Raw genomic sequence first — 123112 nt, 5'->3', positions numbered from 1 at the left:
AAAGTCTCTTTATGTCAACTTCAGGGAGGGTGAAAGCATGTGGCAAGGGTGTATCTGAATGAAAGATAATCGAAGCTACGGAAAGTGTGGCTGAGAAAGAAAGAGAGTCACGCTGCTGGAGGAGTGAGAGTGACAGACCGAAGGGGGATTTGCAGTCTTCTTCAAAGATAAGCACACTGTTTTCTTTCACACACACTCATGGTGACACCATGTGCAAGTGTGCACGTACATTAAGACACACAGACACATGCACACACAACCAACACTTTCTGTTGGAGCAAGCTCTTGGCATCTGACAAAAGTTCACCCTCTCACGTTTCCATAGCAACGAGGACATCGTTGTTGCTGCACATACGGCCCAACAGCCAGCCTGACGAGAGAAAAAGAGTGAGAGAGCAAAAGATAATTAAGGTTTAAATGAATATCCTAATTTGATTGGAAAAAAGAAATGATTGGAATGTCATGAAAGAAAAAGTGTGTGTGTGTGTGTGTTTTTTTTAAACTGACATTTAACCAACATGTCATTTGGTAACAACAGAGATAGACAATAGAGATAGTGAAGTTAGCTGGGGTAAACCATCCAAAGCAAAGGTGCACAAGAGAAGTGAAGAAGAGAGTTTAGGACAAAGTGGAGCAGGTGGAGACGAGTGTCACAGGTGATTTATGACAGAAGAATAGAAGTGAGGGTTAAATGGAAGGTTTGCAAGAAGGTGGGGGTTTGGAGACAGTGGCAATGACACAAAGACAGAAGGTGAAGCTGCAGGTGGCAGATTTGAAGATTTTTGTATGGAGTGACCAAGAGGGACAGGATTAGAATGAGTAGAAGCATAGTGGACATATTGGAGAAAACATGTTGAAGATGAAAAAGAAGAAACCCACAGAGAAAATTCATGAATGTAGTGAAGGAGGACATGAAACAGAGTGGGATGTGACAGAAGTGGATGCTGTGGATAGAACACAATGGAAGCAGATGATGCACTGTGGTGACCTCAATGACTGTATAAAAGATGGACGACACAACACCGCCTTCTCCCATTGTGCAAAAATGAAGCCAAAATACCCCGCTTGTGGAGGCTGCCATCTTGGAAATTTGGAGCCAGAGTCTGCGCAGTAGTGACTTGAGGTGGAGCAACTGTGTAACACTCAGCCCACACAACCGCCTGGACGGACCGCAAACACGCCCCCCTACACTTTTTACGTAGCCCGGCTCGAGTTTTTTGCTGGTTTACCGCGACTGATGACTCGTTAAATTAAGGTAAATACAACCATGTCACTATAAAAAAAAAGACACACAGCTTATCGTCTTATAGTTCTAAAACATCTAAAATCCCTCTGTTGTTAATTCGTTTGCTAGATTAGCCGCTAGCATACGCACTGTGTTGGAGGCTTGTTGCTAGCTAGTTAGCGATGCTACACACCTGTTACTCTAATAGTCTGTGTTATTGAATGATTCAGCACTCCTTATGTTTGTTTTTTTTTTATCCATTTTTAGACAGCGATGAGATCATCTGCACACTCCACAGAGGCCCAGAGTTACTGTTAATATCAAAAATATAATGCTGTCCTTTGAGATTTTAACATAAGACTGTGAGTGTAATGGATCTAAAACTGTTTAAATATTCAGAGCCCTCTACAGCCTGGTAAAAACATCAGCAGAACGTTTCAGTAGTGTAGTCTAATTTGTTTTTTTCATTTAATAATAGAGTCCATATTATATCAACAGCTACATTCACCCTGGGGAGAAACTAGTGAGGGAGACCATCAGGACCAAGCTGGTTTTCTGGGTCCAGAGGTTTGGAGAAACTTCTTCCCTTTTTTTCATCACAGCTGTCCTGTGCCAGAAGTTCTGTTGACCCACTGAAAGAGGCATCATTTAAGAAACACCAGGAATACTGAAGCTCATCGCACTGATCAAGCAGGACTCATGATCTTCACCAGCAGCTCCCTCACAGGGAAATCTTCAGCACTCCTCTGTAGGCCCGCCCCAGGAGATGGATAAACCTAGCATTTCATGAACACTGTGATGAGACCTTTGGTTTGTGTAATATTATAAATACTCGGATACTCCCCAGAGGCTCTGGACTTTTACATAAAGATATTATATTTAGTCCTGTAGAAAGTTATATATTTAAAAATATATGATCCCTATGATCTTGATTTCTTTAGTCAGGGTAAATTCATTCACCTGCACGGGTTAGCTAAACGAACCACCACAGCCGAGTGCTCATTTTAGCTAGCTAGGTCTCAGGACCTAGCTAAGGACGGTAGTTACGGATTAGCTTACAAACACGTTTAACTTACCGAAAAAGTGCAGCGAGTCCTTCTGTCAGGTAGTCCAGTTTACTGAAGAACACCTCAGGCTGTCAGGTTAAAACACTCGGTCGTGTTTTCGTAGCGTAAACGCTGGGCGTCCTCTCAGAACCTACGGTCTATCTGCTATTCCCGAACAAAGATACGCAAGTTTCTTCGTGACTGCAGCTGCCAGTCAAAGCTGTTATGATGACGTTTCACCCCAATTCGCCGCGGTAGGAATTAGAATCAAACTTAGGGGAAAGGAGACCCCTTGGACATCAATCAGTGTGATGAGAACTATTGAAAACAAAAGAAAGAATCTTTGGAAAAAAATTATCTGAGGAGAATAAATTTATTTTATTCGGACCCCCGTCCCATTCACTAACATGGAGGAGGCGGGGTTTATGACCTATACTTCAGCCAGACACCAGGGGGCGATAGAGACGTTTTGGCTTCATTTTTGGGGAGCTGTCACGACGTCCAATTTTTATACAGTCATTGGGTGACCTCTAACGGGAGCAGCTAACAGAGGAAGACAAATATACTATATACTGTCCATAAATAAAAATCATTCTACTATATATACCAAGTATCACACTGTTATAAAAATATTGTAAAATTGGACTGTTAACAAGGGAAACTTGCATTTGAATTTTTTTTTTTTTTTTTTTTTACAAAAATCCATACAGGCTGAACTTTTGTAAAACACATACAGATCCAGAAACACCTTGTCTCAGCAACATGTCAGCTAGTTTCTTGATGTTTAGATTTCCTTTCATCTCTTCTTCTTTGAGTTTGTTTGGCAGGCAGAGATGATGAGTGAGTGAAGCTGTGGGTGTTTTATAAGGCTGAAGCTGCCAAAAGTAACTGTTCTACAAGTCTCTCTGTACTTGGCAAGATCACACACAAATATAGTATTACATGTATTATTATGTGCCGTATTACATCTTCTGAAGAAAACTGTATGCAAGTAAGCATAATTAGTTTTAACATATAAATATTAGTGATGTGCATATCGATCCTGAAATATCGATTCCTCCGATACCAGTCATGTTCTAGAATCGATTCTCACATTAAAATATCGATATTTTAGTAATTTTGGGGTAAATTTGTAGTTTATCATTAACAGGAACACACACAGAAAGAAACTATAACATTCGGATTGTCTACATTCAAAGGAACTACTTCCTCTTCCGCCTTTCATAGTCATGTGCGAAATACGGCTGTATAAATGTCTCGCAGCCCCTTGGCGTGCGCACTCACAACAATGGCTGAGCGTAATTGTGAAGACATATTTTACCTCCACAAACAGCTGAGACGCGGTTTGCGATACATGTGGCAAAAAAGTGACGTGTTGTGGCCATACTTGCCAACCTTGAGACCTCAGAATTAGGGAGACATTCAAAAGGGCTGTTGGGGGAGTGATAAATACATTTTACAGTGTTTATTTATCGGATAAAATACGTTAAATGTCACCGTTATTATTGGCCGGCCTGGAAACAGCGGGGGTGTCCAAATTCAGAGGCTGCTTCCACCTGAGGACCCGCCGGTCTAAAGAAAGCCGGGTAGTACATCACGAGCTCCCTCGGTGGAGTGAAACTCTGCTGTCTACTCCTTGCTATCTAAAATATAACCGGGCACTGACGTAAACTCTTCTGTTTAATCAGTTTTCTGTTTAACGTTTATTCAGCTGTGTGAAAACCCCGGAGGAACCCTCCCGAGGGATTAATAAAGTTACATTTAATTTAATCTAATCTAATAACTTTAATCTTAGCCAAACCGATTTACTCACGAACAAATAAAACACTGAAAAAACCCCAAACAATAATATTTTTAAGTTATCAAAGTGACTTATATATCATGTTTAACCCGAGTAGTGAAAGACCGCGGGGTTTGAAGACGATGTGTCGGTCGGCTCAGATATTTGAAGTTTACACAGCTACATTCTCACCTCAAAATATGTTAAAAGGTTTTTTGCGACCCAGAAAGAGAAATAAGAGTAATATTAAAACTAAGTCGCTGCCCGCCGTTGTTGGAAACCTGGAATTGGCTGGGCCGCGCTATGAATTCTGCATATGGTGTTTTTCAATTTTGTTTGCCCGGGTGGAAATTCGGGAGAAATTCGGGAGAATAGTGCTCCAGGAGATTTTTGGAAGGGGCACGAAATTCGGGATTCTCCGGAAAAAATCGGAGGGGTGGCATGTATGATTGTGGCAACATCACTAACCTTGTCAAACACCTCAGAGTAAATCATATCACAGAATATGAGGAGCGTATGTTGAGACGAACTGTAGAGGAGGAGAGGGACAGGTGCTGCTAGGGCGAGACAGACGTCTCTCACAGAGTCCTTTAGTGCTGCAGGCAGGCAAGGTGTTCAAATAGCGCACAACTTCAGTTTTTTTTATTTCTATATGATGAACTCTGCATTATTAAGTGATAAGAACAAGTAATCTGATGTCCTGTAATCATTATGACGCTATAATTTGAGATACAATAAATAAAATACGTTTTTGTACAAGGTATCGGTATCGGATCAGTATCGTCGATACCACCCTGAATATTACTTGGTATCAGATCGGAAAGGAATACAGTGGTATCGCACATCACTAATAAATATATTACATAAATGCAATTTACTGTATATGTAGAATTCCCTTTCTTCGGTTTAATCAAATATGTGTTTGTCCAAACCTACTTTCAAACTCTTTCATTTGCATTCCACCTACACACATGTAAAGTTTTGCTAATCTTTGCTTGTCTACCACATTAGCAAAATCATCCATAAAGGCTTTCAAAAGTCCTTCTCCCTACATTAGATGTCTTTAAGAGCTGCATTTTGGCACAATGACAGATTTCAGTCATAGAGTGAATACAATACCAGCCTTACAGTTGCAATTAATGGTTATAACCATCATTCTCTATCACCAATGAAAGATATTCTTTTATCTTTTTACAGGCGAGTTTGAAGGACAGGATCAACAGCACAGCCACACCTCCAGATGAATGATTTTTACATGGAGTCATGTATGTTATTCCAGTAAAGGTATCTCAAGTGAATGGTGGTCTTTCGCAACAACCACTATAGGCAATGTGCATTCTTTGTATTACACTCATTTCAGATGTTTAAGTTTTGATTACACCAAATATTAACTCACACTGATTAACTGATTTCATGATGCATAAAACAAGCTTTATTTAAATTTAGCGTTATTTAATTTTGGGTGCCAAAATAGCGCTCTTTAGATATTATTGAAAACCTCATAGTCTTCAGAAAATACAGATGAAGAATTTTGATGTGAGATTAAGTATGCTAACTATGCATGCTCAATTTAGGTTAGTATAACGATTATACTATCTTCTGGTATCTGACAACTAAACTGGGGAAACTGACAGAGCAGTCTAAGCCCTAAAGAGTATTTTATATGCACATACATAGGAGCCATAAATATACACATAACACTTCCCTCCTCTCCTGAAGAAAACAGATATGAAATAATGAAACTCTGCTGATACTCCACAGAAGAGCAGTGTATCAGCAGTAAATCAATCTCAGCAGAGAACACGAACCTTTTCTGCATTTTTCAACTTTTCTAGTTTCTGTATAATATCCTTATATTCCACTGAACCTCAGGTCTCCTCAACTTTATAAAGTCACTAGCAGGTTTTATAGGACTGTATAAGACTTACAGGGAGAGGAAGGATATTCACACTTTGACCGTTTTCATGCTCGATACCAGCATCTGGTGATCTTTTCATCCAACCATCAGTCACACAAACATCCACACCAAGATAGCGTTTAATCATTATGCAGCACTTAAAATAACTGTCATGCTGCACACTGACAGCTGCTGTCATACTCTTGTTTTATAAGCACGTGTGTCTACACGTGGACAAAAACCCCCTGCTGTTTTAGAGAAATGGCACATATTAGCTTAAGATATGATGCAGCAGAAGCTTTGGCTTGTGTGTGTGTGGATGTGCGTGCCTGCGCAACACTCATATATAGTTAAGTTCATACATATGGGTTGTTCTCCTCATTTACTTTGCTGTTTGTTCCCCCACAGGGGTGTAACATCTGTGCCATGCTTATGGGGGAAAACGGCATAATGGGAGCACTTCGATAGGCCACCTGCATATTACGGCTTGTGCGGCCATTTGTGGAATAACAGCTACAGACATATGCACGCCGACAATCACACAGTGAGAACAACCACAACACCACAGTCTAATTGCTTGATGACTTTGTCTCCCAGGAGGTTGAATAAACTATACCAAACATGGGCAGTTCTTTGTCATGCCACCATTTAGTGGCCTGATTTCAGTAAGACAAACAAAACAAAACAAAACAATATAAAGATATTTCTTTTCGATCACTAAAAACAAATGTGTTATCCCTTTGGCAAAGGAACACAACATAGTGTGGGTAAATGCTGATGTTTTGGGAAACACTTGCCACTAAATGCACAGATTATCACAGTCAATTGCATTTATTGTTTATTAGAAAAGTTTATCTATTTTGACCAGGATTCATAATTTTTTCTATTTAATTAGCCTGTTGTAACTCAGCAGCACATGGGATCTATAAGACTGTTGCCACTATTTAACAAGCAAGCGGAGTTGTATTGGAAAATTACATTATTGCTTTGTGCCATAGTTGACTTCAGCACCTTGGAGACATTCTAGTTATGCAACAGTGGGATTACTCAACAATGGAAAAAGATAGAGAAACTGTGGCACCAACAACATTATGAGTCCAATACATATAATTAGCTGTGCTGGTAAACTTTTATCTGCCTGCTATTGACACTTTTTTTCTTAAATAAAAGTGGGGATAACATTACTACTGGAGCGAGTGTGACTCAGGAGGTAGCACAGGTCATCTAATAATCTGGAAGGTTGGTGGTTTGATCCCTGTCTGCTCCAGTGTGCATGCCAAATATCAAATGTAGTGCTAAGCAGAATAATAATGCACTATAATAATATTTTATTACAAAAAAGTAAAAATGGTACTTTGAAAGGTTTCTGTTGGGTTTTACCAACACTATCTTCCACCTGACTTAGGTATCACTAAGACTTTCATTTTAAATGCAAAAATCTAGGACAACAGGTTAATTATTGGTGCTGCTGTCTGAGTGCTCAGTACCATGTTTGCATGGACTGTGATTATATCCCACCTTTAAGCTACCAACTGAATGTAGGTACTTGTTAGGGAGGCAGACACACATTAAAGTAAGCAAAGTGGTAAACTGTGGAGTCCTTAAGAGCCTCTGTGTCACAGGAGTTAAGTTGAGTGTGAATGTATGAAGGTACTTGTTGAAAACATTAAAACAATGGTTATATTATAGTAAGCATAATGATGGTAAGTAGCAGGATCATAAAAAGATGTTCACAAAGGCCACTCTGCACTCAGTGGAATATTATTTTTACCACCTGGTATTAATAATACCCAACACTACGACAAGGTATTTTGCCAATTGTACATATGCGTGTAAGAGTATGTTGTAATAGCATATACAAAACACAACTGGCTATGAAGACTGAGAAAATTCATGACTGTTTAGAAAATTTCTCAATCTAAGAAACTCCACAGAAGGATTTTGACAAATGGAACCCTGCTAAGAAGAATCAACAACCGCATCGACTCTCACAACAAAACTTAACAACATTCAACCCATGTGCACATACTACATGACAATATTTCAATAAGGAGAGCTCATTTGGTAGAAGTAGAGATACCGAATTCAGTTAAACTATTTGGCAGAAAGGAATCCGAATTTGATAGGAATTAGGACATGACTCCCAGGTGGTGGTGAATATGAAGATGGAAGCTAGAATGGAGCTCTGAGTGACGCAGAGATGCAGGGGAGGCAGGCAACTTTATAAAGTCACTAGTAGGCTGCCTGAAAGGAAGAATTACAGAAGGGCACTGAGATTTAAACTACGCAGAATGAAGGCTGATTGGCTCAGAGGAGGTAAGAAAAAAATTAGACTAGAGCAGGGGTCGGCATACCTGGGCACGTGTACCACAGCTGGCACACGAAGGGTTAACTGGCACAACATTAGCTGGACTGGCTATCTGGGCCGATGGTGATTTTTCGTTTTTATGGGTCGAAGATTGTTTTCATTTTTTAATTTTTTTTTGAAACAGTATAAACCAGACCTTCCCAAAGTGTGGGGCCCGCCCCCTAGGGGGGGGGAGGGGCGCAGAGCCATGGCAGGGGGGGCGCGGTATGAAAGGGGGGGGGGGGGACAAAACGCTTGGACACTGCTAGCATGGGGTGGCCACAGAAACGCAAAGCAGGAGATGAAGCATCGCTGAATATGTTTCCATTTTGTGAAAAATGTATTGATAGCAATGTTGAATATTATTACACAGGAAAAAAAAACAACTACACGTAAAATAATCACATCGTGACGCCTCTGCCTTTGTAAATAGAGGGACATTAACTGCGTATGCATGTAAAACCTGCAGATAGTCAGATTAACAGTATTTCGTCTCTATCTGCCATTCTGCAATTCATCTCATCTAAACAATAACGTGGTGGTGAAAAAAGACACATACCTTTGACATAGCGTGAGGAACTCTGTATTCCTCGTCCACGTAAACGCAACCGTTTTCGGTGATTCGAAACTAAGGGTGTGTGTGGTTGGAGGATGTGTTCGTCCGTGCGCGCGTGCACGCGGGTGGCGCGAACATTTTTCTTGTAAAACAAAGGGGGGCCCAGCAAAAAAGGTTTGGGAACCACTGGTATAAACAATGAAAGAGGGTGGATTGGCCAGATGCATGCAGATGTGTAAAAATAACTCTGTTGTTTGGTGGTGGCGGAGCTTCCACAAAGGCCAGCAGGTGGATGAGGAAAAGAGGAGGCAGGAGGAGGTGAGACCCGAGGCGGCCGCCTCTTACTTCAGGTAAGAAGTTATGACCTGCAGTCTATCTGGGTCAGATATAAACCAAGTTTAGGTGGAGTTTATTTTTGTTGTGCTGACTTTTTACAATCAGTTACAATAACTCGTACTGAGAACTAGCTAGCATGACAGAGTTTCTATACAGCTGGGTGGGTGCTGTGGTGTTACTGATAGTGAACTTTATTTTATTCACAAGGTTAGTTAGTAGAGAAAAACAGAATCGTCTCGTATTCAGAGAAAATATTTCGCGTTTCGTATTGAGCTGAAAAGGAATGCAGTTTGTCCCGTATTTCAGCTTCAATGGAAAAAGACACAAAGCTGGAGTTTTTCTGTCATTACGCTGCACAGCTGCCTCTTCTTCTCTCATTCTCCCCCCCTCCCTCTCCTGTTGCTACTTCAATCATGAAACTGATCAATGATCAGCTGATCAGCTTTTCTCTCTTGTTTGTTTATCGCCCACTTTGCGCCAGAAAGAGGAAACTGCTGGATGTCACGCTAAACAACAGCAGCACGTTTAAGCTTGATCAGCTGTTGTTATAATTTATTTAATATTAATTTCTAATATCAGCTGATGTTTGCTGGAGCCACAGCTATAAAAGCTGCTGGTCATGATATCGGTTTGGTTATCTGGTGAGAGGGAAACATGAAGATGAAACCAGGAGATGTTCTTACTGAATCATCAGAGCTGAACAGGTGATGGAGAAACAGGTTTACCTTTTAGGTGACATGAATGAGTTGAAGGGAAGTTATAAACTGTTTCTGAGAAATAACACTAGGATGCAGTAGCGGTTTTTGATACGGGCGACACGGGCGGTTGCCCGAGGCGGCATCGTGGTGGGGTATCACGGGCATCGGCAAAAAATAAATAAATAAATAAATAAATAAAATGCTCGTACTCATGCAGCCCCGACGTCATGCCAGCGCATATTGGGAATGGCATAGGCACCGATCGGTTTTCTATCGCCCATTTGCTGTGAGTAAGGGCGCCCTCCGTTTGCGAGCTGCGCCTGCTGATTGCGGTACAGGGAGGAGAGGGCGGGGCGGCGGGGGGATTCTCTGTTCTGGCTGCAGCAGCATCTAATAACCAGCTCGCAAAATAAAACAAAACAACCTACAACCAACAAACACGGAAACACCAGACATTATGATACAGACTTATAATTTGCGCTGATGTTTATTCGAAATTCTATATGCGAAAAGTGAGCGCGAGAGCACTCGGTGCGCCCGCTCGCTGCTGAAGTCAAAGTAAACTTTATTGTCAACTCTGCTACATACAGTCCAGTATATAGAGATACGAGATGACGAGGCTCCAGTTACAGCAGTGCAAGTAAACAAACAATAAATATAAGAAGAGTAAGAAAATAAATATACACTTTAGGACTTGGGGTAAGGGATCAATAACAATTTAAAATTTATAATTTACAGTTTGATAATTTAAAGTCTCACACACAAGCCGTCGAAAGGGGAGGGGGGGGGGCTGCTTCCAAATAGAGCACATTTCATTCATAATGTTGTAAATCCAAGCCCATTATGTATTCATGATTTGAATCCTGGGTTGTGCAAAATCCCAGAAATAAATCCTAGACAAAGCGAATCTGTGAACTAAGGTGTAGCTAGGTTATTAGGTTATGTTGTGGTGACCCTCGGGTTGGGGGATTTGTGTTCATACTGGAGTGCAAAATTAAAACCAATAGAAGATAGATAAGAAAAGTTCAAAGCCATCAGGTGCTCAGTTTAGAAAAAAAGAGAAAAGAAGAGGAGGAGAAACGAGCAAAAGATACCGGTAAGCAGATGTGTCATTGGATAATGGCAGGTCATCCTGAAACAATCAGAATCAGAATACTTTATTAATCCCTAAGGAAATAATGTGGGTTACCATTGCTCCAAGAAGAAATGTTAAAAATAGTTCTCATTGTATGACGAATTATGATGGCTGTTTGGTAGCTGTTTGCATACTATGCATACTCTCTCTCTCTTCATGTGTGTGTGTATGTTTCTCTGGTGATATTCAGTATGGTTCCGACAACAGTTTTATGTTTTATCCTCAATATGTTTTATGTGTTGGTGTGTGTGTGTGTGTGGGGGGGGGGGGGGGGGGGGGGGGGGGGCAGAGGGAGTGCTCGCCCAGGGCGGCAAACAGGCTAGGACCGCCACTGCTAGGATGCTTAAGTAGCTGAAAGCTGGTAACTGTGCAGGGGCGGGTCTAGCAAAGTTTTGCCAGGGGGCCAGGTAGGGAATTAACAGGGAAAGGGGGGCACAAAGAAATACTTTTCCTTTTTGTTCTCATTTAAAATGTCTGGCTGTTATTAAATAATTATCTGAAGCTTACAACCAAAGTTTTTATCTGATGTAAAATGTATAGAAATCATACATATACCAACAAGACTGTACATCACTGTCACAACTAGAGATGGCACGATACCACTTTTTTATGTCCGATACCGATACCGATATCATAAATTTGGATATCTGCCGATACCGATATGAGTCCGATATAGTGTGTTTTTTAATCAATAAAACTGTTTTTTTATATATTGCTGCATTTTGTATAAGTTCATACTCAAGTTTAAATAAACAACAACACTAAAGCTATTCTGTTATACCTGTATGTAAAAAATACACTGCACCCAAAATATTTCATAGTTCAGCAACACTGATCAATCTAATAAACTTAAACCTACTCCATCCTCCCTATTCTGGTATTTTAAAGAGTACTTAGCAGAAATATTAAGCAACCTAACTAATAGGGCTCTAAAACTCCCAGCAAAAAAAAAATAAAAAATAGGGAACCACCCCCCACCTCGTGATGCTTAATCGACGTAATCAACTTTAATTTGATGCAGTGTGAAAAAAATGCACAGAAATCAATTATTTTTCAAGAATAATTAAATAGATTCAACATCTTTCTTCAACAGAATTGCAGACTGCACAGATGGTATCTTCCCAAAGGAAAAAGTACCATAGCTTACTAGGGTATATTAGACTTAACAGTTACTATATACAGTAATGGACTTCTATACATTTTACATCAGATTAAAACTTTGGGTGTAAGATTCAGATAATTATTTATTAAAAGCTAGACATTTTAAATGAGAATAAGAAAGAAAAGTATGTCTTTGTGCCCCCTTTTCCCTGTTCATGCCCTATCGGCCCCCCTGGTTAAACTTTGCTAGATCCGCCCCTGCACAGTTACCAGCCGTCAGCTACGTAGAAAAGGATCCTGGTCTAGAAAGTAATATTAAATAAATTCTAACAACAGCTTATCAAGCTTATACGTGCTGCTGTTGTTTACCCGCTGGTTTCCTCTTTCTGGCGCGAAGTGGGCCAAAGACAAAGAAGAGACATGGACTCGCGACAGAAAAGCTGATCAGCTGATCATTAATCAGTTTCACGATTGAAGTAGCAGCAGAAGAGGGAGGGAGAGAGAATAAGAGGCAGTCGCTCCATATATCGGTTGTTAAGCTTAATGCGGGAATGCTTTACAAGCATTCAGAGATGAACTTACACACTTGCTTTACTTCTCTCTGGGATAACTTCCTCCGAGATGAAATGCTGGTTTGGTAGCGAGGCTACAAATACACACAGCCGCTCTATCACGCTCTATCACGTGACCACACTGCTCCGATGTGCTATGGTTATGAGCCGAGTTACGCCGTGTCGTATGTTTTGTGAGGTGGTCTTTTTGATACTTAATGGATCGGATTACATTTTTTATTTCTCTCCGATATCCGATCCAGTAATTTACGTCAGTATCGGACCGATACCGATACGTAATATCAGATCGGTCCATCTCTAGTCACAACAGCATATGTTTTCATTCAAAGGCTTTACGGCTTTAATACCTGGTGGGCTAGTCTCTAGTCAAAATGCCTGGGCCAGTCCCAGTCCAGTCCTGGGCACGACATGCAGTGAATTAATCTGAGAAGGTGCATTAAAAAAAGAAATGGCCGGGCCAACGGTGCACATCGCAAATTAGCTTGCATAGACACATTTGTTTTTCCGCTCCTTAATGATGGTTCAACTTGTAATTGGCTAAAAATCACTGAGAGGGACATTGCTAGCGGGCAGTTTTTTCAAACAATGTTGAAATTTCCACATTCCAACATTTCAAATGCTTCAGGAGCTGTCCGCTCAGCGCAGCATCAGCACCACGGAAATACACGGATACATCCGTAGACTCGAGACAGAATTTACTATGCGTTTTCGGGACTTTCAGGTGTATGGACCAATGTTTTCTTTAATGATCAAACCAGAAAGCTTTAATGAGCAGCTGGATTTGTCTCGCATTAACTGGCTGGACACAGATGACATCAAAATGCAGCTGATTGAACTGAAAAGCTTGACTCTGTGGGGGTCAAAGTTTGCAGAACTACAAACGCAGCTGGAATCCACAGCTGTGCGTGTTCATGGAGCTTGCATTTTCACCTGCTGGACATCACTACCTGACAAGTTTAACTGTTTTCAGAACATTGCAGAGGCCTTATTGACAGTTAGCTCTACATATCTGTGTGAGCAGATTTTCTCTTACACGAGTGTCCTCAGGTAGCCGTCTGAATGCTGGACACTCGGAGACCTGTGTCTCTGAGTGGGAGACCAGAGATCACATTAACGTGTATCTCTGTATTAACAAACATGCCATATTGGCCCAGTTTATTTTTCTTATCATTGCTGTGAGGAGACAATAAATAGCATTTGGATTTTCTGTTGTACAGTACATTTGCTGTTATGGAGTTCTTGTTATGAATAAAAAAATGTCTTTTTTTGTTTCAAAATAGCTGATAACTATTCGCTGATAGCTGCCAACATCTGCGAACAAATATAATTATATAAAATCTATATAGTTCTATATAGTGTGTAACTGTTAATATAGAGCGTTATTAAATTTATTGCTAATGCAATCATATGGCACATTGACTTCTGATGAAATTTTAGATGACACTTATCATCAAAGGTTGCCTACCCCTGGACTAGAGCAATGACATCATCATTGAGTTTGTCAGTGTTGTAAGGAGTAAGCAATGTAAAGAATACACTAAACAGCTTTCTTGGTGTATAAGAAAGTAAATACAAGAATTTAAAAATGAATCCTAAATCTGTTGGGAGTACCTGTTAAGAGTACAAAATTGAACTGATGAAAACTCACTTGCTAGCAGGCAAACAGCCCGGAAAACAGGCAGATGAGTGATTAAAGATCTTGCTTGATGAACTTACGCCTAAATTTCACGTGTGAATTTGCTGAACTTGTGCGATCAGTACATGAAAACTCCATACTGTTCCTCGTCTGCCGTTGTTTCACTGCATAACACAGCACCATGTGAACACCTAGCAGCCATGGTTAGCAAGTACAATACAAAAGAAAACATCGAAGGAATACTGAAATAAAAATGTATAAATAAGCTAGAAAAGAAATGGCACATTGTGCACATGAAAAAATACAAAACTTTATCCTCATGAAAAAGTAAATTAAAAAAAGATGTAACACACCAGTTACAGGAGTTTTTACATTTCAGCAACAGTCCATATGGTGTCATGTAATATATGTAACAGACGCTCAGATGCTCCTGGGAATGAGTTGAGACATTGTATTAGAACAGCAAAATCAAATCAAATGAAGACTATAACAGCACACATTAAACAGAGAAAACATATTAGTCTGAGTGGTATATTATTTCGGTCAATTAATTTTAACTGGAATTTATTGTTGGTGAGAATACCTAATTATGCAATATCTGAAACTTTATTACTGTGTTTATAAAATTGAGACCTTGAGTGTTTTATTGTGTCCCGAGAAAACACGTTGGTTGCGAAATATCAACAGCAAAATGTACAAGCACACACGTTCATATCTACACACGCACACAAGGTCTTGGTCGTCAGATATGCTGTACAGGTTTCCTTTCTAGACCCACAAGCAAACAAAAAGAAACACAGGTATACATGAACCCCATATATAACTTGGTTGGTTGGCAGCTCTCAATGTTGAGTGCCTAGTTTTAAAGTGACTGGATCGATACAGGGGAGTGAATTGCCAATTTCAGTTTGTTCTATTGAAATTGGCTGGCAGTGCATTCTTGAGGGAGAGCACCAGATATTGGCAGTGACAGAGTGGAATTGGATTTGTAAGGAGAGAAAGACCAAGAGGGAGCATAATGATCAACAGAAGAACTTTCATCCCCCAGCATGTACTACATGCAAGCTAAATATGCTCTTATGTATTTGCTGGACAGTTAAATTATGGCGACAGGGATAGAAGCCTCTCCTGCTTGAATGATTACACACAGAAATGCTCATTGCATTGTTTATTACCATCGAGCTCTATGTTGGAAGACTACTGTGCCACTACGTGATAAATACCTCATGTTCTTCCTCACTATTCTGCTTTGCAGTGGTGTAGAATAAATTTATTACTAAAGTATAACATGAAATGGCATAGATTATGTCTTGGATGTCACAATTGGGATGAGCTAAATCAACCAGCACTTGATCATGGAATAACTTTCCTGAGTCTCATGAATATGAGACCAGGGAAACTTCATAGTCATGAAATTATGTGGAAAGGAAGCCCCCTGTCAAAAATGGGACTGCATCTTAACAAGGAAAATCATGAAACTCATCAACAAGGAGTGCATCATACAACTCCTTAGATAATACTTAGGAAGTCCTTTTATAATGCCAAGATAAAAATGAGCAATGCTGGCAACATGTAGCTCTCTTATTTCAAGTAGAGCTCTGTAGTATGTTGACATAATTCACTAATTCTCATCCTCGAATGTAAATATCCACTTGCAGCCAGCTGTGGGGGGTTCTCCAAATTGAGTTATTGGATTTGTTGACCCTTTATTTGCTAAACTGATATAACCTGAGAGTAATGTCCTCACATTTACACAAACAATTATTTACCAATAAATTAAAAAACTTTACACTTTACAACATGTTCTAAAAGTTCCTAAAAAGTTTCTTCTTCCTGGTATAAAAATTCAGTTTTCTACTACCAACTGAGTGAATTTGAATCTGTACATGTGTTGACATCTTACGTAAACCATTGAAAATGCACAGTAATCTTTAGTTAAACTATAACCATACAAGCATAAACATGCAGACACACCCATACAGACTCCGTGACTGTGCTAAATGAATGATTTTAACACCCAGATGAGGGGATTTTGGGTTTCACTTCTTCTCTCAAACAGTAGATGGTTTTCAGGCACACGTACACAGCAGAGACACAGCCCTGCACACACACAACCATTCATGGAGCAGTAAAGGGGGCTGAGCCTCCTTGTCCATGTGCAACACTTCCACATCCTGTGGATTGAAAAGCTGTTATCTCTCTTGAACGGGGCGCACTTTGCCCCAACCTCCAAAGAGAGCCAAGGTAAGATTACAGAGGCAGGCAGTTTCAGTCAAAAACTAATAACAATACCTTACAGTGTATATTACAGTCTTTTGATTGTACTGCATGAATTATGATTTTGCTGAATAATGATATATAAACAGAAAAAACAATTTTACATTCAAAGATCTTTCTTGTTATGACTGCATACCTACAAGAAGCTGATGTTCAGTGGGAATTTTCTTCATTTTCTAACATTTTGTAGATTGTAGGCACTTAAATTATATAATTATACTCACATTAATGTGGACAAAGAAAGACTGAATTAATGATTATGTTGGTTATATGAAGCTCTTTGCCAGTGGCATAAAAGCATAGTGTAAACTATACTGCGGTTCCATTGAACAGATGTCTTATGAGATTTCTTTGATGCTGATTTTCTTTTTTTGTTGTTGTTGTTGTTGTTACGATGCACATCACATACGCAATTTTTATGCTAGTCTTAAACTTAATTACAGGTAGCTAACTGCCTCCTGGTCTGTCATTGAGTTTAATAAAAGTTCTATTTAAATATAATATTTTAAACTGGCTGTACTCAGGGAACCTCAAAAGTGCAGCTGTAAAACAGTGTTAGTTTCAGGATTTCTGTGTGTTGGAAGATTTAGTGAAACCTACTTTTAGGTATTCAGTGGAAGCCAAAAGGAGGAGTAGAGAGCCTAAAGAATTTGTACTTTAAACATACACTATGTTTGTGTATTTTTTTCTCTGTGCCTTACATTGCATGTTTGCAGGTGCTTTTCAGTGTTTCTCTATGATGTGCAGCTGATTGCTAACACACAGGGGCATGCAGACATTTGGCTCTCTGTCTCTCTCTACGCCCTCACCTGCTCTTCACAGCACATTAAACAGGATAGCTATAAGCTTCTCACACACCCAAACAGACACATAGCCACACACACACACATCCAGATATTCACCTTGTTTTTGTCTACAAGAGTAGACTATACTGGAGTGAAGCCTAATTGCTTGAGCTGTATGTTGGGTGCCTTTGCAAAGAGTAGGCTAAGCCTGTTGGACATCTTTCCTTTCCAGATTCTCTTTTTCAGTCTCACTCCACTCTCCTTCTCGCTTATGGTTTTTTTTTTTTACTGAATTTAATACCTATCCCACCTTTGTAAGACTTTTTGCCAAAAATCCAAGGTTAATGGAAGGAAAATGCATGTGTGTGTTAAATATGTTTTTATTTATTTTTATTTTTTGCACGTCTGTGAGTGTGCCTCCTGCCAATGGGCATCATTAAGCAGCTAAAGGTTTTTGTACCTCTGAGACCTTGCCTGTAGTAAACTTGCTATCATTAACGAGTGTTAATGATGCTGGCCTTTGTAATCACTGTGTGCGTATGAATATTTTGTTTTTGTGCATTTTTTCTCTGTTAGATGGCGAAAAAACACTTCTCTAAGTTGGAGGTGATGTTAATGGTGATGTTTACGATTATGACTGTGATATCAATCGCATTCATAGTTCTGTTTGCCACGGGACAATCTGGTGTGAAAGAAGGTAGGTGGACCACAAAGAAATACACATCTAAGTTTTAAGCAACATAAAATCACTTCCTCCTTTACTTTTCTTTTGCTCACATGATTATCATTTCTAAACCAGAGAATAATCTGCACACTAATGTCAGTTTGTAAAATTACAAGGTTTACCCTTTATAATTGTGACTTAGTTGTATTGTTCTTTTCTCAGAAATTACAGATACATTTGTGCCAACATGTCCCAGCATGCCTCTGGGTGAGAGAGTAGATTGCTTCCCTGATTCTGGAGCATCACAGGTAAACTAATTTCCTAAAGTGTAAAGTGTGTGTATGGGGATTTTGTTTATTTATTAATTTATGAATAATTAAATAAATAAATATTATTTACACAATTTAAGCATTTGCTATTGTGACAAAAAGCACTTCTAATAGTAACAGTAATGACACTACAAATAATTATATTGGCAACAATACTCTTAACAGGAGAAATGTCAGGAACGTGGCTGTTGTTGGAGTCCACGGGATGAGAGTAATGTTCCCTGGTGTTTCTTCCCAACCAACTATGGATATACTGTGGAATCACAGGAGACACCAAATTCTTATGGTAAAACCTTAACCCCCTCTGTATTCTTTAATTCAGAGTCATGTGCTCACTAACTGATAAAAATATGCACATAAATAGAAAGAAGTCTGTATGTGCTTGGACTCAGTAGAATATTCAAAAACAATCATGTTATTCCCAGCCTGAGATTTGTATGCGTTGGGAATTGAACCAACACATAAAAATGAAAGCATTCCTTTCTTTTATCCATATCTAATTTAAAATGTCATCAAACATTTTGACATCCATTTGGCAAAGGTATTGCTTAAGGATACTATGCAAATTAGTACAACAGAGCCAACTAAGTACTCTGTAACCTTTTATCATGGAGGTAAAAGAAGTTGGCAATACATATTGTTTAAATAGAGTCCAGTATAAGTTCACTTGAAGATTTTAATGTGGTGCTACACCTGAATTGAACGACTGACCCTGACAAATGTTTGCTCACACAGTTTCTCTTTATAATAAAATATAACAAAACTGAATTGTTGTTTTGTTTTCATTTTTTAAACTTATGTTTCTTATGTAACTGATTTCTACATTATGTAAATATATTGTATTATGTGGATGACATATTAAACTTCTTGCCATCTTACTGTCATCTGTTTATTTTTGCAGCTATAAAGGCAAAACTGACAAGAATGGAATCTCCATCTCTATTTGGTCAACACATAAAAGAACTGGCAATTGACGCAGAAATGCAGACAAAGAATCGACTCAGATTTAAGGTGAACATTGACACCATTCTGGCTTTATATTCTTGTATACATGTTTGCAGAGCCGGATTTTACAGCAAAGTAAGAAATTATGAGACACACTATTCATTTCAGAAGCAGTTTAATCCAAGTATCTTTAATATAAAAGATCATGGCTCAAGAGTTGGCAGTTCATCTTGTAATCGGAAGGTTGCCGGTTCGAGCCCTGGCTCGGACAGTCTTGGTCGTTGTGTCCTTGGGCAAGACACTTCACCCGTTGCCTACTGGTGGTGGTCAGAGGGCCCGGTGGCGCCAGTGTCCGGCAGCCTTGTCTCTGTCAGTGCGCCCCACGACAGCTGTGGCTACAATGTAACTTGCCATCACCAGTGTGTGAATGTGTGTGTGAATGGGTGGATGACTGAATGTAGTGTAAAGTGCTTTGGGGTCCTTAGGGACTAAGTAAAGCGCTATACAAATACAGGCCATTTACCATTTACCATAAAAGCTGTTGAGAATGAAGAATAGAAATATACACAACTGAGTATAACTGAGACAGCGAGAGTTCTGTCTCACTGTCTAAAATGACTGTTTCCTTTCCCTCAGATTTATGATCCCAACAATAAGAGGTTTGAAGTCCCCCATGAGCACATCTTCAACCCTACACCATCCAGTCCCATCAACAACACACTGCAGATCACACAGAAACCCTTTGGCCTTACTGTACGCAGAGAGGAGAACCAAAACGTTGTGTAAGTGCTCATTGTGTGTATATACCATGTATATTTGCTGTTTCAGATTGGATATACAAAAGATATCAGACTATGCAAACTGTGTGTATTCATTAAAAAACACAATTTACATAGAGGTAATTGTTATTACAATTTCTTATGTACTTTATACATTTTTTTATATACTATGGTTGCGCTAGTAAAGAGGGATAAGGGCATTTCTGAGTTAAAGCACGTATAGCAGCAGGGGATTGCGTAGTGTGGAGGAGATTTTTCATAATAATGCTAAGATGCCATGGTACTGAAATTTTAATATAAGATAAATTGAGTTATTAAATATTTATTTAGAATTACAATTATTACTTATCAGAACTGTCCCCTTAGAGATTTGACGCTGGAAATTCGGAACCACAGGTTATGTGTATCACTTGAAGCAGATGTGTAAGAAAGCCACAAAGTTGGTCTCAGCAGCACACCAACTCACTGTCATGCAAAACTGGCAGGTGACACCATTCCATGTTACAAGACAGTTTCTCAAACAATAAGTCATTATTTTTGCGTTGATTCAGTGCATGCTTTGTTGGCCCTGTGTGACATTGCAGTGACAAACTCCTCCACAGAACACACAAACACAGATAAATAGAGCAAAACAACAATTGCATACATTAGTGCTAATGGTGTTTTGTACATCATTATTGGCTTTTATGGTGCATGACAAATTTCCCTACTAGGTAAATGTGGATTTATTTACAGGAAAAGTGAAAGCCAAAGCAACATTTGAAAATGTTTAATTTATAGTAGAGGTGCAAATTGTGTGGATGTCATCGATATAGGTATCACTGTGGCTTATCAGTCTTCCTGGATGTAACGATAATGAAATTTACAACCAGGCGCCAGTCAATGCGCCCTTTGTGCAGTTGTTTGATAAAAAAAATAATTATTATTATCATTGGTGGGGAAAGGTTAAAAGGAGGTTTTTATCATTTCATTCAATGTAGGAAAATATATTTATTTTTAATAAATTCCATTGGTATTAAAAATAGCTTGTAGACAGAGGTCCACAGTTATTTCATGAAAAAAATAGGAGGTCCCTTTTTTTCTGATTCAAACTCTTTACAGTGTACGGGGATTTCTTTGGTTGATTGCAAATGTTCAATACTTAGAATAATCTCTGTGCTCTAAAATACTGATAACGATAGTTTACACTCCTGTAGTTGATATTTGCTCTTGGCAGAAAGTGGTGAAACAAAAGTTACACTGCCAATAGAGAATTCATATTGCTCAGACATGCCAACACATTTCAAAATGACCAGTGTTGGGACTAACGCGTTATTAAGTAACGCGTTACAGTAACTACGTTATTATTGTGGTAACAAGCACGGTAACTAGTTATTATGCCAAAATCAGGAACGCGTTAGTCGTTACTGGGATTTAGATAGGGTCGTTACTCGTTACTTCGTGTGGTGGCTATCGCGGAGCTTCCACAGATTCTGTAACATTAGCAAGTGGTGGAGGCCAGCAGGTGGATGAGGGAAAGGGGACGCAGAAGGAAAAGAGACCCGAGGCGGCCGCCGGTCCAAGTGTGAACTGAACTTCAGGTAAGAAGTTATGAGCTGCAGTCTATCTGGGTCAGATATAAACCAAGTTTAGGTGGAGTTTATTTTCGTTATTCTGACTTTTTCCGTACTGCGTACTAGCTAGCATGACGGAGTTTCTATACAGCTGGGTGGGTGCTATGAAGTTAATGATGTTGAACTTTATTTTGTTCATAAGTTATTAGAGTTGCCAACTGTCCCGTCTGGTATTCAGAGAAAATATTACGCGTTTCTTATTGACGTGAAAAGGAACAATTTGTCCCGTAATTCAGCTACAATGAAAAAGGCACAAAGCTGGAGTTATTCTGTGTCTTTGCTGCACAGCTGCCTCTTCTTCTTTCATTTCCCTCCCTCTCCTGTTTCTACTTCAATCATGAAAACTGATCAATGATCAGCTGATCAGCTCTCTTGTTTGTTTATCGCCCACTTTGCGCCAGAAAGAGGAAACCAGCCGATGTCGCGCTAAACAACAGCAGCACGTTTAAGCTTGAGCAGCCGTTGTTAGAATTTATTTAATATTAATTTCTAGTATCAGCTGATGTTTGCTGGAGCCACAGCTGCAAAAAAGCTGCTGGTCATAATATCGGTTTGGTTATCTGGTGAGAGGGAAACATGAAGATGAAACCAGGAGATGTCCTTACTGAATCATCAGAGCTGAACAGGTGATGGAGAAACAGGTTTACCTTTTAGGTGACAAGAATGAGTTGAAGGGAAGTTATGAACTGTTTCTGAGAGACAAATAACCCCAGGATCCTTTTCTAAGTAGCTGACAGCTGGTAACTGTGCAGGGGCGGGTCTAGCAAAGGTTTGCCAGGGGGGCCAGGTAGGGCATTAACAGGGAGAGGGGGGCACAAGGAAATACTTTTCTTTCTTATTCTCATTTAAAATGTCTGGCTTTTAAAAAATAATTATCTGAATCTTACAACAAACACTTGATAGATTGATGCATATATACCATCAAAACAGTGAACATCACTGTCACAACAGCGTTTGTTTTCATTCAAAGTCTTTATGATTTTTCCTATAATGGCGGGCCAGTCTCAAGTCAAAATGCCCGGGCCAATTTTCTGTCCCAGTCCAGCTCTGTATGCAGCTCATCTGCAGTCTGGTGTTGCCTACATCTTCCTATTCAGAAGGCAGAATTTCCGAGTTCTGAGTACAATCAAAGCACCACGACTGCAGTTTTTGTGTTGGATGTAAAAGGCGCACATGACGCTGTGACGTAGGCTAGAATCATGGCATTCTCTCGTGGAAATATGCACATTATCTTTTCCTTTCTATTGGTAGGTGGCACAGTGCACTTGTGGCAAGTAAGCAAGCTAGAAGACTGGCAAAGTTATGGAAGCAACACATTAACAAGAGAATTCTGAGTAAAACCAAAGTTACTTTCCCTAGTAACTAGTTACTTTGAAAGTAACGAGTAACTTGAAGTAACTGAGTTACTTTTGATAGAAGTAACTAGTAATGTAACTAAGTTACTATTTTAAAGTAACTTACCCAACACTGAAAATGACAAAGCATGTACAACAGTCATTTTATCTAATCCTTTGCTTTTAGTGTTTTGTCTTTTATTGGCTTTCTTTCATTGTTGAGTTATGTTTCTATAAGAAAAAAAAGAGTCAGTTAATTATTTTCTTCAACACTCTTTACTTACAAAAAAGAAATAATGAAAGACAATTAAAGTTAAAGTCACAGTTACATAAAATGAAAGCTGTTGGTTTGATCTGCTTATAAAAATTGCATTTATCTTTCTCAACACTGCACACAACTTTTAGTTTAAAGATAAGCAGATGAAGATTATTTGTGATTTAGCAACCAAACTCATCCTGTTTGGCAATGTGAGTGAAGTATAGCTACAGAGACTACCAATGTGGGATTTTTAAGTACATGGAATGTTTACCAAGATCTAAATTGTTATAATGTAATTATAGTTTGATAAGAATATGAGAATAAGCAGGCCATGAACTGTAAAAAGTCCATAAAATACAGTGATAACAATATTTACATATTTACTTTTAAATCATAAAAATTGCAGCAGGTTACCACAGGTATTTATTATGGCATTAAATTCCACCCAGATCTGTTATTTATTTACTATATAGATAAATGGACAATGTTGCTCATAATCATTCTATTAAGCCTGTGTGCCTGTCATGTGGAAATGATCTTTTTGAACAGAATTAGGGTTAAGATGTTAAATGAAGATGTTAAAGGAAAATAATATCATATATTTACTGCATTTAAAACCTTTACTTGTAATATCTGACAGCTGCAGGCTCTGTCTTTCAGTAACCAGTGTATGTCTTGTTTTGAAGACTACAGAAATGCTACCCAAAGGGCTTATTAGAGCTCGATGGGATGGCCTGTCTACTCGCTGTTTTTTTTTTTCTTCAACTCAATTTGTCAAAATGTCTCTGCTACAGAAGCTCCAGAAGCTAGACAAGGCTAGACTCTGTGTAGGCAGGACTGGGGAGAGGGTTGGTAAAATTTTAGTTAATGGTTGTCTTGATACAACACATTTTATTTTGCCTGTTTTTGGTTGTGTAGTGAAGGTGTTGTGTGGCCCTTGAGTGGTTAGCTTGTGTTTTGTGGGCCATTTTGAGTTTCATGGCCACTTTTGATATTGCTGGATTTATGGCAAAGCTGTTGCTTGCCCTGCTGGATGTTTGTAGGAAGAGGGATCTGCATGAGGTGGCAACATATTACGGGATCAGTGTCTCCACTGGTCTACGCAAAGCGGAGCTGAAGGCCGCTCTGGTGTCTGGGCTGTTGGAGAAGGGGGTGGTTGTAATGCAAGAACCCCCAAGCACACCCAGTCTGGCTGGACCAAGTACAGCGCCTCATGTTCCAAGCCAGGTCGTAGAACCGCCAGTGTCTACACCTGTGGGCCAATGACACTCCCCCATTTTGATCCGCACTTCACCCAGTCATCGGAGGGTTCTAAGCAGGATGCTAGGCTCAAAGTCTGTCTGGCTCGTCTCCAACTGGAAAAGGAGGAGTGTGAGAGAGAGTTCCAGCTGAAAAAGGAGTTAGAGCTTAGGCGTTTGGAGGTGGAGCTGGCTAGCGCTAGGGAGGTCGAGCTGAAGAAGGTGGAGGTGGAGACTAAAGTCAAGCTGCGACAGCTGGAACTCCAGCAGACCTCCTCCCCTCCTGTGGTGGCCTCGCTGTCACAGACAGAGGTACAGTTTGATGTAGGCAGGAATAGTCATCTGGTCCCTGTGTTTCGTGACACTGAGGGGGAGGTTTACTTTGAATCATTTGAACGGATAGTGACAGCCTTGCGTTGGCCGCGGGATGCGTGGGTCATCCTGCTGCAGTGCAAGCTGGTGGGCAAGGCACAGGAAGTTTGTTCCTCGTTGTCTGCTGAGTGCAGTTTGAATTACGACAAACTGAAAAGTCCTATCCTGTTAGCCTACGAACTAGTCCCCGAGGCTTATAGGCAGCAATTTTGGGGGTTGAAAAAGGTGTAGGGTCAATCCTTCCTGGATTTTGCGAGGGAAAAGAGTGTCCTCTTTGACCGATGGTGTATGGCCTGTAAAGCTGCAGACCTAGTTTCGGTACGGGAGTTAATTCTCATTAAGGAATTTAAAAACTGCATCTCCGAGCGGATGGCAGTACATCTGAGCGAACAGAAGGTCTCCACGTTGCAGCAGGCCGCGACACTGGCTGACGAGTTTGCACTCGTCCATAAAGCCAGTGTCGCTAAGCATGAGCGACGCGACACCCTAGCGAAGGCTAGCGGTGCTAGTGGTGAGCAAGACACAAGGGGAGAGGTACCTGTGCCTCGTCCCAGGTCAGACCAGAAATGTTTTTACTGTTTTAAATCTGGCCATTTAATAGCGGACTGCGAGGCCTACAGGCGAAGACAGCCAGCCTCAACACCACGTAAGCCAATAGGGATGGGGTTGGTTAAAATCGCTTCTCCTGTTAACAGACCCCTTAGCACTGAGACTCCTAATGAATGTTTTAAACCCTTCATTTTTAAAGGAGCGGTATCGCTCTCTGGTGAGCCTGAAGATGAGCGTACTGTGACCATCTTACGTGACACAGGTGGCTCACAGTCCCTCATACTGGCCAGTGCACTTGCCTTTGATGAAAAGACTGCCAGTGGCACTGACGTTATTGTGAAGTGGTAAGTGGTTGACTAGTCAGAGTCAGTGGTTGGCTCTATTTTGGAAAAGGATGTGATGCCCTCCGAGGAGGAGGCGGGTCCTGATGCCAAGGAACTGGCTCAAGAGGTAGCTGAGCCTGCTCCTGAACCCGCAGCTCCCCCTCTCCTCATGCAGGAGGCCCTTATGATTGCTCAGAAAGAGGACCCGTCATTAGCCAAATGTTTTGCCGCCGTAGATGAGAGTGATAGTCCGACAGGAGACAGGAAGCAGACGTTTTTGGTTTGTGATGGATTGTTAATCCGCAGGTGGACCTCAAAGCCAGGGGAGGACTGGAGTGTAGTCCAACAGATAGTGGTCCCGGCTAGTTTGTGTCAGCATGTGCTACAATTAGCCCATGGTCATTCACGGTCAGGACATTTGGGGATAACTAAAACGTATGACCATATTCTGCAGCCCTTCTTCTGGCCGGCAATGAAGGCAGATGTTGCAAGGTATTGTAATACCTGTCGCTGGGTTTCGGGCAGGTTCGCCCGGTAGAGGCAAAAGTCGAGGCTGTCCTCAGCTACCCGGCCCCAGCCACTAGGCGGGAGCTAAAGTGGTTCCTGGGCATGAGTGGATACTATCGCTGTTTTTGTAAGAACTTTGCGGTAGTTGTGGCCCCTTTGACAAAGCTATGTAGCCCCAAAATCCCTTTTGAGTGGTCAGGGGAATGCCAGCATGCATTTGAGTCTGCAAAATCTCTCCTTTGCAGCGCCCCGGTTCTGGCAGCCCCCAACTTCTCTCAGCCTTTCAAACTGGAAGTTGACGCCAGTGCCACCGGAGCTGGTGTAGTGCTGTTACAGGATGACACAGAGGGTGTGTGTCACCCAGTCTGCTACTATTCTGTAAAGTTCAAGTGCCATCAGCTAAACTATTCCACCATAGAAAAAGAAGCTCTAGCGCTGCTGATGGCCTTGCAGCACTTCACTGTGTATGTGGGTTCTAGCTCCTTTCCAGTAACGGTGTATACAGATCACAATCCCCTTACATTCCTCCAACGTATGTACAACCACAACCAGCGACTAATGCGCTGGGCATTTCTGGTGCAGGATTATGATCTGGTTATCCAACACAAGAAAAGGACTGAGAATCTGGTGGCTGATGCACTCTCGCGTAGCGCATAGTGATGCGTTTGCTCTGTGTTTTGTATAGTGTGAATGTAAGGGGGGAAGGGGGGAAGGGGGGGGGGGGCATGGTGTTGTCCTCTCGCCCTCCTCCTCCTTCTTTCTTGCCCCTCCCCTTATCTCTCTCTGCCCCGGCATTCTCCGTTAGAGCACACCTGCTGCTCATCTGCCCTCGTTTACCACCAATTACCCTCCAGAGGTGATATAAGCTGGAGGAGAGCAGTGAGTCTGGTCTAGGTGTGGAAAAGGCCTGCTGTGTGTGCGTGCGTGCGTGCGTGCGTGCGTGCGTGCGTGCGTGCGTGCGTGCGTGCGAGCGAGCGAGCGAGCGAGTGAGAGAGAGAGAGTGTGTGTGAGAGAGTGTGTGTGAGAGTGTGTGTGACCAGCCCCACCGTGCGTGGCTTTTTGTGAGTAACTCAACTGGGCAGTGGTTTTGCTTAAATGACAGCCTCCATTTCTTGGTTTGGCCTGTCTGGTTATTGGTAATAGCAGCGTTGCTGTTTTTTTCTATTGAAGCCTTATAGTTGTTTTCTTAGTTGAAGCTTTATTTGAAGATTTATTTTGTGTTAAACACCTCTGCCTGGCGTCCTTTTCATTTCAACCCGGATCCAACTGTTACTGTCCCCCTCCCTCTTCGCCTAGCTTTCATGTGGGGACGTAACAGTCTCTGTCTCATTCCCACTCTCTTCTTGCTCCATCTCATGCTCATTTTCTTTATTTTTGTGTCTCACACATATTCACTCTTATCTGCTCTCCCTTATTCCACATCCCAGTGCATCAGTGTGTCTCTTCACTTTCTACTTAACTTCACTTTTTTTCTGGTTTGACATTCAGGTTTGACACTAGAATGGCTCCAATTGTGTTTGAAGACCAGTACATACAGCTGTCTGCTAAGCTCCCATCGCATAATATTTATGGCCTGGGGGAGCATGTCCATAGGCAATATCGCCATGACACAAACTGGAGAACCTGGCCAATTTTCACAAGAGATGCTTTTCCTAATGGGGTAAAGACAGCGAACACACACACACACACACACACACACACACACACACACACACACACACACACACACACACACACACACACACACACACACACACACAAACACAAAGAGACATATGTGCTTAAAATAAGGCCTGCTCAAATCAGGCCTGCTTAGTTGTGCGTGTGTGGCATGTTTACATGTGTGTCTTACATGTGCATTTGCCTTCGCAAAAGGCTTATAATTGAATGCCTTGTAAGCTGATTATGCCGTGTAGGCACCCCCTCAGTTTCAGTAAGTCTCCCACATGGTGGTCTCACAAGACACCAATGCCCTATATTCATTTGTCTCCTCCTTTCTTCTCTACAGGGAACACATAACCTCTATGGACACTATCCCTTTTTCCTCTGTCTCGAAGAAAATAGTGGGAAGTCATTTGGGGTCTTTCTCCTGAACAGCAATGCTATGGGTAAAGTTACGCTAACACAAATGCAAGAACACTTGTTGGTACTTGGATAAAAGCAAATACACATGGGTTCGAGCATGCAAACAAATGCACACATACACATAAAAAAACATTTGAGCAGCACTGTGTTTAAAAACTACAGAATGTATGTGCACAAGCACTCTCATACATACTGCCAAAAAAGTACAAACATACGGTATGTTTACACTGATACATGTAACATCGGGACAAGAAAATCATCTCTAAATGGTTCAAGGGCATACGAACTGCCAGTTAATCCTCATCCCCCAACACAAAAGGAGCTACTGTTGCATCAATCAAAGAATTGTGCTGACAAATCAAAGAGAATATTTCATGACTGTTTTATTCTGAGAAGGAGATGACTGAAAGCATTAGTGATTCCCACTGACATGTTTCTGTCTCTTATGCTTACAGTTGCTTCATGTAAGTTTTTTTTTAATATATTGATTTCCATAGGAATTGACTGATACGTCCTCCTTATACAATTGTGTTTAGGTCTAAAGTAATAATTCTCTGAAGAATTAAAACAACAAGAAAGTTGTTTTATAAAAACAGAGGACCGGTGGTACACAGTGGTTTACAATCAATTTGGGGTTGTAATTTATTTTTAAACATAATACTGATACTTATACGTTTTGTCTCTGTGTTTTCACCAGACGTGACACTGCAGCCCGCCCCAGCTGTGACCTACAGGACAATTGGAGGGGTGCTTGACTTCTACATTTTCTTTGGTGACACACCAGAACAAGTGGTGCATGAATTCCTCGAGGTGACTTTCTAAATTCAGAAATATGTCTGGCAGGTTTTCTGGTTAATACTGTTGGGTGAAGTGGGTTTTGTGTTGCCTTGACGTGGTAATTGCATTAAAAGTATTTCCAATCGTGCTATTCAGCTCATTGGCAAGCCTGTCATTCCTGCCTACTGGTCACTGGGATTCCAGCTTTCTCGGTGGAACTATGGCAACCTCAGTATAGTCAAGGAAACAGTGGAGAGGAACCGTGCTGTGGATCTTCCATATGTAAGATTCTGTCTGCTTGGTTTTTATTCCTTATTTGTCTTTCATAACATGCATATTTTAGAAAAACATTTTCTTCAGACTATCTAAAATTGCTGTCAGAGCTACTGCCGCCCCCATAAACATCTGTGATTTTGTCCTTATAATATTTTGATAAAATGTTGACTTTTCTTACATATTTTACCTCCATTATATCACAATATCATGCATTGTATGTAATAAATGTAGGGTCCATTTACATACCACTGTTACTGACCATGTGGTCATGATGAACATTCTAGAAATGGAAAACATGTGACTTGGTGTCACTGACATCACCTGGCCTTTTACTTCTTCCTAGTTCTTTGTTTCTTCCTTAGAAAACATGCATTTTAAAACTCGAGTGTGTGAAATGTAGTGGCAATGCGTGGTTTTTATAGAGAGGGATTCCTTTGACTACTACCACAATTGTAAAGCTTTCAGAGGTCGGGGAATGTGGGGAATCAATACTTCACCTTGTGCACCCCTTGTTAAATTTGAAGCACTCATGCACCACTGTGTGGTTCCGGAGGCAAGAGCCTTAACCACTACACTATCTGTGGAGACGTGATACGAAGATGGAAACAGGAATTCGGAAGACAGACAGAATGATAGGGATGGCCTTTAGCTTACACAGGGTAATCCAGCTTTCTGTCAAATAATGGCGAGTCTGCTGGGCTATATAGGTTCAATCCTGGGTTCACTATTTTTCATACGTCACTGAATGTTAGTGGCGATCAAAGATCAATCGATCGACTTCCTTTCATTATCTCATTCACGCTGAACTGAATGCTAAAACGACTCCAGTGCCTATTCCTTTCTGAGACATTTGGTAAATATCAATTCTAGTTGACATTTTCTTTGGAATGAGCCCTACTGCTTATCTTTGTCGAGCCATGAGAGGTAACTGCTAAGAGTCTTTTCAATACCGAGTCTTTTGCAATGCTGTACATTTTTGTCTTTAATTACTAAGGTAGACTCCTATCCATGTTCTTTATGTGTCCCAATAAAACATTTTAACTCTATCACAACTCAGCAGTGATGGCAACAGTTGAGGATGTCATTTGAACTCTGTTTTATCTGACGCTCAAAATCAAACAAATTTCCAACCCATCTCAATATTTCACTCTTATAATCTCCAATCTCTTTTTTCATATCCAAAGACATTAGGATGCAGCTGCTTTCTCTCCGGCTGTACTCAGGGACATGTTTGATAACCATTAGATAGACCACAGAGGGTATTATCACATTCTCCCTAATATGTCTGGAGCTGATTACCATTAGAGGAAGGATCTGGCAGAGCCTTCCAAACCATCTGCTCCATCGATATGAAGTAGATTTTGGCAGGCAACAGACAGAGCAAGCGTAAAGTCACACCCTGGCAAAAAAGGAAGACTGTGTTAACATTGCTATTGTCCTCCCAAGGTTTAGCAGCACATTACCAAAGTTGTTTGCACTCACATTAGGTCTCCAAAAGTCCATCAGAGGTCTTTCTGTTAGTAAGACTCTATGCAAATGTTCAATATTTCTTTTGCTAGCTATGTTAAGATGAAAATATACAGTGTGAAAGACACATTTAAGTAATGCTGAAAATGATGATTCTTTTTAGCAGATGTGCCAAAATTAAGCACAAAAAGAAATGAGTGGGTACATTTAGGAGGCTAGGATTTATGAGAAATTGGAATCTATTACACTGCAATCCAAGATGCAAATTTAATTTTAATAAATAGAAGCCATGCCAAAAGTTTTGTATTTCAAAAGAAGCTTTGAATATCTAATGCCCATTTCTAAAACTCATTTGAAATTAACTCACAAGGGTTAATGCATATAGAAAACTTGATAAATTAACTTCATATGCTATTAGATTTAATGCTTTTTTTGAAACACAAAGATTTTGGCTATGCTAGCCTATATAATTTCTGAAGTAAAAAATGCATGCACATCACATACCAATGCAGCATTTTTCTTTACCCTATGCAGGACATTCAATATACTGACATAGACTACATGGAAGATAAAAAGGATTTCACTTATGACAAGGTGAAGTTTGCAGAACTTCCACAGTTTGCTGAATACCTCCATGAGAAGGGGCAGAAATATATCCTCATCCTGGTAAGAAATACTTTGCTGTTCACAAAATATTTTGTGTAATGGACATGTTAACAATTATTGCTACATGAACTTATTCTTGTATTACAAGCAATTTTGTGATGTGAGTTCTGTATATAATGTGTGATGATACAATAATACAGTACACAATCTTTGTAACATCAGATACAACAAATAAAAATTCAAAATCATGCCAATGGTGCTGTGTAATTTTTATGTATTTACTGATTTGTTTTCAACTTATATTATTATGACAGGATCCAGCAATAGCCACCAGTAAGAGGGTTGGGGATGCTCCGTACGAGTCCTATGACCGTGGAACTGCGAAAAATGCTTGGGTCACTGAATCAGATGGAGTGACTCCTCTAATAGGAGAGGTGAGCCACATTTGTGCACAAACCTAATTTAAATAATTACATGCACACAACAAACAAGAGGAAACTCACTTAAAAAGAAAATTACTTAATTAACTTTGAAACTTCAACTGTGCTTTCAATCAAAATTAAACACAGGAATGAATGGGAACTATTTTCAAACAGTTTAGAGTCCGCTACTTTTAAGGCTTATGAAATTAGAGGTTATATATTAGCATATTCTTTCAGTTATCAAATTTGGCTTTTTAAGCTAAAGCCTTTCAAACCTTTCAGCTGCTTAACCCAAAACATAAAAAGCATAACAGATGCTTAAATCAGACAGTCAAACAGTTTGGCTGGCATCCAAATGACTCAACATAGTCTGTTATTTATTTAACCTTGGGGGACTCATAAAGGGTTAACTAGTAATAAAGTTAACAAAACTATGTGAACTATAACTATATAAACTTTTATTTTACTATATAAACTTTTATGAACAATTTAAAACAGTTGTAAAAAATAAAGGACTTTATGCAGCCATGTGAAAAACTAAATATAAGCACCAGTAGATATACCAGTAGGGTTGTGTGTGGTATGGTTCCCATTATATAGATTCAGTCTGGTTTAATTCCTGAAAGGCACGCAATGATGCAAAATAATCGATACCTCCCCTAGAGGTAATGAATCTTTTTTGAAAATGTAAGCAGTACAAATATCTTTACTTCATCTATAGTTTGTAGCTCTGTTGACTAGTAGCTCCTTCCTGCTACTTATCCTCTTAATTTCTATTGAAGCAATAATAGCACACATAGCTCTTTACAGGACTGCATATATTACTGACACAATCTGATATTTGATGCAAGGTCACAGCTTTGTTGTCGTGGAAAATAATTTTCCATAGAACAATCATAGAACATAAATATATTCATTGAGAGATCCTTTTCCCCCGCTGAGAACATTTTTTAAAAACAAGATTGGAAGTGCGGAGTAAAATGTCTTGCTCAATACTTTCTTTAGTGTTGCTTTTGATTATGCACATAGCGAGACCCTGCCCCACTGTTAATAGTTTTTTCATCCTGTTTATAACAGGTCAAACATATGCATTGATTCTGCGTTAGTGCTTAATTTTAAAAAGTTCTGCATCACCACATCACACATTAGCCATGGGTCTGTGCGTGTGTGTGTGTAGGCCTGTGTGTGAATGTGTAATGGCGAGAAAGACAGAGAAAGGTAGAAAGAAAAGACTCATAGTCCCTGCGTTCATTTATGTGCATCCAGCTGTGTGGGTTAAAAAAACTTTTTTGTAATTTGTGGTTTGTTTCTGCACACAAGTGTGGCCATATTTGTGCAGTTTATTTACATATGCAGTTCTATGTATTCTCATTGTGAACATTCAAGTGTCTCTGCCAACAACCTCTGCTGTTGCTGCCTCTGTAATCAGGTAGGCACTGAAACAGACCTGGAATATATTCTGCTTTTAAAATAGATAATAATTGCTGAGAAATATGTAGATAAAAGCTTTTCCTGGTGGCACCCATGTTGGAGTGCCTGAGTAAAATCATAGCAGGACTTCATTCAAACAGTTGGACATTTCTGTTCATATCACAAAAGTAAAGATAGATGAGAGTTAAAATAAAGGGCAGTGGGGAGAGCTAAAAGAAACCTATGTGGATTTAAAGGAAGGTTTAACTGTTGACAGAAACATGCACAGAGAAAGGGGTATGTGCAGACAGACAGAGAAACACAAATAATGGATTAGATGAAAATGTAAAGGGAAACAGACTGGCTGTCTTACTATGGCATGGTGACAGAGACATGCACAGGAAGCAAAGAGACAGAAGAGACAAAATAGATAGGTTATCAGATACAGACAAAAAAGGAGGGGGTAGACGATATGCGAGGTAGAAAGAGACTTTGGAAAGAAGGTAGGCAGAGGGACTGAAAGGGGTAGAAGAGAAGAGAGACAGGTGGATAACAACTTCGAGAGACAGACTGACAGATAAAAGACCATAAAAACTGTAAAAGAAACAGTGAGATATGCAGCTACAAATGACAGCACTTTACTTATCCTGTTGTCAGTATTAGTACGCAGCTGGAGATGACAAAATCTGGTCTTGAAGGAAGGAAGGGCTCAAAAAAAGATGCAAGGGAAAGCATCTGCAAGGGACTATCAATAAGCTTTGACCTTGGATTTCTGACCATCTGCCAAAAACATCTGCCTATAAATCTTTGTGTTTGTGTGTGTGTGTGTGTGTTTGTGTGGGTGTGTCTGTGTGCGTGTCTGCAAGCACATGAGCGTACATAAGTATGATTCATGTCTTTGCTGAAAACTAGGTTGTAAAGTTATTGCCCATGGAAGTAAAGGTAAAAGATAGCTAGAGTGGAGCAACCTTGAGATTTAATATCTAGTGTGCTCTTCAAGAGTGTTCACATACAGAAATAAAGCCACATACACACACACAAACATACACACACAAACGCACAAAAACTCTGCCTTTCTCAGTGGATTAATCATTTTTCTCAATACATGTCATTAAGGACGACTTCTAACACACAGTCACGTCTGGAGATTTCTATTGCATTATCGATTTCTCCTCTCCTTTCTACTCTTCCTTAACTCATTTGTCTCTTTATCCCTTTTCTCCTTAGCCATCTCTCTCTCATCAATCCCTCTTCTCCTGTATTTCGTATGTCCTCTATTTTCTGGCATTGCCACTTCCCTAAACTGGTCCTGCAACATCTACATAGGAACATTTATATTTTTCTTGCAGAGCTCATAATTTTGACTGATTGTGCCCTGTTATGTTGATTGGTGATGTTGTGCTATGTTGATATAGATTATTTTGCAGACTAAATTGCTGCTTTGTTTCAGCCATGTTTCACATCCATATATGTTGAGTGCATAAAAAATGAGCACATAAATAAAAAAAATTGTACTTACACCTACACAGAACCAGAATTGAAAACTGTGAGTAATGTTAACTAATGTTAACTATGTAGACTAGTCAAGGTTTTTTTTTCTCACATTCTCTCCCTCAAAGGTGTGGCCAGGAGAGGCTGTATTTCCAGATTACACCAGCCAAGCCTGCATAGATTGGTGGGTGGATGAGTATGAGCGATTCTACAGGGAGGTCAAACATGATGCACTTTGGATTGTAAGTCAGTTTTGAATACAGAAAACGGAGGTATGAATAGTTGTGTCCTGACCGAAAATTGTCAAAATGGCCAAGGGCCAAGAAAGAGCATTAATAATAAGAATTTTGTTAACTTAACAAACATGAAAAAAAAACTCTTTAAACAAAACAAAAGTCCTCTCACTGAAATCTACTGTATGTCCTTGCAGGACATGAATGAGGTCTCTAATTTCAAGCAAGGATCAGCAAAGGGCTGTGCTTCAAACAACCTCAACTACCCTCCATTCATTCCAAGTAAGAGATGTTTTTTATCTTCTGAGCCATGATCATGCTAATCATTTGACGTACTTAGCTGTTAGCTTATAGCTGTAAATTGTGGCTTTTAGAAGAAAAAAAAAAAGAAATCCAGAAAAAGCTGGGCAGTCATTTAAAATATAACTCAAGAAAATACAAACTGAATATTATGCTACTAAATTACCAAAGAAGAGGCCCTGAACTATAGAAATTATATTTCAAGAAAGAGTAGAAAATTATTTACTATGGCAACTAAACTCTGCAGTTATAATTAATTATAATAATTTTTAATTAGTAATCTATTATTATTAGTATTATTATTAATTAAGTTAATTATTTATTTATTTTGTGGCTACCTAATTGAAAATGGGCACATGTCAGTAAAAGATGAAGTTTTTAATGATTTTAATTTTTTCCCCATTTTCTGCCTTTTCTGTGAAAACTAGTCATACTGGTATACATTTAATACAAAGAAACAAAGGATACCATAGAAATGCAGGTCATCGCCCAAATATTGTACACAACTTGATAAATTAGCTACACTAGCACACATAATAATAGAAAAGCCCTTTATCGTCATCGTACATGCACAGTGTATCCTAGATGGTTTTCTAGAAAACTCATCTAGAATCGTAGATCCCTTAAAAAGAATTTTGAAAATGACTCTTCTGCCATGTCTTTTATTCTGACTGTGTCCCAGATAGGATGATCATAACTGGAAAAGGCACGCTCCCCTGATGCCATCCTTGTTATTGCCCTCCTCCTTAGTCATCTTCCTGCATTGCTCTCTTTTCTGTCATTTCCTCATTGCTCTGACATCCTATAGGAGTATACATCAATGTCTATCTCATTCTTTCTGTCCTTTTACTTCATCGCAACACCATCACTGTTTTTTCGTATTCTCTTCATGCCTCCTCACCCCTTGTTCCAGCTCTTCACTCCTTTATCTTTTCTCTCCCTCAGACATTCTCGACAACTTGATGTACAGTAAGACTCTGTGTATGGATGCCAAGCAGTCTTGGGGAAACCATTATGATGTCCACAGTCTGTACGGCTACTCTATGGTGCTGGCTAGTGAAAAGTGAGTACATCAATAATCAATGACAAGAAGAGTTCAGGTTGTGCTACGAAGGCCAACTTTCTGCCACCCATTCACTATATTGAGACTCTGGGAAACTCAAAATACACTGTGAAAATAATGTAATATACATAATTTTCTAAATCAAGAGTTGTAGAATCAGATGTTACTGACCCATTGTGCTAAAGTCCAGAGCAGTTAACTTGACTTCAATGTGTTAAATCCGAAAACTTGTTTTAATGAGTCTAGCTTCCAGTGTGTTTGAATGAATTTCTCATTGGAGTCTGGCGCTGAAACAGTTTAATGGCCCATTATGTGCACAAACTTAGAAAGGAGTATTAAATATATCGTCGGTGCTGGCAATCTGTTGAGGAGGGATAAAAGGTGCTTCACCATACGCAGGTTTATTATTATTAATGTTTTATAATTGCTAACCAGTTAGCATTGGTTCATCTTATTTCCTTATCTGAATGCTATTGAAGGGCTCCAATTCCATTGTCTTGAACTACAGTAGTCCTTGTTCTCAGCAACCTTGCTGAATTTGGCATAGATGTGTATGAGCCATTTTTTGGCCTACTGCAATTTCTTATTACAGTGGCCTCTGAGCCCATTGCTGATCCTCCAGAGAGCAGAACAAGGCCTACCATCACTACCTGCAGTCCAACGCAATGCAGTGGGAGTTCTTCTTAGAGACAAGATACTCAGCAGACAGAAAAACACTGGGGAAAATAAAATAAAGTTTCCTAGCCAGCCAGCATTTAAAGAACCAAGAGACTAGGGATGGGTACCGGTTCTGACATAAACTGTAGTAACCAGACCGAAAAGCAGCACACATTTCGGTGCTTTATGTCGGTGCTTTTTTTCCTGAGATGTCATACACTTTGGATTCCAGCCAATCATTTTACCTTTGCGAGCGTAGTAGGCGGGCCCAGGTGCCTACGTTCTTTTAGAGCAGAGCTACAGATTAAAAATGCCCGAGGTGAAGCGGTCGAAAGTCTGGCTGTACTTCACAGCAAAGGATGCAAACTCAGCAGCCTGCAACAAGTGCTTTAAGGTGATACTGTGCAAAGGAGGTAACACTTCTAATCTGATGAAACACCTGGCGACATATAGCGTTTTTTTAAAAGCCAAGAACTGCACCGTATTTGATAGCTTGCTGCGAGACCTCACATCGAGCACATCTACTGCGGGTGTGGTGCCTGTTATTGGTCCCGGAGTTAGCAACATCCCCCAAAAACCCGAAGAGTAGAGTCCTGGCCCCTAGCCCTGCCAGTGCAGCAGAAATGATGACGGATGATGATGGCAGCAGCAGCAGCGTTCTTCTCTGCGCGAGTAGCTTAATGTTGTTCGTGTGTAATTTACGTTGAGTAGGCTAACCACGTTATTACATTAATGCATGTAAGGTGAACTAGCAAACACCATCATAGTTACATGCGGCTGTCTTCTTGTTTGATGGCAGATACTCCCTTCACCCTGGCCAAAAAGGCTAAAATGACCAAAGAAAAAGTGGGAAACAGCTAAACATGAGAGCTTTTTGGACAAAGTTGGTGTTTTTTCCCCCCTATTGATCAAGCACTTCTTCCAGCCAAGAGTGATACTATAAATCCCCTATAGCTGCAGAAAAGGCTAACATTGTTATCTTTGTACAAAAAAACAGCTGAACATGAGAGGTTTTTGGACAAAATATACTGGTGGTACTGGTATCGGATAAAACCTAAACGATACCCATCCCTACAAGAGACATGATTCAAAGTTACAGTTTGACAGGTTGGTTTAATACAATTTGTAGACCTAAGACAGCACTGTGGATCCAGAATAATGGAGTCAATGCAGCCAGTAATATAAAGTAATATAAAACTGTAATATTCTTCTGCTAGTGTATCCTGACTCATCAGTGCATAAGCTTTAAGAGCTAACTTGAATGCCAATAAAAATCATTAACAAAAAAATCTCATAAAACCATTTTGCAGCCTTGCACGTGATACATTTTCCTCAGTGTGGCAAATGTTTTATAACTTTTATTTAATGTTTAAACTCTGCTCATGTCAATTCTCCGAAGTTACATCACTACCCTCGTAACAACATTTACACTCGAAAGAAACAATCTGCCTATATATGGTAACACACACATACACAGACACAGCCCACTCAAGACCATGAAATACAAGCTCCCTGAAGTGAGCTTGCTGACTCACTGTTTTGGTATTAAAGCTAGCTCATCATTCTTTTGTCAGCTTTCCTACTCATTTATTTTCTTCTTTCTTAGTCTACTAATTAAAATGTATTACTGGCAGGAGACACATTTTGTAAACATCATCAGGGCTTTATATTGTCGTGGAGATTGATAATGCTTCAATTTTGTTTGAATAAAATATTAATGTGTAGTGGTAAATCAATTCTGGCTACACTTCCTTGCGTTATCTATCTTTCTCTCTGATCATTTGTGTTTGTGCATATGCATGTGATATCTGTTTCTCCCTTGTGCTCTCTCTGACTCTCTTTTTTGTCCCATTGTCCTTTTATCTTAATGACCCTGTATCATCTGCTTGTCTTCTTGTTGAATTCTCTGCCACAGAGCTCTGCAGCGTGTTTTTGGAGCAAACCGTACCCTGTTGCTGACCCGCTCCTCCTTTCCAGGTGTGGGAAAATATTCAGGTCACTGGCTGGGAGACAATGGTGCCAACTGGAATGACATAAAATGGGCTATCCCTGGCATGCTAGAGTTTGGCCTCTTTGGAATACCCTATGTGAGTAGCAAACATTCAGAGAAGGTCATGTAATGGTCATATCATTTTTAAAATAGCTAAAATCATTTGATAAGACAAATAAATATAACCATTCAAGTTTTTATTTTCACTTCAGCAAAGCATTGAAGAATGAAAACATATTGTGTATGTATACATATATGTATACATATACATATATATATATCATTTGTACTCTACAAAAAGCTCCAGAACCAGTCATAGAACTTAATCTGTTTGTTAGCATGTGTTTCTGGCATTTGGATGGTTCTCTCTTTTGAGAGAAGATTTAGTTGTCATTGGGATGTATGCTCTGACATAATTTCAAACAGCAGACAAGAAGAAGTGTGTCTTGAATAAGATCCATTAAAATGTCTGCACCAACAGCAGTTTTCTTTCCTGGAACAACACCACGTTCAGAAAACACACTCCTAGCCAGTAACCGAGTGGACCTTGTACTTGCTTGTGTGTATCGCTAGTGTGCAGGTTTCAAACAGCAGTAAGAAAACGACAGGGAGTCCAGTGCACATGCAAACACACACATGCACACGCCTCCAGCTGTGCACAGCAGGTAGTCATATATACATGCCAACTTCTCCTGCTGGGACTGTGTCAAGCAGATTTTGGGTTCCTCAGTAGACACACGCTCACACGAACGCAGAGAGAAAGATGGAGAGAAAGCAGGAGAAATAGGATTTGGATCGATTCCCTCCCATTGAGGCTGTTGTAAAATGTGGCCGGTAGTAAACAATAGAAAGCAAACAGTCTCTGCAGACTGGCCTTTGACTGAAGTCTCTTTCTTGGACTCCATGAAAGCAATTAATGTAAATAAAGATTACAACCCACATCTACTGTTTGCCAGTAAATCCTCACTAAATGGAGCCAACATGAAGAGAGGCATTTTAGAAGATAAATATAACGGCAGTTATCACACTGGTGCTACAAGAGATTTGTTAACCTTACAGTTGGACCATTTTTTAACCAGGCCATAATGAAACATTAGTAATCTAGAGATCTTTTGTTTTCAAGTTCAAGTTTTCTCAGAGTTTGTCAAATGCTATTCCAGTTAGATTTTTCAGATATAATAATATTAGGATGTTGTTAGAATTTAACCTGTAGGTTCTGGCTAAATGTCATTGTAAATGTTTTTCAGATTGGAGCTGACATCTGTGGTTTCTTTGATGACTCGACTGAGGAGTTGTGTCGTCGCTGGATGCAGGTCGGGGCTTTCTACCCCTTCAGTCGGAACCACAACGCTGAGGGGTACAAGGTACTCCCAGATTTATTAGATTAGATTGTTAATCTATATATTACAACTTTGCTGTTTGGTGTAAAGTACTGCAGGGTATACACATCATTCCATAACATTGTATAGGTGCTATGAAATCCAAGCAGTTAAAAACTTTTTGTAGCCGTGGAGATTATCACCTCACTGGTGCAAATACAGCTGAATCTGTGTTTAACTCTGAGGATGCAAACTGCTGAAAAACACAACATTTGAGTCTGAAATAAAATATTACTCACAACCTCAATGGTGCAATGAAATTTAAAGGAATTGATCTTGATATACATAAAGTTATTGCAATATGGTGGATTCTCCACATCAGCTGCAGTATTGCACTGACTGCCTTTCTTAACTTTCTGACTGGACAATCGCTCTTCAAGAAGAGAGTCAGTATTCATTTTCAGTGACAATGATTTTCAACAGGTGGTAATATTAAAAGAGTAAAAATTATGTTTATATTTAACAAGCAGGCTAAAACGTTAAATGTCACAGGTCAGATCAGTGGCTTAATGTCACTGAGAAACACAGGGAAGGCGCCTGCTGAGCCTAGAAGAGTGCTTATATTGCCACTGAGCTATTTATATAGATGAACACAAATGGCTTATGCAAAAAATCATTCTACACTATTGAATCGCATGAAAACTGATGCTCCCACAACATTTTCCGTTTGGGGTGGGGGTTGGTGATAGTACTTGCTTGAAGACAGGGACACGATGATGATGAATCTGATGTACAATTTCCACTAAACAAGACAGCTAAAGTGTGACCTTTGCTTTGCCCTAATCATGGCGCTCATCACATCCCATACAGATAGTCCAAACACACACACAGATACAAATGAGTTTTCATCAGACTGTCAGAGTTGCTGGAGGCATAAATGATTAGCCAGATGAGAGGACCACGGCCTGTAAGCAGCTAATCACCCTCACACTTACCACACTTACCACCGTCATCAAATTAACATCATACCTCTATTTCTTTCTCTCACTTTTTCATTTATTTTTTTCTTTTGCTCTTTGTCTTTATAAACTGTACTTTTAGATTGCTCCAATGTAAAGGTAATTTTGTGGTTATTCATTATGAATAAGGTTAATGTGTATTTGTTCATGGTAATTTTCCACTTTCTCATCCCTCCTCTTTACTGCTTTATCGTCACTCACTTCCTTTAACTTCAGTGATTTTCTTTCCTTCTCTTGCTCAAACATATTTACTCCTTTGCCATCTTATCTCGTTCCCGTTGTTTTTCAGTAACTAATGGACAAATATGTGTTTTATTTTCTCTATTATTTCTTGTTCATTAACCCCATCCCTTTACTCCATCTTTCTATCTCCAGCCTCAGGATCCAGCTGTATATGGTGCTGACTCAGCACTGGTCCGGAGTTCCAAACATTACCTGAGCATACGTTATACACTTCTGCCTTACCTCTACACGCTATTCTACAAAGCCCACACTGCAGGAGAGACTGTTGTACGTCCTGTTCTGCATGAGTAAGTCCCATCTACTATTGAGTTAAGTCATTATGCTACCAATTCAAACAGAGACACAAACAAACTGCAGTTGCTTCAACTCACTTGTGGACATACCTCACAAATACCTATTCCTAACCACCAAAACCTTAAATCTTCCAAAAGTATTTCTCATGCACTTCATACTGTGTATTGCTGGAGACCTCAGTAAGTGCAGTGCTAAATCGGGGCGTCCTGAGGAGTGGTTGTCTTTTCTTCTCAGCTAGGTCACTTTGGCATCATCTGACAGATCACAGATGATGTTACACTGCTGTGACCTCCTAATGACCAGATAACACAACATAGTTGATAAATCAACCTCCAACGATGGTGACATCTATAATTGTTGATGTCCCTGTGATCCCTGTGACGGTGGGCACTGTGCTAGTTGCATACAAGCAAAGTAATTTATTCAACAATAGGGCATTTGTCTTGGTCACTACCATCATTCTGATGCCACAGAGGAGTGTGACATTATCATCTGCAAGGTTGATGTCACAGTACCTCTGAAGGTGTTATCTAGGAGCAAAGAGAAGACTAGCATCATGTTGTTTGGATAACTCCCTGGTTATCCAAACAACCTGATGCTACTATACCGTAACTCTGTCCACAAATACTCCCACCAAGACGGAAATAGACAGTATAAACAACTGTCAAGGCAGGCAAAAACAAAAATTCCTTGATTTCCTTTTTTTCCTAAAGAAAGAAAATGAGCAATTTTACATAGTGAAAAAGCTCTGTTCCAAGTGCCTGAAAGCTAGTAGCTGAAACCTGGCAACCCTGGCCTATAAACTAAAAAGTGATGTCACTGGCAATGAATGAAAGGACAACATGCCAACAGAAACTAAGACCTTGGCAAGACAGCAATTCCAAATCGAGTGAATACACTCCTGTTTGAGTGGTTTTATTTTTAAAAGCACAAGAAAAATTAAATGTTTTGGCAATCAGACAACTAGCAAACCACATGATAAACAGATAGCGAGAAGCACAAGGGCCGTGTTGCAGTACAACTGTTTATCCCTTTCACCATTCAAAAAGACACCAAGGGCATTAACAAAACATAATGGTATCCAAGTGACAAGTTGCAAAGTATATGCACGACTCTACGAGCTACTTGTAGAGTTCAACAGCAAGAAACCGACTGGAGATTAGCAGCCACACAGCTTAAATGAGCCAGCCAGGGTAAAACATGGAAAATGTGATCTAGTAAGACATGAACTAATAAATTAGAAAACTCAAAGGGTGAACATTAATTTAATGTTAATATAAAGTTTAGAATTGTAACAAAGCATAGACATCCTAAAACTTTTCTAAAAAAAAAAATACTGGAAAATAAAATGTACAGGCTGTAGTTTAATTACATTTTGGCTGGACACAGCATAATGACAAAGATGCCTAATTTAATATATATTCTTCCTTGCCCAAGGTTCTATTCTGACAGCGAAACCTGGACAGTAGATCGCCAGTTCCTCTGGGGAAAATACCTGCTCATCACACCTGTATTGGATCCAGTAAGTTAAAACACACAGAGAGAGAGACATATCAGAAACAGAATAGATATACATATGAAGATACTTTGGTCAAAATGACATCATACACATTACTTAAAGAAATGTACATAGAAAATGGAGAAACATGTCTTGCAGCTGAACAGCTACTCACTCACACAGTCACACACACGCACACAGCGTGACCTCCACTGGGAAAACATGACATGGGATTTTCTTTGTTGCCCTCCCCTACTCTCATCCCTCTTTCTTCTCTCTTCCATATCCTCCCTCTTTTCTCTGAGCTCTAATGAGAGCACTGACCTCATTACGAGCAGATTAGAAGTGTAGATAGAGTGTGTACTCTTGTGTTTGTTTCAGTGTGTGTGTGTGTCTGTGCGCTTGGGTTTTGGTGTGTGTGTGTGTGTGCATGCGTGCAGCTGCCTGCATATGTAAATGTGTGTGCCTGTAGGCACATATGTATGTGTGCATATGCAGTGATTGCGGTCATGTCAAAGTGGCCTGAATAATAAGCAATTTAGTGCGGCCTCTCGTGAATTACAGAATAGTGGAAAGCGAATTGGATTCATTGTCGGGCTGAGGATGAAGTAACTTCAATCAGTGTAATTGTGAAAAAGTTTCTAATACAAGAAGTGTGTGTGTGTGTGTGTGTGTGTGTGTGGGGGGGGGGGGTCTTACAGAGTATAGGGAAAGGAAAGGAAGAAGCATGAGGCAACTGTGCAGGATGTTATTTTTGTGAACCAAGACAAATGCACCTATTTGGGATGCCTTCACAGCCAGAGACACAATTCAACTGCTGTTGTGCAGTTGGAAACAGGATAGGATAAAAAGACATCCATTATCAGTGGGTGTGTTGGGGCATCAATTATGACTCACTGCTCATTTCCCTTCTCTTTAAAAGCAATGTGCTTTCCATCAAAGTGCCCTGATAATTGAACAGAGAGAAATGTTTAGAAGTCCTCCAAGGAGGGGAAAATATGACCTTGCTTGTGATGGTGAAGACATGCCCTTGAATAAATTTACAGTAGGTAAAGTTATTCAGGAGTTGGATTAAACATTTGCTTTACAATGTTGTCTTTGTCTGTAGGTGGCATTGGGAAGAACTGCAGGCTTACTTTGGGTAAATAGGGTCATCTTCCAGAGCCTGACCTATAGAGGTCATGCGTTTAAACGTACACTCTATACCCAAACATATTTGCTTATCTGGCTTCACACGTATATGAATTTGAGTGACGTCGCATCTTAATCCATAGGGTTTAATATGATGTCGGCCCACCCTTTGCAGCTATAACAGCTTCAACTCTTCTGGGGTGGCTTTCCACAAGGTTTGAGAGCTTACCATTATTCCAGAAGAGCATTTGGGAGGTCGCACACTGATGTTGGAGGCCTGGTTCACAGTCTGTGCTCTAATTCATCCTATTAGGTTGAGGTCAGGACTCTGTGGAGACCAGTCAAGATCTTCAACACCAAACCTGCTCATCTATGTCTTTATATGGACCTTGCTTTGTGCAATGGTGAGCAGTCATTTTGGCACAACGCAGTTAGACAAGTATTGGTCTCTGACAACCACCAAATCCAGACTCAGAAGTGTGACTCGTTACTCCAGAGAACACTTCTCAATGCGCCCTAGTCCAGTGGCAGCATGCTTTACACCACAGCATCTGATATGTTGCATGGCGCTTGGTGATATAAGGCTTGGCTGTAGCTGCTCAGCCATGGAAATCCATTCCATGAAGTTCTCTACACACTGTTCTTTAGATAATCTGAAGGCCACATGAAGTCTGGAGGTCAGTAGCGATTTACTCTACAGAAAGTTGGCAACCTCTGCACACTGTGCACCTCAGCATCTGTGATTCTACATGGCCTACCGTTTCATGGTTGAATTGCTGTAGTTCCCATTTGGTTCCACTTTGTTTTAAATCCATTAACAGTTGACTGTGTAATATTTCATAGTGAGTGAAATTTCACTACAGGACTTGCTGTACAGGTGGCATCCTTTCACAGTACGCTGGAATTTACTGAGCTTCTTAGAGCAACCCATCCTTTCACAAATATTTGTAGAGTTAGTCAGCATGCATAGGTGGCCACTTGTGGCTATGGAGGGGATTGGAGCACCTGAATTCAGTCATTTGGATGTGTAAGTGAAAACATTTGGCAATATAGTGTATGATCCTGACCAGTCTGCATAGTTATTTATGCATACATGGACATTAAAACTTTTGTACTATCATTTATGTAAGGTTATGACTTTTACTTAACAAAAGGGTCTAAATTCACGTTTCACCATTTTGGAGAACAATGCCATGCAAATAATGTTCAGGTACAGAGCCCAGCGCCCTAACGGATGCCCCTGTTTCTGTCTGTTTAGACAAAAACAGTAAATTTTCTTTTACCATGAAAATTGTTTTCATGTGATTAATCAGCTTAAGAAGGGTCATATTGCAGTGTCGTCGAAGTGTTTTTGTCCTCTTGTATGCAATTTCAAAATGATTCAGGTGGCAAGAGTATGCTCACTATATGTGACGGCTGTGTCATGCTCTGAAGGACACTATAAAGAGATATCATCAAGGGTCAAACGATGATCTTTAACAACCCTTGATATTCTACACTCACCTTTTTAACTATTCTCTACTATACTCTATCTGTTCTTTATTTATTCCTTTGTCTACTTGCCTATCCATTTCTCTAATGATGCTTTCTCCATCATGCAGATCAATCAATGCTTTAACCTTGATCTCTGTGATAAACTGAAGAGATCTCCTGCACTCTATCTCTGTCATCCCCTCTGGTCTTCATCCATACTTCTACTCTCATGCCCGTTTCTCCCTTTTTCTTTTCAGCTCATCCTTTCATCAAACGTTGGCTCCCTCGTCTCATCTGCATTCTCTTAATCAGCTGCTGTCTACTCACCCTTGTGATCCCATTTCATTTCATCCCACTTCTCTTTCACTCTGTGTCTCATACTCTCCCTCTCTTTCTCTCGTTCTCTCTCTCTGCCGTTCTCATTTAATTCAGCTGCCATCTGATCATTCTGCCAGTATGAATCTTTGGCTCACCTGATCAAATCTTACCTTATAGCTAGCTGAGATTCAGTGCTCCAAATAAGGATACAGGCTTCGTGCTGTTTCCCTATCAAACGCAGTTAGCAGCCATGCTAAGTCCTGCAGTCCCTTCCCGTTAGTCAGTGGTGTGAGTGATAGGAGCCGCGAGCAAATCCGACACCAGAAAACGAGGTATAGGGGGAGCATCCATTTCCCCAGGCTGTCATCCCACAGGCTGTGCAGCAGTTGTGACTGGTGATTTACGTCAAAGTGTGAATCTGTGGTCCTTAAGGGGGTGTTAAGTCATTTAATTTGGTTAGCAGGCCATTATTTTTATATATTTGATCATATTTTAGTCTTTCTTCTTTTACTATGTCCTGTTTTTTTCTTTTACTTCTCAAATTTAATAAGTTGGTGTTATTTGTCATTGTTTAAATATGCCTCGCCACTATTCTTCTTGTCCTCCTGAATCCCCTATTTCATGTTCCTAATGACAGACCTTAACAGTCCACAAAAAGGACAGCGTGAGAGAGACAGAGAGAGAGAGGAGGTGAGAGAGTAATTGGAAGGGAGATGCTTTTGCCATCAGTGCCTGTGACAGGCCTTGGCCTGTGCAGTTGTCACACTGTATTTCACAATATAGAAATTTTTTGCAAAGGACCTGTAGTTTGCGCTTTCTTTAGCTGTGCCCCCTGTGAATGTCTCTCTCTCTCTCCCTCTGTTCTGCACTGTCACAAAGAACAGGGAAGTGACAATGCTATCAAAGGCTTGGTGCTCGTCTATTGATTGCCCCCGTCTGTCCACCACCTTAAGCCATCAAAGGCTGTCACCTATCAGTTGTTGCTTGATGCCGTCTTTCCCATCGTCTCTTACATCATAGTATTGTAGAATGAAATGTCACAAGGCCTGTGTGGAAACTTTGTATTGGATGATAGGCAATTTAAGAACATGTTTCCTTGATGGGGACATTTTATCTTCATTTTTACAATTAAGTTGCAGTTATATATAGCAGAAAGGGCTATCCTCACTTTCTTCGAGGCACTTTCTCTGGATATATATGCAAATAGATAGTCATGCAAGTGTTGTGTTCTTGTGTTTTTGTAGGGTGTGGATAAGGTGTCGGCATATCTACCTGATGCTCGGTGGTACGACTACGAGACGGTAAGGATAGTTTTTCCTCATTGGAAGTGTTTCCTCTAAAGTAGCACAACTATATGTTAGATGTATGGGTCTGTAACTGTATTTGTAAAGTAGCACAACTACTGCCTTTAATTGAGTTGTATACATTAATTGACACACTTGCAGAAACCACAATTCTTTAAATTCTTGCTGAAATGTTCACTTTACTTAATAGCAAAGGTAACTACCAGAGGCTTACTGGAGGTTGTCCAAGTTAAGTGCACATTCATAAATTGCACTCTTTTTATGGTTTGATGGTCATAAAACTGTGTTTAACCCACAGTGCAGGAAAGCTGGGTTTTAACTTCAGACATCACAGTACAGGCAGTTTTTAAATCCCATTTAGGGAAGCAAAATAATGAAATATCTTCAATATAATACACTCTCAATCAAAAACAGCTTCCTTAAAAATCTCATTGAGCTGAGTTAACATAATAAGCCTTGTAATAAAAATAAATCAGATAGATTGGGGGGGGGGGGGGGGGGGCTTATCACTATCACGCTACATTTGTCACAAAAACATGTAAAACACAACCTGTCACATGAAAGTTGATGCCTCAAGTTGTTGTTTGAGACTGAGAGACTAAAGCGATAAGACAGAGTAGGAATGAGGACAAAGAGCGAGAGAGGGGAGAAGGAAGAAAAGAGAGAGACTATCTCCCTGACAGAGAGATAAAAGAGGTGTTAAGTTCCTTTGGGACCTTATTTAGCCGTCACAGTGGCGATGTAAAGCGCCCACTGATCAGATGAACGATTAGATTGGCTGTCTTACTGCCGGCCCCTTGTCCTGGTTGGTCCCCTGTGATTATCTGGGTAGGAGGATAGAAGGGTGGGGGAGCAATGATGTAGTGAAAATGACCATGAAAAACAAGTTACAGAGCAAAGAAATACTGGAGAAACACTCGGATGAGAACAAAACAGATGGGATGGGAGTTGAATGAAAAGAAAGGGGAAAGGATGGGTAGCGCAATTACACAGAGACAGAGGAAAGCATAAACAATAGAGAGGATGAGAAAGAGGCAACAGAAATGAAAATTACAGTATGCAGAAAAGAGGAAGATTGCAAGACTAAGAGGAGGAAGAGAAGAGAGGGCTAGAGAAGACCTCCTTAAGGCAGACAGTGAGGGGGAGATAAGATCTGAAATTGCTTATAGATGCTCCACTAACTCTAGCCCACACACACGCCCATATTGTACTGCGTAAAATGACACACACGCACACACAGAAACAGACACATGCACACCCGGACACACCCTCACATAGAGCTCAGTGGGAATGGAGGAAACAGGATAAAAAAAAAAGAAGAATTAGAGCATCACAAGAGAGAAAACAGGACACGGTGGAAGTAAGTAAAAAGGAGAAAAGGAAGAGATTGGGATATTTTTTGTTAAATAGTTTTAGGCTGCTCTGAGGATTTAGTCCCCGGGGGATCAAACAGCTGAGCTCTAACTGGACCAGAGATGAAGGGAGGGACACGTTTAAAGAGAAAGAGACAGAGAGAAATGTGAAGTTTATCATTATAATATTTTGAAAGCCAGTTTAACATCCAGATTTCATAAAGCCTGTTGTCAAGGGTGAGACAGGAGAACACCCTCACAAAAGGCCCAGTGTCAGTTTGTTTCCAAATCAGATGTCTTTTACAAATTTTACAAATTACAGGGTGGTCACTTCACAATTGTTGCATGTGTTTACATACTCATTTGTGAGTATCCCCCCCCCACCCCCCCCCCCCCCCCCCCCCCCCCCCCCCCCGCTTATGAGACTAGAGTTTGATTAACAATTACTGATTTAAAAGATCGGTGAACTCTGATTAAATACGATGAAGTAAAAAGCAATTAAAATTACATACCCTACATATGTATGGTATAAAAATAATTATATTTTTCAATAAAAAGGAAAAACAGTCTGCATCGCATAGATTCTTTTGCCCACAAGAGGGAATTCAGTTAAATTAATATTTTATTCTGCTATCCTTCTGATCAGATGGAACAAGTGGCAGACCGCAAAAGGCATGTTGAAATGTACCTACCAGCAGAGAAGCTTGGATTACACATCAGGGGTGGAGCAATCCTCCCAACACAGAAGCCTAATGTCACCACAACATACAGGTACACACACAGACACACACACACACACACACAGATTATCACAAACATGGACATAATGGCAAACATTGTATTCTTACATTTGGTGCATTTGTTTTATTCATGTGAACGCTATTTGTAATTTTATGTGTGTTTATGTATATTTAACTAGTCGGCGTAATCCCATGGGTTTGATCATTGCTCTTGATGACCATGACAGCGCAGCTGGAGAGCTATTTTGGGATGACGGTGATTCCCGAGGTATTGTCTCCTTTTTTTTCCGTCTGTTTGCTAGTATGTTGTGTAATGCTATTACCACTGACTGGATTCTGGATACATTTTTTTTCATCAAATGAAAGTTCTTATCTTTTTGAGAACAAAAAAGGATATTAGCCAGTGTGACTCTTAAATTACTTCCATTTAGCTCACACGTATTAACAAGCTGAAGCTGTTACACTTTGCTGTGTAACTGTGCATCATTTGTGTTCAAGTGCTGTGACAAAGATAAAGCTCTGCGTCTGCTTCTCTTTACAGACACAGTTAAGAATAGCAACTACATCCACTACAAGTTCACTGTTACCCAGGTAACTTTCCCTCACAAGTTCATACATCCTTTTTTTTTTCAAATTGAGCCAACATATTTCTTTCAATCTGATCTTAAGTCCAAAGTTCAAAACCACCCAAGAATGTTGACTTTTTCATTCCACTTTACCACTCATGGTTGACCAATGTTGGGATGCTAAAGTATTGCTGGATCAAACTCTTATGCTTTAAACAGGACTAAATTGCATGTTTAATGTATACATTACGTTACATTACATTACTCTTGGGTGGATGGCACTAAACGTATTGTGTGTTTGCAATTTGCAAATCTGGGATAATTTTTAGAAGGTCAAATTATGTGATTGTGTCATAGTCATAGTCTGCTGTCTTGTAGGGAACACTGACGATGCAGGTGACCAACAATGGTTACAATGACCCAAACAACCTTAAGTTTGACAACATTATTATCCTTGGGGTACCTACTGTTCCCGCATCCGTCTCTGTGACTCATGTTGATGCTACAAACACTGCTACAATATTAGATAACAACAATATAGACTACGATGGAGCCAAGAAGGTAAATACAAGCATGTTTCTAGACATAATTATGCAAAAAAAGAAGCAACCTTTATTGTTTTTTTCTTGTTTGTGTTTGTCACACAGTCTTTATTTATAACACACGTGAATGTAGATTTTGTCAGACTATAGGTGATCTGCAGCAGCAGAAGCCATTTTTTGAGTAAAAAAATCAAATATATGAATAGTAAAAAGAAAATCTCTAATCTAATGTCCACAAACAAGCAACATATATGACAGATATAGTTAGTGAGTAGTTAATGGTAAATGGACTGGTTCTTATATTGCGCTTTTCTACTCTTCTGAGCACTCAAAGCGCTTTACACAACTTGTGCATTCACCCATTCACACCCATTCGCACAAGCACATTTCTCTAGGTGCTTTCTAGATAACATTCACACACATTCATACTCCGATGGATGCATCGGAGAGCAATTTGGGGTTAGTATCTTGCCCAAGGATATTTGGCATGCAGATTAGGGGAAGCCAGGAATCGAACCACCAACCTTCCGATCAGTAGATGACCTGCTCTACCACCTGAGCTATAGCCACCCCGACTGGACTAATGGAAACAATCAATATCAATATTATCAATCAATGAATTAATATAATAATAAGAAAGCACAGACTCTAGTATTGCATGACTGATGCAGAACGGAGGACTTCTACAGCAGCCACACTTCTGTCATTTGTTTCAGTTTGACCAGGAATGAAACCATTATTGTTCACGTCAAGGTTAGCCTCTAAGTGTAACAAATGATAACAATTTACATTGGGTGAAAATCATAAAAAAAAAAAAAAAAACAGTGAAAATGAACAACTAAGAGCAATGATTCTACAATAAGTGCCCAGGGTTAGGAGCAAAAGGCAAGAGTCTGTAAAGTGTCGAGAGACTCTTTAAGCAGTACTTTTTAGATTTGTTGTGTGTGTGTGTGTGTGTGTGTGTAAGTAACTGCATGTACATACACTATCAAGTATATGTGGCTGTGGCAGTGTTTGTGTAAATCCTTGAGGTCTCCTTGGTCACGGGCACAACCTTACATTTATCACAAGACACTGAGTTGTAATAATTTCCTGCGGGTTAAAGGCATCTGTGCTGTTATACCTAAATTCTGGTTTGTCATGTTCATCAATCTCCTTTTGCCTAGTCTGACCAATGAACATAGCTCACAGCTGCTAAAGATTATTAGTTTCATACACACTAAAATATAAATCAATATTAAACAAGTCAGCCTGGAAGCTAAAATGTGTTTTATTTGATTACTTTATTTGATTTTCAAACATTTCATTCTTACTGTATGTTAGGGATGTTCTTGGTGACTAACTTGTTAGTGATGTAAAGAAGAGAAAAAAATAGACATAATAGACAAAAAATAGAAAAATAAAAGTGTGGACACTTTGGCTAACCTTAGCAATGCTAGCAGTGGTGATGCTGTCCACATCCCGATGTGTCATAAAGATGACACAGTCACATTGCCAGGCAGATCTGGGCTTTGTTCTCAATGGCTTCTGTAATCCCTGCACAAACACTTTCCTTCCTTAAAATTTATCCAATCCACAGGTGCTGACCCTGCAGAACCTTGACTTGATCTTGGGGGAGACCTATGTGGTAGAGTGGAAAGTACTACGTATTAACTGTCATCCAGAGGACAATGCAGATCAGGCTAAGTGCGAGGCCAGAGGCTGTATCTGGGATGTAAGTAGCCTACTGAATTTCTCATGTCGTAGGCTAACATACACATATCATTTTATTTTTCTGTCAAATAGTTGGAATTCTGTGTTAAAGGTAAATGATGAAAAGTGGAAATGCTTTCATTATATGGCAAATACTACTATGCAGACCAGCAGAAATCCAAATCAAGCATATTTGGATAAACATTTTGCTTTCAAAACTGCAGTAAATGAGCATCATCAGTGCCCAAACACTTACACTTACTCAGCTTCTTTGAAACCTGTTGCTGGCATCAAATTCAAAGTTGGCACATATTAGAAATGCAATGACAATATTTCAGTTTGAACATTTGATTTGTTGCCTTCCTAACAATTGACACTTAAATATAGCCTTTTGGTGATTTGATGGTGTCAGTCTTGAAACTTTATTTCATAGTGCTCTGTTATGTTTTCTTTTTTCCCTACATAGCCAATTGCCATTGAAGGTGCCCCAAATTGCATCTATCCAGAAGACTATGGTTACAATGTCACATCATTAAGGGAAACTAATGAGGGGATGACAATTGATATCATTCGGAACACGAAGTACAGGAGCAGTGGTCGTCCACAGTCCCGTGATATTGACACACTCCGTGTTGACATTAAATATCACAGCAGTGACATGCTGCAATTCAAGGTGTGTGCCTATTTATTTTTTTTGTTCACATAGTGGGGCAATAATTGATTCATGAGTGATGTGCATAAATTGATGCAATAACAATTCCTCCACATGCAGATCTATGACCCAAATGATGATCGCTATGAGGTACCAGTGGAGTTGTCGGTTCCTACAACTCCTGAGACTGAAGAGAGCAATAGGCTTTACAGGGTCGCTATTGTCCAGTACCCATTCGGCATCCAGATTATTAGGAATAGCACCGGGACTATAATGTGAGTATCCAAAAGTTTTAGGTATGTTGAGGCTAAAGTAACAATGCTGAGTCAAACCCTCTGGTGCAGTTACGCAGTCACATGAGATATGCTCAGGTCCATCAGTGCCTGAAGTTGTTTTTGCTTGTTCAGCATTCATGATGATGTCACATGAAGCAGCACAGGTTTGGAGTCTATTCAAAGAATATCTCAAAGCAAGGGTGACATTATTTTGTAGTTAAACCTCCAATGTTTTTTTTTGGAACTGTCAGCTGAAATTTTACTAAATAAAATTTATGTTGAAGGGGTGCCTGCAGTTCTCCATGGGTCTTTATGCCTATTTATTTAAACATAATGTGAAGTACTACCTATGACTACCCATTACCACAGCCACCACATGCCTTCTCTTTTCTTTCTCTCATCTCTCATTGGTTTAATTCCCTGTCTTTTCTCCTAGTTGGGATTCATCTGTGCCAGGTTTTACTTTCTCAGACATGTTCATCCAAGTGACAACTAGACTGCCATCTCAGTATGTTTATGGTTTTGGGGAAACAGAGCATAAAACTTATAAGCACGATCTAAACTATCATACCTGGGGTATGTTCTCCAAGGACCAGCCTCCTGGTGTAAGTATACCATAAACACATAATGTTTGTTTTATTGTTTTATTGAAACCATTTTTATGCTTGCTATGACATATATTAAAGTTATGCAGTGAGTATCTTTAACCTCCTAAGACCCCAACTCTTCCACGGCATGCATTTTTAATTTCTCTTTGATATTTGGGCATATTGGGGAGTGATGAATGTAAAAACAAAGAATTACCAGATTTTTTCTTACCTTATTTGTTTTTAAGAAAAATCAGAGCCACATATGAGAATATTCGTTCAAAATTTTGATAGAACAGTAGCAGTATAATGTCCTCGTAAGTGGATATCAGGCCCTTGTAGAGCAAAATTAAGTATTTTGGTCTAAATAACCCAAAATGTGATGTCCACATATGTGGATGCCAGGTCCTAGGAGGTTATATGACTTGTAGAAATTGTGAAGAGTAAACCTCTTTCTAGACTATGTAAAGTTCTCTCTTTTTCTTATTAATGATATTTGTGTTTCCATTGACATGACCATTTGTCATCAGGTTTGTCATCACAATTTCAAGGTCAGATAGGATATAGTTCACATCACCATTATCAAGGGTAATTGCTGAGCTTTTAAGATTACACCACAGGGTTCAGATAACTGTTATGGGGCTTCTTGGAGAGGAAGAAAATTAAAGTTGGGGAGGAGGCCAAATAATTTAAAGATGGATAATGAAACACTTAAAAAATAATAGCTGAATCCTTGGTATATCAGAGTTAAAATATACTGTGGAGAGGGCATCTTCAGTCATTAAGCATGTAGAAATCCAGAGCATTTGAAGGAAATGTTTTGTAAGGCACCTGAAAAACAGGTTAACCCAAATGTTGCTTTATTTTGAAGAGTGTCCATGGTTGAACTCTTAGAGTCCATCTAAATGTTTCCAGAATGAAAATCCATGTCTGCACATTTGTTATGACAGAGTAGTTGAGAGAGACCACAAGGCTTAGGTCATTAGATAATTCACTATCTTTCTCCCTCTTAAGCCACAGCCATCACACTATGTACCAGTGCCATAAGGACACACTCACACTTATCAAGAAGAGGCACACATCTAAACACAAGTGACACAAAGGCAGAGCAGGTCCTCAGCAACACTGTATTACAATTCAACAACTTCTTATGTACCAGAAGTGCAAGAGGCTGATAGAGTGTAACGTGCCCATGAGTCTCAGGATAGTGGCAGATTCCCTGTCCCCCACCACCTTTGGTCTTTGCCATGTCTGACTAGTTCTATTCTAATCTAAGCACTGAAGCAGGGGTGTCCAAACTCCGGCCCGCGGGCCAACTGCGGCCCGCGATCCATTTTTAATTGGCCCGCAAGTAATTTTATAAATAGAATCGAATATGGCCCGCACTTCAACTTTTGCTTGAGTGTATTGCACTTCTTAGTTTTAACACCAGGGGGAGCTACTGTCGATCGAGGCAGTTGCTCCACCAAAAAGGACAATCACAGAAGAAATTTAGCCCAAGTTAGTTACTAAACATGGCAGAACCAAAGAAGCGAAAGGTAGAAAGTGAATGCAGACATGGTGGGAGAGTGAATATTTCTTCAAAGAATTCAAGGGGAAGTGTGTCTGTTTGATCTGCACTGAAATTATGGCAGTTATGAAAGAGTATAATGTACGACGTCATTATGAAACCAAACATCAGGCCTATGCATCCTACACTGGTGCTGATCGAGAGCAGAAATTAAAGCAAAGGGTATCTCTCCTGCGGGGTCAGCAACAGTAATTTTTTCGTGCTCAAAAGGTCCAGGAAAAGGCTACAATAGCCAGCTATGAGGTCGCCCAACTCATCGCAAGACATGGCAAGCCTTTTTCAGATGGAGACCTCATAAAACACGGCCTCGTTAAAGTCACCGAAATAATGCGCCCGTCAACAACGTCAGCTTGTCCAGAAATCCAGTTGTTGAAGACTTGTCAGCCAACATGAAACTGCAACTGTCTGATAAAGCTGTGCTTTTGATCTTTACTCCATCGCATGCGATGAGAGCACTGATGCCACAGACACCGCACAGCTGCTATTTTTTTGCGGGGAGTGGACGAGCACTTTAGGTGAGTAAAAAATATATTCCACAGTACCCGTGTGTTAATGTGCAGGTACACATGCTTCAAATATCAATAATGCGCATCAATTCTGTCACTACCCTGCTTTTGCACACCACTTTCTTATATGCGCTTTTCTTGTTAACACACAGAGTACACACCGCTGTGCACTGCCCACGTACACGCAAAGTCAGCTGATCTCATCTGATGCAGATTTGCTCCTTGATCAAGTGACATTTGTCTAGATTTTTGGCACGAGTGGCGATCAGCACCGCGGCTGGATGTCCCGATTTACACCCAGCGCAGCTGATACTCACCAGAATAATTTACTAAAATTATATGCACTCCTGTTATTAAGTCCAGTTCAGTCTGTTAATGTTGATAACGGTTTCAAACGAACGTTAATAGGTGTGTTGCTAAGCCTAATAACTTAAATAACAAACTTGAAATGTGCCCGTCCCATTTTCCCCTTTATTGTTTTTTCTCTGTGCTGTAAATCTTCTGTCTAAGAAGAAATCTGAGGCTGCTGTTCTGAGAATGAGCTACCAAAGCTTTTTCTGAATAAATCAATAAAGATCCATTTATGGAAAGCTGTGATGAAGGCAGTTTTGTCTTTAATTATATTCAACAATATAATATATTCGACCACATGTAAGTGATTTTTCTAATTTTAATACACTAAAGTTAAGGTTATATACCTAATTTCTAGTAAGTGGCCCAGCCCCTCCTATATTTTTATGTATGTGGCCCTCAGTGAAAAAAGTTTGGACACCCCTGCACTGAAGACAAGAGAACCTCTTGGATTTTTACTAAAGGAACACTAACTTGGCATTGAATAGTATGGTAGCAAACAAGCTACAGTCTTCTCATAATTAACTGGCTCCTTTACTTAGCATGCAAACTTTATATTTAAAACTTTTATTAGGTGCACGTTAATTTACATAGAAGATAGCTGTAGGAATATGTTTCTCTTACTCTCTCTGGGGAAAACTTCAGAATACAGAGAGTGCTGGGAGTAAGCCCATTATAGCTGGGTTGCTGTCATATCCATAAATAAAATTAGAAATGTACTGTCAGGTGAAAAGAAATGTGCTAAATAAAACAAAGTTGTGCACAACTCAGCATTAGCACAAACCACACAGGGAAATTCCTTAACCAGCATTCACCCATTTCACACTGTGAACTTGATACTTACTTTTTTTGTCTCTCTCCTACAGTACAAGATGAATTGCTATGGAGTCCATCCCTTCTATATGGGTCTTGAGAATACAGCTGATGCTCACGGTGTGCTGCTGCTAAACAGCAATGCTATGGGTGAGAGAAGCACACACACACGCAGAGTCCCACATAACTTACGCACGAACACTATTGCCAGGTCATGCGTATACACCAGATTTAAGTGCATCCATTTACTTTCACATGTACACACAATCATGCTCAATTATGTATGCAAGTAAGCATTTAATAATTAATGATTAATTGCATCTTATAAGTTTTAAGAACAATTGCTTTGATATTTGCATAATGTAGTAAGCGCATCGCTGCGTCTGTTTATTGTATTCATCCCATGAAACACAAATGGACATGCATCACACAAACTGTCCTCACATTTCTCATGAGGATAGTTATGCCTTCTGTGACATCGTGCTTGTAACCTATTGGATTATTAGACTAAATATTGTAGTCTAAATGTCTTCACTAAAAGTTTTTGTCGGCATTGCGGTACACTGCTATTTATGCTAGTACACACTGTACCAAAATGAAATAAAATGTTTTGTTTGTTACTTTTGCATCTTCTCCCTCCTTTCTTGAAAGCATGCTTTAAACACTAAAATATATAGTGGAAACACACATACACACACACCTAGGCTTCATGTAAATTTCTAAGTAACATATCAATTTTTAAGTAACAAAAATCTCTTTTATGCTTTGTTTGTAGATGTGACTTTACTGCCTGGTCCAGCTTTAACCTACCGAACTCTGGGAGGCATCCTGGATTTCTACGTGGTCATGGGTCCGACGCCTGAGATGGTGGTGCAGGAGTACACTCAAGTAAGTCTTCTTGGACTTGTGGTTTGTTTGTGCCTGTGTGCGCCTGTGTGTTTTGTGTCTGGCCCTGGGCCGCTGTTGATGGACTGCAGCAGCTGTGACTTCTTCGCTTCATTGCGCTCTCTCATTTAGCCAATCTAAACACACATATGCACACACACACACACACACAGTGATACACACACACAGACACAAATAGTCAAACAAACACTTTATGGACACTGTCCCGTTTTCCTGCAAAACAACTTTTGCCTGTGCTTAACTGTTTTGGTTTCCTTGTTTGCTTTCTTCTGAACAGTTGATTGGACGACCTGTTCTACCTGCCTATTGGTCCCTTGGGTTCCAGCTCTGTCGCTATGGTTACACAAATGACAAGGAAATAGAAACGCTATACACAGAAATGAAGACAGCTGGTATCCCCTATGTAAGTTCCTGGTGAAAGATTTTTTTTGAGATGTCTGAAATCACCATAAGAACAGCACCAAACCAGCAAACTAAATGCAGTTCAGAAAATATCATTCAAAGAAAGTTCGCATGAGTATAGTCGTATATTTGTTTATATTAAACACAAGACTTTTTTTGACTTTTTTAAATTTTTTTATTTAGCATAACATGTGAGAAACAGAAAAAGTATGTTCGTAAGATCCTTCCAAAGGAAGCAAGATAGGTTGACACGTAGAATCTTCCTCAGGAAATAAATTATGAAAATAATTATACACCAAAATAATAACAAAAAAGCGGAAGAAGGAGAATAAATTAAGAAAGATATTTAAAAAACTGATCTGTTCCAGATGTCAACTAAACAGTAGGCAAAATACCTACATCACTTGAATACTGGTAGCACTGTGGGTTTGCTACACCATAGTATCATTTTACCTCATTTTGGTCCCCTTACATACACTGATGTGGTTCTGTAATTTGGATTTATTGGTAAATAGAACTTCTTTCCAATTATCCACAGTGCAATTTCAGTATGATTTAGTCCATCTTGGGTGTTTGACCTTTTTTCTCTCTTGAGAAATGGTTGGAGATTGCTACTTATCCTCTGAGACCATTACTAGACCGCGTTCGTTTGACAGTAGCGCTGCTGATTGAAGTTCTGCCTTCTTTATCTAGCAAATCCTTTATCTGTGGTGAAGATGCTTTTTTTGTTTCTTATAGAACAAACCTGCCTAATGCTTTGGATCCAAGTGATCCTGTTTCTTCAAAGAGTGCTTTGCCCCTTTCTCTACAGTCAAACTATTATGTTCTGACAATATTTGACAATATATTTTGAAATCTAAGACAATCCCATATTTATTTATTTAGATTGGTGAACAATAATTGTACGTTTCTTAACTTCTTTCTCTGATAAATTAAAAAATTCACCTACCAACCAAACACCTCCTTCTGAGCAAGTGAAACAACTTAAGGAACCTTTCTGCAGGACACAATGCTTATACTCCCTATAAAACATGTGGCTCAATTACATAGCAGTATATTTGTCTGCTTTTGTCTGATTTCATTCAGTCAGTGCAACTGCACAAGGAATTATTTCATTGGTTTCATCTGGACAAATGCAACCTGAAATCTTATCCATTGTAGGTTGTATAGTTCAGAGCCATACACTCAGTGGAATAGACAGAACTAAACCCAACACAGTATCTAGCTATGTTTTTGCAGTATAATGATTGTATGTGACCTGTAACTGAATTACATGAAATTGGGTTTTCGGGAGAAGAAAAATGGAGACGTGGACTTTGTGGATTACACTGGGTACATCCAGTTTAACCTAATCAAATGTGACCTATAATTTTATTTGAAATTCAATCAATTGTATGTTTCACAGCCTCTAGACATTTCCAGTTTGTACTACACATTTCCTCACAGTGAAAACTGAAGTGCATATTAGGGTAACATTTTGGCCAAAGATGTCCTATGAGGAAACAGGCCAGAACCGAATCCTCTTCATTATGCAGAACAGAACACAAGACTTTCCATCAATAATCAAGTGATCCCCAGAATATGCTTTCACAAAGCCCTAACCTGCAAGAAGCTGACACCAACCAAAAAGATTCCTGCAGCATTAGGTTGAATGAAGGATTGCAGAAAATTCAGATACTTAAAAATGCTACACATCAGCTAGCTTTATACACGAGCCAGCTTTAATCTTCCACAGACATTTTAGGCAACCAAAGCAGATCAAGTGTTATTTTCATTGTAAGAAATGAGACCCAGAAACAAATAAAACTCTCAGGTCCCCTACATCCCATGTGTAGCATGCATTATAAGATTAGCGCAGCCGATTTGACATATTTATCCACTACAGCCCAGCATATGACACCTGTGTATGAAAAGTTATCAGTTGTTATTATCATTATTTATTCATTATAATTATTATCATTTGTTTCCAAAGTGTTTTAGCTGTTTAGAGGTTTAGTAAGAAATGTGTTTTTAAAAACAGCTTTAATTTAAACGTAATTGCATCTACTAACTCTGTACACAAAAATGAACATGCAACAAAATGTTAGTCTAAAATTTCATTTAAGCTTCAATTGGCATCTTTTGCAGGATGTGCAGTATGCAGACATTGACTACATGGAGCGTCAGCTTAACTTTGTCCTGGACAAAGACTTTCAAGGACTGCCTGCCCTGGTTGATAGCATGAGAGACGAGGGCATGAGATTCATCTTCATTCTGGTAATGAGATATTGAGATCTGTACATTGAAGTAATGCTTAATCATTAGCAACCACAAGGCAGATGTAAATACAATAAAAAAATTGATTGACTCTAATGTCAAATGTAGTGTAATTTCCATTTTATAAAGGACACATGTTACTGAAAATCTGCATTCTCTCATGTACTGAATACACAAGACTTGTGCATTTCCAATTCCAGGATCCCGCCATCTCAGGTAATGAGACCCAGCCCTATCCAGCTTTTGAGAGAGGGATAGCAGCAGATGTTTTCATCAAATGGCCCCAAACCATCAGTGATGACATTGTGTGGGGGAAGGTAAGAAGGAATGAATGTTCACAAAAAGTTAAACAATATATACTTCAGTATTTGCTGTGTTGAAAAAGAGAGATTTTGCATGTTGTGTAGCAATCATTTGTGCTATCATTATTATTATTATATTTATATTATAACTGTTACAGGTGTGGCCTGATTATCCCAATGTCACTGTAGATGAAAGTCTGGACTGGGATACTCAAGTAGAGGTACAATATTTTCCGTATTCCATATATATGTGTGTGTGTATATATATATGTATGTGTATGTGTATATATATATATATATATATATGTATATATATATATATTATGGAATGCCGTTTAGGAAATTATTATATATATAGAATGATCTTCTGAATATATAGAATGAAACTTGAATATATAGAATGATCTTCTGAATATATAGAACGAAACTTGAATATATGGAATGATCTTCTGAATATATTGAATGAAACTTGAATATATAGAATGATCTTCTGAATATATAAAATGAAACCTGACGTCACGGAGGCGCTTGCGCCATCTAGTGTTTTCCTTGTTTGTAACTGCAAGGAATGGCATTATGAGCCAGTCTGCACGGAATCTTGTGGCTCAAATTCTAAGTAATGAGGAGCTAATTAACACCCTGGCAAATGCATGTTCTGGCCAACCAAATATTAGTACCAGTGTACTGCATCGTAGTACTGATGAAGAAATTTATTCACTGTTTCATCGTGGAAGACCAAATGCAGTGAACCTCTCCGGTCAGATAGCCCCTGGTTAACCAGCTAACGTTATGGAGAACGTGCATTCCACTTTACAGGAGTTCCCCACAACGGGTCCCATCTACAATCTTAGAACTTTCACTCGAGAGGGCCCAAGGCAGAAGAGTTAAGAACGGAACTAAATGCACTGAAATTACTAGTGTAAGGTTAAAAATTGGCCGTAAGTTTCAATTGCTAGACTAAGCTAAGTAAACAAAAATATCACAGTAAAAAACAGTGTGCAATAGACTCACAGCGTGTGATTGTGGAGACTAAACTGTGCACAACAGTTAATTTGTTTAATTGTGGAAACATTCCAGCCCTGGGTTTTCTCCAAAGCCAAGCATTGAGTTCATCACTAACTGCAGATTTCCTGTGACCAATACTTGTGAAAATATCCTTCATATACCAGTTCATGTAGTGTACACTACTTTCAAATCAGACATGGATTTTGCAATACAGAATTCACCAGGATTTGGAAGAGCATGATGTGTATTATCAAGGTTTGCAGAACTTATGAGGATTTTGTTTTTGTTTTTCTATTTTGCATATGCATGTTTAATTTTTTTGTTTCTTGTTAATGTTGTTAACCCAGCTTCAGATTATCAACCTGTCCAGGGTGTACTCTGCCTTTCATCCTGTGGTAGCTGGCAACGCAGATAGGCTAGCAACGCGGATAAAAATAAGCAGAAGAGAATGGATGGATGCATTTGGTTTCAGTTTATACATATGAGGCATATTTTGTTTTTGGATTGTAGTTTATCTGTTTTCCTGCCTTTATGGCATGTTGTATCTCTGTTCTCTGATATGACCCATAGTAACATTAGATTATTTAGTACCCCTGCAGGGAGCAAAAGAATATGCTACAACCTCACTGTTACATAGAATTCAATTTTCTCAAATGCTTCCTGTGTCCACCTATTCCACACAATGTAAAATGTCAGTGGTGATGTCATAACACACAGGTTTATCAGCCATGTTTTGTATTTCAGATACCTTTGTTTATTTTTTAATAATATACCTAGATGTGGTCATTGAAAGATCTGCCACCCAGAGCAACTTTTCTTTACATTTTCAAATGAGATGAGTTAAACTTTATTTCAGTGTCCCATTTGAACATTTATGCTTTACATTGAAATTCATATTAATTTTCACTTGATTTATAGATTAACTCACAGGTTTAAATAATAGTTTTTGTTAGGTTTTGGAAAGGTTTTGAAAAGTGTGATAGTAACCCTAATGAAAAAATATTTAACGGTATCTCCAACACTGCCAGCAAGTTGTCTATAAATGTGACAGACATGAAATATATAATAATATATAGCTGAAATATGAACATTATATCATCATCGCACTATATGACATTGCATTCTTATCAAATAATGATACTACTACTACTACTACTACTACTACTACTAATAATAATAATAATAATAATAATAATAACTGTTAAACATAAACCTGGTTTACATTCTTTAGGGAATGTTTAAGGATTTTGTTTACTTGATTAGACAGGCACAATTCATGTTTATTAACAGATAAATTAGTACATCATACCATGATATGTAACATATAGTGTGACATTTTTTTACTGTGACAAGTATGGTTTGTCATGAAAGAAAAGTATATTTAAACACTTTATTTGACTACTTTTATGATTTAAATGGCACAAAGGAATATGAAGATAAAACCAGTCTTATCAATCTTTACCTAAATAATAGCTTTGGAACTTTTTCAATATTGTGATATTTCACAATTTTTAGTGTCTGGCACCAAAAACATTTTCTAATGAACACAACCAAATTTACTAATAACCGAAGCATCTGGCATGCATTATCAGAAGATCATTCTATATATTCAAGTTTCATTCTATATATTCAGAAGATCATTCTATATATTCAAGTTTCATTCTACATATTCAAGTTTCGTTCTATATATTCAAGTTTCATTCCATATATTCAAGTTTTGTTCTATATATTCAAGTTTCGTTCTATATAATCAAGTTTCGTTCTATATATTCAAGTTACATTCAATATATTCAAGTTTTGTTCTATATATTCAGACTTTGATTGTAATATATATATAATATTTTCCTAAACGGCATTCCATAATATATATATATATGTGTGTGTGTGTGTGTATATATATGTGTGTGTGTGTGTGTGTGTGTATATATATGTGTGTGTGTATATATATGTGTGTGTGTATATATATGTGTGTGTGTGTGTGTATATATATGTGTGTGTGTATATATATGTGTTAGGGATGCACCGATACCGATACTGGTATCGGGTATCGGCCTCGATACCACATTTTCTAAAGTACTCCTACTCGTTAAAAGTCCCCCGATACCGGGGACCGATACCACGGTCTGAGACCTGTCTACCACGGTCTGAGACCTGTTTGAGCGGCATGTAAGGGGTTAATCACAGGCCCTGAGTGCCTGCCCCCAGGCCTTGAGTGCCCGCCCCCAGGCCCCCAGGCCCCGCCTGCAGCTCAGAGCTGAGAGAAGGGCAGGCGAGACAAGTCAGCCGTGTGGAACTATTTCAAAGTGAACGAAGACGCGAAAACAAAGGCAGACTGCAAATTGTGCTCAGCGAAATTGTCCAGAGGAGGCTTAAACGGTAGCGCATTTAACACGAGTAATTTAATCAAGCACCAAAATCCCAACACAACAACGAGTACAAAGAGTTTACCCACGCTTCTTTACCCATGCTTATTAGCACAGAGGAGCATAGCTGATGCTATAGCAGTGGGACGGAAAATAGTTGGGCATTTTAAACATTCCGCCTTAGCCTACTCCCGCCTAGAGGACATTCAGGGACAGCTCAACCAGCCAATAAAGAGACTGCAGCAGGACGTACAGACGCGCTGGAAAGCACGTATTACATGCTCCAGTCCCTCATTGAGCAAAAACGAGTGCTGGGAGTGTATGTGTCCGAGCATGAACTCCCTGACTATCTCACCGCTCACCAATGGGCTCTTATGGAGACGACTGTTGCCATCCTCGCCCCCTTTGAGGAACTAACTAAAAAAGTGAGCAGCTACGACGCACTAGCCTCTGATGTCATCCCAGCTGTGACTGTGCTAGTGAGACTTCTAAACAGAGAAACAGACGAACAAATTAAAAATTAAATTTTGTTTTTTATAATTATTTATTCTGTAATATGTTGCATACAACATGCTTTTCATTTTAAATAAATGTTCTTAATTCCAAACTAGTCCCTTGTTGTTGTTTTGTTTTGTTAAATTATAGGACTAAAGCTGTTACCTGTAAATTTAAATCATGTTTTTATTAAGTACTCGGTATCGGTATCGGCGAGTACTGAAATGCAAGTACTCGTACTTGTACTCGTTTCCAAAAAAGTGGTATCGGTGCACCCCTAATATGTGTGTGTATATATATGTATGTGTGTGTATATGTATGTGTATGTGTGTGTATATATATATATATATATATATATATATATATATATATATATATATATATGTATGTATGTATGTATGTATGTATGTATGTATATATATATATATATATATATATATATATATATATATATATATATATATATATATATATATATATATATATATATATATGTATGTATGTATGTATGTATGTATATATATATATATATATATATATATATATATATATGTATGTATGTACGTATGTACGTATGTATGTATATATATATATATATATATATATATATATATATATATATATATATATATATATATATATATATATATATATATATATATGTGTGTGTGTGTGTGTGTGTGTGTGTGTGTATATGTGTATATATATATATATATATATATATATATATATACATATATATATATATATGTATGTGTCTGTGTGTGTGTGTGTATGTATGTATATGTATATATATGTGTAGAGAGACAGAGAGAGAGACATTAATCATTTAATCATTACTGGGCTTTTTCAGTTTTCATAATTTCATTTTCTTCTAATCTCCAGCTCTATAGGTCATTCACTGCATTTCCAGACTTTTTCCGGAACCAAACGGCAGATTGGTGGTACACAGAAATTAAAGATTTCTATGAGAATACCATGAAGTTTGATGGTATTTGGATCGTGAGTGTCCTGAAATAGAAAATCCAATAAAGGCACCTTGTTTCTGTTTACCACTGATTCTACCTGATTTTCTTTTCAGTTCCATCATCTATACTTTATGTTTTTTTGAAGGACATGAATGAGCCTTCAAGTTTTGTCCATGGCACAGTTGGAGGAAAGTGTCTTGGTGATCCAGTTCTGGAAAATCCACCATATATGCCACGTAAGACAGACTACTGTATTTGTTTACCATGAGAAATAATTAGGTTATTTAACAATATCAACATAAGCAGAATACATAAAAAAATATATTCTTACTTAAATATATTCACACGTGTGTGTGTGTGTGTGTGTACACGTGTGTGTGTGCGTGCATTTTGCAGCCTTGGAGTCAAAACATCTTGGTTTAAACCATAAGACTCTGTGTATGAACAGTGAACAGATACTCAGTGATGGAAGAAGAGTCAGACACTATGATGTCCATAGCCTCTATGGCTGGTCCCACTCCAAGCCTACCTATGAGTAAGTATATATGCATTCGTATGTGTGCCGTATGTGCCTGTTTGTGTGTGTGGTTTTATGTGTATTTTATATATGTGCGTTTGTGTATTTCTGTTTTCTTTCCTGCCAGCTTCAGTAGCTGCTATACGGTATTGTTTTATATATAACAAGTGCATTTTTCGCCTACAAAAACACAGTTCTTTTCATTTTATTTTAACATGAAAGCATAAGCTATCCATGTAACTCAACAAATATGAGAGCTGCTCAGGTTTTATGACATAATAATCACAACATCCAGGCCATTTCACCCGAGAAATGTAAATCATCCCAAAGAAATGCTGATGTTGATGATGAATCTAAATCAGAAACCCGGACATGGAAGGTAAAACACTGATATTTTAAAGCTAGAAAAGTATTTAAAAAGACACTACTAATTTACATATAAATACATATTAGCCACCCAGCTTAATAATTTCCAGCAATTAAGAACCCTGGAATATACTTTCTATGTGTTTGGTTCACGAGCGACTTTTTGTCTTTAAATATATTATCACCCGCTGTCGGTAATGCAGCTTCTGCAGAGGCAAAGTGTGAAGTCGACATGGTGAATTGGTGTTTCTATGACACGTTTTGTGATATTGGGTTGTTTATTTCCATATCCATTTATTTCCAAATTTCTGTGTCCTTCTTCTTTCCACAGTGCCCTTCTGGATGTGACAGGTAAAAGAGGCATAGTGGTCACCAGGTCCACCTACCCCTCTAGTGGAAAATGGGTTGGACATTGGCTTGGAGACAACAATTCTAGTTGGGATCAGCTTTACAAATCCATTATAGGTACATACAGATATACATTTTAATGTTTTTCTTTAAGATAAAACTTGTTATTCATAATTAATGGTATTCAACAATAATTATTTGGGTCTTTTTTAATTAGAGAAAAAAGTGACAAAAAACCCAAAACAAAAGAAAAAATACAAATCCACAACTTTCCATATTCCTTTCTTCTACAGGTATGATGGAGTTCAGTCTGTTTGGCATCTCTTACGTAAGTATCATCATCTGTCCGGCTTTTGACAAGATGTAATCTTATTGAGTGATCTTGCCCTCGCTAAATAGATTACAGTAGCTTGAATTATGTTATTTTGTTTGCTTGACCCATTTGATCAGAGGACATCGTGAAATACAACGCGAAGCATGCAACTAGAAGCCCCACCTCAATAAAATTCCCATGTATTACTCCGTCATGACATGTTATTAAATTAGCAGTCCTGAGTGAATCTTACATTTTATATTGTTGTCCTGGCTCTCTCTGTCTTTACTTGTTTGCTTCTTTCTCTTTGCGCCTCCTCTCCCCTCGCATATTGTCTTTCTGTCTTTTCTCCCTTCTGTCCGTCCAATAATAGTTATAAACTGACACCTTATTGATTCTTAATTGAAGAATCATTTGCATGTGTCCAGCCTAGCTGCAAGGTTATACGATGGAAAGACATCTCAGAAACACGATGACTGCAAAATAAATAAACTAAAATACCATGACCCCAGTTCCTGTAGATCAGAAGTTGTTCTTTGTAGATACACCTGCTCTTTGATTCACATGTTTCTTCTTTCTGTCTATCTCCATCTCCTCACACACACATTGATAAACTCAGACTCTTTGTCGCTTTCAGACCGGGGCAGACATATGTGGGTTCTTTAATCCAGCTGAATATGAGATGTGTCTTCGTTGGTCACACCTGGGTGCCTTCTATCCATACTCACGCAACCACAATGGCAAGGGTAACCCGGTGAGTGAGTTAAAAATAAACTTTTGTAGACTCAAGAGAATATTTAAAAAACGTTTATATATGGACTTTGTGTCTTTCTTACGGAAGAGGATTAGGGTCAAGAAAAAGAAAGACGTACCCAATTTTATTTTTCGGAAGGCGCCCTAATCCTCTTCCGTACTTTCTTCCTCACAGTCTTTGTTTTTTTTTAATCATACATACAGGAACAATTTTTTTTTAAACTACTGAATAAAAGCACATAAAATGTCCTTAAACACACTTCAGAAGATACAGCATCGGCTACTTATATGAGTAGGGATGCACCGATACCGATACTGGTATCGGGTATCGGGGCCGATACTGTAAAATGTGTGTGTACTCATACTCGTAAAAGTTAACCGATACCATGAACCGATACTAACTTATTTCATTAATCAGAGGGTGGTTTGTCATTTTTGTTGTAGTTTTTTAGATTGGCCACTAGGGGGACATCCCACGCTAAACAGGCACAGGGTTAGACGAGTCAGACTGGCAGCTCCAGATAAAAAAAGAGAAACTGGAGGCTGCTGTAGCTAGGCTAAACAAAATGTCAGCAGTGTGGACCGGAACAGCCAACTTTAACTCAGGTTTTGGAAAAGCGATGAAAAATGTCAAGAGAAAAACCATGGGCAGTTAAAATAACAAAGGCTCTGACTCATTTTATCGCTCTGGATGACCAGCCAATGCCAGTCGTGGAAAACATGGGATTCTTCTCAGCATACTCGAGCTGCGATATGAAATTCCCAACCGCCCACACATCAGAGAGATAATGGTGCCAACTTTCTAAAGAAGTAAAGACAAGCAGTGTGTGCGCGATGTCAGTCCTTGGTTTAACGGCACAGTGGACTGATGATCCACGGACAGATGAGGAGTTTGTCAATGCCAAATACTTTCGTTATTTTGTTTTTTTGTTTACAATATGGACACTCTTTAAATTTAATTGGATTTCATTTAAAAGTTTATTTTATTCTCAAACCTAATTTGTATTTATTTTATTCCAAACAGAAGTGTTTATTTATTATTCTGAAAGCTCGAGACAGTGCCAATAGTTCAGTGATATTTTGTTAAATTACAATGTGGAGACTCTGCAATATTTTGCGTAAGTGCTTATTTTTCACTTGAAATTTTTTTGTGGTCATTTTTATTAAGATATTATTTATTATCGGCAGAGAATAAAATAAAACCTGTCTTCCAATTCATTGCATTTGTGTGTGTGTGTGTGTGTGTGTGTGTGTGTGTGTGTGTGGTAGAAGTATCGGTTTTTGTACTCTGTATCGGCAAGTACTCAGATCCAAGTATCGGTATCGTATCGGTTTGAAAAACTTGGTATCATTGCATCCCTATATATGAGTATATAAGAGCACAAACAAGATTCAATGTCACCAGTGCAGTGTATATGTAAAATATAATGTTGTTGTAATGATTTAAATATACATTATTACATTTTTGTTCAACTTTTAAATTGCATTTGTAAAAATTAAATATCAATCATCTGGGGGGAAAAATCCCAGCAATTCCACGAAAACTGTGACATTGTATATTCCAAAAGTAGTCATGTTTTTATATTCATGAAATCTTGTAACTTGCATTTGCCTAAGATTAAGATTCACAACATTCAGCTCCAAATGTTGGATGAAGGGTATATGAGCTACTTCTTCTGGCCTTAAATGACACCAAGCAAGGTGCTCACTACATCTGAATTCTCCTATAGCCAGCATGTGTTTGTGTTCTGAAAATATGGGGTCAAATTCTACTGATATATTACGAACACATACCAGCTTTTGTGCAAAATAAGTTACTTCCTATTTCCTTTGCCATCTCTTTCTTAATCTCTGTTTGACATACGTGCACACCCACACAAACACACAGAAGGATAGACCTGTTCGGCGGTGTTGTGTTGGTGGCATTCATTCAAGCACTGACCTTTAAAAGCGTTGGAACACATCTGAGAAATCCAATAACGCCTGTCCGGAGATCGATCCCACCAGGCGAAATTTCTCTGCACTACAGTCTGCAATACTAGACAGGACACAGTTGTGTATGTATATGTGGACGTGTGTTTGTGTGTGTGTGGGTCAGTGCCTGTGCTTTTTAACAACATGGAGTGGGGATATAATTGAATTCTCAAGGTGATCTGGGCACCACTGCACACCACCTAACCTCCACACACACATGCACGCCATGATACCAATCGTTTAATAATGGGTTGCAAATGGATGTTTAAACATGGGTAAAACTGGCAGAAAAAAAAGTACTCACACGGCAGGAGAGGGTAGCTCAAAATGACAATTTCAGAGGAAGCTGTAAAGTCAGAGAGAGAAAAAGTCAGAGGTATTAGGAGAGAACTGATGAGCATGCACAGTGCGTATTTATAGCAACCTGGAGAAAAAAAAAACAAAAAAACAGAAGACCTGTCAGGGAAAATACTGACATGCAAAAAAAAAAAGAGAAGGAAGAGCAGAGGAAGTCATATGCTTTGAGAGAAAGCAAGACAAACTACGGATAAATGAGTGGTGATGTACACAAGATGACAATTTAGTAAGTTAAATGGCCTTGACACAGGCTAGTAATAATGATGTGAGAGGTGGCAAAAGATTTTAAAAAAAGAAGAAGAAACTATTTACCACTTTTGAAGCACAAATCTGAAAAGGAATGTATTGAATGAGAGTAAAATGTGGCTTTTATCTAGCACAGCCAGATAAAAGCCATGCAATCATCAGGCAGTTAGTGACTGCAACATCTAGTCTGCTTAACAAGCCATTTGACAACGAAGTATGTAACAGCACAAACCAGACTGGGGAGGGTATCCAAGGTCAGAAACAGGGGAGACAGAAAGAGAGAGGAGAGTTTTTGCAGAGTCATTCCCAGAGCTCCGTCACGCCTAGTGTCTCTTTGCCCTCAGACAACTTTCAGTGTTGACCTCTAGATAATTTTCACCGCACTAGCAATATACTGCCGTATCCACAGTGATATCAGAACAAAATTAATTAAACAAGAGACATTCTCGACCAAGCCTTGCTTCAGCAGGGCAGTTATATTGGAGTCATGTATATTGTTATTCACCCAAAGGGACATATTACTCTTCATCTAAATATATTTTCTTTTTCTGATATGAGCTATGCAAAACAGAAACTCAGATGTTTATTAGGTAAGGTGAGGGGATAGATTCGAGACAGATAAAATGAAAAGAATGACCATATACTGAGGAGGATATAAGAATGGGTAATGCAGCCAAACAGATAGCATCTTTATATTCCTTGAAGGGGCGCATGTCTTGCCTTTTTCCTTTTGCATTTTGCCATTCATAACATATGGACCCCACTTTTCTTGCACATCTCCATCAATCCCATCTCTCGCTTTCTATGAATGGTTTTGCAGAAAGTGGTATAACTGTCAGGCCATGCAATATATGTGTGGTGTGATGTTAGAATGTATGAAACAAATTTGGGGATATTTTTATGTTGGTTATTGTAATTCTTATGTGCTTTTGTTTAAAATTGTTTGGCCTTTTTTTTTTTTTTTTTTTTTTTTTTTTTTTTACAAATTGTGTTTCAATATTGGCATCCCCTAAATTCATTATCAGAGAGTTTGGGTTGCTTTAGGTACAAGTGTAAGAGCTTTAGAAAAAGATGACTGAACCATATTTTTGAAATTGTTTCACCTTGCATCCTAGAACCTTCTTCAGTTCTACAACCAAAAGGTGGAGAGTCCCAGGTATTTAAACCCAAACTAGGGTTTAAATATCTAGGACTGCTATTTGGTAACTGTTAACCTGAATATATTGTGATGATGTTTAGACAGATTAACACATGCTGATAAGCTTCTAAAGTACTTAGAGTAATATAATGTATACACACACATACACAGCACACTGTAACAGAGAGCAGGAAAACAGCATAAGAATCACCAACCAAACTAAGTTTCTGTATCTTTTTGAGTCTTCTAGTGCACGACCCAGACACACAGCCATATAAGCTTCTAGTTAATCCAGATAGCAAAAATCCACACAACTGTGAAACACTGTAGCCAGTGATTGATGGGGTGCTGTGTCTCTTTGTCAATGTTTGCCAGTGGTTAACAACTCATTGCTGTACTAGATCAATAGGCTAATTCAACACGCATTTGTGTTTTTTAATTTCTTTCAAAAGGCGACGCATATCGACTTGCTAAGCGCAAAAACAATATATTTGTCTGTTTGCCGTAGACAAACATAGACACAGTTACATTTAAGAAAATGAAAAAAAAAAAAACAGATCAGACCAACTTGATCCTAAATGTTTATTAAAAAAAATGCCTTGAAAATTTGGTAAATGGTGATTGGTGTATTCATTCATGTGCTGTTAGGTTCTGTATTTAGTTACCACTGTCCATCAGTTTTTTTTAAAATACAAATTTTGTTAATATCATGTTTAATGGTTTGTTTTTATTTCTTTTAGAGGCAAGATCCTGTTTCTTGGGATGCGGCATTCGCCATTGCAACCCGGGATGTTCTGAACATCCGTTACACCCTCCTGCCCTATCTGTACACTCTGATGTTTGAGGCACATACGAAAGGAAGCACAGTGATCAGACCACTTTTACACGAGTAAGTGTAAACCGACAAAACACAAGGCTCTTATCTTTGATGATAATTTTTGGGGCGATTTAGCATTACATTTAGTCACTTTATCAAATAATTGAGTTATTACCAGCATGGATCTTTCATCCTGATCACTGGCAAGATGACCTGATTTTATACTACACTGCTTCTCATTAGAGAGCAGTGTGCAACGTAACATGAAGAAGTTTCTGAATTTAACAAAAGGAAACTTTCTCTTTAGTGTACAACATGTTTTCAACCCCAGTATCTTTTAATGACCAATAACACAAGTTCTATCATGTTTCTAAAAGAAGGCTTTCACAATTGGCTACAAATGCTAAGTTAAATGGGAGATAAAACTGACTTTAACTGAATGTCCATGAATTTTGTAGTGAGGTAATGTTGCTTTGAGAAATGGGCTCTTGAGAATAACTTGAACTGGTAAGAAAATTAGAGTTGTATTTCTTGCCACAACAACACAAGCTGCCTTTAAAAAAAACCTCTGAACAAGGCAATGTGACTGTGTAGTGTAGAGGCCAAGCATAGATGACTGTGGCTGCACTTGGCAGCTCCCAAATGTGAATGTGTGAAATTGTTTGAAGAAGAAGACATATTTATTCATTTTAAGAGACTCTTATAAAGTCACAGATGGTATTTAAGGACCTGGCACGGTGAGTCTGCAGGGTTAATTGGCTTGCATCTGCAAACCGTTGAATTCTGAATGAGTACTTGAATAGTCATCTGGGTTGAGGATGCATAAGAGAGCAGTGGTAACATTTCTTTCAGTCATGTTTAATGGCCTCTGTGGTTGTATGTTGTAGGTTTGTAGATGATAAAACTACATGGGAAATCTACCGACAGTTCCTGTGGGGACCTGCCCTGCTCATCAGCCCTGCACTGGACCCAGTATGGCGCAACATGTGCACATGATTTGTATTGTTTTTATTTTTAGCTTTAAAGTTGGCTCTGATTTTCTTTAACTGATTTTTTGACAGGGAGTCACAACTGTAAGAGGATATATTCCTAAAGACCGCTGGTATGACTTTCACACTGTAAGTACTTGTTCGTAACAACAGTAAAGTATTTGTTGTCAAAGTTCTTGCAGAATGCTGTAAACTAAAAGGTGCCTCTGTTTTACTGACTTAACAATTTTAACAGGCTAAAAAAAAAATACAACAAACATTCACCTGACAGTATTAAATGAAGGAAATACAGTATGACAACACCATCACGGAGCTACAGCTTAGCCACTACAGGGAGCACCTTAATAACAAAAACCTACTCTGTGGGGCTAAGGGAGTCCCATCTGTTAAACAGCGTTACAACCCCTTGTCACTATGCGCACATACTAACACATTTCCACATATGCTAGTCTGTGCTTTTAGTCTCTACCCTACCGATGTAAAGGACCTGTTGAATTAAATTAATCAAAGATAATAACCTGTAGTATTTCTAGTACTTTAATAGTATGTAATTATTTCTTTCATCAGGCCAAAGATGTTGGAGTGCGTGGCACAATGGTTGACATGCCAACACCCTTGAATCATATTAACCTTCACGTCAGAGGAGGATATATCTTACCCTGGCAGAAACCAGAGAACACTACATATTACAGGTAAGTGAGCATACATTATGACTGATACATCTTGAGAGTTTGCAGCTACAGGTCAGCATCCTGTGTGTAGTATGACTTGTGTGTGCACGCGTGCGTGTGTGTGGGGCTTAGTGCCTGTGCAGAAATGCAGAACGGAGCACATATCACTTGTGTGTTTGAATGAGAATGAAAGAGAGAGAGACAGTCAGAGGGCGATGACTGTTCCAGCAGGAAAGAGGTCAGATGGATCCCCTCAGCAGGAATATATTTGTTCCCAGCAGCAGGTATAAATAGACATTGTCCTCTATTACAACAAATCTATTACAACCCTTTCTGCCCCTTTTGTTTTAGTCGGAAGAATCCTTTAGGACTGATCGTTGCCCTGAGTGACACTGGAACTGCCAAGGGATCATTCTTCTGGGACGATGGTGAAGGAATAGGTAAGCAAAAGGTTACTTTTGAACACGTACACCCACCAAAACAGCAAATACTGTATGTGTTCATGGAGTCATTATTCATGAATAGTAAAATGACTCACTAGAATTCAATTTTTTTCTCTCTCTTGTTTCCTTTTGTTTTTTGTGGAGTTACCATTAATAATAGCCATAAATAAGAGTTAGTATAAGAAATGCAATCACCAGACTAGCAGTTTTTTTCTAGGCATTAATGGCTTCACTGTGTAGTGAGGCTGTGGCAGGCCTGAAGTGGACCCAAATGCAGAAACTCGTGCATGGAAAAATAAACTTTATTAGCAGCTTTTTCTAGCAAATAAAGCTGCTAAACTTTATTTAGCAGCTTTATTTGCTAGAAAAATCATTCATAGTATAACTTACAGAAAACAAATTAAAAATCTAGAACATAAAACTATGAACAAAATACTGGGAAACTAGAAGCACGGAAAAACCAAACCAGAAACACAGGGAGCCTTACAACACATGAGGGGGTACGATATGACAAAGGAAAACACAGGGCTTAAATATACAAGGGACTAATGCAGGAATGAGAAACAGGAGGGGAATACAGCCAGGACTAATAAGACATAAGGAGACAACAGGGTGCAAAGGTAGATACACTAACATGGGACTGTCAAAATAAAACAGGAAATGACATGAACATTGAACCAGGACACAAAACACAACACCAGGAACACAAGGCAGGCACAGAGACTAAAAATCACAGAAGTGCTAAAGAATAACTAAGGAACACGAAATACAAACAACTAAACCACAAAAAGCCCACAAAATCCCAGAACATAGAATGAACAAAACTTGAAAACAGACACCTGACTCCAGACCATGACATTCACATGAATATCATGGTACAGGAAGAGCAGTAGAAAATTTTAGGTATTTGTATCACAGTTTCTAATCTTACTTACAACCCCGTAACCAGATACGTTTTCAAACAGGAAAATCCCTTTTCATTCTTATCTTGAAATTTACATTTTCTGTTTTTTATTTATGGGTTTAAATCACCTATTTCAAAGACTGATATCAATACCACAAAAGACAGAAGTGGATCAACGGCCAGTACTTGATGCTTTTTAGTGGATGAAAGCTGCTAAGTTGGTGTGCAAACAAAAAAGATCAAGCTTGTCGACATTGTATGATAAGAATAACAGGCTTGTTGTTTAAATTAAAAGATGTGCACTGATTAATGAAAGATACAGAACATTTTGGAAAATTAGAAAATCAGAATCCACTAATGGCTTTTCATCCCAGTGTGTGTTAAACTCCTGTGCAGTTAGTTATTCAGTGAAAGTAATTCTGCTACTTTCACTGAATATGAAATTCAGTATGGATTTTATCAGAAAGACACACTGAGCTACAACACGTCTATCTCTACTTCCTCGCTTGTTCTCAGACATGCATATTTACACATACACGAACAGAATCAGTCTCAGAAGTGCTTCTGTGAGAAGATGCACTCGTCTGTGCATGGTCTGTTTGTGTTGGGACAAAGGAGAGAAAGGCAGATAGTAAGCAAGTGAGGAATGCATAGAAGGGGAGTGACAGAAACCATTACAGTAATTCCCTGTGTCGCAGCCTAGAGATATGCTCTCCATCACTCCTCTTTTATCTGGTCCCTTGCTTCTCTCTTCTGCGTCTCCCTGTCTGTCTGCCATGTAGCCTTCCTATGTCTTGCTTGCTTGCTTTGCCTCTCAGCGCATCGCTTTCTTACCTGTACTATCTACTTTTCTGCTTGTTTCGGCTTCCGCATTTTTAGTTTTACCTCAGAGGTTTAGCTATTCTCTCCGCTGTCTGTCAGGTCGGTCAAGCTGCAGCACTCATTGTGCTACTCTGTCATTCACTGGTGTTCTCTCATGTATTCAACTGGTTTTACTTTCAAGCATTAATACCACCTATGTATATTTAAGTGGCATAGCCAACTGTTTATTTTACTTAATTATTGGGTTTTCTAAGGTGATTATTTACTTGCCCTTTAAGTAATATTAATATGAACTTAAACCTTGATCAACACAAATTTTTATGCATCCCTTATTTGTCGCTGCGTCACTCATTGCATAGTCACATACTCCTTTGCATACCCTCATTGCCTCTGCTCTGAATGTAATTCACTCCTGTTTCTCTCCTCAGACACAGTGGAGAAGAAAAAATATCTTCATGTCACATATTCAGTGGAGTCGGTGAGTTCAATGGCCAAATACAAGCCATACTTCTTTTTTTCCCCCCATTATCATCATTATTACTATTAATGCAGCAAGACAAGCAGATCAGCTGATACCTTAGCATTTAAAAAGGCTGTGGGGGTGTATGTGGCTGTGGTCAACGTAATTTTGATCAGGTGCAAGGCTTTTGTTGTGCATGAAGCCTCATTAGAATTCTGTGGCCTAAAATTAACATGCTTAGACAGAAGAGCCTGAAGTTGAGTGGATATGTTAATGCAGATTTCGGTGTGTTTCTGGCATTACAAATGATTTAATAATCCTGCCTTTTTAAGGCAACCTCTAATGTAGAACAAAACATTTTTTAGGGATTTATGTGGAAAGAAACAAACTAACTAACAGAAACAAACAAATAAACTCCCAAATAATCAGACAAATAGTTATGTCTGATATATAGTTATATAATAGGTATTATGACAAACCTATTATCTACCTTGTATAAAACCTCTAACCAGTAAGTACACTGTCTCCAGCCTCACAAATCAGAATTATGATGAAATGCAAACCTTGTGACTCACAACTCAATCCAGTTTTGAAGTGCATTTTAAACAGGTTTTCTGACTCTCTATCACCTCTCATGTTTCTTGAGACTTTCTGTTTTAAAGTCTATATGCTGATGAACATGAACAGCTATATGCTTTCTGTTTGATTTCCTCTTGCTGTTTTGGGGAAATCAGAAAGAAACATGCAATACTCCAGAAAGGTCACATACATTCATACAGTCCTTTAGTTTATACACTTTAAATACTTTGTCTACCTAAAGTCCAGGATCAACCAGGATCATGTCTTTGAAGTTAGGAAGGATAACAGAGTAAAGTCATGCAGGCGCAGGAAGAGCATGTAAGGACTTATTCCTTGAATTTTGGTCTGAGACAACCGTGCCAACCCTGGCAACACCATGCCACCATGTATAAACAACTATCAAGCTTATTGAGTGAAGTGGATGAACGAGTTTTGCCCACTGACATGAACACATTCTTAAATCAAAACAAAACCCGAAAGGATGTGTTATCTATAAGGAACAAGATAGTAAAGGATTCACTTGTGATTCTGATGAAGTTTTACAAAATTGAATTCAAGTTTGGCACCAGCAACAGATTCAACAGCCTCATTGGTGTCTTTTGGGCTAAATTTCAAAATATTGCTACTATGTAAGGATCATATCCTTCTGCAAAAGGTACATCAGTTAGTTGAAAAAAAGAAAGAAAGGTGGCCTATGTGTTATGGCAAAGTTTGTTTGGTAACAACTTGATAGCAGTTCAGGTCGGACATGTTAAAAACTCCCAAATAGCTAGGACCAGTGGGAATAACCCAGCCACATTTGCCTCTTTGCCAGGCAAAGACCCAAAGGCACACATTAATACACACATCTAAACCCAAACACACACACATATATGCAAAACCCTACAGTATACACTTAAAGCTACTGTGGCCAAACATCTGTGGCTGTCCTCTGCCTACAATCAGGCTCAATTCAAAGCAATTTCACACAGCGATAAAACAGGCACTGCCTGACAGCCAAAGAGGGAGAGAGAGGAAGTGTGTGTGTGTGTGTGTATGTGTGTGTGTGCACATATTTTGTGTGTGCACACATGCGTATGTAAGTGACTGTGGGGATGTATGTATGTGCGAACAGGCAGATATGAGAAGATGAGGATAAGTTGAGCAATGAGGCCAGAAGCAGCCTGGCAGATTAGCAGATCGCATGCCATTTTGGATGTCTATCTGAATGTAGATGTGTATGTGTGTGTATTCGTATATGTGTGTTCTCTTAGCTCTGTATGAGTGTTGGACCTCAGTACAGCTAAAAGGAATCAGAGTAAACAACATTACCTGTTGGATATAAAACTATAGGACTAAAAATAGAACTATATAAGGAAGAGATTCAAATAGTAAATCTCACTCACTGAAAAGATGAAGCAAAAAATAAACAATAATGCATTACTGGGTAAACTTCATGACTCAGCTTAAACATTTTTCCAGCAAAGTGAATATGAAGTTCATGATTGTTGTTATTTGTCCTGTCATGCAATTCCTATAACAATGCATGTATTCCTATAACACAACAAAATGACATTTTGTTTTGTACATATACATATATATGATTACTCTTAACGCCTCCTCTTTGTCTTCATCACTTTCAATTTTAGAGCACCTTGACCAATGATGTGGGAACATCTGGCCTGGATGCTGCAGATTATTTGAAGCTGGGTGTGGTGAGGATTTGGGGCGTGGGAACTGAGATCACAGAGGTTACCATAACTTTAAATGATGGCCCTCAGCCACTAACCCCACAGCACAACCTTGAATCACAGGTCAGTACATTTCTGGAATACTTAATTCAATTATGGTTAATGCCAATGTCTAAATATTGTGTATATCTACATTAAAATAAAATTAATCAAGTATTATTCATTAATCTACAGTTGCATATAGGAAATGGTCTATCACCACAAAAGCTCCTAACATAAATTAAATGTTGAAATGAATGTTGTGATGTTCAAAAATAAGCGTTGGTGCTCTGTAGGCAAGCCAGAGGTTTATGGTCAATAAAGTTCAACCACAGAAGGAGGGTGTGTACCAAAACATGACATGAAACACAGATTTTCTAAAGCCTTAAGATACTCAAAGTAAAAGTATAAATAATACCAATAAAGTTCTCAGAATCCAAATACCCAAATTGTAAATAAGAAAGAAGAGCTTAGGTCATGTGTAAAGATCTAAAGCTGTTTTGCAGTGCTACATTGGTTTGAGGTGGGAAATGAAAAAAAGGAATTAATAGTCCACGAGGATAGCATGTATTCCCTCTCCTCATTTGGCTTATGATAAAATATTCCTGTCAAGGTTGTGTACTGTACTCAGTGCACTTATCAGAAGCATGAAAATGATAGCTACTGCAGCTCCATAAATAATGGTAGATGAAAAAGCTTTACATTTATACTGTTCTTGAGAAGATGGACAGGGAGAAGCCAGACGAGAGGGCAAGAATTGCAGATGAAGAAAGTCAGAATGACAGAGGACTCAGTGTTTGTGTGTGTTGGGGATGCAAGGATGGGTTACGAATACTGAAAAGACAGAAAGATGGTTCATCTGTAGAAAGAAGGGAAGGACAGGCAGTACTGGTGGCGAGAGGGAGAATGCATCACTGTAACTAGATGGAGGGAAAAAATAGAGGTGAAAGAGATAAACGTGAAGAATGAAGGATGTGTGGGGGAGAAAAAGGGCAGCGAGGAACAAGAGAAACGGAATGAGGATGACACAGTATGTGCATGGTAATAAGTAGTTTTTCAGCATGAGACAATCCATTTATCTTCTTAAGTATTGTCTGATGGGGTAACAACTTGAAAGAAATAGTAAGCAGCTGGTGCTGTGTCAGTTAAATACAGTGAGGTGGGAGAGCTATTTCTGTCTGGCACAGGATGAGATGTTTCATCCTGAAGACGTATAGGTCTGCTCTTACTGTCATGCACAAAACACATGTCTCAGCGTCAGCTTGTTTAACTTTACTGGAAAGATGTGCTGTGTATATATTAGAAAAACTGAATTATTAGCCTTTAGATCAGATCCAATTTATAGAACAGAAGGAAAGTGCTGTACATTCAACTCTTAAGTCCTGGATGATGTTTATTTAAAAAATAGTAAACGTGAGCCACCAATGAAGAAGTAAAACTGATGTCTCCTCTTGCTTTTACAGGAGCTGACAATAGACATTACTGATCTGAATGTGAATGTGCATCAGACTTTTCTGTTAACATGGAAGACCAAGGCTTGAGTGCAGTATTTGTGTTCACTTGTAAAAAAAAAAAGAAGATATCTTAAAATAAGGGTCCATTAATTGAAAAAATGTGAAGAATACATATTGTTTTTGAACATGAAATGTGAAACCTCAGTGCCTCCCATCAACCTATAAAACCGAATAATGTTTTCCTTTTTACCGTTACACTGTGCCTTTAAAACAAATGTTTGATTTACTCTAAATAACTTCAGAACTTTATTGTCATTCAATATCCCAAAATGTGTGATACCGTAGAAAAAATAATGACTGCCAATCATGTCTATGGTAGGAATATTTTTTTCTTGCAATCATGTATACATGCTGATTACTTTTAAGAAAATAGAATAAGGTAATGTTAGGATCCAACTGCAATGAACTCTGTGCATCATATGCATGTCTGTTCCTGCAAATAAGATATGAATAAATCAGTGAATTGAAAACAGTGTTTGGTCTTCTTCTCCAGTTATGTGTCTCTGTTTTCATATTGGTCTTTTAATCCAGTTAATAATCCAGTTAAGAGAAAGTTATAATGACCCATATAATCAAACCTGCACAAAATCTTAGGAATGATGATTTTGATAGGTGCAAATGTGACGCATCATTGATGTTTTGTAGGTACTAAGGATTTAGTAATAGTAAATTAAGTTTCATTAACTCCAGTTTGTACTTTGCGCTTGTGTTATTGCCATTTAGTGCTGTGCTTTTGCCACTTGTATTTTTCACAGTAGATATGCGCAGACTTGTGCATGTATGGGTGTTTGTGTGGGTGTGCCAGCATCTATTTATAGCTCTCACCTGCAGCAAGCTGTCTACCTGTGCTTTGTCTCATCCCATTATTTTCCCATATAATGATACAGCCATCCATTATTCAGCCTGCAGTAAACCTAATGATGTCAATTTAGCCATGGGCACCTCAAATTGATTTCCACTCTAATCGCCACTCCACGGGAAGCAATGTGTTTGGGGGTTGCTGTAGAACGTTGTGTTTATGCGCTCATGTCCAAAAAGTTTGGAACTGTGATGAATCATTCTAAGCCCTGTATTCAGGTTAGCTATTGTTTTGAAAAGAGAATTTTTACACTTTGACTGTGAAAACACCCTTACCTTCGGTGCCTCTGGGACTAATTGAGCTGATGATCTGAAGAGGCATTCTTCCTGGATTCATACTGAAGTCATTACTGGTGTAAGAAAAAGAGATAAAGACTCTAGACTGTGAATGAGTTTGAAGTTTTGTATTCTTCACATTCCTGGTGGTTACTGGTTCCTTTTTTTACACATATATATTTTCTCTCTAATTTTGTCAAAGAAAGAAAGTTAATAATGAATTACCCCTGACACTACCATGTTTTGAATTTGTTATGAATGAGACTTAAATGCTTTATTTCAGTCAAACATTTGTAAAAATTGACAACAGCATTGGCTCAGATTTTTCTTTTCATCATTTCTGCTTTCCTGTAATTTCCAGCTCAATTTTGTTCTCATCATTCTGGTCAAATCTCTTGCCCATCTTCTGTGAATCAATCAACCTTCAGTTCTACATGGATGTAGCCCAAACTACATGTTTTGGGAGGGTGACTGGTTTGCAATTAGTTGGCCACCAAAGTTTTCTGCTCTGTACCACACAGAGGCTTGTCGAATCAGTGTAGGTTAGAAAGATTTGGGGTTTTCTTGCTCAATGTTAAAATTTCTAATGCTCAGAAAAAATCACTGCTTTCATCGCTTTTCTTTGTTTTAATATAATCCCCGTAGTCAACCCATGTCAAGTACGGGTCTACTCAATACTTTAAAGAAGTGTTCCTTAGGCTTGAACGTCTCTCTCTGGGCCTGACCCGCTAGATAAACACGGCAGGTTTCCTGTTCTCAAATATGTCATCATCCCTCTGGCCCAATCATTTTTACCCATCTTCTGTGAGCCAATCAGCCTCTGTTCTGTGCTCTTTAAATCTCAGTGATCAGTGCTGTATTTATGCAAGATACAATATACTGTATAATGTTCCAGATTCCTGAAATTTGAAAAAAAAAGGGGGGAAATCTGATATAAATTCAAAATACCTAAATTTATCTTTAAAAAAAAGCTATTGAAAGAGAGCTGTAACATAAGAAAATGTGCATAATCACGTTCATTTATTCCTCATTGTTGGAGATAGTCGATACAGCTAACCACGAGCCTGCTATAAGAGCAGTTAGTTATTAAGGTAACTGCCAACCAAGATTAGGCTTAAGGGTCCTAAAAATTATAGTTTGCCTGTGATAAATAGTTGGATTACATTCACATTCAGACTTAAGTCAGTAAGTCTGACAATATTAGATGCCCTTCAGAGAAAGTTTAGGTAACACTGCCAAAAACAGTGATACTTTTCTTTTCGCTTACACCACCAACAGAAAACTTCAGGATATCTTTGACAACTCACCTGAATATCACTGCCATCAGTCATAAGTGAGCTTCACTGACTTATCGACCCGTACTGGAGTCCTTTCACAAATTTCTACATCTTCCTCTGGAGTAAATGGACAACAAATACTTCAGACACCCACCATTTTGAGAGCTGAGGTAAACAGTGGACTGACAAGCTACACTTACTACAGATGAAAAGTTGGAAGTGAGTCAGATAAAAACACTAAATATTTATTTGACACATATCTGGGATTTTTGTTGTTGTTGTTTTTTTTATCCCTGAGTTATTTCTATATAAATATGGTGTGTAAAAAGTGTTTTTTCTTATTTTATACACAAACAGTAAAGAAACTTGCTGGCTGTCTATGGGTGTATAGCAGGGGTCTCCAACTCCAGGCCTCGAGGGCCGGTGTCCTGCAGTTTTTAGATGTGTTCTTGATCCAACACAGCCGATTCAAATGGCCAAATTACCTCCTCAGCATGTCTTGAAGTTCTGCAGAGGCCTGGTAATGAACTAATCTTTTGATTCAGGTGTGTTGACTCAGGGTGAGATCTAAAACCTGCAGGACACCAGCCCTCGAGGCCTGGAGTTGGAGACCCCTGGTGTATAGAGTACAGAGGGCTAAATGTCAAGCAGATGTTAGGTAAACAAAAAACTAGAGCTTATAGAATATATGTATTTTATGAACCACGAGGATTTAAATTTAAGGATTTAGAAATTTAAAAAAAATCTACATACAAAAAATAAAATAATTAAAATGCACTGCAATAAAAATTAATCTTTAAAATATATACAAAAAATATATACATAATTTTACATATATTTTTAACAAAAAGCATAAATAGCATTCTCCATCAGTGTTCAAATAATTCAACTCTAGTTCCAGATTGTCAACACATGATTTTCGCATGATTTTGTGTTCATTTCTTTCAAAAAAACCCCCCCGAAATTAATGAGGCCCAACGCTTCTTATGGATAGTTGTCTTTTTCTCTGACTTTCTAAAAGAGAAGCCATCTTAGCAGAAAGCATGCCTTCAAGTAAGTTGCAGTAGCAGTAAAGTGTCTTTGTTCCCGGGGTGAATGACAGATACAACAGAGGCACAGATGGGTGATGGGGGTGGGGAGATGAAACAACATAAAAGACAGAGAGAAAGCACTGTGGCAAAATCAAAGTCTGTCAAATGTGAAAGGCGCGTGGGTGCATACACGTGTGCTATTAACATGTTAGCAAATGGTGTGAATTATATATTTCATATCTTTATGCATATGCCATATTTGAACTATTAAGAGCTCGGCAAAATCACCTGTGAGGTGTTACAAAACCAGTAATAATGAAAGTCAAATCCATGAGCACATTTCTGTGACAGTCACATCAGAAAAACAGCAAGGTGCGTAAAATGTCACCTGTCACAATAAATTCATATGCTAATTTTTCAGGACAAGCTGAACCTTGAAAATATGCATCATTTTAAAATTAGAAATAGTTCATCTCTCATGGATTCATAACGCCTTCCCCCCACAATCATATACACAGGCCTTAAAATGCAAATATAGAATATAGACTTGACCTTGTCTCCCTTTCTTTCTTTCTTTCTTTCTTTTTTTTTCTCTCACACGTTTTTTTCTGTCATATTTTCATCTCATGAAGACAAATAGTTTAGAGACAATGAAGCACAACCCTACTGAACCAGATCCTTACAGCCAGGCTCACCATTTGACACACACAAGCGCTCTCACTTACACACAAACACATAAAAATGTCACCTGTTTGACATGAGTAGTTTCACCCCTCACATTCGCTGATCTGTTGCTCATTTAGGGAAGTCATCTGCCCAGTGAGAGCTAACAGTGCAACTTTTATAGGCGCATGAATGGTTCCTGACCCTGTCTGAAACACGCAAGGAAATGCTTTCACAAAACCTTCTGTTATAAATAAATAAATAAGAGGGGAAAAACACAAAGAAACAACTCTGGATAGACTCGGTACAAAAACTGAAAAGGGAATGGGGAGGTGGGTTTTAAGGTTGGGATGCAGGGGGTTGTGAAAACATTAAAAACTAATAAACATAATGAAAAAAATAAGTAATTTATGGTATTTTTAGTGTAACATAGCTTGATTTTTATGCATGTTCTTCTAATAATCTATTATTGAGAAATATCTGGCTAAAATGCCATTTTTGTCTGTGATAAAAACTTTTAAGCTGGCAGTTTTAAAACTGAATGAAGAACCTGCATCACTTTTTTCCCACTTGTTCCACTTCGCTGATCATTTGAATGTAGTTACAAGTCACATTGAGAATATTGATATTTCACATGGACAGCCTGCTAGCAAGTTGTTGTAGCACTTCTAACACGATTGTCTGTATAAACCAAGTGAACCAAATAAGAAACAAGAAGAGCTGCGTATTAAATATAGCTAATGCTTCCTTTGATGTTGTGCAGACACAAAGTAAACATGTTTGTTTTCTTGCTAGAACTGATTTGATTCCATTCACTGATTCTGATTGGCTTGTCAGGGCAAAAATGAGCTGTCCCATTTTATGGCACTGAAAGAGATTATGTTGAAGACAGACAAAAAAACAAGACTGAAGGCTGAAACCTGTTTATATTTGCTGAAAAACCTGGTAGAAAATGTAATTCAGAGGCGTTAGCATTTCTTTTGTACTGGAATGTGAATTGTTTCGTTTAGACCTACGAACAACATGGCCTGTCAGTCGCACTGTGCTGCAGACTGGAAAATCTGCTACAAAGCTACAACTTTTGAATTGGTTGTGACATTCATGGTATCCATAATGCTCTTCTGACATGTTTTTCCTCTGTTGAATCAGCATCTCAAACTTTGTATTTATTGTGAAACCATCTCCGACATGGATAGCCATAGAATTCCAGACAATGAATCCTTATGACTTTAAGCCTTTCTTAGATTCTGTCTCAGATTTTTTCCATTCTTAGCCATAGAATTTAGCAACTAATGACATGCATATCATTTCAGTAAACATGGAGGAAACACTATAGCATCAGCCAGCATCTCAAAATAATATTAATTCTGTAGCTGAATATTGTACATTGTACATGAGGAAAAATTATATTATGCTGGATTTTCCAAAAGTCACAATAAAATGTTGATTTAAACATATGTGTGACTAACTTTAATCAGTAAAGATAAAAATTTGATCCATAACATTGTTTTTTTTTTCCAACATAAAAACGAGGATTAATTTAAAAACATGACTGAGGGGACCTTTTCCTTCAACAGGGACATTTAAAGATGAAGGATACAAACTGTGGAGAGCACTAGACAGCCATTTTGTTTTATATAAATAATAAATGTCATTAAAGCACATCTGTCGACACTTGTTCGCTTCCCCTTCAGGTACCATGGCAATCATAATTGCACCATTACCATCATCATCTTGATCACTATTGTCATTATTATTAACATGTCTCATTCAAGAGAAAAAGCCCATTCCACTACCAAAAGACAAAGAACACTTTTCTTTAAGTGTGGAATTTAATTAGGCATGAAACTAAGTATTAATATTATGTTGAATAAAATCTGTGCATTATATAGTACTGTGTCACACCATTGCTATAAAAACATGTTTTTTTACTCTTCCTTGTGTGTCTGTTTGCTTAGAAAGAACCTACTGATCAGTGGTGCACAAAGATCACTTTAAACCTAAGGTGGACACAAGAGTTCACTGTGTTAAGCTGAGAGAAACTAGAAGGTTAATTATGAGTCAGTGCAAACTGGAACAAAAATATTTCTCTCTTTTACTGGATAGAGCACTGAGAAAAAAACCCAAACATTTATTTCTGCAGATAGTGGATTAAGCACCAAAGGATGGCCACATGCATGCAAATTTATAAATCACATCAAATGGCACAACCGCACACCCACACACTTACACACTCATATAAACATCCCTTACAAATCAAATCAAAACAAGGCAAACACAGAGGGGGAACCATTTTTGAACTAGCCAAACCATCCATGCAGAAAAGGATTTAAATATCCTCATGATTGCATCACTTCCAGTTCAACAGAGCTAGTCAAATGCCTCTGGTGGCCAAGTAATTCAGTGCAGTAAAGTGTGCACAAAAGCCTGCAAATTATCCAACTTGCATGATCACCAACAAAACTCAAAGTGCAAGTTAAGATCACATGGCAGTGTATTCAAAGAAACAAAAGTAAAAAAACCCTCAATTGCCCTCAACACATGGATATCATTCTATTTATTTATTTAGCAGCGCTTAGCCATTGGCTAATAAAATAAGGACACCACAAAAGACGACCAATGAATTAATAAATAATTCATGTTCAAAATATACACTGTCAAGGCAGTGAAAAGTCTCCTCTAAGCTTATTCAGTTTATTCTGGGCACTGCCATAGAGACGCAAGGACTGAAGAATCTAACTCTAGCTTCATTGTGGATTGCGATCACCAGATTAAGGACACATACATGAGTTATCCGCATACTTCACACACTTGTGTTGGCTCAGTTAATGAATGTTTGTGGGAGAGACATGTTACATTCTCGGCACAAGAAGATGAATATAACAAAAGATGGCAGTCATGCATGGTAGTAATTGCAAAGCTAAAAACAGGGATGTGGTTTTTTTTAGCTAGTTTACGAGTCAATGTTGCCATGACAACACGCATTGCCTGATTGACATTTAGAAAGGACATACTGGGATTACGCTCCTCTTTGTGTGTGTGTGTGTGTGCATGCGTGCGTTTGCATTTCAAAGCATCTGATTCTTTCAAATTTCAAGAAATCCAGAGCATTTCCATTCCTTAAAAAGCATACTTTTTTTGTAAATGTGATGCTTTTTGCATACAGCTGATGATAGCAAACTTAAAGAGTTCCTGAGAAGAAGAGATTACCATCACAGAACAATACAGCGGATGATGACAAATTGAGAGTGATCACTAAAAGTGGATAGGGGAAGATGAGAAAGGAGAGTAGAACACAAGAGAGGGATGATGAGAGATGGAGAGCACTGACATGGTGAGGGATCAGGTCAGGAAGAATAAAGGATGGTGGATGATAGTCATGGAAATACAGAGTAGAAGGGATAGATGGTAGGAAACAGAGAGGGGGGTGTCCTCTTGGTAGAATAGTTCTGATTGAGGTCAGTTTTCCTACCAGATGAGATACCACTTTAATCACCCTCTGCCTGTCTCATCACCATTGAGGGGATGGCCTCATCAGGGAAAGAAGAAAGACACTGCTTAGAGACAGAAAGAGAGACAGACAGAGAGAACAAGACATATCAAGAGAAAGAGAAATTACAAACGGAGAAAAACATACAAAACATGAGTGAGATATGGAGAATAAGAGACTAGGGGCTGATTTCCAGAGAGAGAAGGGAAGTAAGAGAAAGAAAATATATACTGCATGAGTTACAATGCGAAAGTTGTTTCCAAAAGTTGAACTTACATTTAGTAGCTATTCACTAAATCTCTCAATATGAGGTTCAAAGAGATGTTGATGCAAGTGAATGAGGCTATTATTAAGCTGAAAAACCAAACAGGAGCAGTCTGGTACATAAAAGGCCCTGCACAGATCCAGAAAAAAGAAGGAAAAAACACTCTTTGGACAGATAAAACCTAGATGAACTTGCTCTAGAAGGATGGGAAAATAAACACTGGAGAATGACAGGAACATGAGTTGTTCTTTTCATTTTCATACCACATGATCTGAGGCATGATGGGCGATCGTGGCTCAAGAGTTGGGAGTTCGCCTTGTAAGGTTGCTGGTTCGAGCCCCTGCTTGGACAGTCTCGATCATTGTGTCCTTGGGCAAGACACTTCACCCGTTGCCTACTGGTGGTGGTCAGAGGGCCCGGTGGCGCCAGTGTCCGGCAGCCTCGCCTCTGTCAGTGCGCCTCAGGGTGGCTGTGGCTACAATGCAGCTTGTCATCACCAGTGTGTGAATGGGTGGATGACTGGATATGTAAAGCGCTTTGGGGTCCTTAGGGACTAGTAAAGCGCTATATAAATATACAGGCCAGGCCATGATGGAGTATATTTTATGACATTGGCATGTACTGGTATCATTGGTGTTTACTGATGATGTGTTTGCTGATAGAAGCAGTGGGATGAATTTTGAAGTGTACAGGGCTGTACTCTCTGCTCAGATTTAGCCAAAAATCTGTAAATCGGATTGAAAAGCACATCTCAGTGCACATGGACACTGATCTAAAGCATATTGCCTGAATTATACCAGAGTCAAACCTCTCTTTATTGCTTTAATTTAGATAGCTGGTCTGCAGTGTTGGCACATGGCATTGAAGAAAACAATGGAATGAATCAATCACGTCCCTAAATTTAATTTAGCACTTTCAGATAGATATCTACAGTAAGAACTTTTCCCTAGTGTTGTGTAGACCATTATGATAAAATGGTCAAGCTAAAGAGAATTTTCAGGAAATATTGGTAAATGTTCAGTTTCTATGCCATATGTCAAGACAAGATTGAGGGTGCCTTAACCGTTTTGTTTTTTGTTTTTTTTTCTCTTTTCCCCTGTCACGGCCAAGTTTTGAGGATTGATTAGAAATGTAAATGGGTTGGTGGTGTGTTGAGGGCTGCTTTGGATTATTATCCCCACAGTCACCCAGCTAGCTTGGCTTCCAGGCTGCTTGGGGAGTTTTGCTGAGTTTTGAGACCCACGAGCTATGTCTATGTTTTAATAGTTTAGATAGAACTTAAATCAAGCTAGCAGACCTGAAAAGTTTGATGAATGAAAGCTATACCTACAATTTGCAAGTGATTAAACAGAATCAGTGCTTTGATAAGGCATAGTTTATAATATAAAATCGATTGCTATGTAAGAGACTGCAAGTTATCAAGCTAGAGAGATCAGCTAGCAGAACACGACTCTTTGTTACAACAGAGAGAACAGGAACAGGAAGTGATACAGTAGCACATGAGAGCCAGCACCAAGTGGGAGAACCACCAAGTCTTACAGCCAGGCAGAATAATCAGCCTGTATGGAGACGAAGATAAAAATAAAGAAACAGGCAAACAGAGAGAGATCAGAGAAAAAAGATGAATAGATAGGATTCTGGTTTCAGCATGAGGTTTCCCATCTGTCTGTAGCCAGAGTGACACCTGCTCAGCTTTGATTCAAAACTGCACACTGAGCTTTAACAGGAGGCACACATCATGAACAAAAAGAGCAGCGTGCACATATGTTTGTTCTCACATATGCCAGCAAAAAAACTGAAAATCAGAGTTCACAAGGCCCTCAAAGATACAAAATTCTGAGAAAGCATAAAATATATGGAAACTACAAGAGAACAACACGTTTTCTTGGTGAGGCTCTAATGCTATGGAAAGTAGAAACTTTAGAAACTATTGGGTAACTAGTAGTCTATGAATTATTTCCTTCCTTCCTTAAAATGATGTAATGATTCCACCCAGCCTGTGGAAAGGGTTCGGAAGGACAAAACATGTTTACAATCACAGGAGTCTTTCTTACACAATCACCCTCAAGGCAGAGAAATACATCACATTTGTTGAATAAATGAGGACTGATGGAAATCCTCTTTGCAATTCTCTTCATTTACAGCTTGTTTGGAATCAGCTTTCCTTTGGTATTAAGGGGATGATTATCCAAAACTCTTGGGTGGAAAAAAAAAACGTCAGGAAATGAGATCATCATGCCTGCTTATACACAAAAGACATGCATCCCTTAGTTTAGACATCATAAAGAAGTACTTGTCAAGCAGAGGACTGTTCTACTTACAACTTGTTACACACATTTGCTTGGTCTGATCATCTCTTAGTTTCAATTGCTCTTCAGTAAGATTTATGCAATAAAAAAGGGATTCGAATAATCTGCACCATGCAACTTTTTGTTATGATTCTGGCAGTACAATCATGTGAAAAAGAGAGTTTTAAATGGACTCTGCACCTTTAAGAACACCCTTACTGCTTCCACAAGAATTAAGAGTCCAACAGCTAAAAGCTGACTGAAATTGGCTCATGGAACAGTAATTTTTTTTATGCACACCAAAAGATCTATAACACGATGGCTGATAAAGAACATGATGGCTGATAAAGAAAAGAAGTTGTTGCAATGACCCAGGTCCAGACCACAACCCAATTCAATTTCTCTGGCAAGACCTTAAGAGAGCTACGCCTGTAAGGCGAGAGACTGATTTCTGAAAACACTTACCTACCTACACTCACATTCCTTGGCAAGTTTATTGGATATTGCTACAATATCCTACCTCATTATATATACCTCTGGTTGTTTGTAATAAATATTCTAAACTTATCATCTGTCTCTGGGTTTGCATCTGAGTCCATAAAACAGTAAATGATGATTTTCTTTTTTCTTTTTTTCTTTTTTTTTACACACAGGCAGGTTTTGTGTCAGTGACAGGGCCAGCAGAAAACATTTGGCTAGGGACCTACGGTGCCTTTTTAAGCAACCGAGGGACTCCTTGTGAAGTCTGGCAAGCTACCCTGCATGTTAAAAAATTATGCTAAAGGGTTACCTGGTGTGTTAAAATGTGACGGTAATAGGTCCTGACCAAGTGTCATTGGAAATGAGACAGCTCTCCTTTAAAAAAAAAGACCAAAACCAACAATGTGTTAACCTGTCTCTCTTCCACTTATCTGTGGCTCTTACCCCCCAAGCCTATAAATTCTCACTGAAAAACATGCTTTAACTTTCAGTAAAGGCTAAGTTATTACTAAAGTTAGGCCCCGTATCCGTTAAAAATAGTAGATTTTAATGTTTCCAGTCATGTGTTTCGTGCATTAGTGAGTAAATGTTAAATGGAATGGTACTAGAAAACTAGTTCATGCATTTATTACTTCTAGGCTGGAATACTTACTTGTTGTTCCCAGAGTATTTAAAAGTAGAATGGGAGGCAGAGCCTTCCGTTTTCAGGCACCTCTTCTGTGGAACCAGCTTCCAGTTTGAATTTGGGAAACAGACACTATCTCTACCTTTTTTTTTGCTAAAGCATATAGTTAGGGCTGGATCAGGTGACCCTGAATCTTCCTTTAGTTATGCTGCGATAGGTGTAGGCTGGTGGGGGATGATGCATTGAGCATTTCTTCCTCAGTCACCTTTCTCACTCACTATGTGTTGTACAAGTCTCAATCACACATTAATACAGTGCTTAGGCACTTTCCAACCTATCCGAACACATGGATAAACTAGGTGGAACTTGCCTGATACATATGAACATAGACTGGGTGTGTCAGAGTTCAATCCACTGCGTTTCCAACTAGAAGAAAGCCCACTCTGCTACTGGAGTCACAGTCACCCTATAGTGAGTATAAAATCAGTTTATGAAGAATTGTGGCCAAATGTTTTCACAGAGTTTGTTTTTTCATGCATTTTGATGCTTCAGTTTTCATTTTGATAAATTTTTACACAATTCTATGATATAGTAAAAACAATGACAAAGAGCCAAACACACACAAACAAAGTAAAAATGAGGCACAACTGCAAGGAACAAATCCACATGATGTTTTGACAGCTCATATTTGTCCTTACTGTACTTAAGGTATCGCTAGAAGAACTTTGCTTTTACTCGGTTGGCTTTAAGACAAAGGATATCTCTGTAAGTTAATGGATGACCACATGCATATCAATAACTTGATGAGTATGGAAAATGCTGTGTTTCTCTATATGATCGTTCATTCTGATTTAGAGTTTTTTCTTAGAGTATACAACTTCATAAACCACTGAATGTCAAATATTTGTTTTAGTTTGATCCTAAAATCTCAAGGAAATATGTGTACCTTTTAAGTGAAATCAGTGCTATCAAAGAACTGGGAATATATGTGCACAGGTGTGTGTAGTGTGTGTAGTGTGAGCACGCTCAAGCTGTATACATGTATACAGCTTGAGAGTGACCCTGGTTTAATGCTTGTGTCTGATGTCATCCCAGAGATATATTGGTTTGGGAGTAATCTAAGCCTCAACACATTAAGGGAGTGTAGCTTCACTGAAGGATTACTCTGCACAGCAGGAGCCTGCCTTTAAATGTGTTAGCATAATACTGGAGACAGCTAGGAGTAGAGGAAGGAGGCAGACAAAGGATAAATAGAGCGAGAGACAGTTTATGAAAAGGAATAGAAAATCAGGCAGGAACCCTACTGAACTGAAAGAAATGCATCTTGTTACATGAGGAAGGTTCACAAAATGTACTAAAGCCAGTTGTAATCTTGTCCATATATAGAACAAGATTTTTATTGTAATATAGTGTAATATTCAAAGTAGACATTTTGGGTGATTATTGCATGAGCCTTCTTGAGAAATACTGTCCAGCTTTAGCCTATAATTGTCTCACAATTAACCTAAGTAGAAAATTACATGGTGTATTGTAATCTTGCTCTCTTTTAACTCTTCTGCACCTTTATTACTAAACTTTTGCAGTCATTATTTTTTGACTGGCGAGTACAAGTATTCGTTCAGTTTATTGTGCTTGAAAAATTATTGTATTGGGAAAAATCTGAATGTTTTAAGATGTTTTTAACTGAAGCTGAATAACCATTGATAAGCATTTTGGAAACTTATTTCACCACTATCTACAGTATACATAGCATTTATAAAATATCACAGCATTATAGCACTGTGGTGTTTGAATCACTGCCATAATGTGTATTTTGTGTCTTTGGCTGACAATTTAGCATATCTGTTATATTTACATTAAAGCCTATTTTACTTTATTTATGTGCCTGGCATTCATATGACTCATCATGCTTTCACCATCTGCCCAACATTTTTGATGTCTGCTTGCACAAATTAAGCTGGAAAATCTGGTGAACCCAGTTAGTGCTTTAGACTCGAGGAATGTCTATTGCTATATAAAGAATGAATTCGTTTTAGGGTAAAAAACTAACAAAAAAAAAAACGTATGACAAAGGGTTTTATATAATTGCTGATATCAAAGAAATTTTGAACATATATTACTGCACATTAAGATGGACAGGCTTCTGAATGTATGAATATGTCTTATTTGGATGAACCAGATAGGGTAAAATTCACTGGCAACAAGGTGGCAAATGTCCGTGTACATTAAGCATGAAGAATCACAGTGGATGTGACACATGTAATCTTATTTGAAATTTGGCCATGCATGCACCCGTGGTATATGCGAGAGAAAGCCTAATGTGTGAGTGTTACTGTGCATGTGCATGTGATGCACATGCATCACATGCACATGGAATTTGCATGTGATGCAAATTCCATCACATGCAAGTTGCATGTGATGGAATTTGTGCTTAACATGCATGTTTAGATGGATACATGTAATACGAAGAGCATCCATGTTTATTGGTTGCAAAAAGCAAAATCAGTTCTGGGTTCACCATTTTTGATTTTATGGTTAAGAAGACTCCAGAAAGTGAGGGTGGCGTGTTTGGACTCCTGTTGCTTTTGTCTTACACATTTTTTGACATAGATATAAATAGGGTATGTGGACAGTGATGTTGACAATAAAGACGTTAGTCAAATATCTATCTATTCATATATTTACACACACACACACACATATATATATATATATATATATATATATATATATATATATATATATACTTTTTTTTACTTTTTAAAAAGTATACACACACACACATATATATATATATATATATATATATATATATATATATATACATATATATATATATATATATATATATATATATATATATATTAGGGGTGCAACGATACACAAAATTCATGGTTCAGTTCGATTCGATACTTTGGTGTCACGGTTCGATATTTTTTCGATACAAAAAAAAATGTTCATGCCTTTTTAATTTGTCATTTATTAAAATTATAAATATATATTTTAACTCAAAACTACAGTTTTTAAATTTAATGTTGCTGAAACAACAAAGTAATAAAAAAATAAATCTATCTGATTGAGAAATCACTCATCTTTGGAAACGAGAGTTTATTACAGAGAAATGGCTCTTTCCAAAATAAAAGCTATACTATACGCTTCTTCTGGGCTATATTCTCAGCAGCATATTAAACATATCAGGTCCCCATAAGGAGAATCATGTGCTAACGGCTGTCTAAATGACTCGGATAAAGTTTGCAGCAGGCGTGCTTGTTGTTTTTGTCTGCTTCCACTTGTCTTTGCACTAGGATGATATCGGCGTAAATGTGCAGTCATATTCATCGTGAGCCCACTAGTGTTGTCAGCGTTAATCTCGTTGAAATGACGGTAACGCCACAACACGGCAAATCTCCGTTAGCAAGCTACCGCGGATCGCTCCGTGCGTGGGGTTGGACGGCCAACACGTTAACGAGCTAACTGCGCTAACGCACTAGTTCCCACCAATGTAATTGAGCATTGCGTGGCACATCCAACATACTGTTTTACTTTTGTCCATGACGCGCTTACCTTCAGGGTCATTCACATGAAGACCAAGATAGTTCCAAACGGCAGATCTGAATGAGGGTGGGGGAGGTTCAGTTTGCCATGTTGCAAGGAGAGCTTAATTTCTGTCTCGCTAGCTTTCCCTGCGCTCAGTGAATCTGCGTTCGACTACTCCACCTAGGCTGCACTGTCGAGCGCAGATCCACTGAGCGCTCAACACAGACAGCATCGTCAGAAGAATAGTTGATAAAATAAATATATCAACTTGTAAATTTTGTATTGTTCAATACATATGCGTACCGAACCGAAAGCACTGTATCGACCGGTTCAATATCGATACAAGTATTGTTGCACCCCTAATATATATATATATATATATATATATATATATACTTATATATATATATATATACTTTTTTACTTCTAGCTAGTTCACTGTACATTTTACAAGCTACTCTCACTATTGATTTTTTTCCTTTTAGAAGAACCTTCTGTCATCCAAACAGTCCCCAGTCATTCTAAAGTAAATGAATTAATGCATACTAATAGAGAATCACAGACATATTATTTTTAAATGGGAAGGAAAAAACAATACTAAGAAGTGCTTTATAGTTTGAAAATGTGCCATAAAGCAGGGAACATCTGAATAGAAGTTTTTTCTAATAATTCAGCTCTGTAGAAAGTTTGAAGGGCATGATTCATAGAGAAGGCTGCTTTATTACAGAGTCTGTTATATTAACTAGAAATGTGTGTGTAACAGCTGACCTGTGGGATGTAGGATGCAGCTCTTTCTAATAACAGATTCAGTGTGTCATGTGCATAAATGTGCACACTGGTCTTTTTTCCTGAAAGTCAAAAGAAAGAATATGCATTTTGTTTGTTGCCCACTTTAAGATTTAGTCATTATTCTATCACAGCAAGTCACAATAATACCTGTGTTTTAACACTGCAAACCATTTTAACCAACTAACTTAACTAACGTTATTACATTCCTAGCATATGTGTGTCTTACACTGGGCAACAGTTATTTGCTTTCCTCTGACACTCCACATATGACTTCGTACTACTGTATCAGAGTACCAGTACTGCTGAGGCCCTGCTGCAAATATTTACATCCAACTTTGGGAGATCAAGTTACATTATATGTTTGTTATTCCAAATAAGTCATTACTCATAGTGACAACTATGCATGCTTATGTTTGCTGTTACATTATACATGATGCTCTCAAAATGTTGCTCTCTGAAAGGGAAATTCCTACAGTTATATGAATGTGCCCGTGCTTTCAGTCGCAAAACTGACAACGTTCTACTTTGGTAAATACTGACAGTAGTCCTTTTTTTTTGGCAAAAAACAGCTTATGCTGAAAGACAGAACACTCTGTCAGAATAAGTGTCTCTTAAAATAAACCAAAAGTTATTTCGTATCATTAGCATTTCAGTGGGTGGTTTTGTCCGCACTTAATGGGAGACCATTCAAACAGCTCTCTTGGTTCCCATAGTCGGGACCATGATTTTCAAACATCAGCACAAATATGTGTGTGTCATGGTAAATAAACTGAATGTTTTCTCTTGAAAAAAGTTCTGCGTTTGGGCCCACTTCATACCCACCCGCCTTGACAGTATGGTGTCATTTTTCACATGTCTGGTCCTCTTTGAAGTAATCATGGACAGAAAACTTTTTTAGCATAATCAAAATGATTGTTTAAAAGAATTTATTCTAAAGCATTTAGAATGCGACAACAGCATTGACAAGATTTCATAGTACAGATTATACTTCGTGAAGGCTTCATCAAATATATATTGTTGACCTAAGCTCTGTAAATAGGAAATACTTTGAATTATATATATCTCCGTATTATCAGTTCTGTTATGTACAACATCTCCAAGTTTCTGGCTTTGGTCCACAATCCAATGGCAGTGGTAGCAAAAGTACAGGCATTCTGTACTTTAGTAGATGTACAGATACTTGTGTTAAAAATACATTAGTAAACACAGAAGAACTGATTCAGTTTCTTTACTTAAAAGGGAAAAGTCTCTGAAATTTACTGAAAGTAAAATGTAACTCCTTCAAGGACAATTCTATCATTTATTTTTATGCACACGCCACTGGACATTTTGTTATATTAATATAGTACAAAAAATAATATTAGGATGTGAGAACAGGGGTGGGCAAAATAAACGATATACGATAGAAACGATATAAATTTGGCCAACAATAGAGATTTTGACTAGACCGCTCAATCGTGATAGCGCATGTTGATGATGTCATCAAGCTGCACCTGTTTTGGTTGAAAGCGTCGCAGCGGCGACAACCATTATCATTTGCAAATTATGCCGGGCGACAGTCATAGCAAAGAGATGAAGCACTTTTGAAATATGGGGAAAGCCCAAAACTGCACTTCCTCCACTTCCGTAACATTGATTCATTAATGTTGAATTCTCTCGCAGCTGTTCTATTCCCATGTTGTTGCAGTATATTAATAACTAACCTCGTATTGTTGTCCTGACTGACGTTTGCCCCGTGTATAGCATCCTGCTATACGATTGCATTTGTCCCTAACCACCAGAATCCCTCACGTTAACTTTTAATGAGTGGAAAAAAAGTTGGCGTTCATCCTCCGGTTTCACTGTGCTAATGTTATGCTAACATAGCTGTGTCGCTAGCAATCACGTAGCACAACATTATATACCAGGTAGTCCAACTTCAGTAACCCTACAAACGCCACTGCTGTTTAGTTTTCTGTCTTCATTTATGTTGGAAGTGGTAGCAGAGCTGTACATTTTAATTAGTTTCAAAAATCTCTCAGTCAGAACATGGTATGAAATTTTTAGGTGTAAACTAGCGAGCTAACTTCCTGTTAACTTCTAACTCCGTTAAATTTAATAAAATCTGTTTTCATGGATGCATTGTTACACCTGATAAAGCAGCAACGCTGATGATTTTATTAAAGATGAAACAATTTAGACTGTTTTTAACTCTTAGTGCTCGTTTGACTTTGGGACCTGAAGGGATGGAGTTTTGGACCCAGATTACTCGCAAAGCTCCTCACTACGGCAGCCGTAATGCTCTGACAATCCATCAAGCAGTGCGGCTTACCAAAGTTGTACTAAAACATTTTTTAACAGATTTCTGCACGCCAAAAGTAAGTAAGCACAACCAGAATTCATACATAAGACACACTCTTGATTTTTGAGAAAATTAAAGGATTTTAAGTGTGCCTTATAGTGTGGAAAATACGTTATACAGAAGAAAAGAATATATTGCGATATACAGTGGGGCAAAAAAGTATTTAGTCAGCCACCGATTGTGCAAGTTCCCCCACTTAAAATGATGACAGAGGTCAGTAAATTGCACCAGAGGTACACTTCAACTGTGAGAGACAGAATGTGAAAAAAAAATCCATGAATTCACATGGTAGGATTTGTAAAGAATTTATTCGTAAATCAGGGTGGAAAATAAGTATTTGGTCAATAACAAAAATACAACTCAATACTTTGTAACATAACCTTTGTTGGCAATAACAGAGGTCAAACGTTTACTATAGGTCTTTACCAGGTTTGCACACACAGTAGCTGGTATTTTGGCCCATTCCTCCATGCAGATCTTCTCAAGAGCAGTGATGTTTTGGGGCTGTCGCCAAGCAACACGGACTTTCAACTCCCGCCACAGATTTTCTATGGGGTTGAGGTCTGGAGACTGGCTAGGCCACTCCAGGACTTTCAAATGCTTCTTACGGAGCCACTCCTTTGTTGCCCGGGCGGTGTTGTTTTGGATCATTGTCATGTTGGAAGACCCAGCCTCGTTTCATCTTCAAAGTTCTCACTGATGGAAGGAGGTTTTGGCTCAAAATCTCACGATACTTGGCCCCATTCATTCTGTCCTTAACACGGATCAGTCGTCCTGTCCCCTTGGCAGAAAAACAGCCCCATAGCATGATGTTTCCACCCCCATGCTTCACAGTAGGTATGGTGTTCTTGGGATGCAACTCAGTATTCTTCTTCCTCCAAACACGACGAGTTGAGTTTATACCAAAAAGTTCTACTTTGGTTTCATCTGACCACATGACATTCTCCCAATCCTCTGCTGTATCATCCATGTGCTCTCTGGCAAACTTCAGACGGGCCTGGACATGCACTGGCTTCAGCAGCGGAACACGTCTGGCACTGCGGGATTTGATTCCCTGGCGTTGTAGTGTGTTACTGATGGTGACCTTTGTTACTTTGGTCCCAGCTCTCTGCAGGTCATTCACCAGGTCCCCCCGTGTGGTTCTGGGATCTTTGCTCACCGTTCTCATGATCATTTTGACCCCACGGGATGAGATCTTGCGTGGAGCCCCAGATTGAGGGAGATTATCAGTGGTCTTGTATGTCTTCCATTTTCTGATGATTGCTCCCACAGTTGATTTTTTTCACACCAAGCTGCTTGCCTATTGTAGATTCACTCTTCCCAGTCTGGTGCAGGTCTACAATTCTTTTCCTGGTGTCCTTCGAAAGCTCTTTGGTCTTGGCCATGGCGGAGTTTGGAGTCTGACTGGTTGAGGCTGTGGACAGGTGTCTTTTATACAGATGATGAGGTCAAACAGGTGCCATTCATACAGGTAATGAGTGGGGGACAGAAAAGCTTCTTACAGAAGACGTTACAGGTCTGTGAGAGCCAGGGATTTTCCTTGTTTGAGGTGACCAAATACTTATTTTCCACCCTGATTTACGAATAAATTCTTTACAAATCCTACCATGTGAATTCATGGATTTTTTTTTTCACATTCTGTCTCTCACAGTTGAAGTGTACCTCTGGTGCAAATTACTGACCTCTGTCATCATTTTAAGTGGGGGAACTTGCACAATCGGTGGCTGACTAAATACTTTTTTGCCCCACTGTATATTGTTACCGCACATGCTTCAAATTATATCGCGATATGAATTTTAGGCCATATCGCCCAGCCCTATGTGAGAATACAAATGTTAATTGAATCTAAATTCGAATTCTAATAAATCTACTTTATTTGAATATGTTACTTATGACACAAGCAGTACAAGCGTTTAAAAAAGCATATATACTTTCTGATGCCTACATGGTGACTTGGCACCTAAACAGAAAAATGAAAACAGTCAAGTGAGATTCAGAAAGTGGAGGAACACTAAGATCTGTTGTGGTGGCTCAGCATAGGGAAAATACTAACAACTCACAAAAACTTCTAATGTGAGCTCCAGTAGACTTTCTTAGTGGACAAGCTGTGATCAGTTGGCCTGTTACTATTTGTGGATTTGCACATAAAACAAGATGTAAGTAGCTGTTTCACAGCTATTTCAGCTGAGTTCCATTTCCTACACTAATATTATACTGTGCATAATACAATATACCATTAGTAATACTATTATAGCATAATGATTGAATTGAAAGAATGAATGAATCTAAGTCTCATCAAGTTAAATGTAAATTAATCTCTGCTACACTTCATGTAACCTAAGACTGACCACAACAGCCACTGTGTAGCAGTCCAACGCAGAGCTGACCTGTTTATCCTGCACAGTTACCCAGAAATGTAATCTGAATAACACAAAATTAGTATACCTAGCTTGTTTTCCAAAATGTAAATGCATGATTTGTCAAAAAACATCATATACTAATCCAATATGTGATTACAAATTATGACATTGCGTGTAATCTTTAAATCTGCAGTTTATCAAGCTTCACTGAGCAGTCCTTACCTTTAAATATAATCTCTCTTCTTCCTCCCCTCTCCTGTCTTTTCTTCCAAATTTCTCCATCTCTCAGTGAAGTTAGCTCTCTTTCTTTTCTCTCAGCAGCTGGACCTTTAGCTAGTAACATACCAACTGCACATTAATAATTTGTGTGTTTACTGATGTTTGTTGAGCTGAATATTTTAGACATGGCACCTATTTGTCGAGTAAAAATGTTACTCCTTTTTCACTCTTTCCTTTTCTGTAGAGCTAGCGTGTCCGTATGCTGTACGGACATCTGCAGAACAAGTATTCTGACCTATGTTTACCGCGCGTACAAATGGCATAAATGATACCACTGAACCTAAAGTCTGTTTTAAAATGTAGAAGCGTAATAAGAGTAGAAAGTAGATTTGCGTTAAAATGTAGCGAGTAAAAATCAAAAGATGTCAGAAGAAAAATAACTCAAGTAAACTATGGATACCTAAGAATTCTACTTAAGTACAGTAACAACTTATTTGTACTTAGTTATTTCCCGCCTCTTCCCGTTGGTAGTTAGCACAAAACATCACATGCATAACACACTGGATTTTGTGGAAAAGGTGAGAGACGATGTCACACAGAATTTACCAGTGAATTTGTGGCTGTCACATAATTATGTTACATCTCTCTTCAAGTGTTCCACGTACTGAAGCACTGGAAGTAGTTACAAAGAATTACAGGATGACCCCACCCTTAGCAACAGCAGGTGTTACTGACCAAGTGTGTCCTTTCACTCTAAATATTTCACATATAAGGGGCAGTACTAGAGACAGAAACATGGGTACACAATCGTTTTCCCAGTCGCCCATTCTAACTTGTGCATAGAGAAAGTGGAAAAGAGGGTTGCCATATTCTATGCTAAAACACCACTGATCGATTGGTTCAGGTATGTGGATGTGTAGGGTTTTTTATGAGAGAGAAGACAAATATGCTCAAATTATGAGTTTTCACAATCTATTATTAAACGGTTAGAATTTAAAATTTGTTTCACATTGCACCATGGACCTCCTCTCTGTGGCTCAGAGACAAAAGGCTGCTGCACCCAGGCAGTAAACACTTTTTTATTGCATGTCTCAAAAACATAATGTTAACACACTGGGTTGAAACAGCTTAGGGTGGCCTTAGGTCTGATGTTGGCTCACATTTCTTCTCCTGCAACTTTCTGGGCATCTCCTTATTTGGAGACGCCACTTCACCCATCACCATAGCAACCACCTCTTGCCCACCGATCAGACTTGCATAAAGAGGTTGGAGAAAGAGAGCTTCTCCAACCTCAGAAATTTATGACCATGTTTACCTTCTGGTGCCTTCAATAGTAAGACAGACCCTTCCCCTCAAATTCCTTAGAGAAGGGGGCTCGTCTCTGTTTATGTCTGTTGGTATTTGAGTATAGGAATCTCCTTCTAATACTACTCTACAATGCTTAACTTTGTGCAGTAAAGTATAAAACACAAATATGTGTGCTAATTATGAGTTATTAGCCTTAAAGATGAAAATTAATCCCAACAGATGATACCTGGGTGATTATCAAACCTCAGGATGTACCATAATTCATCAATCACATTAATTCAGTACACAAACACACTGGGAGGGAAGATATGAAAAATGACATGCTAAGATTTCTGAGGACAGTGAAATTATCATCAGGAATGAGGGGCATTTGAAAGTTGATGTATACTGTGATATATAAACTAACGAAGGTCAGATCAGTGTTTAAGGTTTGGCTTTCATCATTCAGTGGAGCCCAAATTAGCTGTCATAAGGATACTGCAACACAGAGCAAACACCATCCATACAGACACAACGGCCAACAAAGCAGGAGAACATTATATCAAAGAAGCCCTGAGTAAATGCAGTTATCCCACCTGACAATTTCTCAAGCAGAGAAGACACCTGAGGAATGCTCCAGGTTATCCAAAAAAGAAGTAGGACAATTCATGTTTAAGCAAAAACCACTAGTGATTCCATATTTGTCAAGAATACTGGAACAGCTGATATGCATATTTTCATCAAACATAGCTTTCAAACCCTAAAACACAAAATTGGTCCACCCGAAGGATCGTTGGGTGTCCACAGTTAAGTGCTAGGAAGATTGCCATGAATTATACATCGGGGAAACCAAAAAACAATTGGCTGAGTTGATGGCACAGAACACAAAAGAGCAACCTCAGAGGCCAGGGCTCTGCAATCTATTTGTACCTACAGGCCAGTGGCCACTCTCAGTGATACCAATGTACACATCCTGGACAGGGAGCATCTCACAATGCTGTGATTGCAGCCATTTCCCAATTCTGTGCGAATAGTGCTCATGGCCATCGACTAATGGTATGACAATTTGTATATCAATGACCATGAAACTAATCTTGTGGCTCATTGTTATGCGCTGGTGCTGGGTGTGATCGTCATGCAACTGTACTGTTAATAAGGTTGGGGAAATCTGTAGTCAGTTGAGACTGAATGAGTCACTAGGATTTAAAGCTTCTCCCACAAAAAGTGCTGGGATCGAACAGAAGTTAGCAGATTTAATTGGCTACACCTACCTGTGTTAGCACACTTGTCAATCAAATCAGCCATCTAAATTTAAGGCTTACTAGTATTACCCCATTAATGTGTTTACACACACACACACACACACACACACACACGCACACACATATACATATATATATATATATATATATATATATATATATATATTACTGTAAGATTGGGTGTTTAAATTTGGGAGTCACTAAGGGCTAATTTTCTTTTGGAAGCAGCCATCAGAAGAAATGGAGCTTTTAACAGTTCACTGTGGCTATCATTTATTTAAAGTCATTTTGAGATTCTTATTTTTTTTTTAATCCCTTGCCTGACTTAAAGGGAATGACAGTTTATTATCTATTGTAGGATAAAGTTCTCACACAAGGATGCACCTGCCCACAAGCTGAGTGAGAGCTGTCCAAGGTCCGGAAAGTTAAGCTCCTTTCTTGGCATTGGCTGCATAATGAAGCTGCCGCTGGCCATGGTGCTAAAGTGGCTAGGTGTTCTGGTGCTCTTGTGTTTGTTTAGTGTGTGTACTTTGCAGCTTTTGTAACAGGTATGTGGCATTCCAGTGAATCAAGTCCCAACTACATTGGATTCAGCACTGCCAATCCCAAACAGCTTCTCTCTCAAAGAGACTAAGAATAGAAAAAGAATAATCTCTCTCAAAGTAGGACTTTCCAGACATTTTCAAGCAGCAAATTGTGGAGCTAAAACATCCACAAAAATCCCCCATCTTCTTCTTTATACACACTTTGTCAGTGGCCCTTGATGAATTGGAGTTCACCCTTTGCCTGGTTAAAAGCCGCGTAAGCCTAATGATGACAGGCATCTGGGGAAGAGAGATAAAGACAAGATGTCCTCAGACTTCATGACCCTAAGAATTTCTTTCCTTTCATATGCCCTCTCTAATCACTACAGTTCCACTCAATCATCTTGTATAGGCATCACTCAGATCTTTGACAATAAATCTGGATAAATGGCAGGCTTGGCCTGTCCATTCATTTTCCTTTGGTATCCTATAGACATCTTCAGCTAGTGGAGAGAGGAAACAAAATAAAAGATTCACATCTGAATAATGCAATAGCCTAGTGGGAGTTAGGAAGAAACAGTGTGGAGAGAAGTGGGAGGCAGATAGAGAGATGATTGACAGAGGGAGGAGAAAGATAAAAACAAAGAAAGAAGAGTAAGAGTTGAAAACAGGGTTGCAGGAAAGGGTGGAAATAGATATAAGAGGGAATGTAAAAGAGGAATGAGGGGATATATAGGAGACAGTCGAAAACCAGGATCACAGAATTGAAAATGCTGCGTAAAGATGCAAGACAAATCAAAGAAATGAGAGCAGAATGAGAAAGCAAGACCAATAGTGGAAGTGGGAAACAGAAAGAATTTGGGAGACAACAACTCTGTGCCACTTTTGGAAACAAGAACTGCAGAGCAGAGAAAGAACAGAGTGCAGTGCTATTCTCTTCCCCGACTATGTTGTCTTCTTTCATCATCGTAGCGTATTGTCATTCTTGATGTGCCTTCCTTTTTTGTGGTTGTTCAATTGTTTGTGGCTTTTCAATCACACCTGTTTCAATACCTTGCTCTCCTGTAACATTCCTTACCTCTTGGGATGTCTTTGACCTTTCTCACTCCACGTTTCTCCTCTGTTTCTATGACCCTCTTCTTATCCTGCATTCCTGTATTGCTAATCATTTGTTGCACTGTTTTGTTTGCCAACTACTGCAGTGGCACCTAATATGACAAACCTATCAGTGAAGCATGTTGTCAGATCAGGGTTTGATTAATGCAATTCTCTGTCAGACAGTTTCTTATTATCTGTGCCTTTCTATTTGTTGTGATTCCTACTCTATTGCCTGTTGTGTTTCATATGTCATATATGAATAATAAAAGCAAACTCATTGTCTGACAATTCATATGGCCTACTGAAGCCTACTTAAAAAAAAAGGAAAGAAATTAAGAAATTGTAACCTTACCTTGAGGAAGCTTTAAAAAATGATTTCAGTGGCATTTCCACATTTACCATATATAAGACACAGAAGACATCTGCCTTCTATGGAGGCATCTTTAATGCTAAATCATATCTACAACCTTTGGAGCAACATGTGCTGCCATCCACATGATGGATTCTTTAAAGGAAAAATCCTGCTCATTTCAACAACACAAAGTTAATCAAATCAGCTGTTCTACTTTCTATGACACTACATATGACAGGACGACACTGTGCTACAAAAGTCCAGGTGCTACAATAGTCTCATTGCAGTCAAATATGCCATTATGTCAGTTTGCATTGGCTGATTTAAGTTATTCTCTGTTAGGTTGCAATTGTTAAATGTTGTCATTGTTTTACTTAAATTTGTAAACCGTGCCTTAAACTGCATGGTTAGATATTCTTCTGTTCCTCCCCTACACATCTATGATGCTGGAGGAGGTAATTAGCTGTAGCTGTTTAACTGCAGACACATTCCATGTGAGATTCTGGTTCCCTTATCTTGTGAAGGATGTCCACTCCCAGCCATTTCGGGGCTCGCCTATGCTTGCATATGGTGAACCATTAAAGTTAAGCCATATACGGGTAATACGGGAAATGTGTGTGGCAGGAAGTCATGTACACACACACACATGACATGGCTGGTTACGACCAGCCTCCTTTGCTAGTAAGTAAAACCCAGTTACGTTGTTGTCTTGCTTCCTTCATGGGTGATAAGGCTCTGAAGTAGCGGGCCTACTGAAGTGCAGACCCAACATTCTCTCTAGGTGTGCAGGACTCCATTAACTTCATTTATTTATTTTTTAAATTAAGGGATACCACTGAACAATTTTGAAAAGTCTGACAGTCTCTTTTTCTTTCAGTCCTATTTTGTGTTATCATTCACTAAATTAAGATTTTAAAATGTTTGAAGTGTTGATTTTTATGCTAAAATATGATAAAAAGAAAGATGGGAAACAACCGGGGGGATGTCGAGTGAGGGGACATCTCACTGAATAATGCAATAATAGACACCATGGGCTTCTCGCTATCATTACCTATTTATTTATTTTCTCAGAAGAACAGTACATCCATTCCTCCTCTCAAGCAATTACTTTTAATTGGATAACCTTTTCGTTTGCTGAAGAGCACTATTTTTAACTTAGAAAGCACAAGGTGTTGAAGCGCCATGCTTTCCCTTAGGAATAGTGACTACATAGAAGGGTAGAATGAAGTGGAGAAAGTCTGTTAATATGGAAAGGAGATGTAAAAAACTGGGAGGGAGACAGGAAGAAGCACACACATCAAAAAGATTGAGATGCCTTGTTTAGGACGATTTCACATAGAAGGAAAAGTAAAATAGACTTTTGAAGGAAAGCAATAACAAATAGATCTTACCTCTTAATACATATGGACATGCTGAATTAATTACATATGAAGTATATATTGTATGGGGGACTTTGTTTCCTTTACAAAAAAGGAACCAAATGGGAATCTGGAGTCTGATAGAGTATTTATTAGTAGTAAGTCTTAATTAGGATTTGTCATAGTAAAAGCAGGTCTGGGTTTTCTTACCTTTTATTCTTTCTCTCTTTTCTATCTGTCTCCTCTCTTGCTTTCTTTTTCTCATATGGAGATTGGCTCCGTGGTTGCCCTAACTGTGGGCGGAGCCCTTCAGGTTCCTGGCTCCAGCCATCACACCTGTTGCCAATTTCCTCATTAACCCCGTTGTTTAAGGACTAGACTGAGCAGCTTTGCTCCATGCATTTATTGTTGCTCTATTGGTGGTAATCAGGGCTTCTTGCTTTTTGAGCCTGTACTTACCTTTTCTAATCCTGTTTTCCTGCCTACTCCCAGTGAAACTTTCTATTTAGAGATAGCTGGATCTTTCAAAAAAACATGCACAATTACCATAAGGAAGTAAGACTTTCACACATGTAACTACTTACTTGACTCCTAACCTGGACTCCTCCCTCAATAGGGAAAAACTGTAAAACTAAAAAACATCTATCAATCTAAAATACAGTTAAAGTTCAAAATCTATATGCATTCTTCACATTTGTCTGGTGGGCTGCATTTGAGTCTTTGCCAGGCTGATTCTGGCCCCTGGGCCTTATGTTTGACACCCCTACACTAACCTGCATTCCCCTTTCTGGATATTTCCATCACCAATCCAGGCTCACTAGTCTGTTGTTTGAACCCACAACTGAGATTCTGCTCAAAAATTCTTTAAATATTTTAAAATTCAGTAAGTTGTCATCTGTCTCCAGATCTGCTATTTGAAGCTTGTCAGTATCTGATGTTTAGTAGTTATCACTGCTGTCAATGTAATATTTATAGAGTAATTTTGAGCTTCAACTAACTTTGTACTGTCACGTGTAAGGTTCAGTTTAATTCACTTTTATATTAACTGTATGTAAATCAGAGCAGCAGTCACCTCAAGGAGCTTTATCTAGTAAGACAAAGATCCTACAATAATACTGAGAAAATTCCAACAATCAGATGACCCTCTTTGAACACGTATTTTCGTTACAGTGGGAAGGAAAAACTCCCTTTTAGTGCAAAAAAGCCTCTAGCAGAACTAAACTCATGGAGGGGTAAACTCATAGTTTAGTGTGAGGGGAGTAAGACAAGACAAAAGACAAGATGTGGCTAAGAGCCAGAGATTACTAATAATTAATGATTAAATGCAGTGAAAACAGAAAAACAAATTTGCTATAGTAGATTCTACATGTCAGACTAAAAAATGATTCTCATTTGATAAGGGACTTCCCGTGGAGAGGTCATCTGTGGTTCATCTCTCCTCTTTTACTGAGACTTGCAAGAGAGTTGCAAGACAGTGGAGGAAGCAATCCTTTTCCATTTTTCTGAGTTGAACACTAGATCAGGTGACTGACTTGACCATTAAAGAATATCCTTGAGAAACACTCCAGTTGCTTTTGCAGTTTGTTTTATGTTATTATCCATTTGTGCCTCAATCTGAGCAGAGCATACAGCCCTGTACATTTCAGAATTAATTCAGCTGCTTTGATTGGTAGTCACAACATCAATAAACCCTAAAGACCTAAAGATCTATTGGCAGCCTTACCAGAACATTAGCTCTGTTTAACAGATTGCATGGTATCCTTCGGATTATAAACCATTCCTGGCTTTCTCTATATTTTGATCAAATATTGGAATGATGAGAATCTTAGTTTCAAGAGACTAAAGATTTTCTTTTTTCTTGATTGTAGGTCCTGACAATGACAAGCTTTATCAAATATTCTTGACTTGGCTAAATGCTGTGAAGGGATTTTTCTTAACCTAGGAAAGATATTTACTTATATCTATTTTAACTGGGTTCGGTGGTCTTCCACAGTAGTCCCACTGCATTTCTTTTAATGTTTCAAATTTTTGTGTTGGCCACTATTATATATTTTGCTGTCATGTTTATCCCTCTCTCAGATTTATTTTGTTTTTCTTCAGAATAATGGTCATTTCTTTGGACCTCATACAGAGAGTTCCAAAGAACAGCTACCAAAAAGTAATAATGACAGAACAGGCCTCACTTGACAATGAATCTGCTTTTCAGGATGTCAGTTTTACTTTTTGGTCCCTGAATGATTTTAACTGAATTAAAGGTGGAAATGTGATGGTAGATCACATCTTGATTGTTTGGTTGAAAATCCATATTGGTCCTGTACAGAAGCAACATAAATTTTATCATAATGGAATATTTTTAATTTGACAATCACATAGACTTTTTTTCTTTCTCATGTCACTACATGAGAGTAATCATATTATTGTTAAACCAAAACAAATTTCAAATAAATAAATACATATATAAATAATAAATACATCTCTCCCAGTTAAGATTACAAATCGCTTCCTACACAGCAAATCCAGCATGTCCAAATTAACACTATATGTCTATATGGGTCCACACCAGAGAGTGTTAATTTAACTCTTTTTGGAGAGTTGGTACGTTAACTCTGATTTAGTGTTAAACACCAAATCTGTCTGGAGTTGATAATTTAACACTTACTAATGCTAACTAGGTGTTAAGAGTTTATATATTAACTCTCAAAGAGTATTTTAGTTTAACTACGTAAGAGTTATCTTCTAATTAATTCTAAAAAGCGGGAATTTTACTGTTCTGAACTTCTAGAAATTTCTCTTGGAAATAATTACTAAAGAGACGCAATGGTTTTTGAAAAAAAACATTTATTCTGAACTGTGCACCACAATTTCAAAACATTTTCTGAAAGATGTAACAGTGTACATGTTCTCACTTTCATTAGAATTTTGTTTATCAAAAGGTCTGACATAGGTGAGCTGGTAAATGCAAATAACAGCATTCTCATCACTTATTTCAATAAATACAAAATACAATATACATGTCCTTCATTCATCACTTTGTGGAACTGCAACGCACTTCTGCTCTCCACCATATTCCATCTTCACAAGCATATCCTATGTGGAGATTGAATAGAAATTAGTTGACACTAATTAATGGCACAAATCAATTGCAGCACAGTAAAAAAAAAAAGGAATCCTTTTTGAGCCATTACTTGTGTAAAGTATTTTCCCAAAAGATAAGGACACAGGCAACAGGTAATACTGAACTAAATGTAGAACCTCAACCTTTTTCATTTTTACCTAAACCGTGTGGACAAAACTCTGGAGGGATCTAAATGCTAACGTAGAACCCAGTCAGGACATCTGCTACTGCTGTTTGCTCGTTTTTGTTTTTGTTTTATTATGGGAGATTGTTTTCAGGCTTCAAGTAGCACCATTATACCAATGGTATGTGGTTTCACATTCTAGACATTGTTTTAGGTGTATTTGACCAAAGGTTTGACTGAAAATTCACATGCAAGCTTTTTTTCAAGGCTGTGGCATTTGCCCGCAAACAATACCTTTCAGCTAGCTAAAACAGAATATTATGCTATCACCGAGCAACATGGCTAATGCCTTTCACACAGCTTTGTCTCATCTCCAAAGAGCCACAGAAGTAAAAGCTAATAATAATAATTGAAACAATCTTTGAAAAAATGACTTACCAAGCATGGCAAACAACTCAAATATGTAGAGCAAAATGTTCTGAAACGGCTTCACTTCAGCTTCGATTGGAGCCTATGGTGCTGGGGACGGAGTCTGTGAATTTACTCTTTTGGTGTCATAGCCCCTGTAGGAGTTCAGAGTTAAGAGGTCAAGAGTTAATGTTTCCATTGTAACACCTCCAGATTTGAAATAGAAACACTCATTTTTAACACTCGATTTTAACTACTATCATTTTACACCTCAGAGTTACAATGTGACTCTAAAATTAACTCTAAGACTACTAACACCAAAACATTTAACACTTTTGAATTTGCTGTGTACATTATGTAGATGTACATCTACAGTGAAAAAGTGTTTGCCCCCTGCCTGATTTGCTATTTTTTTGTGGTTTTGTTATACAAATGCAGTTTTTTAAATGCAGGTGTTTATTATTAAGGGGGGAAATAATCCAAACCTTCCTGGCCCTGTGTGAAAAAGGGCGATCTTGATGATCCCCAAGTCTTTTGGGAGAATACTCTGTGGACTGATGAGACAAAAACTGAACGTTTTGGAAGGTGTCTGTCCCATTACATCTGGCATAAAACTAACACAGCGCTTCAGATAAGGAACATCATACCACGTAGATATGATAAAATTGTTTTTCACACCAGTGCATGTTTGTTTAGCATGAAATTCATGTTGCCTTTCATAATGTTTGATTAAAGATAACAGCATCATTATAGTACTTCCTGATTTCTATTGTGCTCATTAAGCCACTCACTCAGGTTCACAGAAAGACAATGAAAGAGAGTCTTCAGGTACACAATTAAATGTCAGCATCACTTCTTAGTTTAAACAATAAAATTGTGTATACTTGGAAGGTTACACACAATAAACAGGGAACGGGGAAGTATATGGAAATGGTAAAAAATATGTTTGTTCAGATGTGGCTCATCATCACTGGGTGTTTGTTTGGTTGGTTGGTTGGTTGGTTGGTGGTTGTTTTGTAATGTTTTGTTTCATTTTGTTTTTTTTTTATCATGGCTTTTGGCCCCAATTTCAAAACTGTCCCAACTTTTTTAGACAAGTTACTTTCATCAAATTCAAAATGAGCTAATATTTTTCTTGAAACAATAAAATGTAGCATTTGAAAACCAATTTTTGTTCTCTGGGTTTCAAATCAGAATGAATTCAGAGTACTTTAATTTGTTGTTTTTACTCAGGTTTTCTCATTTTATGTATTCCTTAATACAGCACTTGGCTTCACTAGCATGTCTCTATGTTCTATTGTGAATGAAATATGGTTTGTCAGATTTGCAAATCATTGCAGTCTATTGTTATTTGCATTTTACACTGTCTCCTGACTATCTTAGCATTGAATTTGTAAAATAAAACAAAAATAAAATACACTGCCTTCTCAGCTACCTGGGAATTGCCCATAATGTAACAAATCTGTATGTTACAAAGCATCTTTTTCATGTTAGATCACTTTTTTTTAAAATTGAGATCAATTTGTTTTTTGACTGTGTGCCATGCTGTATTTGGATTAAAGACTTCCTGTCTGATCACTCCCAGTGGGTGAGAGTAAGCTGCTAGATCTCCTCAGTCCTCAGTCTCAGCACTGGCTTCCCACAGAGCTGTGTGCTGAACCCCCTACTCTTCACCCTCTACACCCACAACTGCACCACCCGCTCACTCCAGCAACAGCGTCATCTAATTTGCCAATAACACCACCATAGTGGGGCTCACCTCAGGGGGCGATGAGTCTGCTTATCAGGATGAGGTGGAGCAGTTTTTCTGGGTGATGCAGGGATAACAACCTGATCCTTAAGATCCCCAATACCAAGGAGCTGATTATTAACTACAGGAGGAAGAAAACAGACTTTCACCTTTTCATCAGTGGTGACTGTGTGGGAACTTCCGGGTCCTGAACACACATGAGGACCTGGCCTTGGATTTAAAAACAGCAGCACTGGTAAAGAAGGCACAGCAGCATCTTTGATTCCTGAGGGTTCTCAGGGAGAACTACCTCACCCAAAAGCTGCTTGTGTCCTTCTATCACTGCTCCTTAGAGAGCACATTGACATACTGCATCTGTGTCTGGTTTGCCAGCTGCACACGAGCAGAGAGGGAAAGCACTCCAGAGCATTGTTACCACCACCCAGAAGATCACTGGATGCCCTCTTCCACCCCTGGAAGATCTTTACATTTCCCGCTGCCTCAAAAAAGCCCAGAGCATCCTGAAAGATCCATCTCACCATGGACACTTTCTGTTTCAACTGCTGCCCTCAGGCAGATGTTTCAGGACATTAAAAACAAGGACAAACAGATAAAAAAATAGCTTTTATCCAAAAACAAAAACTGTACTAAATGCTGTTAGAACTGTGGCAGTTTTAATTCAGGGAATGACTCATGGAGTGAATGCCTATTAACCTATTGCCTCATTTATTATATTGTACCTGTACATATCATGATGGTTTAATAAGCACACATTTTTATGAACAGTTTTTCTAACAATCTTTGATTTAATTTGATCATGTTCATATCATAGTTATTTTAGTAAAAAACACTGATACCTAGCTGATGCCTTAAGGCAGGCTGGTGAAGCAGTATGTTAAAATTCCAGTGGATCCCGACCTCATCAGTTCTCAAGGTTGTTGTCTTTGGTCGATCACATTAATAGCAAAGTCCTAGGTAGAATTTCCACTGCTGACAGTTTTCCAAGTCAAAATGTTTATTAGCTTTTGGCTTGGCATTTGCATACATGCCTAATGACTACATGGGTGTTTCTGTTCATATGTCCATCAATCCAATTTTTATAAGCAATATATTACTTGTCTGGATTGAGGAAATGTATTTAAATCTGGCAGAAAAATTGTCCTTGAATCCGAGATAAAAGTTATTCAGATAGTCATGGCCAAGGTCAATGACTTAAGTGATGACTTCAGCTCCGTGATATTCTTGCTAACTTGATCTCTCCAACACTGCATGCAGCTTCTGTGTGAATTAAAAAGTAATTTCTAGTCACTGTGACATTATTGTAAAAGCAATATGGTTTGTGTTTTGCATGTTTATTTGTTTATTAGCCTCAAAAGAACCGATTTAATTTAGTCGTCAAACATAAGGGTGCTAGAGACTTTGCAATAAGTCACGAATAACTCAAGGAGTTTACATACTAATTAAGTCATGATCATGGTTAAAGGTCACCAGTCATGTTCACTGGAACCTGTTACATGCACTATGTGGTGGAGGCATATAAATAATGTTGCAGTTCCATTTGATTTTGTTTTTAACTGCACAGAAAACTGTATTTACTTTGCATTTACTATTTAATGTGGTACATATATGCTTATCTTTGCCAGGCTGAACTGAACACATGGATCATCAAAACAATGGTAAAGTCACATGAAAATTCAGGTGGACAAGCATTTACGTTTATGACTGGTAGGAAACAAGAAATATAGTGTGGATTTCATGCTTGTTAATTAATCTGTTTATTTATTTAAAGTTTTTCTTTTTTTCCCCACACAGACAAGTTGCTTTTGTGAGGAGCTGCTTTATTTTTAACACGGTGGTCACCAGTGTTGGGACTAACACGCTATTAAGTAACGCGTTACAGTAACTACGTTATTATTGTGGTAACAAGCACGGTAACTAGTTATTATGCCAAAATCAGGAACGCGTTAGTCGTTACTGGGATTTAGATAGGGTCGTTACTCGTTGCTTCGTGTGGTGGCTATCGCGGAGCTTCCACAGATTCAGTAACATTAGAAAGTGTTGGAGGCCAGCAGGTGGAGGAGAAGGAAAAGAGACCCGAGGCGGCCGCCGGTCCAAGTGTGAACTGAACTTCAGGTAAGAAGTTATGACCTGCAGTCTATCTGGGTCAGATATAAACCAAGTTTAGGTGGAGTTTATTTTCGTTATTCTGACTTTTCCGTACTGCGTACTAGCTAGCATGACGGAGTTTCTATACAGCTGGGTGGGTGCTATGAAGTTAATGATGTTGAACTTTATTTTGTTCATAAGTTATTAGAGTTGCCAACCGTCCCCTCTGGTATTCAGAGAAAATATTACGCGTTTCTTATTGAGGTGAAAAGGAACAGTTTGTCCCGTAATTCAGCTACAATGAAAAAGGCACAAAGCTGGAGTTATTCTGTGTCTTTTGCTGCAACAGCTGCCTCTTCTTCTTTCATCCCCCCCCCCGTCCCTCTCCTATTTCTACTTCAATCATGAAAACTGATCAATGATCAGCTGATCGGCTCTCTTGTTTGTTTATCGCCCACTTTGCGCCAGAAAGAGGAAACCAGCCGATGTCGCGTTAAACAACAGCAGCACGTTAAGCTTGATCAGCTGTTTATTTAATATTAATTTCTAATATCAGCTGATGTTTGCTGGAGCCACAGCTGTAAAAGCTGCTGGTTATGATATCGGTTTGGTTATCTGGTGAGAGGGAAACATGAAAATGAATAAATAGTTAAAAGTTGAAATGTAAACATTTTTTTTTGTATTATATGATTTATTTATTAAATTTTATGTGTTTTTTTATTTTATAAATAAAAGTATATTTACGGTGGCCACTAGAGACAAAGCACGTACAAATTCCAAAACACGTAAAAACTCCAAAACACGTAAAAACTCAGAAGCACGTACAAACTCCGAAGCACATACAAACTCCAAAACACAACAGAAGGACTCCAGGATGCTAGGGGCAGTGTTGAGCTTTTGTTACCTAGTGGCTACACAAGCCAGCAAGTACCAACAACCGGATCTGGTGTGTGGTAGTAACAAGTAAATGAACTTTTTTTTTTAAATTATTTGAATATATATGAGTGCTTGTGTATAAATATACAAACAATACACATATGCTTTCAATTGTATAATTTAAGTGATCTAGGTTGTTCTGTTTTGGAAGTTAAGTTAACGCTAGAAATGTGTTTTGGAGTTTGTACGTGCTTTGGAATTTGTACGTGCTTGTCTCTAGGGGCCACCGTATATATTTATATATAAACATATATATATAAAACCACATTTTTTACATTAGTAATTCCTTTTGTGCATAATTTTATATTGTTTTTTACTAATTAATTAATTAAAGCAACAAAACAACCTGAAGGAGCCGGTTGGGAGCCGGTTTGGGAGCCAAAAGAGCCGGCTCTTTTTAGTGAGCCGAGCTGAAAGAGCCGGTTCTCTAAAAAGAGATGGAAATCCCATCACTAATATCTTAACTCTGACAATATGCTGATGTGCTAACAAAGCAGTTATATAAATCATTTTTGTAGTGGACAACATTGTATCAAATTGATAACTAAAGAACCATTAAGTTTGACTAAAGAGGAAATTTCTTTGCTTCACTTGCATTCAGTTTCATGAACAGTATTTGTAAATTATCCGTGGTAGTTGCACAGGAATGTATTTGCAGTTGTGCATAAGTGCATTACAAAGCAAGCCCCCACAAGTTGTAAAATACCAATCACATAGTTAAATATTTTGAGGTCATGGCACTCAGCTGGTTGTCCATTTATTAGCCTCAGGGAGGCATTGCTACTTATCAAGATGTATTAGTTAATTGCTTGGCTTTAAATCTTCTGTCCTTTTGCTTTCTTTGACCGTATTCCCTACAGGCTAACTGAGGATATACTAGGCTAAGACCTGATCAGATAAATATGTGTTTATCCTGAACAGATGTGTAGATGCACTATAGCAGAATATGATACCATAAATACAACATTATTCCCTATTTGTAGTATGTGGTTGTATGATGTGGGACCCCATCATACAACACATACATAACACTTTTATCATAATCAGAACATTACTATCATGATCACATTTTAAAACGCACTGCATTTGTGCATTTTGAGCTCTTCTCATTGCTTTGTCTTTGGCACACTGTTGTACCTACGTAATATTGTGCATGAACTGATTATCAAGTGTTTATATAGTTGGTCAATTATAATCTGGAGCTACAACAAGATGTATGATATATTTGTTTAATTTGAAGAGTATTAAAATACTGTCATAATTTTATTTCTACTAAACACGCTCACATAGCAATAAGTATCATGGCCACTACATAATGGTTTCTCTAGACCTCTGTGTTCTTTCTCCCAAACAGGTTCAGATAACAAAACTTTTCCATAGCTAATATAACATAATGGGGTCATTGGTCTTCTCCTGTTGAGTTTCAGCAAGGCTAGATCGCATAAGAGGACTTGACCTCTCTTTATATAACAACTTATGTTGTAATCAACCAATAGAAGCCTATTCAAACATGTGGAAGCTACCAGAATGGCAAATATGAACTTATCTCTCGTCAGTTTTCTTTATTAAAAGCACACAAGTACAAAGCTGAAAATAGTTTGTCTGGTGTGTGTATAAATATTCTTTTATGTGCCTCAGTTCTTGACAGGCTGGCTTCCTAGGTTTAGCCAAGCTGTACTTTTTTGGCTTTTTTCCAGTAATCTTCTCAAACTGCAAAACTGCATGCCATTGAATCAGACATACTATTTACTTTTCTGGACTGTGATGGTGAATTATGATATGAAAATTACCCCATCACCGTTTCCACTGTTTCCAAAAAGTCTGGCTTAAGCAATAAAATAAACTTTGCTGAAAACCTGGCAACATCTCTAAACAGGCACGTTTCTGAGAGTTCATCTTATACCCTCGACTCTAGGGAATGATTTGATCTAAAATTAGGCTCTCAGCCTAGTCAAATCAATCCTACTTTTTTAAAAGTAAAACTCATCTTAACTGAGCCTAACATATGCCACCTGTCAGTAATACAAATACTGTGCTAATGATGCTAAATGGCCTGAAGCCAAGAAAGTAAACAAATATTAGCAGATCCATGTGTTCATAGACCTAGAATTTTCATACTGAAACACTATTAAAAACTTAAATTATTCCTTTTTACAGCAAGGCATCACAAACCAACTCTACTAAACCAAAAGAAAAGAGGGTTTTTTGTTTGTTTGTTTGTTTTCTAAATGAAGTACAGTTCTCTTTACTTGCAAAGTACTCAAGTACTTTCAGTGATACTACCCGAGTCATACTTATGACATAAACTGTTGATAAAAATATAAATAAAATCCATCCATCCATCCATTCATTCGCTTATCCTTTTCAGGGTAGCGGGGGGCGCTGGAGCCTATCCCAGCTGTCATGGGGCGAGAGGCGGGGTACACCCTGGACAGGTCGCCAGTCTGTCGCAGGGCCAACACACAGGGACAGACAACCATCCGCGCTCACATTCACTCGCACATTCATACCTAGTGACAATTTTGATTATCCAATTAACCTATCCCCACAAGCTGCATGTCTTTGGACGGTGGGAGGAAGCCGGAGTACCCGGAGAGAACCCACGCAAACACGGGGAGAACATGCAAACTCCACACAGAAAGACCCCGGCCTGATGTTGGAATTGAACTCAGGACCTTCTTGCTGTGCGGCAACAGTGCTAACCACCGTGCCACCGTGCTGCCCTATAAATAAAATGTATTCTAAAATCTAAAATATTTGAATGTTTAACACTGTTGCTTTTTAAAATATGTTTGAGATAGGGTGTTAATCTTTTACATCATCACTGCATTGTTGCCAGATGTTAATGTAAGGTTATTGTAACTGATATAATCTACGTAAATTTAAAACACTAAATTTATCGAAAGATTTTTGGAATTCTTTTAAGCGATAGGAAAATATAGGTATATTATTTAAAAACAAGCAAGAAAAGGAAGGGAAAGGAAAGGAGAGAAAACCTTTTGTAATAAATCAGTGGCACACCATTCATCAATGAACAGATAAAATTAAGACATAACTTATCATGCATGCATAAATAGTGTTGATATAGGTATCAGATGAATGTGTGTGAAAGTAGATGTGTGTTTAATTAGATTCTTTAAGGCAGCTATGTTTTATAAAGGTTGTGCACCCGACTTCTTAAATGCATTATCTTCAACTAAGTCAGCAAAGCAGGTCACAGTGACATACTGCATTGTTGCAGCCCCCCCTTTTCTTTTTCAAAATAATGTTCAATTTCAATATGAAAGGTCAGGGTAAACACTTACACAAAGCATTGCTAATTAATGTGAACTGAAAATGTAGTGCATTAGAAAGATTAAGCTGAATAGAGATTAGATGTGTGCAAAACACTGTGCTTGCATGGATGTATGTATGTAGGTGTGCTTTTAGTGGGAGAGGGATTTTATTTCTGTAGTAAGTGATTGCTTAGTTGTGCAACTCTATAAGTGCCAGTGTGTTTATCCATTTGGGTGTCCATGCCTGTGTGTTTGCATGTCAGTGTATGTAATTGGCCAAATTTGGTTTGCGCATTTCAGCTCAGGGGAGGTAAGTTATTGGACTGACCTCTGTAGTGTGACAACAGTAGAGTCTGAGGCAGTCCAAAGGCCTGAACATCGGTAGCCACTGATGACCAAAGCACATTAAAGATTAAAGCAGTCGCTCATAACAAAGTCATTGATATTTGGTTTGTGCATTGCTAGTTCCATTGAGGTTTATGGGGGTGCTGAATTGTTTGCTTATGGTCATGTTTGAGTGTGTGTGCCTTACTATTGTGTGATGTGTTATGTGTATGGAAATATGTAAGTGTAGCTGAATTCATAGTACCCACATTGAAAACCTCTTATGAAATTACTGTCATGTGTGAGTCTGTCTGTGCATTTATTTAATATTTTTATTTTAACTTTGATTTTGCAGGACATTTGTGTACTAGGTATTGTTGTATGCTTTCAAAATAAGCTCTTAATATTTGTCAAAGTTTGGTGAGAGTGTTTGTTTTGTTCTTTTTCTTTCATTTTTATGATGAAAGTTTGAAGGCTGTGTCTGTATGATTGTGGATCATGAAGACGAGAATTTTGACAAACGGCACCCCTTTGTTAACTTGGAATTTGTCCCCTTGTCAACTTGTCAAGCGCATCTTCACAGTTACTCGCGGCCTTTGTTAAAATTGAATCCAAAAGCTCATTTTGTGTATGAATGTGTGTTTTGTTAGCCAAGATGTGTGAGATTTTATCCAAGTTTCTGTATCGTAAGCAAAATCTCTATGTGAGCAAGATATCAAACTCAAAGAAGTAAAACTAGAAAACCTACTTGACGATACATAAACAGTTATGGCCACTTTATTAGGGATACTTATTTGGCTCCGCATTAATACAAATGTCAAACCAGTCAATCACCTGACAGCATGTCAATACGTCTATGTATGCAAATGTCGTCAAGATGAAGTTCAAACCAAGCATGTGAATGGGGAAGGAAGGTGATTTTAGTGAGTATGGCATTGTTTTTGTGCCAGAGGGGCTGGTCTGATCTTCTGTTCTACTTGGATTTTCTACTACTACTAGACATCCGGGGGTTTGAGACTTCTGCACAGTATCTTAGATGTTCCTAGGATTACACTTTTCTGGACAGGGAGCTCTGATGTTGTGCCTGAAATCTATTGGAGCAACTCTTCCAGTCTCGGGGTTACAGCTCCTAATGCTTCTGTTCTCACTAGAACCAATTTGAACTCCCCGGGATTGCTATATCTATCACAACTGTGGTCTTCTGCTCCTTGTCAGCCATAACTATGTCTGCACGAGGATGTTCCAGATTATTTCAGCCACTTGTTTGTGACTCTCATTGTATGCAGTCCAGGCTTGCATCTTACATACTGCTACTTTTTGGATAGTCTCCGGGGCACCTTTGCACAGATGTAACTTGGTTCCTGCTGGCCTGTTTTGCAACCAGTCAGCCACACTTATCCAGTCCAAATGATATGCCAGTGTCATTGTTATAGATACTGGTGAAATGGATGAGTGAAATTATCTCTCGCACACTCCTGGCATATAGCTTGAAGTCATCTAGGACAGCGGTCCCCAACCTTTTTTGCGCCACGGACCGGTATATGCCCGACAATATTTTCATGGACCGGCCCTTTAAGGTGTTGCGGATAAATACAACAAAAATAAAACTAGTACCGGTACCGAAAAAAAGATTTATTCATAACACACATGAAAAGACCCAGGAAAACCGAGTTAACGATAAAAACTATAACAAAATAACGCTGAAAACCGATAAAAACCCTGAAAACCATACATTTCACACCTGAGCCTCAACTCTTGTGGCCCGGTACCAAACGACTCAGGGACCAGTACCGGTCCGAGGCCCGGGGGTTGGGGACCGCTGATCTAGGAGATAGGCGATGGTCACTCTACTTCTGAATTTATATCCTTATCTGTTACTATTATTAAGCTGGCTTAGGGGCTTTAGACATGTGCAGAACAACAGCAGGGATAATGCATCTCTTTGGTATATTCCACACGATGGTGATTTTTGCCTTGGAGTTGGCATTCACTGTGATCTTTCACAGTCCCATTGGTTCCTGATGAATGTTATTAGTATACTGTGAATTTTGGAAAGTGCCAAGCTCTCCATGCGTTCATGTGTGCATTTAAGTAGGCGTCCTTGTAGTCAATCCAACCGAGGCTCAGTTTGGTCTCCTGGTCTGGTACTTTAGTCTTCTGGTATTACTTTCTGGGTTATATTCATGTATTGACTCATGTGCGTATACAGCTTCGTCGCTGCCATGGGTGAGATGAGCTTATACAGGCACATATAAACATATGTAAATATTAAAAAACTAAAAATGCTGGGGGGGGGTTATCCTTAAATGAATATCAGTAAAGGTCAACTGGTATGAGAATGTAAGAGATAGACAAAAACTTATTTCAAGAAACTATAAATTTAATTGAAAATTGGATCCCATTCATCAGGTTTAAATTTGTTGCTTCATTGATCTGACAGTACTTTTGACCTTAGTTAAGTTATGTTTGTCTGAAATACAATCACACAAATGATTTTATCAATGAACTATCCTGGGAGAAGTGTAAAAGGAAAAAACGTTATCTGCTTGGAGAGGCCAGTTTTGATTGGTTTCATGTACCATTCATATTAGAACTAGGCAGTTGAGCATGCTCATGTGTTTTTCTGTCTTTTTGTGTGCAACAGAGCATGAGAGAGAGGAAGATGCAGGCAGAAAAACTGACTCAGAGGATTGATTTCTGTATGAATGCAGAGGATTGATTTGCGTGCTTGTCTTTAAAATGGCTTTGTGTAAAGTGTTTTGGCAAATCCATATCAAATCCATATCAGAGACCAAGATATTCCAGACTTAATTGTGCCTTATGTGTGGTCAGGTGTTTAAGATGTGTGTGTGTGTTTGTTTGGGCACTAAACTTCCTTTGGTCTCATTAGCCACCTGTCCTGACTAGACGCATTTTCAGCTTTGCCTTTCTCTTTATTTGCTTCTCTCCCTCCACACTCCTTTCTGAGCCCCTGATTGCAGGATTAAACATACACACACATACAGACACGCACACACACATGCACACATGAAAAAAACAAAAACAAAAAAAACAACTGATAGCACACACAAAGTCTCCAGAGTTCTATGCCAACAGACCTGTAACCGTCGGCAACTGCTCTTGTTTACGCTGGAGATGAATGTGACAGATCGTAGCTCAACTTGCCTAAATAGTTCCCCATACCCCCAGACAGGTGGTGTGCATATATTTGTGGTGTGTGTGTGTGTGTGTGTGGGTATGAGGGTAGAAGGTGGTTGTGGAGCATGTGTGGTGGCAAATATGTTTCAGCGATCCAGTGGCAGGTGGCACCATTTCATTTGTTTGTTTTTGCTCCCTCTATGCTCACCTCTATTCCCACTTGTTAATTGTCATCTCTCATTTCAGCTCCTTTTTGACTTCCCCTTGCCTCTTTCCCTTCTTCCACTGTTCCTTCTATCCGAGGAGGTGCTTTCCTTAATTTAAAAACAAAAATTGAGCTATGCAATTTTTAGAAAGCTCCAGAAGCCAATGTGTTTTTCTGGCACATGTTTAGAATTAATTTTGAGCAAAAATGTAAAGCTGGCCCCAATCCAGTCAATTTAATTGCTTAAAATTTCACAGGTGCTCATATGCAGGGGACGCCAGCGTTCATTTAGAGTCCAGTGAGAAAAGTAGAACATGTTTTTATTTCCTCGAGCCAATAAAAAATTTACTAAGGAGGGAAGCAAATGTGGAAAAATATGTAAATGCCCAATCTTTCCCTGTTGCTAAAATAAATGCTGGTTGGAAAATAC

At 38.6% G+C, this 123112-nt stretch overlaps 1 protein-coding gene across 2 annotated transcripts; it reads left to right on the top strand.

The window, feature by feature from the left end:
* Positions 1-11360: 11360 nt before the first annotated feature.
* On the top strand, positions 11361-81412 carry si (sucrase-isomaltase). 2 transcript variants are annotated; one of them, XM_085130458.1, is made up of 48 exons: positions 11361-16573; positions 17968-18088; positions 18278-18363; positions 18550-18670; positions 19286-19395; positions 19966-20111; positions 27792-27963; positions 28312-28411; positions 29086-29198; positions 29322-29447; positions 31443-31574; positions 31829-31948; positions 34966-35079; positions 35268-35352; positions 36316-36433; positions 39006-39177; positions 40328-40444; positions 41794-41948; positions 43393-43477; positions 47620-47676; positions 49678-49802; positions 49951-50039; positions 50313-50362; positions 50716-50898; positions 52459-52593; positions 53038-53244; positions 53344-53498; positions 53935-54103; positions 57379-57475; positions 58101-58213; positions 58509-58634; positions 60761-60889; positions 61090-61206; positions 61350-61412; positions 65940-66056; positions 66168-66258; positions 66419-66557; positions 67237-67370; positions 67547-67581; positions 68204-68320; positions 72775-72923; positions 73739-73823; positions 73913-73969; positions 74408-74532; positions 74863-74951; positions 77109-77158; positions 79348-79512; positions 80892-81412. In XM_085130458.1, exons 2-48 carry the CDS (start codon positions 17968-17970, stop codon positions 80967-80969), a joined length of 5439 nt encoding a protein of 1812 aa, XP_084986584.1. In that variant the 5' UTR covers positions 11361-16573; the 3' UTR covers positions 80970-81412. The 2 variants fall into 2 exon arrangements, with proteins under 2 accessions (XP_084986584.1, XP_084986585.1); XM_085130459.1 differs by lacking the exons at positions 11361-16573; positions 17968-18088; positions 18278-18363; ... (1 more) ...; positions 19286-19395; positions 19966-20111 and adding an exon at positions 27257-27364.
* The last annotated feature ends 41700 nt before the right edge of the window (positions 81413-123112 follow it).

This window comes from Neolamprologus multifasciatus, chromosome 14 (genome assembly GCF_963576455.1).
Source record: "Neolamprologus multifasciatus chromosome 14, fNeoMul1.2, whole genome shotgun sequence".
Lineage (NCBI taxonomy): Eukaryota > Metazoa > Chordata > Actinopteri > Cichliformes > Cichlidae > Neolamprologus > Neolamprologus multifasciatus.
The sequence above is the reverse complement of the archived record's forward strand: the minus strand, read 5'-3'. Positions and strand labels throughout refer to the sequence as shown.

Bases quoted from the DNA above. Each gene is read 5' to 3' on its own strand.
- si (XM_085130458.1), top strand. From the start codon at position 17,968: ATGGCGAAAAAACACTTCTCTAAGTTGGAGGTGATGTTAATGGTGATG. The intron at 61,207-61,349 runs GTAAGAAGGAAT...TAACTGTTACAG, and splicing joins ATGACATTGTGTGGGGGAAG to GTGTGGCCTGATTATCCCAA. The intron at 74,533-74,862 runs GTAAGTGAGCAT...CTTTTGTTTTAG, and splicing joins GAGAACACTACATATTACAG to TCGGAAGAATCCTTTAGGAC.